At 54.2% G+C, this 135,099-nt stretch overlaps 9 protein-coding genes and 1 long non-coding RNA gene across 12 annotated transcripts; 4 read left to right on the plus strand and 6 right to left on the minus strand.

Annotated features, from left to right (window-relative positions):
- Positions 1-968: 968 nt before the first annotated feature.
- Positions 969-4,328, minus strand: GUCA1B (guanylate cyclase activator 1B). Its single transcript, XM_068173163.1, has 4 exons — positions 4,018-4,328; positions 2,717-2,866; positions 1,692-1,806; positions 969-1,096 (listed from the first exon to the last, which is right to left on the minus strand). The coding sequence occupies exons 1-4, from the start codon at positions 4,219-4,221 to the stop codon at positions 969-971; spliced, it is 597 nt and encodes a 198-aa protein (XP_068029264.1). The 5' UTR covers positions 4,222-4,328.
- A 7,886-nt stretch (positions 4,329-12,214) lies between these two features.
- On the plus strand, positions 12,215-15,934 carry IRF6 (interferon regulatory factor 6). Its single transcript, XM_068173120.1, has 7 exons — positions 12,215-12,443; positions 13,284-13,488; positions 13,913-14,035; positions 14,139-14,285; positions 14,515-14,907; positions 15,286-15,404; positions 15,688-15,934. Exons 1-7 carry the CDS (start codon positions 12,270-12,272, stop codon positions 15,907-15,909), a joined length of 1,383 nt encoding a protein of 460 aa, XP_068029221.1. The 5' UTR covers positions 12,215-12,269; the 3' UTR covers positions 15,910-15,934.
- Positions 15,935-17,077: 1,143 nt separating this feature from the next.
- Positions 17,078-18,082, plus strand: C26H1orf74 (chromosome 26 C1orf74 homolog). Its single transcript, XM_068173597.1, has one exon. It carries the CDS (start codon positions 17,105-17,107, stop codon positions 17,915-17,917), a length of 813 nt encoding a protein of 270 aa, XP_068029698.1. The 5' UTR covers positions 17,078-17,104; the 3' UTR covers positions 17,918-18,082.
- Positions 18,083-18,224: 142 nt separating this feature from the next.
- TRAF3IP3 (TRAF3 interacting protein 3) lies at positions 18,225-29,397 on the minus strand. Of its 3 annotated transcripts, none has more exons than XM_068173592.1 (16): positions 28,886-29,397; positions 27,737-28,038; positions 26,732-26,885; positions 26,195-26,252; positions 26,016-26,040; positions 25,747-25,776; positions 25,413-25,508; positions 23,258-23,329; positions 22,861-23,001; positions 22,065-22,202; positions 21,708-21,843; positions 20,960-21,022; positions 20,822-20,881; positions 20,146-20,303; positions 19,216-19,464; positions 18,225-19,091 (listed from the first exon to the last, which is right to left on the minus strand). In XM_068173592.1, exons 2-16 carry the CDS (start codon positions 28,007-28,009, stop codon positions 19,008-19,010), a joined length of 1,737 nt encoding a protein of 578 aa, XP_068029693.1. In that variant the 5' UTR covers positions 28,010-28,038; positions 28,886-29,397; the 3' UTR covers positions 18,225-19,007. The 3 variants fall into 3 exon arrangements, with proteins under 3 accessions (XP_068029693.1, XP_068029694.1, XP_068029695.1); XM_068173593.1 differs by having other exon boundaries at positions 26,732-26,822; positions 28,886-29,396; XM_068173594.1 differs by having other exon boundaries at positions 19,216-19,329; positions 28,886-29,394.
- A 116-nt stretch (positions 29,398-29,513) lies between these two features.
- Positions 29,514-32,614, minus strand: LOC137462827 (11-beta-hydroxysteroid dehydrogenase 1-like). Its single transcript, XM_068173596.1, has 6 exons — positions 32,417-32,614; positions 31,823-31,953; positions 31,521-31,632; positions 31,230-31,415; positions 30,602-30,745; positions 29,514-30,197 (listed from the first exon to the last, which is right to left on the minus strand). Exons 1-6 carry the CDS (start codon positions 32,502-32,504, stop codon positions 29,977-29,979), a joined length of 882 nt encoding a protein of 293 aa, XP_068029697.1. The 5' UTR covers positions 32,505-32,614; the 3' UTR covers positions 29,514-29,976.
- A 1,070-nt stretch (positions 32,615-33,684) lies between these two features.
- LOC137462826 (11-beta-hydroxysteroid dehydrogenase 1-like) lies at positions 33,685-38,283 on the minus strand. The gene is made up of 6 exons (XM_068173595.1): positions 37,763-38,283; positions 37,029-37,159; positions 36,018-36,129; positions 35,235-35,420; positions 34,543-34,686; positions 33,685-33,936 (listed from the first exon to the last, which is right to left on the minus strand). The coding sequence occupies exons 1-6, from the start codon at positions 37,848-37,850 to the stop codon at positions 33,701-33,703; spliced, it is 897 nt and encodes a 298-aa protein (XP_068029696.1). The 5' UTR covers positions 37,851-38,283; the 3' UTR covers positions 33,685-33,700.
- A 5,763-nt stretch (positions 38,284-44,046) lies between these two features.
- Positions 44,047-45,057, minus strand: G0S2 (G0/G1 switch 2). Its single transcript, XM_068173577.1, has 2 exons — positions 44,922-45,057; positions 44,047-44,637 (listed from the first exon to the last, which is right to left on the minus strand). The coding sequence occupies exon 2, from the start codon at positions 44,601-44,603 to the stop codon at positions 44,295-44,297; it is 309 nt and encodes a 102-aa protein (XP_068029678.1). The 5' UTR covers positions 44,604-44,637; positions 44,922-45,057; the 3' UTR covers positions 44,047-44,294.
- Positions 45,058-52,687: 7,630 nt separating this feature from the next.
- On the plus strand, positions 52,688-76,266 carry LAMB3 (laminin subunit beta 3). The gene is made up of 23 exons (XM_068173651.1): positions 52,688-52,717; positions 52,787-52,898; positions 53,971-54,125; positions 62,045-62,159; positions 62,314-62,387; positions 62,490-62,669; positions 63,801-63,864; positions 64,138-64,313; positions 64,891-65,014; positions 65,288-65,476; positions 65,556-65,711; positions 66,171-66,370; positions 67,187-67,298; positions 67,576-67,948; positions 68,459-68,619; positions 69,589-69,797; positions 70,746-70,949; positions 71,526-71,670; positions 72,470-72,677; positions 73,615-73,756; positions 73,892-74,068; positions 75,142-75,295; positions 75,745-76,266. Exons 1-23 carry the CDS (start codon positions 52,688-52,690, stop codon positions 75,879-75,881), a joined length of 3,597 nt encoding a protein of 1,198 aa, XP_068029752.1. The 3' UTR covers positions 75,882-76,266.
- A 331-nt stretch (positions 76,267-76,597) lies between these two features.
- Positions 76,598-89,068, minus strand: CAMK1G (calcium/calmodulin dependent protein kinase IG). Its single transcript, XM_068173005.1, has 13 exons — positions 88,880-89,068; positions 85,199-85,315; positions 83,509-83,637; positions 83,178-83,252; positions 82,460-82,598; positions 82,241-82,364; positions 81,661-81,736; positions 81,101-81,213; positions 80,189-80,267; positions 79,669-79,756; positions 78,677-79,224; positions 78,152-78,268; positions 76,598-77,190 (listed from the first exon to the last, which is right to left on the minus strand). Exons 2-12 carry the CDS (start codon positions 85,288-85,290, stop codon positions 78,175-78,177), a joined length of 1,557 nt encoding a protein of 518 aa, XP_068029106.1. The 5' UTR covers positions 85,291-85,315; positions 88,880-89,068; the 3' UTR covers positions 76,598-77,190; positions 78,152-78,174.
- Positions 89,069-133,093: 44,025 nt separating this feature from the next.
- Positions 133,094-134,080, plus strand: LOC137462743 (uncharacterized). Its single transcript, XR_010993767.1, has 2 exons — positions 133,094-133,277; positions 133,859-134,080. It is a non-coding gene; the product is annotated as an uncharacterized lncRNA (long non-coding RNA).
- The last annotated feature ends 1,019 nt before the right edge of the window (positions 134,081-135,099 follow it).

The raw sequence follows: 135,099 nt of genomic DNA on the forward strand, positions 1-135,099 counted from the left end.
AATCTGATGTGGCATCCCTGCCCAGGGCAGGGGGCTTGGAAATCGAGGAGTTTTAAGGTTCCTCCCAACCCAAACCATCCATGATTTCTGATTCTGTGGCCCTGCCAATGGAGCAGCACAAATCCTCTCATTGCAGAGGCACTGCCAAGCAAAACTCTGCTCTTCCCTCACCTCTGCAGCCTAAACTCTTCCCAGTGCAGAGAAAATCCCGGAGCTCCCTGGGCTCATCCACTCTTCCCAGGGCAGGAAAAGCCGTTCCAGAGTGAAGACTCCTAAGAACCAGGAGCTGGAAGGAGCTGAGTGACACCTGGGCCGTTCTGTGCTCTAAGAGGGGCTGTGAAATGTCAGCACCTCTCAGCCCCTCCGGCCTCTGGGCAGGCAGAAGGAGCAGTCTCTGGTCCCCAGGAGGGGGAGGAAGGAGCTGCTGCCCTCGGCTCTGTGTGCTGTCCTGGCCACTGCTGCGATCCAGTTCTCCTTTCTGGTGGTTTTATGCTGGTCCGCAGGGATCTGACACGGGCAGCAGTAAATGCCACAAAACACACACAGAGCCCCCCCAACAGCTGCCCCTGCTGGTGTGAGGTGCTGCCAGTGCAGGAGGGAGCCGTGCCAGCCCCAGCCTGCACTGGAGACAGCACCGCTGGCTCCATCCCTCACTGCCCGGCCCCCAACCTGCTCAGGATCTGCTGCGGGAAAGCCACCAGAAGTCTGTTCCTTGGGGTGTAACCAAAAAGCAGAGCTGGCAAACACAGAACTGTGTACACAGCAAGACTTATTCATGGGCCAGAAATAGTGCCTGGGTACCAGCAGAGCTCAGCACGTGGGTTTTACACCAGAGATGACTCCTTAAACCACTCCGGTTTTCATCTGGATGCTGAGATCGAATTAAAAAGGAAAGTCGCTACCAGGCTAGCTGAAGGGTCACACGGGACTCAGCATCACCATTTCAGCTGTGTCAGACCCGAATTCTCTCAGAACAAAGCACTCTTTCTCCTCTGCTCAGTGATCCATCCCCCGGGGTTCACATCCATTTGCAACATCTTCATCACCCACTTGTCCTTCCTGGCTCCATCAATGAACTCGTCAAGAGACAGCTGCCCTGTGGGTGAGAGCAGGGCACAGATGGGCACTCAGAACACGGGAGATAAGAGAGGAGGCAGGATTCCACCTCGGTGTCAGATAAAATGCTAATCTGACCATCTTAGGGGATCCCCCACGTCTGCGGGCCAGGCAGCTGAAAGACGAGCCAGGGGCTGTGACCCAGCGCGTCCCCACCCAACGGGACAACGGGACACTCCGGATGCTGCAGCGGCTCACCCAGGCCCCTCCAGGACCCGTGCCAGTCAGGTCCTGCAAGTCCCAGTCTGACTGGAACCCGTGTCCTCACCCAGCTCTCTGTGCTGGCACTGGGACCTGCCCTCTGGCTGCTGGGGCTGTCCGAGTGACACCACAGCTGACTGCCCCAGCAGCGACTCCCCGGTGTTTTACATCAGAATAACAACGAAAAAGATTCCTCCCTGCTCCACCAAGACTCTTTTGGCTCTGTGGAGCAGAGCAGAACCAAGCCCAGCTGTCCGTTGTGAGAAACACAACAGAGCCAAGTGATCTCTGGCCAGCCAGGATCAAAGGCAGCCAGCCCAGCTCAGGTGAGCTCTCACCGGGCAGGAATGCAGCCTGTGCCACCCATCACTCACCATCCCCGTTCTCATCCACCAGCTGAAATATCCTGTCCACCACCTCCTCCGGTGTCAGCAGCGGGGTCCTGTCCTCCACGTCCGACCAGCACACCTTCTTCAGCCTGTAGATAGACTGAAAGGAGCTCACAAGTTAGGAAAAGGACTGGAAGATGAAAAGCAGTGAACTCTGCTGTCATCCCATCGCTGTGAAGGTCTTTTTCAAAGGCTGGGGATTTAACCTTTCTGGAAAGATCTGCCCCTGAGCAGCCTCAGAGCTGGACTGGAACCTCTGGCCTCATGCCTGCGCTGGCTGCACATTAATTACCTCATTTGCTCTGTGAAGCTGCTGCCCTCCTGCTCTCCTTACACTCACAGGTCAGACCCCAGGGCTCCTTTGCAAGGAACAAAGGGAGAGTTTCAGATGGGACAAATCACAGGCCCCGAGTGTGATTTTTTGCTGCCATCCAAAGGCAGGCACATCTGGAGTGACCCAGCCCTCTCTCTGGGGCAGCTGTGTCCAGGCTGCAGATCAAGCCTGTCTCAGCTCATATTTTGACCCATAATTTCTGCTCCCATCTGCCACAGGAAAGGGCCAGACTTTATCTACTCCTCCCGTGGCACCATCTGTCCCTGGTTACCTTTACTGCTTAGGTTGAAGGGGTTTGTCTAAAGTCTTCCCAAAGAGGGGATTAGCAGTGGCCTCACAGTTCTGGGCAGTTCTTGGCTGACCTCAAAACTGTAATGGGAGGAGGCCCAGACAGGCTGCCCTGCTTTCACACCTGCTGCTGCAGGTGACTGGCTGCTCACCTTCCTGGCCAGAAGGCCCTGCTGCCCACAGGGCAGCTCCTGGCCCTGCACTCTGCTGAGATGCTCACATGGGGGATGAGCAGTGCTTCCCAGGTAAGAGCACAGGTACTTGTGCCTGGCTGCCTGCTCAGCCCCACAGCATCCTTGAAACCTGATTATCACAAGCCCCATGCACCTCAGAACATTGCCAAAGAGCAGGGATTGCTCAAAGAAGGGATTGGGCAATGCCCACTTACCTCAACGATTTCCAGCAGCTCAGGTTTATCTATGCAGCCGTTCCCATCCTTGTCATACACTTTGAACGTCCACCTCAGCTTGTGCTCCAGTTTTCCCCGTAAAACGAGATTCAAGGCAGCTACATATTCCAGAAAATCAATGGTGTTATCCTGTGCCAACAGAGAAGCAGCAGCTGGGTAGAAAGTGGATGGAAAAGTGCTTTACAACTTCCAGAAAAGCTGCCAGAAGGACAGGGCACGGGACAGGCGTTTGTCTGGCACTTGAAGGAAGGTTTGTAGCAGTTCAGGACCAGCAGCAGGCACAGCCACACCCTGTGCAGCCAGGCTGGGCTCCTCCCACCTTAGAGACAGAGTCTCTGTCCTGTTAGAAAACTCCTGTCAATTAGGAATGGGACTGCATCTTTTATGCACAGTTTGCTCTGCTACCTTTTCCCCACAGCTTTCATAAGGAAATTTGGGACCTGAACCTTTCATTTTTTGCAGGAATTTGGTTTTTCACAACTTGGAGTTCTGAGACAAGCCTGACCTGCCCACATCTTCCAGGGCCTTTTTAAATCCTTTCCCACAAACTGACTTTTGCTGCCACTTCAATGAGATTTTGACCCTATTTTCAAAGGGAGCTTGAGGGAGATGAGTTGACCAGAGATGAACAACCTGAGTCCCCTTTTCCTGTATTGACACAAGGAACAAACATCCCCACAGCTGGAATATGATCAGGAGCTTCAGGAAAAGAATAATTGAGCCACTTGGCAAGTGCTGCTCAGCCAAGGCAGCTGAGAACGCAAAGCATCCCAGGCTGCCCGTGCAGCAGTGCAGGGATGCAGGAACTGTGGATAAACCACAAAACCCACTTTCCCCAGGTGTCTCATGACAAATACGGCAAAGGGAATCAAAGCCAGAATGGCTGAATTGTTCAGCATTCCTCTGCTTCTGGAAAGCAAAGCTAAAATTGATATTTTATTACAAACCACCTGCTCCTACCTGATACTGACGCTTCCTCCAACACAGAACAAGCCTGAGTAGGATTTTCCTGCACTGTAATTTCCCCTCTACCTCAACAGAGAAATATGTTTGCCATGTGGGAGCCTTGGCTATTTGGGGGTCTCAAAGTGTGACTGCCTCAGTTTGAACTTTTTAATCCACCCTTAGTCCCTTAAGGGGACATTCTGACCTTAATTTAGGTGGAGATTTGAGGAGATAAATCCAGGCCAGCCTGTGCTCCTTCTCCTGCCCTCGCTGGTCCCTCGTTATATATATAATAATATATAAATAAATAACTGTAAAACCTTCTCAGCACTTACCCCGTTCTTGTCAAAAGCCCTGAACATGTTCTCCACATACTCTGCTGCTTCCTGGTTGTCCTGGACCCCGAAGAACCGCTTAAACTCGTGCATGAAGAGGGTCCCACTGGGACATTCCACCACAAACTTCTTATACCATTCCTGCAACTCTGCAACATCAATCTCTCCTTGCTCCCCTTCGGCATTGGTGAACTGCTGTCCCATTTTCCTCCGGAAAGCAGGATTAAAAACAGAAGGAAAAGAAGAAAAACCCTGCCAAAATCCTTTGCTCTCTTTCTTCTCGCTCTCTCGTGCCTTTCTCTGATGTCAATGCTGTGTCTTGCTATGTCACCTTCCCTTTTTGGTGCTTTATTTTCTATTCCTCCTCCCCTGCCCAGCCCCTGGCAGCTCCGTGTGCTCCCCAGGAGATCTCAGAGTGGCTCCTCTGCCCCGGAGCACTGAGCACTGGGCACGGATAAAAATAACTAAAGATCATTAGGAGATTCCCACCCATGAGCCCCAGAGACCTTCAGATGTTCTGAGCTGTGCCCTATTTAGAAGGAAACTCTAGGGGCTCAGGCTCTTTCTATACATTAAAACCTCCCTGTCAAAGAATTTGGGAGCAGAGGTTCCCTGTACACACAACACACAGCCCCATTCTCTGTCCTGTAGAGTTTTCTAGGGGGGAAAAAAGGGATTATGGGGGAAGGAACATTAATCTTTGCAATGCTGGCTTGTATCACCTGCCTGTGGGGGTTGCTCAGTGCTTCAGTGAGATGGGGCATAGGAAAAACAACAGCTACAGAGAGGGAATCCTGAGAAAACAAACACTTCCATAGAAAAACCTGCTGATGGATTAAATAATCGAATGCCTTCTGTGGGCTGTGAGACAATTAGTGAAGGCACCTAGATACACACTTATTCCTCTTATTGCCACATCTCCTCCTTAAAGCTTTAAGCTAAGAAGAGCAGGAATTGCTTATTTCCATATTTTTAGAGCATATTCTCCTTATTCCCTTCCCCTCTTTGTGTCCATGGAAATTCTCCTGCTTACCCCTTCCCCCTGAAGCTCATTTCTGGCTTTGGTGACAGACACAAAGTGCAGCTCTTCCCTGGGCTCGCTCCTTCTGTTCAGCACACTCAGAGCCACGGCTCAGCCCCTCCTCTAGCACACACAGAGCCCTTTCCTCTTCCCCAGCAGCCACCAGCTTTTCTGCACACCAGACCAATAGTTCTGAACCCAGCCATTATCTGTGTCAGAGGAAAGAATGACCTGAGCTATAAATGTGCCCAAGCCAGCCCAATGTCTTCATTAAGAGGATTGGAGCAGCATTAATAGGAAACCATAGATTCTCTTATCCTAAATGCCAAGGCCCAGATGGATTTAAGCTGCTCACTTTTTGGAACTTTTTTGGTGTTGGTTAGGTAAGAAGAGCCTCTCTCATGGAAGAATACTGGTTAAGAACCTGGCTGAAAATTGAATTTGATATTGCAGAAGAGTAGAGCAATTCATGCTGCACTGCCAGAGTGGGATTTGGTCTGAATCCACTCACACCTGCAAGTGACCCAGCAGACCCAGTGTGTGTGTATATATATATATATATTTAATATATATATTTATACACACAGAGATTTTTTTGGGAAGGGCCAGAGAAGTTGCCATAAAATTTAAGACTGTTCTATTTCAGTTAAAGCATTTTTCTCTAATGATATTCTTATCTATCCTCGTGCCTAGAAGAATGCAACACAATAATGAAGTCAACGCTTCCTTTTGGGAGTGCTTCAGCCGAGCTTCAGCCCCTGACTCGGAGATGCCTCGTCCACAGCAGAGCAGCTGTGGGGCTGCCCACCAGAAAAACAAAAGTAGATCCATCCCCCCATTTTTCTCTTCACTAGAGCTACTGGAAGGAAGTATTTGGTAGCCACAGTCATGTTTATAAATGATTTCATATAATTTTGGAATTATCTCGGCTGGTGAGCCCAGGAGTGCTCCCTGGGTCACAAAGAGCCCCAGGCCACAGAGGGGCTGCCAGGACAGGGTGGGAAGGATTCATTCCTTTTTCCTGCAGCACAGCTGGGGAGTTTGGGATGTGCTGGGGTGAAGCCTCTCCACCATTTTGTGCTGCTCTCCTGCACGGAGCTGCCTGCTGGAATGCGAGTGCTGAGAGCACACAGCAAGACTCCACATGCCCAGGACATTGTCTTGACTCATTGCATAATTTTGTTTTGCCTTATGGGAACTTGGTGATCTGTTCCCAGGAGAGAAAATGGTTCCTTTTTGTTTTGATGACTGCAATCTTCTCCAGCTGGGAACAAAGGGCTGCAAGAGGCCTGGAGTACAAAGCCCAGCTGCTGCTGTTGCAGGCATCATGACACACAATCGTGTTGATAAAATAGTGATATTAATTTGGCACTGAAATAAAGTAAATCCCATAGCTCCTGGTATGAAAATTCCTCTGCACATCCTCTGTGTGCTCTGCAGGCTCCACTGAAAGAGCTGCTGTCTCTCAGCCAGCAGGATGTCACTTCATAAGGTACAGTTTATCAGCCAAAAGATCTCTTCATTTGATTAAAAAAAAATGATGCAGATAGAGGTAAATATAGGCAGAGAGAAGTAAAAACAAAAAGAATAATTTCTAGAAAACACCACAGTGCAGAGGTTGGTGCTGTTTGTCTGCCTGAAGGAGCAGGAGCAATGCTCTGTGTGTTGTGCCAGAGCGAACACTTTGGATGCTCAGTTCCAGACAGTAACATCTGACTGCACGTCCTGCCTCATGAGTTATCCCTGCATTATCACCTCTGCAGCTCCAGAGCTGCCAAGTTTCCCAGCCAAGAGCATGGAAAAAGACAGCTTATTTCCCGTCAGCTCCCTACCCCAACGTGCTGCCACACGCTTCAGCAAGGGCTGGTAGAAACTCAAGAGGAAAAAAAAAAAAACACCAAACCCTGCAGAGGGCTGGGTAGACTCATTTGTTTGGCATCTGTGCCGGTGCTGGGAAGGCAGCAGAGGCTGTGGCAGAGGCAGCAGGGTGCTGGCAGGCACAGCTGCCTGCCAGAGGGGACCAGCTGCAGGGACACTGCAGGCAGGACTGGACCCATCTCCCAGGCTGCAGCTCCCAAGCTGGAGCAGCCCTCACCCAGCTGCTTCGCCACATTGCTTCATTTCTTAAAATCCCCCAGCCCCGACCTGCCCCCGGCCCCCACCTGCGGCTTGGGCATCTGAGTGTGCTTCCAGTGGGCCCGGGAAGGGCAAAACCCTGCCCAGGCACTGCCAGCCCTGCCCAGCCAGCCAAGGCAGCAGGAGCGTGAGCAGCAGCACCGCTGGTGTCCCCTGCCACAGCTCCCAGCCGCCCACCACAAACAGCCAGCCCAGGGCATCCTGACCTTGCCCGAGTCCCAGGTGGACAGAGGCGTGGACAGCAGGAATGCAGGGAGCTTTTGTGCTGGCCCGTCTGAGGAGAGATCAAAGATCCTTCAGAGCTTGGCCTGGAGTTCAGCCCAATACCTCCCTGTGTCTCTTCCTGGTTGTTCCCAAAATTGTCCTACCCCTGCCTGCTTTATACAGCAGGAATAACAAGGGTGTTTTACTCCAGGAGCAGCTGTCCCTTGATTTACACGTCAGGAATGGTCAGGTACCACGAACGAAACCCATCTCACCCAGCACAGAGAGCGCTGACCTGGGAGTGTCACATCTTGTCTTCTGCTTACCGCCACAAAGATTTTCTTACGAGCAGACCAACTCCTGCATGTTTCCTCTGAGTGGGATTCCATGCTGGATGAAGCCTGAAATATTTAATTTGCACTTGGTATCCAGCAAGGCAAACTTCCCCAGAAAAACAGTGAATTGTTTTGTCTCTGTGTGAATATCTCCAAGATTTTGTCTAGTTCCAACCTCTTGGCTCGGGACTGAGCTGTGGGTGTAAGTCAGCCTTCCCAAAGTCAGGGTTCAGCATTTTCCACAGTGTTCATGGGAGAAGGAAAAGGGAAATTCCCATATTTTTTCTGGTTCATTGAAACTGAAAGGTGAAGTATTGTATGATCCTTGAAACCAAGATTCACCACTGAGTCACGGTTCTCCACCTACGAGGAAAATAAATAAGACGCGAGGCTGGAGGGCAGGAGCCTGTGGAGGGACCAGGGAGAAGCTGCTGAGCCCCTACCCAGGGGTAGGTGTGACCCCGGAGCGGGGATGGAGCCAGGAAAGAGGGATATTTTTATGCTTTTCAGAGAAAAATCCGTGCGCCTGTGGCTTTAATCAGAGCTGACTTTAGGGTTTGGCTTCATCCTGTGTTATCATTGACTGGTTATGGATTTATACGGATGGATGGATGGATGTAGGACAAGAGCAAATGTACTTAGGTTGCGCTAGGGGAGGTTTAGATTGGATATTTGGGAGTATTTCTTCACTGAAAGGGTGGACAAGCACTGGAACGGGCTGCCCGGGGAAGCGGCAGAGGCAGCGTCCCTGGAAGTGTTCAAAATCCCGCGGATGTGGTGCCAGGGGACACGGTTTGGTGGTGGACCCGGCAGGGCTGGGTTAATGTTTGGACTCGATGATCTTCGAGGTCTTTTCCAGCCTTAATCATGCCGTGATTCTATGGCTCAGCTGAATAAGCTTTGAACTGCGAAAAAGCCCAGGAACTTAAGGCTTTCTTTCCAAAATATTCCATTTAAAAGGCAAAGATATCGTGCTTAAAAGCAAACTTCCTTTCTTAAATACTCCATGTACCAGGGGGAAAGAAATATCCCGTTTGGAAGTTTCCAAATATTGCGTTTGACAGGAAAAGGGTCGCGGCAGAAGGGCGGGGTGCGGGGCGCTCCGCCGGTCCCGGAGCCCCGCGCGGGTTCGGGGGCGATCTGCGGGGGCGGGGCGGGCGGCGCGGCTGCGCCGAGCGCACCTGGGCAGGTGAGGGGCGGGCCGGGCCAGGTGAGGCGGGGCAGGTGAGGCGGGGCAGGTGAGGCGGGGCAGGTGAGGCGGGCCGGGCCGGGCCGGGCGCTGGGCGAGCGCGGCCGCCGCTGCCCGAGCGCCGCTGCCCCACGCGCGGGCCCCGCGGGGCGGCCCCGAGCCCCCGCGGGACGGACCCGCCCCAGCCCCACGGACGGACAGACAGACAGACAGACGGGGTGAGCCGTGCGGCGAGCGGGGATCCGACAGCAGCGGCCCCGGAGCCGCCCGGGCCGGGAGCCGCCGGGCGCGGCCCCGTCCCGCGTGGGGCTCCCGGGCGGAGCGGGGCCGGTGCGGGCGCGGTGCGGAGCGGGGCTCGGGGCACCGGCGGGGCTCCGAGCGGGGGTCCGGAGGCTGCAGTGCTCGGCCCCGGGGGAAGGGCGGCGGTGCGGGGGCGCCGTGCGGGTCCGGGCGCGGGCGGGAGGGCAGAGCCCGCTGAAAACGCCAATTTACCGCTCCTTGCCACCGGCTCCGCGGGCAGCGCCGGGCTAGCCCCGGGCTACGCCTTCCAGGTCGGTGTAAAGCGAGGCCTAAAGTTAGGGCAAGGCTGGTGTGTTCCCCCCACCCCCTCACCCGCTACAGTCTTCGGATCGCAGCTGTTGCACCCCAAATCCCCACACTTTGTGCAACAACTCGTGCCCCTTCCAATTTCAGGGGCTGCCTGGCCGTGACGGCGGCTGAGGTGACCAGACTGGGGTGTGCAAACTGGGAATTCAAAGAGTCGATCGTGTTCAGGTGTGTTGGGGACAGCAGGGGTGGTGGGAGGCAGGAGATGTACGGAGCTCTGAAATGTGGGAGCCCCAGGTTCCGGGTGTAGGGAGGTGATTCAGCGTTGGATGGAAATTCAGCCTGTTTCTCTGTGAGAACGTTTGCCTTTGAAAAAATGAATACAGGTCCATGAAATCCAGGATAATATAGTCAAACAAAGGTAATGAGCAAGGAGAGGGGTCTGTGGGTTCACAGCAGTGAACCCCGGGAAGATTCTTCCATCTTCAGAGGCTTTAATGGATGAGGTGGAGCAGGAACTCTGAGTATATTTGGATCTGCAGGCGAGGAGCAAAAGCATCTGTGCAGCAAGGCTGAGTTGGGCTTCAGGATGGCTTTCCTGGTGCTCCGTGTGCTGTTGGACTGTCTGGCACCTCACCAGGGCCCGAGTGTCAGCACAGCTGGCCGAGGCTGTCCCTGACCTTGGTCACTCCTCTGCAGCCCTCCTGGGAGAGGCTGCAGGCTGTCTGCTCCTTCCTGACTTTGAGTGGTTCTTGTCGGGCTGAATGTCTCCAAGGAGAAATACTAATAATTAGGGTACAGGCAGTAATTACATCACTGACCAGAGATGCATTAGCAGCACAGGGATGTGCTAATTATCCCTATAAATTGAGTGGGAATAAAGGGAGCTGGATAGTCCCTGGGTTTGTGCGCTGAGGAGCCTCGAGAGAGGGCCAAGCCTGCCTCGGCAGAGCCTGAGTGTGCACAGACATTCCCCAGGTGTCTGGCATTAGTGGAACCCACCGGATCGAAGTTGAAGGTTGTGAGTGGCTGACTCACCGTCTGAGCCCAGCAATGGGATTCAAGTTGATTTGCTCTCAGTTATTGTGTCAACAAGTCATTGGTGATAAAAGGTCATAAAGCATTGTAGTGTGGAGCGCTGACAGACGCTGTCTGCGGGCCCAGGACAATCCCAGCCAGCACCCACCTCGTCACCCGACTCTGCTCTGAGAGGGGCACAAATCCCTCCTGTGCTGGGGATTTGAATTTACTCCGTGTCTTGCAAAAGTGTGTGCACAGCAGGGACTGCTTGTAAGGTTAAGTGTAAAAGAGATGGTGGAAAGCAGCCCCACTAAGGATTCTTCAAAATGACACTTTTTTTTTCCTTTTCAAGAGGTATCAGTACCTGATTTTGGTCTCAATTCCAAGTCCAGGATTGACCTGGACTTTGTGTCTTTGCAAGCACTCTTCTGAAGATTTAATGCCGACAGCATTTTCAGCATGGAGATCCACCACAGCAGAGTTTCAAGAACACTAAAATAATTTTGATGATTGCTTCCTGATCCTTTGCAGCTCCTGGGAAACAGTCTGGTAATGTGCCCACACATTTTCAAACTAATATTTAAAAATGGTTTGCAGTTGAAGCTGAACATTTTCTTTGCAGAAAAGATAAACAGATAAACTGAGTTGTGTTCGGATTAATTTTGTGTGAGCGCTTGCCTCTGAATGGGATCTGCAGGTATTTGAACAAATAAAACCTGTTCCTAGACTAGTTCTTGGATAGGATTTTTTTTAATCTTCTCCATCTCTGCTACCAGACACATTTTGCAACTCCTCCAGCAATATTCAGGGCTTATGGCAAAGGTTTACTTGTCATGTAAGTGCTTTATTAATGGAAATATTTGTAATTTCTCACCTCTGTTTCAGGATTTACAAAGGAATATGGAAGATGCACCTTCTGAGCACACGCCTAGTGCAGAAAAATCCCAAAATCTAAAGATACTGAATGTTGCCTATTCTTAGAGAGGGACACATGTTAATTTTGTTTGTTTGGCTTTGTTCTACACAAGGAAAATATTGTTGGCTGGCTTCGATTGTGTGAGCAGCACAGGGCTACTTAACAAAAACATTAAGTAAACAGCAGTCGATTTTTAGCAGCAGTGCAGGCAGACCTGCAGTTCATGTCCTTCTGGATAAACATCCTGGTTATTACAGGTCACTGCTGTTTGCCAATGATTATGCTGCATTCAGGGCTTTCACGGAAAAGTCATAAAATGGCTTTCAGAGTCTGAGTGTGGTAAAACAGCCCCTGTGCCTCAGCCTGGCCCCTGCACCTTGGCTGGGCTAAAGCCTCCCAGTCAGGTGAGCCTTTCTCCTCCTGGGTGCGAGTCTGACAGGACTGAAGGAGCAGAGATCAGATCGGCCCCTTCTCCAAGGTGTTTGTGGAGGCTTTGGAAACTCTGCTACCTGTTCTCGCTGTGGCTACCTGTTCTTGCTGTGGCTTGTTCGTGGCTTTATCTCCTGCTCGGGGTTTGCAGCCCAGGTCTGCTCAGGGCTCGCGTTCCGTGTGCTGGTCGAGCACAAATAACGCGCTCTGGAACACTGAGTGTGAGCTGTTGTCCTTGTAACAGTCCTGGGCCCCGCTTAGGAAGGTGTGTGTGACTCTTCCTGGCAGAGGAGTCACCCAGCTGGATCTGAATTGGTGCTTTCAGGGTGCAGTGCCATAGGAGTAACAGCAGTTATACAGCACAGGGCCCTTTCTCTTTAAATGAATTCTGTTTCTTTGGAGCAAATGAGGCTCAAGTAACCTCTAGCGGTGGCTCTGCTGTCACCCCTGCAGACCATGGCCCTCCACCCGCGGAGGGTGCGCCTGAAGCCGTGGCTGGTGGCCCAGGTGGACAGTGGGATGTACCCCGGGCTGATCTGGCTGAACCGCGAGGCGAAGCGCTTCCAGATCCCCTGGAAACACGCGACTCGGCACAGCCCCCAGCACGAGGAGGAGAACACCATCTTCAAGGTGAGAGAGGGGGGAGCTCGGGCATCCCACGGCTCTGGAGCAGAGACAAAGGGCTGGATTGTTGGCCCAGGAGCTGGGCAGGCGTCTTGGGAGCTGTTTTCAGGCACATTTTGTTTATCTGACCTCAGAAAAGCCACTTTGTGCACCTGGATGCCAAGCTTGGCACTGCCTGGGATGGTGTTGAGTTCTTTAACCCTTTCCCACCACCAAAGGCCGGATGCTGTGTGATCCATGGTCCCTGGAGGATGACTGCTGTTGGCTTCATCTGCTCAGGCTGGGATGTGGTCACTGGCTTGTTCTTGGCAGCAAACTGTGAAATGCTGTTACATAAGTCTTAAGAGATCCACCACAAGCACTCATCACTGCTGTCCCTAATATTCTTATCCCAAGGGATTCACTGTAACTCCCTGCACTCCTTTGAGGAATTTCTGACCTTTGTCTTGGAGGCATCTTGGACCAATAATCAGATTTTGGGGTGAGAGAGGGAGAGGCCAGCCAGATGTGTGTGGCTGTCCTTCCACTCCATTTTAACCGAGTCCATTCCTCCTGCACAGGCTCCCTGTCAAAAATGACTCCTGGTGTTGAATCTGAGACCCACAAAATCTCTGACCCACAGCTGCGAACATTCTTTTGGAATTTGGATTTACATCTTTTTTCCTCCACTTTCTTTTAATAGAAAAACTATTAAAGTGGGAATTTCCTTTTTTTGTTATCACAAGAGCTCTAATTAAGGCTTCTGCAAGAGAAGGATTTTACGGTGGATTTGTTTGGAAGTTTGGTTTCTGATAAAAGCTGCTCTGTGGGGAGGGCTGGACTGAGCTGGCTGTACTTTGTCCCCAGGCATGGGCCGTGGAAACGGGAAAGTACCAGGAAGGAGTGGATGAGCCAGACCCTGCAAAGTGGAAAGCCCAGCTCCGATGTGCACTTAACAAGAGCCGGGAGTTTAATTTGATGTACGATGGCACCAAGGAGGTGCCCATGAACCCTATTAAAATTTATGAAGTGTGCGACATCCCGCAGTCGCAGGGATCAATCATTAATCCAGGTGAGGGCCTTGCTGACACGGGCTGGCTCCTGGGCAGGCGTTGGTCCAAGGGAGCTCCTTCCCTCTCTGCATTAACTCTCCAGCTGCCCTTGTGCAGCACGAGCAGCTGCCAGGTGAAGCCTGTACTTAAAACTAAAAGGACTTTGAACCATCCTTTAGTCCTAAAATTAAAAAAAGCCGCACACAGTTGTATGTTTTCTTGCTAAACAATCCAGTATTGGCAATACTGTGTCTTACTTCATCAATACTTTAACCTTCTCTTTCTAAAATTATGTATTAAACTGAAATTAGCATGTTGTATGGCTCAGCTTTATCCTTTTTTACTGAAATTTGAAAAATACAAATATTAATATCCAACATGAAGGTGATCTTTTTCCAGTGTTTCATGCTGATCATCCACCCACAAGAATGTGCTTGTTTGCAGGTTCCACTGGCTCAGCTCCGTGGGATGAAAAGGATAATGATCTTGATGATGAAGAGGAGGAAGAATTGAATCAATCTCAGCATGTCCCAATTCAAGAGACATTTCCGTTTCTTAATATCAATGGTTGGTGGCACAGACTAATGTATTAGGGAAGGTATTTGTTAGTAAATTGCTGCATGCTTGAAATAAAATCTTGATTTATTGAGGAGTTTTTGCTTTTTTGTAGATTCTCCAATGGCTCCAGCCAGCGCAGAAAACTGCAGCCCTGAAACTGTGTGGCCAAAGAATGAACCTGTGGATATGGAAATGCCCCCAACGGCGCTGCAGCACGACTTCTTCAGCAGCCCTGAGCTCTGGATCAGCTCCCTGCCAAGTACGTGCATGGGCTTGTTAACAGTGCTTCTGCTTTTGTACTTTTGTACCCCACAGAAAATGGTATTTTGCCTTTTTTCCTGTGGCTGTTTGTGAGTGAGTGAGGAGAACTTGTGTTGTTTAAATAGAATTGTGTGTGCTGTAAACATCCCTGTGAGGGCAGCAGGGCTTGCGTGGTGCCCCTGCTGCTGGTGCTCCAGGAAAAGCCACACTGATGATTTCTTTCTCAGTGACAGACCTAGAAATCAAGTTTGAATATCGAGGAAAGGAGACCGGACCCACAACAACCGTGAGCAACCCGCAGGGCTGCAGACTTTTCTACGGAGAGCTGGGTCCTATGCCAGACCAGGAGGAGCTCTTCGGGCCCATCAGCTTGGAGCAAGTCAAGTTTCCAGGGACAGAGCAGATCACCAACGAAAGGCAGAAGATCTTCACGAGCCGGCTGCTGGATGTTATGGACAGGGGACTGATCCTGGAGGTCAGCGGCCACGCCATCTACGCCGTGCGGCTCTGCCAGTGCAAGGTGTACTGGTCTGGGCCCTGTGCCCCCTCCTCCACCACGCCAAACCTGATCGAGAGGCAAAAGAAGGTCAAGCTCTTCTGTCTGGAAACGTTCCTAAGCGGTAGGTAACTTCTGCTTCTGGAAAACAGCTTTGGACACTGGCCATGGCACTGTTGGAGAGGGTGGTCTGCACCGGACTCTGCCTGGATGCACCAGGTGTGGACAGCGGGTTGGGGCCACTGCTCCCCTGACTTCAGGGGAGCTTGGAGCGGGTGTGTGGCAGGAGAAGGGCACTGTAGACTCCTTTAATGCTCTGAGAGACGTCAGAGGGCCTTGCTTTTAAAGAAAGCACTTCACGTGCAAGGAGTGAGCTGTAACTGTGCGAGAATGGCAGAGGACAGTGTGTAGGTAAGACCGGGGGTGATGCAATGAGGTGGGATGTCGTGGGTGTTTCCGGCCTAAAGAGCACAATCCTGCAGCACTCTGCTTTTCTCCCTAGAGCTGATTGCCCATCAGAAGGGACAAATTGAGAAACAGCCACCATACGAGATCTACTTCTGCTTTGGAGAAGAGTGGCCCGATGGAAAACCCAGGGAGAGGAAGCTGATCGTGGTGCAGGTAGGGCACTGGGCCTCTGGGGTGACATGTGGCAGCCTTGTTTGGTTTGGGATCAATTCCCATGGATACTGAGACCTGTTCTTTTCTGCTGTGGCTTCTGACACCAGGAAAACTCCAGTAAGACTGGTGGAGATACAAATGTGACACATTCTGAATAGAACTGGTTCGTGAGTGTGTTTTAGGGTATTGTGGAAAGCATCTCTGCATCCAGGACAGGGGCTCCTGCAGAGTAGCTGGGATATTCCACATGCCTTTAGGCTAAAAACGGGGACTTCTTCAACAGGTCATCCCCGTTGTGGCGCGGATGATCTACGAGATGTTCTCCGGGGACTTCACGCGCTCCTTCGACAGCGGCAGCGTGCGGCTGCAGATCTCCACGCCCGACATCAAGGACAACATCGTGGCACACCTGAAGCAGCTGTACCGGCTGCTGCAGAACCACCAGGAGGGCTGGCCCATGCAGGCCCCGGCCATGCACATGGCACAGCCGCTCCCAGCACAGTGACCGGCCCTCGGCTTCCACCGGGGCTTCTTGCCTTGTACATATACAGAAGTGTTTCTTAACCAGTGCCTTGCCTGAATCTGAATAAACAAAATCTGTAAATCTCGTCATCTTCTACAATTTCAGCAGTTTGTGGTGCTTCACCCTTTTCAGCTGTTTGCTTAAACAACCCCTCTGTATAAATCAGATTTCAATTCTGTAATATTTTTTAATCTGCTATAATACAATGTATATAAGCACTTGATTATGAGAGGGGGAGAAAGAAAAGAATCTGTGCTTTATTAAACTTACCTTGACAATATCACCTTGTCTCCTTTTTTTCTCTTTAAGGGGGCTGTAGCAGCAACCTCAAAGGCTGATACTCCTTACAGTGTGGGTTTTTTATAGGGATGCATATATGCAGGCATTGTAAATGGATATAGAACAGAATGGGGTTGGAAGGGACCTCTGGAGCTCCTCTAGTCTCCTGGGGGCTGATCGTTCAGATCTGTACAACCCTGAGCACTCAGTGATGGTACAGAGCTGTCAGCAGCTCCCAGCACAGCTCGGTGCCATCCCTGCATTGCCTGCTTTGTGCCCAGGCTGCGGGCTCTGCTCGTGTGCCCTGCTTTGTGCCCAGGCTGCGGGCGCTGTCCCTGTGCCCTGCTTTGTGCCCAGGCTGTGAGTGCTGTCCCTGTGCCCTGCTTTGTGCCCAGGCTGCGGGCTCTGCTCCTGTGCCCTGCTTTGTGCCCAGGCTGCGGGCACTGTCCCTGTGCCCTGCTGTGTGCCCAGGCTGTGAGCGCTGTCCCTGTGCCCTACTTTGTGCTCAGGCTGCGGGCTCTGCTCCTGTGCCCTGCTTTGTGCCCAGGCTGCGGGCACTGTCCCTGTGCCCTGCTTTGTGCCCAGGCTGTGCGTGCTGTCCCTGTGCCCTGCTTTGTGCTCAGGCTGCGGGCACTGTCCCTGTGCCCTGCTGTGTGCCCAGGCTGCGGGCACTGTCCCTGTGCCCTGCTGTGTGCCCAGACCTGCCCCAGCCCGTCTCCCGGCCCTTGTCCTGGCCCTTCCCCCGGCCATGGCGCTGCCCCTTCCCGTTTCCCGGCCCTGCTCCCCGGCTCCCGGCCCTTCCCCCGGCCGTGACGAGGCGGCCCCGCCCAGCAGCAGGCGGCTCCGCTGGGGCCGGGCCGCGCTCGGGCCCGCCCCGGAACCGCGGAGGGCTCCGCTCATGGCCCCGGGGCCCGGGGCGCTGCCGGTGCCGCTGCTGGTGGCGGCGGCCCGGGAGGCGCAGGGGGCCGGGCCCGGGCGGAGGCGGCGGCTGCCCGCGGCCCGAGCGCTGCATGCGGCCGGGGAGGTGCTGGCGGTGGCGGCCGGGCTGAAGCCGGCGCTGCTGTGGGACTGCGGGGCCGCGGGCCCGGCCGAGCTGCGGCGGTACCTGGGCCGGCTGCGGGAGGCCGGGCTGGCCGCGGGCCGCCTGCACGTGCTGGGCATGGGCGGCTCGGCGCTGGTGCTGCGGCCGGGGCCGGCCCGCGGCCGGCTGCGGGCCCTGCTCCGCGCCCGCCCCGCGCCGCTCGTGGATGTGTCGGCGGCGCGGCGGGGCCCGGCGCTCCTCGCCCCGGCCGAGGCCCGGGCCGTGCGCGGCCACCTGGCCGCCCTCCTGGGCCACCTGCGGGACGCCGAGGCCGCCAGCGCCGAGCCGGTGACCGCCAGCGAGGTCGCCCCCGGCGACTGGAACCTGTGCACCGTGGCCGGGGTGCTGCTGGGCTACCCTGCCGTGTACACCTTCGCCGAGGGCGCCGAGAACTGCCTGGCGCTGACCCCGCTGAGGGTGTTCACGGCCCAGGCCTCCTGCCCCCGCATTAAGGATGGGCTCAGGGTCCAGATCTACTCCTTCAGCGTCCCGGAGAGCCTCTGCGCCGAGCTCAGGGACGTGCTGGATGCCTGGTGCCAGGAGCTCAAGGAGGCTTTCGGTGCTCAGAGTGATTTTGTAGATCTCTGCATTTCCAGCGAGGTCGTGTCTCTTCCAGCGGTTGCCTTGTAAAGCACGAGCATACTCAGACTTTATAGCCTTCCTCACTGCATCAGGGACCAAGGCAGAAGATCCTGTTCCCTGGGTGTGTTGTCGCCTGCATCTCTCGTGGTCCTTGGGCACTGAAGGCTGAATTGTGACAGTCACCGCAGGCCGGTGGCAAAACCAAATATATTTTCTTTTAAAGAAAAACGAGTGTGCTCCCAGATGCTCTGCTGCCTCTGTCCTGCCTGCCTGCACATCGCACCCTGCAAAGTCAGTGTGTATTTATTTGCAGTGGGCAGCTGAAGATTAATAAATTATTTGAACACCCCAGTGCTTTGAATTAGTGAAGTTTATTGTAGGCTCCATATGTATTTACTACGTGTACATGATGTGTATGCTATGTTTATATTTCAGGTATATTTACTTCCCATGCGAGGTGATGTCACCGCCTGCATTGTGTCTGAGCCTGCACATGAATGATGGGCAAGGGCTGCTGTAAAATCTCTATGGTGCAGCTGTAAAAGGGACTTTAAATCCCTGTCTCCGATGAATTCTTGTGGTGCTGGCAGTGAAGGGGAAGCAGGTGTGGCTGTGGGGACACTCGGCCACGAGGCAGGCTGGAGGAGTGGGATAGAGCAGGGCCTGCTGCGTGTGAGGTGGGAGAACTGCTCAGGACACGTGAGGGGACTGTGCTGAGGAGCCCCCCCTGAGCTGGGTTCCTTTGTCAGGTAAGAGTAGAGATGGCTCAGGATCGCGTACCTCCCATTCAGGGAGGCTGTAAATACAGGAGGAGAACTTGGGGGTGTAAACCCCAGGCAGGCTGGATGCCAAGGGCACAGGATGCCCTGTCCCTCTCGCCCTGTGTGAGCCACAGCAGCGGTGGGCAGAGGGGACTCTGTCCCTCGCTGCCTCGGGGACTGGGCAGGAGCAGAGTGACCAGAGCAGCCGAGGGAAGGGGTGATGTCCCCGTGTTCAGGGGAGCTGTCTGGAGTGAGACCAGCTCGGGATACGAACCCAGTGTGCACATGCAAAACAGCAGAAGGTGAGGTGAGGTCTGGTTGCTTTTGGTGAAGCAGAGGTCAGTTCCTGCAGTGAAGTCAGTCATCAAGGAGCTCCTTCACAGCCTGTAACTGGCCAGGAAGGCGGCGATGGCCACTGCTGCCACTGCCACCAGGAGAGGGGTCCAGGGACCGCGCCGTCTCTGCCAGGAGAAGCTTGTGTTACTAGGAGTGTGCTGGGGGACGCCCCTTCCCATCCCAGCCCTAGCAAAGGAGGCACAAAGGAGGGGGTCTGTGCCAGGCTGGGGCCGGGGTTGGAGCTCCCACCTGTGCCTGGCTGCCGTGGGAGCGGTTGAGCTCGTCGCGGCACTGGCGCAGCCGCGTCAGGCAGGACTGGTACTCCTGGCTCAGCGCCTCCAGCTCCGAGCGCAGCTCCGAGCACTGCAAGCACAGCGAGGGGCTCTCAGCAGGAGGGGTCCCTCTGCACACACCCAGAGGGGCCGGGCTGCTGCAGGAGCTGCAGCGCTTCGCCCGCAGCCGGGCACGGCCCAGCTCTGCCCGAGCATCCTCGGGTACCTGCAGGGACAGAGCAGAGCTCAGCGTTACTGCAGCGTGCTGCTGGGGCACTGCCCGGCCTGCCACCATCCCACAGTGCCCGCTCTGCTGCCACCAGTCACAGCGCAAGCTCTCTTCCTGGGTGGCTCTCAGCTCTGCCACAGTAAGTTACAAGTTATTTTTTGATAAGTCCTTTTTAATAAATCCTTGCTGGCTGAGCACTGCTGTGAGAATTGAGGGGCTGTTGGTTGGCAGAAGGCTGGTTTGATGGCAAAGTGTGTGTACAAGGCTTGTAAAGCTTTGGTTGGTTGGGTTTTTTTGCAGCCCACTTGTACGGACATTGCTTCTGTTAGCAGACCCTTCCTGTTATTTTTATTGCTGTTATTATTGCAAGCATTTTCTTTTCCTCCTTTCTTTTTGCTCAGGGGCTTGGTTCTTAAAATGTGGCTTTGGCTTTTCCCTGTGGGGCTGCTGAGGCTCTCCTGTCTGTGAGAGCAGGAGGGGGTTTGGACGGGGAGAGCTCTGCTCCTGCAGCCAAGGCTGCTGCAGCCCTGCCCTCGGGTGTAGGTGCTCCAGCGGGGGTTTAGGCAGGAGTGGTGTCAGGATAAAAATTTTCGGCAGGTAATCCTTTCAGGAGACACCAAGCCTGGGTTACCTGCAGGAGCTTTGGTGTGTGGTGTTTCTGCTGAGTGACTTCCTCACCTCGTTCTCCTTTGCTGTGAGCTGGAATGTCCTTTCCTGCATCTCATCCTTCAGACTTTCTGTTCCCTCCTCCTCCTCCTCCTCGGGGTGCTCTGACAGAGCACTTTGTTTTTCCTTGGCAGGAATGAGAGATGGGGTCTGTGTGGTGAAAACCTGGTCTAGAAAACAGTCAGGCTTCTGATGAGAAACAGCTCCAGGCTCTGGGCTGCCTTTAGCTCTTGTTTACTCAGCACAGTTTAAAGATAATATTTGTGTGCTATGCACAAAGCAGAAGACACAAGAGCTGAGTTTGTTATCACAGGCCTGTCTCTGCTGTAGCTACAAGTTCTTAAGAGCAATATTTCTAAGCAGTTGCCAGAAAAGGAGGGGAGGGAGAGTTAAAATGCCTTTTTTATTGCTTTCTTTTTGTCAAGTACAGCTGTAATTGCAATTATAAACTGGAATGTGTTTTGTTGGGAAAAAATATGGCGTAGCCACTGAAGTAGAATTTGCAGTGAAATCCATTTATTTTGCCATCATAAATATGTTTATGATTTAATGTTAGCTAGCAAAACAACTCATTCTGTGTAGCTTTGAAATAACCTTTTATTCTAGACCACTGTAGACATTTCCTAGAGTCAGGGCTAGTGTTCCTGTGTCCAGGGAGTGCTACGTGGGGGTTACAAAGTTTGCTGACCTTTCCTTTGCACCGTCACCTCCTGGCTTTTCTGTGGGTTGTTCTGGTTGTGGATCAAGTCTGGGAACACAAAAAACAACATTATTGTTTATAGCACTAAAGGAGGTCTCTAACTTTGTGTGTTTCTTTGTTACTTACTCTGCAAATGGCTGATTGTTGCCTCCAGTGTTACTTTCTGCTCTTGTTCTTTTTGCAATTTATCTGAAATGAGGATAGAAGATCAAGGTTGGTGTAAATCTCTGTGTATCTTTATGCAAGAGTGGTACTTTTCTGCTCTCCACATGTGTGGAGTGGAGCAGACGTTGTTGGCTGCCCTGGACTTTCTTCTCTTTCAGGGATGTGATTTTTAGCTGTTTATTGCCTTGTGTTCAAGTCATTCATGGTTTATTTTAAAGCTGTTCATGCAAGACCAGTTATGAGATTAGAGCTGCAACGTGCTTTCTCTTCCTTAATTATGTTTTAAAATAGCCACGTGTGAGTTTAAAATGAGGTGTGTGAGTTTCCTTGCCTCTGTCTGAACTGTTAGCAGCTCCTCTGTACTGCCCTCGCCCCTGCACCCAGGGCTGCAGTGCTGTGTTTGGGTCTGCCAAGGGTGAAAAGTCCTGCTTCGAGCTGAGGACACATCGTAGGTTTTTTTTTTCCTTTTCAGGTCTCCCATTACATCCTTTCCTCTGGGAAAGCCACGTCTCTGAACTCTTTAATCGAGTCAGGAGCAACTTTTGGAGGACTCTGGCAATCAGAAGCTTTTGCGGCACGTTGAGGTGCGCAGCACGCTGGAAGCGAGCCCGGTGTGCCCGCTGCTCTGAGCACCGTGGCTTCAGGAGCACTTTCCTCGTCCCTCCCGCGTTCCCGGAGGACACAGCCCGCGCCGTGCCGGCCCCGGTACCTTGGATGTGGCGGATGTGGCCGGCCTGGCGGTCGTTGTCGCTGCGCAGGGCGCTGGCTCGCTGCAGCAGCTCCGTGCGCTCGTCCCGCAGCGCCCGCAGCTCCCGGCTCAGCCGCTCGCTCTGCGCGTCCGCTCGCTGGGCCAGGACAGACAGACACACAGCGGTCCGGCTTGGGAGCACATCACAGCTCGCCTCCTGCTGCCCCCACACCACCTTCCGCTGGCCCAGGCTGCTCCAAGCCCTGTCCAGCCTGGCCTTGGGCACTGCCGGGGATCCAGGGGCAGCCCCAGCTGCTCTGGGCAAGCCGGCATCAGCAAAATCCCAGAGAAAGCTGCTCCTGCAGGGAGCTGACGTACCTGGAGCTCACTCTGTAAAGCCTGGAAGCTGTTTTTGAGCTCGCTGTGTGCTGTGGTCACACTGGTCAGTTCGGCTTTGAGTGTGGCGTTGTGCTCCTTCCAGAGGGCGAGGTCCTCTCGCATCTCTGCCAGGCTTCTCTGGAGAGCAGAGCAGGGACCCAGGGGTGGGTGTGACCCAGGCCCGGGGGATGCTGCCAGCCTGCCCTGGTGACACCGGCTGGGCTGTGCTGGGCAGCGCCGGCTCCCCGAGCAGCAGCGCACAAAAACCCGTGTGGGGCTGATGCCATCTGATGGACAGAGCCAACAAGGGCAGCGCTCCCTCTGGAACACGTTCCTGTGCTTACCTGGGATAAAGCTCACTTGTTTTTCTGCAAATACCAGTTATCCTGTGGGTCAAAGCCATTTGCTGCCTCTTGGGGAAAACCTATTTTCATATAAATGAGCAACTCCAGAAAAAACACAGCTCTGGAGTCCTCGTGCCCTGGTGTCTGTTGGTGTGAGTGGGGCAGGGAATGGCCCAGAGGGATGGTGGTGGGGAAGGGATTGCAATTCAAGCTGACAAACCCGAGTACATTTCCCCAGCTGTGAGCTGTCTGTAACTTGATGTGCAGCTCTTGCAGTGAGCACAGGTTGCATTAAAGCTGCTTTCAGCTTTCCTGAGTAGCTAAAACTTCATAATTTTTTTAATCTTTGCTGCTAATGGCAAGCCTGTCATCACCTTTTCCTGATATGTAGGTTTTCTCTGTCCAAGTTGGACTAAATTGAAGCCAAGCCAGGTGTAAGACATATTGCTCACCTGAGAGTTCTGCAGCTGCTGCTCTGTTAGGAGTTTTTCCTCCAGCATCTTCTGAAGAGCCTCTTTTGCCTTCTGCTCGTAGGTCTGCTTCTGGTCCTCCATCTCTATCAGGATCTTCTTCACACACTCCTTTGAGTAACTCTTTAAAGAAAGAAAGAGCTTGAAGTGCTTATCTGTCAGATTCCCACCTTGCTAAACCTGAGTGTTAGCAAACCCAGAGTGTGTAAATGCAACTGCTAATGTGCTGTGAAGCATTGCTTCAGCAAAGAGTTAAAGTCCTTTTCGGATAGGTATCTAATCAGATTGATGTAGAAACTGAGACCCGGCCCAGTTACCAGGCTTGGTTTTTGTTTTCCTGCCTTTCCTCACCTGTGTTTGTCAGTGAATCAGACATTACCTGGGTGCAGGCCTGCAGCTGATTTTCCAGCACCCGTAGTTTACACCTCAGTTTGTCCTCGTTCAGCTGACCCTGGGGAAAAGCAACTGAAGTGAGATGTGAAATCATGAACTGCACAACGTGCCCCCAATGTTTGGTTGGGTTGTGTTTCGATCCATTTTCTCCCTTCATCTGTAATCAGATCAAAGTCTCTTCAGTGCTGAGAGCTCAAGTAAACCTTCCCAGCCTCAGAATAAATGGGATATGGGGGAAGTGAAACTTTTATGGATTGAAAACTTGTCCTGAGGCAGTTTCTCTGGTTTCTGAGTGCAGGTGCTGGCAGTGACATGTCAGGTTAGGAGCGAGGGGATTTTGGGTTGTTCTGGCTGGCTTTGGCAGAAATGCAGCTGCTGCCTGTCCCCACGGATACCCCTGTTGTCTGCTTGTGTTCCCTCCCTGCCTCGAGCTCCAGCTGCTGGAGCGGTCTTGTCTCACTGTTTTCCTTAGAAAATAGGTTGGGTCTGTGTTGCAACATCTGCAGTTGGGCAGGGGGATCAAGGGCACTGGTGATGATTCATTTTCCTCACTGTCATCATCTCCTCTCGGTGTTAGTCAGGCTGCACAGGCTTTGTGGAAGCAGCCTGCATGCAAATTCAGATAACATTTCTAGCAAAGAGCTCACGTAGGCTGTTTCCCACCACCAACACTGAGAACACCAATATCCTCTCTGCCCACTGCTGCTTGAAGTCACGACTCTGAAAAGAAACTCCTTGATGTTACAGGAACAGCTGACAGACCCAGGCAAAAGCAGACTCCCTGGTGTCTCAGCACTGGTTCAATTTGCACAGAAGCACACTTACAGTCCCAAAGACTAAATCTTCCCCGTTCAGTTGTTGGTGCAAAGAACTAAAGCAGGTGGAATTTTGAAAAGCAGTTTTAGATGTGCAATATTCTGCCTGGTTTTCCTCAGTTCTCCTCCTCTGTTGTCTGCACAGGTTCCAGCTGTGCACAGATGTGGCTGTGCCACATACGAGGCAATCAGGCCCTTCCTGTGCTCCGGAGCAGAAATCATGGAAGGGTTTGGGTTGGAGAGACTCACTGAGCATCATCCTTCCTCTGGCAGCATTTCTCAATCAGCCGAGCAAGTTTTACAACTGGTGGGGATTTGAGGCACAGGCCTGGGGTAGGAAGGTCTCTCTGACCTCGCACTGAAATTGTGGGAGGGGGAAGGCACCAAATGCTTTGTCCCTGCAGTCTGACACCCCATCCTCCTGCAGACCATTCACTTCCCCATCAAGCCACAACCACACAAGAGCAGCACCTCAGAAATGACTCTGTGGCCATCCCAAGGGTTACTGCCACATCATTCACAGGTATTCAACATCTCATCTTTGAAACCCAAACCGTTTGAAAGGGTTAAAAAGCTGCTACAACGAACATTTGGCATCTCACCTGAGGCTGGAAAGGGGCAGCCAGCCCCCACTTTCCATGGCCCAGCCTCATGGGGAAGGCTCCATCCATCCCTCCCTTTGCCAGCACCCCCTGGAGAAGCCCCCCAGCCCCACCTGCCTGGCAGAATCCCCTCCCAGCAGCAGCATCTGCCCGTTGGCTCCAGCACCGAGGGGATGGTTAGGCTGAGGAAAACCTGGTTTTTAGGCTGAGGAAAAGCTGGTTTTTAGGCTGAGGAGCAGCGGCGTGCAAGAGGCAGCAGCAAAGTCTCTCCTGCAGCAGGGGCAGGAGCAGCAAGGAGCACCCACCTGTTTGTAATCTGAGGTTTCGTGGCCACTTCCTGTGCATGTGGCTAAGTGTTTTTTCCTGCTCACGTTATATTGAAGGAGCGAGCGCAGGCGGAAGTTTCTGACCACAGGATTTCTAACACAAGTTTTTGTACCCCCTCACCCAATCACTCGCTTCTGTGCCCCAACAGAACTTCCAAACCACTTTTTTTTTTTTAGTGCCACAACAGCATGGATTGTTAGATTGAAGGATCCTATAAGAAAGCCTAATCTGTTACATAAAATGTATTACATGAAATGTATCATCTCAATTTTGCATCCTCATTGAAGACAAAAAGGGACTTTTCTGCTGAGTTTGTCCCAGCCTCCCTGAGCAGAGAGGAGACAGCGGGGCAGGGGAGCTGGGGGAGGTGAGGAGGGGCTCTGCAACTCTCTGGTACCTGCCAGGATTTCTCTGAGGCCTGGAGCAGCGTGGACAGAAGCTCCTGTAAAATCACCATCTTCTGCTTGAGCAGCAGCTCGCGGTGCAGGGCCTCCTGTGGGACGGGGACACGGTCAGTGGGGCCAGAGCTGGGGGCACAGCCCAGAGCCCCCCGGCCAGGGCTGGCCCTGCCTGGGGGCTCCAGGCCTTGGAGGTCTGTTGGTTTTTTTGGCCATGTTAAAACTGGGCTTTTAACGCCCCTTCATTTAACAATATTAATAATAATTTAAAAAGTATTATTCTTGATGAAAACCAGCTGTCCCCGTGCGTGCTGAGCACTGTTTGGTACCTACCTTCAGGTAGTTGGAGAGCTGCACCATTTCCTGAAAGGGAAGGGGCAGATGTTTAAAAATAGGATTGTTTCAGTTTATAAACATGTCGTGAACTTGCTACAAAAAACGTAAATATTTTTAAATAAAAGTGAATTAACAGCCTATATTTGGGTGGAGAAGGAGAGCCTGCTGGGGTCCATTGGGTTCGTTTTTCCAGGGAAGTGGAAATATTTCCACAGCAGTTTAACTTTCAGGAGTTCCAGGCTGGGCATTACCTGTGCTTTGCTTACCTTATTTAAAACTGCTATTCCCCAGCTGAAATGAAAAACAGAGTGTGTTACTGAGGTGTCAGGGAGGCTCTTCAGCCTGGACACCCCCTCCCCAGCTGAGCTGTGAGTATCTTTGTCGAAAACTTTTTTGGGGGAGCTACTGCCCCGTGGGCACTGCCGGGGGGGCAGGAGCTGCTTACTCTGTCTGCTGGCTCGAGTCTGTCACTCCTGAGCTTGGGCTTGGGAGGGTCTGCGTTCCTGGGGAAGCAAAGTGAGAGGGTGTGTAAGATCCCCCTGAGGGACCGCGGATGTTTTTCCATGAGGGTGTCCATCTCTGCTCCCATTGCTCCCAGTTTAAATAAAAAATAAATAGTTATTAAATAGTGTCCAGTGACAGCTCAGTGGGCACAAGAGGCAAAGAAATGCCCTGCTCTGATGGCCAGAGAAGCAGAGGAAGTTATTCTGCAGTGAAGTCACTCCCCTGGCTGATCCTGGGACAGCAGCAGGGCAGCCCTGGGGCAGAGCAGCTGGTGGTCACTCTGCACTGGTTTATCCTTCCCCAGCAAAAATATTCCTAATTCCTGCAGTCTGCAGGGAAAACCCAGGCTGGGCTGGTCAAAGAGCACAGGAGGGGGGATGCTGGCTGGGGAGCTGCCAGCTGATCCCAGACAGCTCCCCGGGGATGTGAAGGTGGGAAGGGAATATTGTGCTGGGAAATCTGAGCAGCCCTCACGTACCTTGGGTGTGGACAGAGTCCCCTGGTGCCCGGGGGATGCTGCGGCTCAGCAGGGACTGAGCAGGGGGGAACGTGGGGCAGCTCCTCGGGTGCTGGAACGAGAGGGCAGCTGGAGTCAGCGTCTCCCCACAACAGGCTGAGGGCAGGGGCTGAACCTGCAGGGAGGGACTGGGTGAGGAGCAGCAAGGAGACGCCAAGGAGCTGTGGCAATTCCACAGGGATCTGCTGCTCTGGCTGCAGCAGCTCCAGAGCTCTGTGGCAGAGTGGGCAGCAGCCTGCTGGCTGTCGGGGTGGGGGAATGACAACCCGGAACGGGACGAGGTGGCCGGGAGCTGGGCCCTGCTGTGGGTCTGCGCTGCCCTTTGGCTGCCCGGGCAGAGGTGCCAGCTCTGCTTCCCGGGCTGCCAGCTCTGCACAGCTCACAGGGGAGGGCTCTGCACGTCACAGCTTGCTCCAGAAGCTGCTGGAGCAAGTGGCAGCAGGGGTGGGTGACTGCTCTGCTCACTCCGGTCCAGGGTGGGTCTGTGTAAATCACCTGGTGCTCTGCTGTCTCTGCTCACACAGCTTTGCGCCCCCGCGGTGCCCCGGGGAATTTTACATTGACAAGGAGATGTGTTTGGCTCTGCCTGGGGTGTTGTGCACAAAGGTGTTGTTGAAGGCAGGGGTTCCTGTGTGTCCTTTGGGTTCCTGTGTGCCACAGGGTGGGTAACGAGTGCCAGGGAAGCCAGAGGGATGGAGCTCGCTTATCAAGGGTACAAATAATTTGTGTAGGTGCAGAACTGCAGCCTGGCAGCAAAAAGGTGGAGTTGTACTTGGAGAAATGGCAGAAAAATCTCCGTGTGGTTCAGGGCTTGGCAAGCAGGAGAGGAGCAGGGAGGTGACTGTGAAAAATGCACGTTTTTATCTGTTCAATCTGCATTTTGGCTGTGTTTTAACCTGGATGCTGATGCTCTGCTGGCGGCCGGAGCAGGCTGAGCTCCGAGCTGTGCCGCAGCGCAGGAGTTACCTGGAGCGGGATGCTTGGTCTGGGCTCCAGCCGTGAGGAGGGGTCCGGAGGGCTTGGTGCCTCGGGCTCGTGTCCCGGCAGGGTCCCCCCGGCCTCGGCCACCAGGTTCCTCCTCCTGAGGAACTCGCTCTGGCGGGGGCTGGTGGCCGGCCGGCGCGGGGGGCGGCAGGGGGTGACACTGTCCCTGCAGCGCAGCCGCTCCCGTGCCTCCTGCCGCCGCTCGCTCCTCTCCTCGTAGCTCTCGCCCGGGCGCGGCCGTGCCCTCCTGGGCATCGTGGCCTTGTCCTCTCGGGGCCTCTGCCCTGTGAAACCAGGGCAAAACGCAGGGTGAAAATCAACCGTTTCTAGGGTTTATGGATGTGGGGTGTCGGGCAGTGCTTCTGGAGTGCCAGCTGCATCTGGAACACTTCCATGCTGTTTAGTTTGTATTAAAATCTGCTCTGTCATTCTTTCTGCTGTCCTGGTGGTAGCTGTGGGGTGCTCAAAGCTCATTCCTGGTGCTATCTTTTACTGTAGGGGCCTCCTTTGAAGGCGAGCAGCATTTTTGGGGTGGCCCCTGGGTGGGGAAGGTGCCCACAAGCCCCAGCCTGGACACTGCTCCAAAAGCTGAGAGTTTTTCAACTCATTTTGCTTCAGTTTTGAAAAGGCCCAGTTGTGTGTTCTGCTCAGTCTCCACTCATCCATCTCTTCACTCATCCATCAGGCAAAGCTCAGCCCTCTCCCACCTGTGCTGCCTCTGGCTTGCCCTGCCTGTCCCAGGGCTGTAAAAGCCTCAGTTCACCAAAAAAATGCACTGAAAAGCAGGATAAAGCTTAAAGAAACACAGTCCATTACTCACCCCAGGCTGAGCAAAACCTGGAGGCTTTCTGACAAGCTGATGTTCTATTTCCTCCTTCTGTTACCCCAAATTGCCCCCTCTAATTAAACATGTCCTCTATCTTTGCTTTCCAAGCTCTTACACTTTTTGCTTCAAGGGAAACCAGGAAAAAACCCCTCTGCTTCTTGCTGGTTCACGCTACAGTTCCCCAGTGCAAGCTGTGTAGGCTGCAAGTGGGGTGGAAAAAGAGGGAAAAGGTGCCTGGTGCTGCCCTTGGCCTCTGCTCGCCTGCAGCCCCACCAGCCCGGTGCTGCGGGTGCTCCAGCACTTACCTGGAGCCAGGGTCCTGTCCTGCCCCTCGGGTGCCGTGCCGAGCCGGGTGTTATCGGGCAGGAGCACGCCCCAGCTGCCCTCTTCATGCCAACCAGCTCATCTTGTGCTCTCGCTCTCCTGTTCTCTCTGTGGAACAGGAAACGTTGCAGCTGCGGCCGAGCCCCGGTTCCTGTCTGTGCTCGCAGCCCGGCTCACAGCGGGGTCGGGCTTATCTCGGGAGCCCCGAGTGTCCAGCCCGGCTCGAAGCAGAGCCAGCAGTTACCTTCTGGGGCTTCTCCCCTTGCTGCTCTGGGACACAGAGGTTGAGTTGGAACTGCTTGTGGCACTCGGGGATGGAGTTTCCCTGAGCGGCTTTGGGGCAGAGGAATCCAGACTTAGGGAAGTACAGTAATGCTATTATTTTAAGGCTTCTTGCAGATTGGAAGGAGGAAAAAAAGTGTGTTTTGGCAGCTGAGGAGAGGTCAGGAATGGCAGAAATTCATTAAGGTCTTTAGAGAAGTGAAAGCTTCGTTAATGCAAATCGGGAGGAGGTCGGTTTAGCCAGCTGGGCACTGATAAGGACATGCCATGCCCTGATAAGGGCTCCTGGCTTGTGCACGTGGAGAAGGAACACCCGGAAAAGCAGAGATCTGAAAGTAACATTGGATTTATTTCTACAAAGACCTGCATGGAAGGGATGTATGACAGAAAATCTCCAAACTCAGAGACTCTCTTGTGGCTTTGGGTGGTTTGTGCTTCTTGGCCCAAACTCTGGTTTGGGGCCAGGGCTCACTCAGCTGCCTCGGTGGCTTTCCAGAGGGAACAGTTTCTGCAGGTTGAGCAGGAACCCTGCTGGTGGGCAGGGCACTGGCAGCAGATCCTGCTGCAGGACTTCTCTGAAGAGCTTCCTGGTTGGAAAAAGCCCTTTACAAGGGCCCATTACTAAAAAGGACATTTTTGTGCCGCGTTACAGACTCCTGGAGTGTCCTGCCCCAGACTGCCAGGGCGTCAGCACAGGGATGCTCCAGGGTGTGGAGAGGGGCACCAAGCATCTGGGTTCACACCCAGACCCGTCCTGCTCGGCCCCAGGTGTCCCAGCACGGCTCCAGGACTACGTTCTCCTGACGTTTTCCAGGCGGTAGCTGCTGCGGACGAGGGAGTCGAGGAGCTCCGGGGCGAGGCTGCGCACGAGGAGCATGCTGCTCACGGCCGGGGCCGGGTAGTGCAGCTCCCTGCGGCGCAGGGCTCCGGCCCGGATGATCTCCAGGGCACACTCCTCCTTGGGGGCCGGCGTGTCGGGGATGACGTGCGAGACGGCGCGCACGGCGCTCTCTGGAACAGGCACAGGGACGTGTCAGGGGGACACGGCCACAGGCACCGCCAGCTCACCAGGGTGACTGGGGCATCCTCAAACCCACAAACTGCGGGGATCAGGCCTGCTTAACAAGGCTTAGAACAGTGAAAATAACAATTATGAGATGTCCTTCCCTTTGCTTTCCACCTCTTGAGAGGCCACAGGACCTCCCCTGGGTTCACTGTGGGGGTGGCAGAGTCAAAGGCCTCAGGGCACACTTTTTGAAGGGTTGGGGTCCTGTTTCCAGAGCTGCACAGACTCTGCAGGAGGAGGCTCCAGCAGCAGTGGCAGAGCAGGCTGGCGCCAGGGACTGGGGAGTGGGCCCAGCTGGGCTGTGCCTGGCATGGGCTGAACCACGGGGTCCCGGCGGGGCTGAGCTCACCTGTGTTGATGTAGCCCAGGATGCAGAGTGTGACGGAAACGTTGACCTTGTCTATGATGAGTTCCTGCCTCAAGGAGCTGAAAAATCCATCTAAGGCGAACTTGGTTGCAGAATAGGGAGCAGTAAAAGGGCCAGCAATTTTACCTGAGCAGAGATACAGTGCTGGGGTTCAGGTGCTGGGCAGGCACCAGGCTGCACAACCCCCCCTCCTCTTGCCCTGCCAGTGTTGGGATTTAGGGTGTTGGAATAAGCTGTCATGAATGCCTGAGAGAAATAAACACACGCAGGAATGTTCAAAATGTAATGTATGGCACAAAGGGCCTGCCAGAGCAGCTGATACTGCTCTTGTATCCCTGCAGGGATGCCCATGTATCGCAAATGTGTGTTCAGGATGTGGCCATGCCTGTGAAATCACCTGCACTGCAGCGTGTGAAGGTGATCAGAAGGTGCCAAGAGACTGGCAGGACAAAAGATAAATTTCCCAGAGGATTTGAACCGTGCACCAAAGAGTTAAATCATGTGCTGACTCTGAGCCCCAGTTCTGTTTGTGGTCCTTCCTCTGCCTTTCGAAGCGGAGTCTCAGCAGGGATCCGTGGCAGGCAGAGGAAGGGCTGTGCTGGGAACTCACCTGCTATGGATGAAACCACCACGATGCTGCCCTCGCTCTCCCTCAGCATGGGCAGGGCAGCCGTGGCCAAGGCCACGTAGCTCACGAAGTTGGTCTCCATGAGCTTTCGGACGTGCCCCACGTCCCTGCTGAAGTAGGTGAAGCCGCTCTGGCCGATGTGGTTCAGGATGAGCATGTCCAGGCCACCTGGGGGCAGAGCAGGTTTGCCACCAGCCACCGTGGCCTCCAAACCAGCGCCTCCCGAGGCTGGGCTGTGTTGTGCGTGAGGAGGGGCAGCTCCGCAGCACCTACCCCAGGTGTTCTCAGCCTCCCTGAGCACCTCCTCGGGCAGGGTGGGGCTGTCCATGGAGCCGCTGATGTAGCGGGCGGAGGCAGCGCCGAGCTCCAGGCATCGCTCCACAACCTGGGGGACAGAACGGGCTTGGATGGACCCCCCTGCATGGAACCCCCATCCCAGCTGCTCCCGTCCTGGGCCAGGAAGGGCCGGTGCTGGGGAAGCCCTGGGGTGGATCTGCAGGGTACCGGGTGTGCCCGTGTGCCCGGGCTGGGGTGAATATCCCCATCCGGCCCAGCACGCCCTGCTCGCCATTTACTTTCTGCAGCTTGGCCTCTGTCCGTGCCGTGAGCAGCAGGTGGGCCTCCATCCTGGCCAGGTGATAAGCCATCTGCTCCCCGATGCCGCTGCTGGCTCCCGTCACGATCACCCGCTTCCCCCGGAGCATCTCTGCAGAGGAGGGTGCAGAGCTCAGGGCTGGCACAGCCCTCGCTGTCCCTCCGCACGTGGGCACCGCGGCTCTTCCCTGTCCCTGCGGCTCCTCTCTGTGCCTGCCAGCCTCGTCAGACCCCGCTGGAGTCTGATCCCCAATCCCAGTGTGGTGGGGAGCGCGTGTGAGGCTTCAGCTCTGCGCCCCGCCTGGCCAGGGAGCGGTGAGAGCTGGCCAATAAAAAGATTAAATGTTTGAAGTGGGAAAACTGCTTGTTTCCCGAATAAGTCATTTACAGAGGTCAGACACTGTGTCCCAGCAGAGCCAGTGTAGTTCCATGAGTTTTCTCTGACGCCTTGCCTGGGGCGGTCTGACCTCCCCTCCCCTCCCGCTCTGACTCTGCCAGGCCCTTCCAGGTCCCTGTGCACGGCACACGCCGCCCCTCTGGCGGTGCTTCTGAAGCCTGTTTCTCCCGGGACTTACCTTCACTGAAGTTCTCAGGTGCTGAATAAAAATAAAAGGCCAGTGCTGCTCCCAACAAAGGGAGGAGAATCTTCAGGAGCAATCCCATCCCTTCGCAGAGGTACAGGCAGGAATGAGACGAGCCCCACGGGGAGGTGAAGGTGGCTGGAGCTTGCAAATGGAGCTGGGAAGTTTTGAGCTGGTTCTTACCTCACACAAGTTTGCTGCTATCTGTTGGACGTTTTCTTTGCCCTGCTGGTGATTTAGCAAACATTAACCTAATGAAGCGTGTGGCTTTGGACTTTAGGCTGTCCCTTTGCACCCTTGGCCTGCCAGGATGTCAGGTGTGCTTTTTGAGAGAGCTGAAGGGACGGCACTGAGCAGAGCGGTGGGTGCATGGTTCGGCCCGGGGGGCAGGGACAGCAGTGTCCCCTGCGAGCAGACATCCGTGGGACGAGTGGACATCCCTCTCTCCCCACTCCACATCTAAACCAGGAGCATCCCTTGCTGGCTGCCACAAGGATTTACTGAGCAGCGCTCTGTTGTACAGGTTCATAGCCAGACCTGGAGAGATCGGGGCTGGCAAAGGTTCTGTTTCCCAGCCACTGCTGATGGTTCTGGTTTATCCTCTGGGGTATCACCATGGATATAGCACTGGCAGTTTGCTGGGTGGCTCTTACCCCTAAAAAATATCACTGTTGAGGAATCCATGGGTGGCCAAACGTAGTAAAAGAGCCAAATGGATGAACAGGAAAAATCTTCAGCTTTCCCAGGGTTGTGATTCTGCTCAGTGTCTGCTGGGCAGGTGGCAAATGGGTTTGAGGGTGATTTTCTGGAAGTTTAAAGGGCAGAACCCACTCTGTGTGTGCTGGTTTGTGTGGGTGATCTTGAGGTAAGGAGAAATTAGGAAGGAATTGTTCCCTGTGAGGGTGGGCAGGCCCTGGCACAGGGTGCCTAGAGCAGCTGCGGCTGCCCCTGGATCCCTGGCTGTGCCCAGTGTATCTGTGCCCATGAACAGCTGAGAAAGGCGATAAAACCCCTCCAGCAACGCAGAGCTGTCCGGTTAATACACTTTATTTAATAATTAGCTCAATAATTAGTGTTCCGCGGCCGGGCGGGGCGAGCAGGGCACGGAGGCGCCGCTGCGGGCCCCGCTCTGTCCCTGCGGGTGCCGCCAGCGCATCACGAACCGGGCGGTGGCGATGGCGGCCAGGAACGGGGCTGGCCGGGGACCTTCCCGGTGGCCGAGGACCCTCCCGGGGGCCGGGACCCTCCGGGAGCCGGGGACCGTCCGGGGGCCGCGGCTCAGTGCGGCGGGCGGGGGGCGCCGGGGGCCGCGGGCAGGCGGTAGCGGCTCCGCACCAGGTAATCGAGGAGCTCGGCGGCGCAGTCCCGCAGCAGCAGCGGCAGCCGCGTGGAGCTGTAGCGGTAGTAGAGCTCCCTCCGGCGCAGCGCTGCGCCCTTGAGGATCTCCAGCGCGCACTCGTCCCGCGGCGCCGGCCGCTCCTGCAGCACCTCCGCGGCGGCGCGCACTGCGCGCTCTGCGGGCCGGGTCAGCGCCGGGCAGCCCGGGGATGGGGGGCCAGCGGGGACCCCCGGGGGATGGGGGGAGAGTGGGGACCCCCGGGGGATGCGAGGAGCGCAGGCACCTCCAAGGGATGGGGGGAGAGTGGGGACCCCGGGGAATGGGGGCCAGCGGGGACCCCGGGGAATGGGGGGAGAGTGGGGACCCCGGGGTGTGGGGGGAGAGTGGGGACCCCCGGGGAATGGGGGCCAGCGGGGACCCCCGGGGGATGCGGGGAGCGCAGGCACCTCCAAGGGATGGGGGAAGAGTGGGGACCCCCGGGGGATGCGGGGAGAGTGGGGACCCCCGGGGGATTGGGGGAGAGTGGGGACCCCCGGGGGATGCAGGGAGAGTGGGCACCCAAAAGGGTGTTGGGCTGTGCCAGCCTGTAAGCGGTGCCCGGGTTTATGTGGCACGGGGAAGTAAATGGCTTTTGGGGCTGTTTTAGGGTGGCAGAAGGTGGGATCCCCCCAAAAGGCTGCAGCAGAGGTGAAAGGCTGAGGTGGTGGCAGAGGGGGGCAGGAGAAGGAGCCGGGATGGGGATGCTCAGCCCTGAGCAGGGTTGGAACAGCTCTGCTCTTACCCGTGTCGATGAAACCGAGGATGCAGAGCGTGATGGAAACATTAATGCTCTGAATGGTGAACTCCTGCCTCAGGGAGCTGAAAAATCCATCCAGGGCAAACTTAGTCGCAGAGTAGGGGACGGTAAAGGGGAACCCGACTTTACCTGGACACAGAGCAAAGTTCTGTGTTAGCACACGAGGCTGCTCTGCCTGAGCTGCTCTTTTGCCCTTCCTCAGAGACAGGATTTTACCAGTGAAGCGTCATCCTGGCACCTGAACAGCAGCCTTACAAATATTCTTGCTGGCTTCCAGCTCTTATGGCCAAAGCCGTAGCTCACATCTCTGCTCAGGGCATGGGCAACCCACAGGAGCCCCAAAACCCTCTGAGAGGAGAGATGGAGTGAAGTTGAAACTCTTGTCTCTGGCCTGAGCTGCTCATCAGGACACTGACCACCACAGCAGCTGTGGGGCTTAACTGCAGCACTGGTCAAAAACCAAAATGGGGCGACTGGATTGAGCAGAAAACAAATTCCATCAGGAAATCCCAAGCCCATCTGGATTTGGGTGTTGGGGCTGGTTTTGGTGGGGTTTTAGTGCTAAGCAGTTATGGTCCTGGAGGATGCCTGGTGTGCTGTGTGCTGCTTCTGACAATCAGCCCGGGTGCCTTTTGAGTGAGTCCCATGTCACCAGCCTGGTGACACTGCCCACTCACCTGCCATGGAGGAAACCACCACGATGCTGCCCTCGCTCTCCTTCAGCATGGGCAGGGCTGACGTGGTCATGGCCACGTAGCTGAGGAAGTTGATTTCCAGGAGCTTTCGGACGTGCTCAACATCCCCATCAAAAAAGCCAAAGTAGGAGGCACCAACGTGGTTAAGAATCAGCATGTCAAGGCCTCCTGCAAGCAGAAAAATGGGTATTAGTGCTGGGGGAGAGGGCTGCAACCAGCAAAACAACTTTTTCTGGGAGCAGAATAAGTGTAATCCAAGGAAATTGGGTTTTTGGGTCAGGGCTATGGCCTGTTATCTCCAGAGCAGGGATACAGCCTAGATGGTGGCTGCCAGTAAATATTTTGTTGTGATGCATTTTTTAGTTCAAAACACAAGTTCCATGGCCCAAGGGAGATCACCCCTGAGCTGTCTGTGGGCCAGGGAGGGAGAGGGAGTGCTCCACACGGAGCTGGGCTGGTGCACTTCTGAGCCGTGACCCATGGCCGCAGTGGCCAGGGCTGCCGGATCCCGTGGACCCCAGCACTGGGCTGATGAAATCCAGGGCTGTGACACTGCAACAGGATGCCAGGAGGCCACAGAGCTGAAATCGAGAGCGCAGCTCAGTTTGAGAGGCAGCAATGCAGGCAGAGCAGCAGGGCTGCAAAGGGCAGAATTAGGGGAGAATTTTTCCCATCTCGCTCCATCTCTCCCGCTTTTTTCTGCACGTGGCAAAAGGCACGGCCGGGCTGGGATGCTGGCACTGTGCAGAGCAGGTTCAGACGTACCCAGCGAGGTCTGGGCCTCCCTCACCACGTGCTGGGCGAAGGCCATGTCCTCCATGGTGCCGCTGACGAAGCGCGCCGAGGCTGCTCCCAGCTCCAGGCAGCGCCGCACCACCTGCACGACAGCGGGGCTCAGCAGCCCCCCTCTCTGCCCCAGAGCCCCCATCCCTGCCCCGGAGCCCCCTCCCTTCCCCAGAGCCCCCCTCCCTGCCCCAGAAACCCCATCCCTGCCCTGGAGCCCCCATCCCTGCCCCGGAGCCCCCTCCCTGCCCCAGAGCTCCCTCCCTGCCCCAGAGCTCCCTCCCTGCCCCAGAGCTCCCTCCCTGCCCCGGAGCCTGCTGGCTCCCAGGTGTGGGTGTCAGAGCTCCCTGTGATGTGTCCCCACCTTAAACCAGCAGTTTGGGCTTTGGGAATGTGTTTGGAGCCTTGTGAGCTTCAAAGGGAGCCTGGAAAATGATTCCTTGGGTTACCCAAGGCAGTCTGGCTGCTCCTGCGGGCAGGCTGAGCTGGAATTGCAGTGTGCAGGAATGAGGGTGTGTGGGGATGTGTGTGCAGCTCACACACTGCAGCGTGGGCTGCAGGGAGCTGTGTCTGCAGCAGGGACTGCCGGGTGTGCAGGAGCTCCCAGGGCACAGGGGTCTGTCACCATACCCGGCTGGGATCTGTCCCTGTCACCATGCCTGGGTGTGACCTGTCACTGTCACCTTGCCCAGCTGTGACCTGTGGCTGTCACCGTGCCCAGGTGTGGCCTGTGGCTGTCACCGTGCCCAGCTGTGACCTGTGGCTGTCAGCGTGCCCAGCTGTGACCTGTGGCTGTCACCATGCCCAGGTGTGACCTGTGGCTGTCAGCGTGCCCAGGTGTGACCTGTGGCTGTCAGCATGCCCAGGTGTGACCTGTGGCTGTCACCATGCCCAGGTGTGGCCTGTGCCGCGGGTGTTCCTGTGGCTGTGATGGCAGTCCCGTCCCCGTGCCCGGGTGAGCCCTGCCATGGACACGTGCGAGGTGCCATTTACGTTCTGCAGCCTGGCCTCTGTGCGTGCCGTGACGAGGATGTGGGCTCCCATCCGGGCCAGGTGATAAGCCATCTGCTCCCCGATGCCCGTGCTGGCTCCCGTCACGATCACCCGCTTCCCGCGCAGCATCTCTGTGACAGAGGCACAGCCATTTCAGTGATCCTAACGCTATGACAGAAAACCTTTCAGCTAAAACAGAATAAAGCGCTGCGTGCCCTTCAGATCAGCAGTTAATTGGAAGGTGAACGAGCGCAAAGCATCCGGCACCAGCAGGGCTCTCCCTTCTCATGGAAAAAGCCTGGAGTTGCTGCAGCTCCCCGGGGATTGCAGTGACACAGGGACAGCTCTGGGCTCCTCCAGCAGCTTTTTCCACAAGTCAGGGCACAATTTATCAATGCCCCAACCATTCTGTAATAAAAGCAATCCACTGAGTGCATGCTCCAAACTTTAACACTTACAAGCCCCGTTTATAAACTCTTTTCCAGCACACAGGAAAATGGAGCACTCAGTGCCAATCCCTCTCGCCCCCTGCCTCACCTGCTCCCTCAGGTTTTTCTGCTTAGTCCTGGTTCAGTTTGGTTTTAAATCTTTGTTAAAGCAACTTTCCAGTATCTGCTACCACACAAAGGCTCGGCCGTGGCGTGGTCCGAGCTCTGTCCGGCTTCTATGCAAAACACCCAAATGTGGCTTTTTGTCGTTTTTTCCTTAAAGTCAGATTCACTTTGGATACTTACCCGGTTTGAAAGTGTCCCTCGCAGAATAGAACCAGAAGGCCAAAACCAATCCCAGAAAGGGAATGAGAATCTTTTGCAACCGACCCATCCCACTGTGGAGTCAGGAAATACAGCACGGGAGAGAAGGAAGGAACAAAAAACCCTCCGCAGAGCTGCTCCTGAGGGAAGCAGCAGTGTGACCCTTTAAAAACCTGTTAGTGGAGGAGCTGCAGCTTCCAAAGCCCTGGAAAATCACGGGTGGGTGGATGGATAAGCCAAGCAAAGCCTTTGGTTTGCTCCCTGCTGCTTGGCCTGGCCAGCGGGGCGGTTTGGGTTCTGCCCGGCTCTTTTCATATTTCCTGTCCTACATTAAAATGCAGAATTTTGCACAACACCCTGGAAGAGGTGTGTCTTTGCTGAGCAGCATCAAGTTTCACTTGGAGAGCATCAGAGGGAGCCCAGTGCAGGTGGTTAAACACTGTCCTTTATTCCTGCAGGTCCTGGGCAGGGATGTGCCCGGGCTCTGGCACACGGACAGCCACAGCTGGTCCTGTGCTCCCAGGGCAGGGCTGCTCCGTGCCCCAAAACACCTCCTGGCCCTGGGGTGCTGGCAGCAGGGACTCAGCAGCACATTGCACCCCAAACAGCCCCAGGAATGCTCTGCTGAGGCGGGGCTGAGTTTTTTATCTCTTTTTTTTTTTTGTCTGTGAGCAGATGAGGGAGCAGGGGCTGAGCTGGACCCATCTGTGGGGTGCAGCCACCTCAGCCCCAGGGGGCACAGGGAGGTTTGCAGAGAAACACTGGATGTGTTTTCTGCAGAGAAATCAGTGGGCTTGCTGCCGTGGTTCCTCCTTTGGGTTTTGCAAGAGCTTTGTTCTGACTTTTAAATGAATATAATCTTGAGGAAAGCCCGCAGAACACCCTGAAGCTCCCCAAGCCTCAGCACATTCAACGCCGTGGGCCTTGTGCCATGGGGATAAACCATGTCCCAGCTTTGCTCTGGGGTCTCCATCCCGCAGTTCCAGCCATGGGGAAGGGCTGAGGGAGCTCCTGGAACTGCCCTCACAGAGCCTCACCTTCTCTGCTGGGACAAAAGCTGTGTTTGCAGGACGGAGCCTCACCTGCAGCGCAGCAGCTGCTCCCTGGGGGCACAGCACTCTGCTTGTCTCTCTGACAGACCCAGACAGAATTGTTTAATGGCTTTTCCCCTGTATGGCATCTTTACAACACAAGTGCTGTACTTCAGTGCTGTGCCTGGTAGGGCAGTGGCTCTCTGGCCTTGCTGCTGCTTTATGGATGATATTTTTCCTTTTCTGCCTCTCTACTCCAGTCTCAACTCTGCCTGTGATAAGAAGCACTCAGCCCACACTGGGTCAGATAACACCAGTGCAGCCACTGCTTTTCCTGCCTTCCTTTGGGGGAACTGGAGTTGTGATCATGGGGCAACCATTTCATTCCTTGGCTATGGAAAGGGAAGGAAAATGAAGTAATTAACCATATCTCAGCTGGGATCTTGTCTGCGGCCGCAGGGAGAGAGAGGCTCTTCTCAAGATATTTTCGTTTATTACTGGCATTAGCAAAGCAATAACCACCAACCTTTGTGCACCATCTGCAAGTGTGCCAGGAAGGAATTGTGTTCTTTGATCCGTGGGAACACCAGGGGGTGTGGGGTGGAGGCACTGGGGGATTCCAGAGCCAACACTGGCCCACCTTGCTGGTGGTGATGAGAATTGAGGGGTTTTGCAGAGTAGCTGAAAATAAAGGACTGAAATATGGAATATTTTGGACAAAACGGAGCCCATTTTTCCTGTAAGAGCAGTTTCAGTGCTGTTTGGTGCGTGGAAAGGAGCGGGGCCGGGACTGTGGTGGGATCTGGCCCCGTTTTGCTGCCCACAGGGTTTGTTCCCAGCTCCCATCCCCGCCAGGGTGCTGCTGCTCCTCACTCCCACTCGCGGTTTTTTCTGGCCTTGTTTTCCTGTGTGCAACTGAAGAACTTGTTTTGAACTTTTCCTGGGGGCGGGGAGCAGGAAAGGCTGACGGGGAAAGCTTTTCTGACGCCGGCTGCTCCAAGCCTTGGTGGGGCAGAGCCCAGAGCTGTGACAGAGCTGTGACAGAGCTGTGACAGAGCCCTGCTGCTCCTGGAACACCTCTCTGGGGTGGCCCCGGCTGGATTCCCCGGCCGCAGGTCCCTCCTGTGCCCGGGACTCGGAGCTGTGCTCCCCGGGGATGCTCCTGTCCTGCCCGCTGCCCGCTCTGCTCGCGGCTCTGGGGAGGAAACTTGTCCTGGCAGAAACCGGGAGAGGGGAAATTGGAGAGCCCTGCAGGGAGCGCGTTCCAGGGCACGGCTGGGGCTCGGGCAGGTTTCTGCAGGCAGCTCCAAGGCTCAAAACACTTGGCAGGAATTCGGATACCGCTGCTTCTTCTTTTTTTTTTTTTTTTTTTTTTTTTTTTTTTTCCGTTTTTTGAGTGATATTTGGATTTTTTCAAATCATTGTCAATTCTTGGTCAGATGCAGAGGATTTTCCTTTTTATTTATTTTTTTCTTTCCCCTCTTGCTTTCCTTTTTCTCATAGACATTAAAATATGATTTTTCCTACCCAGCTGTCCCGGTGCCCTTTGCCATGAACACAGCTCTAATTCCTTTGTTTACAGACAGGGCCATCACGATATCAAGGGCTGCCCTCGGTTGCAGTTTTCTGCTTGCACATCCTGCAGAACCCCATCACTGACAGGTTACACCACTGGAAATGCACTCCCAGTCCCAAGGGAGATGAGAGGATTGTAGGAGGGCTTTGGCTTGGTTTGACATCACATATCTGCACACTGCTGGTTTAGAGAAAATACTGTGAAGTTTACGTCATTTCCAAGCCCTAAATTTGTGTTTTTTCTCTGTGCGACCAAATTGGGAATTGCTGCCTTGAAATTTTGTGGTTGGAACAGTGGCTGCTCAGAGCCTTGGCTGCCGTCCATGTTCCCAGTGCCCTTGGAGCTGGGTGGCTGAGGCTGATATTCTTATCTGCACCCCTAAATTTAGCCTGGCAGCCCCTGGAGTATGCAGTGTCCACACTGCAAATAGCAGAGAGGACTCTGAAGACATCCAGCTCCTGCCTTTGCAGTGGCTGAGCTGTGAGGGGAGGGCTGCTGCTCGGGGTGCCTCTCAGCTCCATGGCAGAGGGGCTGCATGACAGCTCCTGTCCGAAACCAGATCTTCGAAAGATGGCTACGAAGACTCACCAGATCTTGTGCCAGCTGCATTTTTCCTGAGAATTTAATGTACCAGGAAAGGGTCACGTTTCAGGCTGGAATAAACCAGATTCAGACAAGTCTCAGAACAACAGAAATCAACCTCATGCAACATCACTCAGCCCTGGGGCAATGTGTGGCTCTCCCCAGGAGTCTGTCCCGTAGGGTCTGGGTTTAACTCAGCCTTAAATGCTCTCCCCAGCCGCTCCCTGGTCCTGTCTGTGCCTTATCCCGTCTGGTTTCTCTCTGCTCTGTCCCAGTGTTTATAATTAAACAATTTTGCAGTTGGCACAGAGGCTGTGGCCATGGTGTGCTCCGGGCCGTGGGGTGCTGTGGGGTGCCGTGGGATGCTCTGGGGTGCTGTGGGATTCTGTGGGCTTCTGTGGGATGCTGTGGGGTCACTGTCACTGTTGGAGTGGTGTCAAAGGGTTAGCAAGCTCCGTGCACACTGAATTTATTGTGTGCTTCAAGCAAGGCTTTAGGCGGTCCTTGTGGCAGAATCAGTGATTAACACCGGTCTAATTGCCCCTCTGCGAGGAGCCAGCGCCGGCTCAGGGCCCTGCAATGCCCCGGGGAAGTGGCAGCAACCCGGGCCCGGCGGGCTGAGCTGTGTGCGGTGCCCACCCGAGCGTGCGGGGCAGGAGCGGGACAGGAGCCGGGCAGGAACGGGGCAGGAACGGGGCAGGAGCGGGGCAGGAGCCGGGCAGGAACGGGGCAGGAGCGGGGCAGGAGCGGGGCAGGAGCCGGGCAGGAGCGGGGCAGGAGCGGGGCAGGAGCGGGGCAGGAGCGGGGCAGGAACGGGGCAGGAGCGGGGCAGGAGCCGGGAAGGAGGGGAGCAGGAGCGGGGCAGGAGCGGGGCAGGAGCGGGGCAGGAACGGGACAGGAGCCGGGCAGGAGGGGAGCAGGAGCGGGGCAGGAGCCGGGCAGGAGGGGAGCAGGAGCGGGGCAGGAGCGGGGCAGGAACGGGGCAGGAACGGGGCAGGAGGGGAGCAGGAGCAGGGAAGGAGCAGGGCAGGAACGGGGCAGGAGCGGGACAGGAGCCGGGCAGGAACGGGGCAGGAGCGGGGCAGGAGCGGGGCAGGAGCGGGGCAGGAACGGGACAGGAGCCGGGCAGGAGGGGAGCAGGAGCGGGGCAGGAGCGAGCAGGGCAGGAGCGGGGAAGGAGCGGGGCAGGAGCGGGACAGGAGCCCGTCCTCTGCAGGGCTGGGCTTTAGCTGGCTAATCCCCTTAGCTGTCTTAGCAGCGGCTATTTTGACTGCTCACAACCCTCTTTGCTTTAAGCTCATAACCCCGGGGCTGGAACCCTGGGAAGAGGAGGTGTGGGCAGCAGGGCAGGCGAACCCGGGAGTTTTGGGGGGCAGCCTCACCCGGAGCCCCCCGGTCACCTCAGGGGCTCCTCTCCTCCCTTTCCCAGTGCCCCTTTCCCGCGGGGCAGGGTGACAGCCCTGGAGGAGCGCTGGTCCCGGGGGCTGAGGGCGATCGAGAGCTCCCGGCTGCCCGGGACGGGCTGGGACTCTCACCCCGGTTTGACTCGCGTGAGCTGGGCTCTGCCAGCCCTGGGAGCGCCTCCATCCCTGCCACAGCCACAGGCACCCGCTCCCTGCCGTGTCCGTGCCCCAGGTGAATTCCAGCCCAGCCTTCCCTGCCCTGAGGCCCTGCTGGAAATGTAAAACCTCTTGAAAAGCTGGGATGGGCAGGACAATGGACTCTCCCCAGCTGATGGCTCCCTTCAGGCCTGAATTCTCTGTTTTCCCACAAAACTTCCATTGGTACCAGTGAGGGGTGGGACTGTTCAGCCTTGCCAGAGACCAAAGGGTTTGTTACAGACTAAATGAAGTAATTCTCAAACTCTATTTTAAATTAAACTATAATTTTGATTGAGGAAAAAGTACTTTAAATTTGAAAGCTTGAGCAGAGTTTTTGTGCAGATACTGGGTAGGATTCTTTCTCCACTATGTGCTGCTGGGTTTGTTTTGGTAACAGAAATAACTGTCAACAAAATGAATTGTGGGTTGTGTATTATGAAAATGAAATAGTGAACTCCAGCCGTATTCGGATATTTTCAGGTTCGGATATTACGTTGTGCAGCTCTGGGAGGAGCTGTGCATTGGGCACTGAGGTCTGGCAGGGCTTTTTCATTTTCCATGATCCAGTGTTTGGCTCAGTTGTTTTACTTTTAGAGAGTGGCACATTGCTGGTGCTTCTCCGTTTCTGTGAGATGTGTATCCTGCTCCTCCTCCTGCCCCGCGGGTGCCTTTGAGCAGATAAAGAGGATTTTCTGCCCTGGTCAGGACTGGCAGGGCCAGTTCTCCTGCCCTCCCCTCTGAAGTGTGGTCGGGATCACTCAGCTGTGGCTGGCTGGAGACTTTATTTTACTGACATGACACAGTCCTAAATGCAACAGATTCTTGCTAAGCCCCAGAACATTTTTTAAATAGGTGAAAGTCCTCTAATGATCCTGGCAGCGCTCTGAGCAGAGCCTGAAGCCTGCAACAGTTTCCTCACCCTCCAGCCTGACTGTGCCATCTCTGGGTTTTTCCATGTGACACCCGGTGACTCTGGAATCCAATATTACTCCACACACTCAGGTGTCTGTGGTGGCTTTGTGAAAGATCCCAGGAAAGGTGGAAGGGTTTTGGTTTTAGGATTTTTCGCTGTGCAGCAGCTGGAGCCTGTTGGAGGACTGCCAGGGCAAGAATGGGGTTTAGATTTATTTTTAACCAGGTCTGTGCACACGTGGCCATGGCAGAGACAAATCTGTGCCATTGAACCCGGATAACCCCTGAAGTACAGCCCCACCTCCAGGTCGGGCATGTGGCACCCGGTTGACACAAATGCCACCTCCTCCCCAGCTGGCCCCTTTGGGAAGGAGCAGAGGGACAGGCAGAGCAGAGCAGCCCCGGAGCAGCCTCTGTGGGGTTTTATGGGGAGGGGGCAGCCCCCTGCTCCTCCGTCCTCTGCGTCCCCCCCTGCCCCGCAAAAGGAGCCAGAGGTGTGAGCAAAACTTCTGCAAATCAGCAGGAGAAGGCGTGGAAAATAAAAGCAGCAAGAGAGAGCACTGGTACCATATAAAATATTTATTGATCTTGCAAAATGGTGTAAAATGCGTCCGTAAGAAAAATAAGAAACCGTGCTGTGCGTCGTGCACAGGTTTATACCAACAAAAGGTATTTTTCCCCACTGCTGCACAGCAGCAAATATAACCCTTCACTTCTGGCGAGTCTCACACGTGCGGTCTCCTTCAGCCGAGCCTTCTCTTCGTGCTGGAACCCCCTGGGCGGGCGGAGTCTCTGTGCGGTGCGGGGCCGGCCTAGGACGCGTGCTGCCGGGTCACCAGGGCCCTCTGCAGCGCCGGCGGTGCCTTGCCCTTGTCCAGCACCAAATCCTCCTGTTTCTGCGGCAGCCGCTGCTCCCGGGGCGCCGCGGGCTTGTTCTTGTCCTCCTCCTCCTCTAGCCTGGCCTCGGAGCTGAAGGGGCTGCACACGGTCTCCACCAGCCCGATGACCACCCCAAAGAACGCCAGCACGCTGCCCAGCATGTACAGCTTGACCATCTTCCTGTTGGGCTTCTGGCTGAGCATTTCTTTGGCGAAGGGGATCAGCTCGTGCATGGTTTCCATCTCAGTTCTGCAGCAGCGGGTTTAGATGTCACTTCTGGAAGAGAAGAGAGAGAGGGACACGAGTTAAATCCAGCTGCTGTGGTGGCAGAGCTCTCCGGGCTCCCCGAGCTCCCCGCAGACCCACAGCTGTGCTTTAAATGGGGATCGGCGATTTTTGCTGAAGGTTTGCCTCAGGAAAACGCAACCACCGTGTCCCCGCGGTGCCCCAGGAGCGAGCCACCCTCCCCAGGCTGCGGTGGGGGCACACACTGCTGGTCCCAGGCGCTTTGAGCGGCGTCCCGTCCGTCCCACCGCATCCCCTCCCCTCGCAGCCCTTACCGGCGGGGTTGCTGTGCTGAGCTGAGCTGCGCAGTGAGCGCTGCGGTGCTGCTGCGGGGCTGTGCTGAGCTGTGCAGTGAGCGCTGCGGTGGTGGTGCTGCGGGGCTGTGCTGCTGTCGCTGTCGCAGCCGCTCCGCTGCAGCTGCTGCCCGGGGCCGCTGCCGCCGCCTTTTATCGCTGGCGGGGCGGGCGGGGCGGGGGCCGGGCCGGGAGCGGGGCCCGGAGCTCGGGCCAGCCTGGCCCCCCCGCGCTTGGCAGCTCCTGCCCCTAATCCGGCCAGACGAAAAAAAAAAAAAAACAAAAAAAAGCTTTTTTTTTTTTTTTTAAACCCTTTCCTCCCACATTTTGTAATTTTTTAAAATTATTTTTTTAATCTCCTCTTTCCAGTCCTCATTGCATTTCTTTCTCCTTCCATTTCTCATTGTGTTTTCCCATCCCTCCTTCCATTTCTCCTTTTTCTCTTAAAAAACGTATGCTTTTCCTTCCTCCACAAACACCCCAAGGTTGTCTCAGTCTAATTCCCGAACCAGAGATCTGATGCCCGACTTGTCGTGCAGCTCTGTACCTGCTTCTGCAATAAATATTTCCTATGTTCATAGAAGCTTTGCCGATTGCCTGGGAGGCAGGGAGAGGGTCTGTACCCATGGCTCCCAAAACAGGGCAGCGTTTGGATCAGGGCCTGCGGCCGTGCGCGGCCAATTCAGCAAGATGTCCTTGCCTTGCTGCCCACTCTCGGGGAAGGGGGTGAGAAAACGCCCCAGGGACGCAGCGGTGTCACCCGGCCGAGGTGTGAGGTGTTTGTGGAGGGTTTCTCCAGGTGCCTCAGCAAAGGGAACCATCAGCAGGTGATTCTGCAGCTGTGACAGCCCCTGACTTCCTGGGAGTGAGAGAACTTTGGGAAGCTCCAAAGCTGGGGGAAGTTACATCAACTTCAGATCCACTCTTCACTTTTCCTGCCCTTGGTGCTGAATCTGTGTCACCCCCTTTGTGTCACCCCCTTTGTGTCACCCCCTTTGTGTCACTCTCCGTGCCACCTGCAGGACGGTGCTGTTTCCATCCTGGGCTGCAGCCAGGCAGTGTTGCACCAATAACCCCCGGCATTACTGATGATGCAAGAACGATTGCATCATCATCATCATCACCATCATCTGCTCCGGCTGCAGGTCCGTCCGAGCAGACACTGCTCTGGCTGCAGGAATGCTCTGGGTTCCATGCAAATCTCAGCAGCTGCTAAAGCCACGAGAAAGTTGTTGGGATTTCCAGCAGATGATGGGCTCTGGGACAGACTTCTTGGCTGCTCCGTGTGGTTGAGAGGATGGGAAATGCTCTGCTAGGCAGTGTATAGGAATTAAAATATCAGCTGATGTTGTGGCAGCAGTTTCAGGGAGAGATTGGTGCATGTGGAAGGAGGAAAACTCATGCCCTCCCTTCCTTCCTTCCCTCCTCCCCAGGCTTTGATGCCCCCCACACTGCTCGGTTCCCTGCCCACGAGACTGTGGACACTGCTGACCCGCCCCAACCAGGGCCACGGCCCTTGAATTTCTGGGGTTTTCCTTCTCTCCAGAGCTGAGCTGTGCCCGGGGTGTGTGGGGCAGTGAGTCACCCCTGGCTCCTCACATCCCGCACGTCCCGGGCTGGCCGGAGGCTGCCCTGCCCCGCGGCAGCACCACGCTCCAAGGAAACGCTCCTGGTGAAAACTTGGGTGGTGTTTTTTTTTTTTTTTGGTTTTTTTTTTTTTTTTTTTTTTTGCAAGTTTTGAGTCTGCTTAGGAAATTGTATTGCAAGACTGGTTGTAAAAGTTGCTAAAGACTTGTCTATCCCTCCTCAGCGTCTGGGGCTTTTTACTTTAAATAAAGGGTCCTTATCTTCTCTGCCAACTTGGCAGCCGAGGTTGCAGCTGATTCCTGCGTTCGGGCTGCGTTTTTCCTCTTCTGCAACACTCAACAAAATGGCCATTGGAGAAAAGATAGCTGGAGGAGACAGCGACCAGACAGGGGAAGTTCAAGGTCACGGCTCCTCCCGCCGGCTCTTTGGGGGTCATTGTGCTGCCCCTTCCAGCTCCAGGGAGAGGCGAGGGCTGCCCTGGCCCTGCTCAACCCCAGCAGCAGCGGCTGAGCTGCTGCCGGGCCCCAACACAAAGGGCACTCTGAAGCGTTGGAATTGTGACATTTCACCTACAAAAGTGATTTTTGGTTGGTTTTGGTTTTTTCCGACAGGGTTTTTGTTACCTGCTGAACCTTGTGTTTGCAAGTCTTTTCCTGAGGGCTGGGAAGGGTATTTTTGTTGGTAAAATACTGATGGAGATGTCCGTGCATTCCAAAAGTAGTGAGAGCTGGAGCTTTTGGGCTGACACAGAGCTGAGGATAATTTAATAAATATTTCATTTAATAATAAACTAATCAGCTGATAATTATCTCTGGCAAACACTTCTCATAGCAGCACTCAGATTGTGTTGATCTAATTTAACAACATTTAATTCAATTTTGGTTTACATTTCAGTAACAAAGTCCATGCAACTCATTGTGTGGACGTTTAAATTGAATTAAGTGGATAAAACGATTAATGGTTAACACTAAATTAGACTAATTTTAGCTGTTCTAAATCTTATTTAGAAGAGTCTGCATGAGGATGTTGTCAGGTTTAATCGCAACTTTGATTAAACCAGGCTTTGTGGCTGGGGGATCTGCACGAGTTTAACGTCACCGGGGGGGAAGAGCTGTGCTTGAACTTTCGAAGCAACGTCAGCAGCTGCGGCTTAACCCAAATCTGGCAGGGAGGGGAGGCTGGGGTGCGGCAGCTCGGGGCATGATGCTCCTCAGCCGCCCGGAGCCGCCAGCCGAGGAGAGCTGCCTGGAGCTGCTCTGGAGGAGGGCGCAGGGGATGCTGAGCTGCAGCACTGGGGTGCCTCTCCCAGAGCTGAGCGTCCTCCTGGCACGGCTGGCTGGCACGGGTCACCTCGGTGCCCAGGGGTGACCTTGGCGATGCTCTCGGGCGCGGAGCCAGCCCCAGCCCTGCGGAGGGTTCCAGGTGCTCGGCTCCGGTTTCACCGGCCCGGGGCTGGCACACTCCCTGCTGGCACGGCCAGGGGCACGGCAGGCGCTGGCCACGCCGCGGGTGCGTGCTGGAGGCTCCGGGAGGAGGAGAACTGCCCTGGAAGGGGCTGGGAGGGAAAGGGAGCTGCCCCTCCTGCCACAACACCCCCAGAGCAGGCCCAGGACATCTCCAGGATGTGCGATCTGCTCGGGCACAAGCTGCTGCAGGTGGTGTCACCCTGAAACACTCAAGGGAATAAGGACAGAAAAAGGAAAGGAAACCCTAAAGCCCAGCAAGCCGTTAAAGATCTCTCCATTGAAAATGAATAAATAATGCAGGTTTGGCTCCACTGGCCCAGCTGTGCCTGCCGGGCTGGGCCCAGAGCAGCCTCCCCAGGCTGTGGTGGACACAGGGTGCAGACAGCTCTGGCCACGTGGCCGGGCCGTGGTGACCTGGTCACTGTGGCGACCTGCTCTGCGCGGGCTGAGGAGCGATGGCAGCCCTGGGCAGGTCACAGAGGCACAGCCACAGGGACTCTGCTCTTGGTGCCCAGCTCTGCCCTGTCCCCCTGCCTCTGGGGGCAGCTCCTTGAGTGTGGCACAGCCACAGTGGGCTTGGCAGCAGCACGGGAACTGCACAGAGCTGTTGCCTCATCTCCCGCGTGCCCGTGAGTGGACAAGGGTCGGGCACTGCTGGGCACTGCCTGTGAGCAGTGTGAGCTCCAGGGGCTGTGCCCAGCCTTCAGCCCAGCCAGGCAGGGCAGCAAAGGTGGGACCAGCCTCTGTTCTGCTTGTGCAGCTCAAAGCTGGCAGGCAGGAGCAGCAAACAGCATGTCCTTCGTGTCACATGGGGGAATCTGTGCCTTAAAGGGCGCTCCTAAATGTCCCTAAGTGTTAGTTTAAACTTCTGCCCTGGGTGTTGCAGGGAGAGGCTTTTGGGGGGTTTGCTGGCTAGCACCAGGGGTGCAGAGACCTCTGCATTCCGCTGCCTGGAAAAGCCAAAACCCTCCAGAGGTGAGCTGGATGCTTTCCTAATGGAATATTTTCCTGTTTAGAAAATGAGGACGTGACAAAAATAACGCTGTTCCCCTGCAAGGATAATTATATCAAGGTCCCGGTGGAAAGCGAGCACAGCGCCAGCCTGTGCCCTGCCAGCTCTGCACCGCGTCCCTCGTGCCTGGGGGGCTGAGCAGCCCAGCCCTCCTGCTCCACGGGGGATACTGGGGATACTGGGGCATTCTGTGCCAACCCATCGTGGCCACAGGGAACTCCACGGGGTGGGGAAAGGAGCTTGGGGGGGAAAAGGAAAACCCAACTTAAGGGCAAACCCTGAGCCTTTGCTTTGCTGTGCAAGCGGTGTGGAAGGGATCTGGGACAGCTGCTGTGCTCCTGTGCCGGGCTGGGTGTGGAGCAGGTCCTGAGCTCTGTGCTGGCCACAGCTGCCCCTCCATGGCAGCACGGGCCCTGTCCCAGCTGTGCCCGCAGCTGGCACTGCCGCAGGGCTGCGCAGGAGCCTGGGGCCACAGCGCTGCTGCCCTTTGGAGCCTGCTCCCAGAGTTATTGGAATTTAAACCTCAAGTAGGTCAGTGCCGTTTTAGTTCAAAGTTTTATTTGCTTTCAGAGCAGGTTTTCAGAACATGAATTGGAATTTCGTCAGGAATTCCTGAAATGCTTGTAAAGGAGATCATGGTAATTAGCAAAGCCAGTGATTTCAATCATCTCTGCTGGAACAAGGAGGTGGTTTGCTGGTCAGATTTGGATTAAAATGGGAAATGAAAAGATTAGGTGAGGGAAAACCTCTTTTATTACTGATATCATTAATCCTCCAACGGAGAGGGTTATCAGAAAGTTACAACATGAGACATAATTTCTTACCCCTGACAAAACTCTCCCAAGTTTTCCTCTTCCCAAGCAGCTTCAGTGCCTCCATCTCCATGTCCCATGACTCTTCCAGGCTTTTCCCACAAAGGTTGCAGGCACCTGACAGGACTCAGGCTGTGCCTGCCCAGTGATGGAAGGTTTCATCCCAGCTCTGGGAAGTCAGGGGCTGGAGGGGGCTGGGAGTCCGGACTCTGCCCTCCCCTGTGCCAAGATCCTGCTCGGCATAAGCAAATTATCCCCGTGGCTGTTTTTTTCCATTGTAAAGCAGCTGCTCGTGCAGCAAATGTGATTTCAGGAATTGTGCTTCAGACATTTGTTAATCCTTCAATGAAAATTGTAACAGCAGCATTAAGTATTGTTCAATTTCTGTATGCTTGAACTATAAAACTATCCTCAAGCAGCATCCTTTTCCTTAGTGGAGGTTTTGCATTTCAAGGGATTATATGTTCTTTATGCAGTGCTCTGTCCTTGATTTCCAGTTCCTTTTGTGTTTCTGTCAGCTCCAAAGAGAGAAGTTAGAAACTAAACAGAGCAGGAACATTCCCGCCTGGCCAGGGCTGGCTGAGGGTGTCACAGCAGCTGAATCCAAAGCTGCTGAACTCACACAGTGCCCTTGGAAAAGCTCCCAAGGGAATGGAGTACTCGTGTGCCTCTCATCTGAACAGAAAGTAATGTCAGCCTGGAGGAAGTAAAACAGAGCCACTCATGCAGGAGTCACATCCTTTCCCACTTGGGCTGCAAGGCCTGAGTGTGCTCAGTCCTGAGTTCAGCCAGTTCTGACTTCACCCTGTGAGTGCAGAGGGGGACCTGCAGCGCCTTCTTTCCCTGTGCTCATCCCACCCCAGATCCCTTCCTTCCCTGTGCTCATCCATCCCCCTCTAGAGCCCTCTCCCCCGTTCCATCACCGATGCCAGAGCCCAGAAGGAGCCTGGGGAATCTGCCTGGGCAGGGGGACTGGGGCTGCCTCTCCCCATAGAGACCCAAATTCTCCAGGCAGAGGCTGGCAGGAATTAGCCAGTGTGACCCTGCGACAGGGTGGCACACGTGGCCCTGGCTGGCAGGGCTGTCCTGCTCCCTGCCGTGGTTTTTCTTTCCAACAGCCTCCTGTGATGACTTTCTGCTCCCAGCGCTGTGGCTTCACCTGAAACTCAAATCCATCAGTCTGGGCTGCTGGCAGTGGGGCAGGGTCAGTGTCCTCTAAGTGTCCCCTTCACCCGCTGCTGGCTCTCAGGCCTGGTGATGCCACCCTCTGCACAGGTACAGCATCACCTGGGGCAGAGCCTTCCTGCCCTGGGGCCCTGCTGGGCTGGCTCAGGGCTCCTGCCTGGCACAGGGCTCGGCCTGTCCTGCTCCTGTGGCATTCCTGGGCATGGGGAGCAGCAGCCGGTGCTGATCTGCCCTGGACAAGAGGCTCCCCGCAGTAATGTCCCCTGCTGCCTCAGGGCAGGGGATGTCCCATGACTCAGAGCATGATTTCCTGCAGGAGTTAATGGTATTTGTTTTCCAGGGAATGTCTGCCCAGCCCTCTGAGGGCTGTGGGCACAGCCTGGCACAGGTTGGCACAGGCTGGAGAGGAACTCGAGCCCTGTGAGCATCCCCCTGTCTGTCCCACCGAGCCCAGATTGCTCCAGTGCTTGCATTTTATTTGCCGTGGTGCATTTCTACCAAGTCACAAACTCCATCTGTAACGTGTTCCCTCCCTGCTACCCCCGACAGCACCGGCCAAGGCAGCCTGGAGCTGTTCCAGCTTCTGACTCCCATCAGGGCTTTCAGGGAACCCCTGCCCCAGGCACCCCTCACAGCCGATTTTCCCTTTCCCATTTTCATTGGCTTGCAGTTGATGTTCTGTAAACGAGCCTTTTCCTCGGTTTTGTTCCTGTTTGAACTTGTGGAGCTGGGATTGCAGGTGATGTTTTCCCTTGCTGTGGCTGTCCGGGGTCGGTGGGACCCTTCACACACGCGAGGTGGCTCTGGGGGGTTCGGCTGTGCAGAGGCCGTGTGGGCAGCTCGGGGCACGTCTCATCCCTCCCTTTCTCTTAAAGACATTCCAGGCTTTCTCCTCGCTTCCCCGTGGCCGCCGGCCGGGCCGGGCGGGGCTGGGGAGGAGGAATGCGGCGTTACCGCATTGCTGAGCAGGAGCTGAGCGCGCCAGGTGTGCCGCACCTCAGCCCGAGCAAGCTCAGCCCAGCTTTCTCTCTGTAGCCCGAGGGACGATATTTTTTTTTTTCCAGCTCTGTGTGTAGCCCTGCTGGGAGCTGCTGGCCCTCAGCTTGACGTGTCTGTGTCACTCAGGGTGGGGATGGGACGTGGGTGACACCAACAGCGACGCAGCAGGAGCCACCTGGAGCCACCTGATGGGTCCTGCTGAGCCCCTCACCAGTATGGGAGAGGAGGTGACTTCGGGCTTATTTCACTGAAGTACATGGAAAGGGCTCGATGAAGTTTTGCTCAGGATGAAAACCAGTTTTAGCTGAAATTCAGCGCGTGGGCAGCGCTGGGGGGTGGTGGCTGCACTCTCAGCCGCCTTCGCTCAACAGTCCTCGCTTCAAAGAGCTGTTGAGAAGTTTCTGACTCTGCTGCCGCAGTGCAATAACAATACAGGTGTGCTGCTGTTGCCATTGGTATTTGATCGCTGGGGCTGAGGTGCTGAGAGCGGCGCTGCCCTGCCAGCCGGTGTGAGCTCAGCGTGCAGCCCCTGCCCGGGAGGGAGGGTGGGCGAGCTCTGCGCTGCTGAGCCCGGCCGCGGCTCCAGGAGCCGGCTCCAGGCTCCAGCGCAGCCCTGGGCGGGTTAGATGGAGCCCGGCCGGGCTCGTCCCCGCCGCTGCCCGCGGAGCAGCTGCCGCTGCCCGGCCGATGGCGGTGCCCGCCCGGGAGCCGCCGGAGGTATGCGCTCACAGGGTGTGGATGTCTGGGGATCCCTGAATCACTCCTTTGTCATCACTGCACCCACAGGCACCTTCTCTGCAGGTGAGGCAGGGCGCGTTAAAAGCCCGCGAGGATCGGCCGGCGCTCGGAGCTCTCGCGGCTGCCGGGGGACGCGGGGACAGCGCGGGGGACAGGCCAGGTGAGGTTCCTGTTTGCTGCGGGTGTGTGCTGGCAGCATTTCCTCCCCTGGGCTGGCCCACGGGGCTCCTTTCCCTGCAGGAGACACTCACAGGAGGTTTTTATGGATTTCTCCTTTTCCTGGAATGTGACTTCGGGCCACCGCGCGAGTCTGGATCTGGGATTGACTCTGGACGTGAAGGGTGGGGCTGGGGCACAGAGAGGGCCTGGGAGGGGTGCCTGGGGGCTGCACGGGTGTGTGTGCATGCTCCATCCCCTCCAGGCCCCATCCTGCCCGGCACCAGCGGGGCTGGGGCAGGGGCTCATTGCATTGAGGCAAATTCAGTTTCAGCATCTGATTTTCCTCTTCATCATTCTTGATTTTTTCCCCACGCTATTCTGTGTAGATTAATTAAAACTATCTCCCTGTGAAGTGAGAAGGAAGGAGGACCTGGACTGAGCTTTTGAACTGATATTTTCTGCTCTTTTCAGTCTTGCTGCAAACTCTTCCCCAGGTGTGTCCGGGGCGGAATGGAGCCTCGCTGCCAGCTGTGGCCGTGGGCAGTGCTTGTGCTGCTGGGTAAGGCTCACACCGTGCTCCCCAAGGAGCAGGGGCCCAGCTGACTGAAGAGCAGCGCTGCGGGTGGGAGCTGTGTGTCAGCAGCAGCAGAGCCTGATTGTAGCGCTGGGGGTGGCAGGAGGCTGCTCTCTGTCCTGAGCTGCAGGGCTGGCTCTGGGACCAGGGGACACCTCCAGGGATGGCTCTGGGACCAGGGGACACCAACCAGGGCTGACTCTGGGGCCAAGGGACACCTCCAGGGCTGCTCAGTTCGATGGGGAAAGGCACAGAGCGTCCCTGCAGCCCGAAAGCTGGGGCCAGGGCAAGGAAGTGTTTTGGAAGTAACTCTTAGTACAAAGCACTCTTATTTAAAAATAAAGGTACCTCAGGGCGAAACACCCTTCTCTTTGTGGGAAGGTTGTGCCAAGCATGGCCTCGCGGCTGCTTTGGTGCAGCAAGCAGCTGCCCGTGCTGTGGGGCTGGTTGGTGTCTGTGCCCCCTGACACCAGCCCTGACCCCTCTTCCCACATTGCAGCTGCCCCGCGGCTCCTGGCAGCGCAGAGAGCCTGTTCCCAGGGAGCCTGCTACCCTCCCCCCGGGGACCTGCTGCTGGGCCGGGCCCCTCACCTGACAGCCTCCTCCACCTGCGGCCTCAGCAAGCCCGAGACGTACTGCACACCCCACGGGCAGGTACAGCTCACCCCGCACCCCAACCTCCCTGAGCCTTCCTCCACCCCATCCTCCCCCCGCGGCAGGGATGTGTCCAGCCTGGGGGGGGCTCTGAGCTGGGAGTGGGAGCTGTCCCGAATGGGATGAGCTTTAAGGTCCTTTCCAACCCTAACCATTCCATGATGCTGGGATTGTCCCCTCCCAGCCATGCAGTGTCCCCTGGAGCCCCTCTCTGCCATCCCCATGGATGAGCTGGGCACAAAGGCAGTGCCAGGGCACGGGCAGCAAAGTTCTGGCATGGAGCAGTGTGGGCAAAGCATCCCAAACCCTCCTGTCCCCGGACATTTTAGTTATAAACTGAACTTGTATTTTGCTTGTCATAAATGGGAACATTCCAGGTCCTTCACAAGGGCTTGGAAAAACTGCTGAAGTTGTTTCCAATCCCTGCTTTGTGCGGGCAGGAGATCTGCTGGGGGGATAACGCTTCATCCAGCTGCAGATTCCCACTCCGCCACCGAGTCAGAGACACAGTCTAGGGATAAATCTGCCGAGCACAGAGCTGGGAGCTGCAGGGGTGATGTGTCCCTGCTGTGAGCACTTCCTACAGCCCTTCTGTGGCTGCTGTTAACCCCGTAAGTGCCTTGGGAGGAGCCCCGAGGGTTCAGTGCAGGACAGGCAGAAAGGGTTTTGGAAGAGATGCTCCAGAGGAAAGGAGTGGCAGCTCTCCAGTGGGGCAGTGTTTTCTGCACCGAAGCCCAGCTCCAGTGAGTCAGCCTTCTGGTTTAATTCCTCTGTAAACTGGAGGCCAAGATGTGGCTGTGAGCAGATTTGTTGTGGAGCCAGTGGTGTCCTGGCTGGGCTGGAGAGATTTCCACTCATCCCTGAGCTCAGGGAGGGGGCAGCTCCCAGCCCAGAGGGGTGTGAGCACCGGATCCTCCTCATGCTGGGCTGGCTGCAGCATCTCTCCTCCCTCAGGTTCTTTTCCAGGCTCACAGTCACAGTCAGGCATTTCCTCCACTCCCTTTTTCTGGAGCTTTTCTGCTGCTCTCAGGGATCAGGATTTGTGCTCACCACACAAATAAACCCCTACTGCTTCCTGTGGCTTAATTAGTTTTTCCTTCCAAATTTCTGCTTAGAGATGAGGAAAATTGCTCAAAAATGTGCCTCTGAAATCTTCATTTAACAATGACTTTTGGCAGTGACTGTTTGAAAAGGAGGCATGGGGGCCTTGTGCTTGGGAAGTGAGTGACGACAAAACCTTGATTAACCTGCACATCCCAACAGCACCTGGAATGGGCTGGGTGCCCCCTTTGCCTGACCCTGGGAGCTCTTTCAAAGGGCATCACTGTGATCCTCTGCATCATTTGTAATCTTTGAAGTGGGGCCTGGACATCTCTGCTGGCTGTGCTGCACCTGGACAGGAGTGACCTGCTGGCTGCAGGGTTAGGGAGGGAGGCCTCCTGGAGGAAGGCAGGGAGCAGGGCTGCAGTTGTCTCTTCCAGGCCACAAATCTCAAAACTATTTGGTTTTCATGTCCCTTGCCTTACAAGCACCAGGGTCAGAGGGGATAGGGAACAGTTAACATGATGTTGAGTTGGATTCTCCAGTTCTGGCTCTGGGAATGGGCTCTTCTCTTCCTGACATTTTGCTCCTTTCCTTTATTGAAATGAGAGATTCAGTTACGGATAGCAAATTCCCCGATTTCCGTTCTGCAGCTGCAATTGCTGATGGAGCTTTGATTAGACCAACTCTTAACTTGGGAGAAATCCCCATGGGTTCAGCATTTCCTAATTTTCCCCTCCTTTTCTCTACTTCCCTAATTTAAACAAAACTGAACTCGATTTCCCTATTCCCATCCTATAAAAAGCAAGCATGTTTAATTTATAGACTCCTAGGACTCTTTTTTGGTTTTTGCTCTTGTTCAGTTGCCAAATAGGTACAAATCTGGCGGTGGTTTTGCAAGCTCAGCAGAGGGCATGGGACGAGGGGTTGCTGCAGTGCCCGGGGCTGCCAGCGCTGCCTGGCTGCTCCCTGCCAGCCCCAGGGCCCTCTTTTGCAACTCTGGTGGTCACTGATCAAGTGCAGCCTCTGCTCCATTGTCTGCCCCAGCTCCAGATCCCTCTAACCTTTATTCTTTGCACTCCTGATTGCTCCATGCCTGGCCGGGGCTCAGCCCGGTGAAATCCAAGCAGGACACTCGGTATTGCCATTTATAGCCCGGGCAGGGAGCAGGGCAGGGCCGGGAGGTGGGGCAGCCGGGCCAATGGCCCCGCTGGAAAGCGCTCCGTGCAGGGAGACTGGAAATAAACCGGGAAAATAAAGAAGTCAGGCTGGGTTTGGAGTCTGGCAGGTGCTGAGGAAAGGCTCGGTGTGGTGGGCTGTGTGGTTCAAGCCTCAGCTGGCACTGCCTTTACCTATAGAATAGAAGAAATGAACTCTATCTGATACAGATGTAAATAGAAACGTATGCACAGCACTGAGGAGCAGCCCTCACTGGTACCTGCAGGGGCACAGAGCGGCTTTCACAGACACCCTGAGCATCCTTGTGAGATCTCGTGCCAGAGAACAGGAGAGGAGGCAGGAGCAGAGCTGTGTCCCTGTGCTGCTGCTCCTGGAGCAGGCTGGGGCAGTGACTGTGACTCCTCACCCTCCAGCCCTGGGAGACTTTTGATATTTAAATGTTGTTGGCAGGGGATTTCCTGCCTGTCTCACCTGATCTTTGTGGGCACGTGGTGGATGTGGAGGGAGGGCAGTCCCCTTTAGCAGCTCTGTTGTCACGGTGACACGGATCTCACGGTGACAATCTCCAGGATTGAGAGGATTGAGATGTTCCAGAGGAACCGGGTCCCTGTGGGAGCCTGGGAGGGAGATGTGAGCCCGCTGGAGCTGCTGGCACAGCACAGGGGTCCCTCCTGCTGATGGATGGTGGCAGCTGCCTGGCAGGGCTGCTCCGCAGCAGCTCTGGAGCCTCAGCACCGACTCCTCTTTGGCTGCTTCCAAAAATACCGGCCAGTGTCTGCCAGGAGGGAAGTGCCAGACAGGACTGGAGCTGCCTGGTGCTTGCACCTGCCCGAGTCCCTCAGGGAGCTGGCAGCCCACCCCAGCACGCTGGAACAGGGCGAGCTGTGCCTCCCAGCTCACCTTCCTTCACAGGCACAGCAAGCTTTGCACAGGAACAGTGCATCCACAGAGCCACCAAATAACTGTGGGTGGAGCAAAGCATGGCTCTGGTTTGGGTTTTTCTTTGTCCAGTCGGGGGTTTGCCCGGCACAGTCTGTGTTCATGAGGGGTTCAAGGTAATGCAGCAAGCACAGGCTGCTGCTCAGCGCTCATCTCACTCCGGCATTCAGGCACGCCCTGCTCTCTGCTGCAGGGATGTGCCCCTGCCTGCCGAAGGAAAAGCCTGTTTCCCATGATTGTTCCCTCCTCCCTTCTCTGCATCCCATCTTTTTGGCCTCGCGGCTGCAGACTGACACATGCTGGGAGACATCTCAGAGGCAGCAGGACCCATGTGGGGTGTGGGATAAGCTGGTGCACTTTGGGCTTTGCAGCCTGTCAAATCATCCTGGCAGATTTTAGATGAAGTTTTGCTGATGTGAGAACAGATGGGGTGAGGAAAACAGCACCCACATGCTTGCTTTTCAGTGAGGGAAAGGAACTTCATTTCCTTAAACCTCATCCCTGGGATGTTTGTCCAACTCGTGCCTTTACCCCATCCCTGCTGCCCCCTCTGAATCTGGGGTAAAACCAAGCTGGGGGCAGAGCCCTCTCTCTGGGATTTGAGCATAACCTCGGAGCTCATTTTCAGTGTCATTTCCAACCAGCCGAAGTGACACCGATGTCATGGCAAAGAGAATCTCAGGTTCAGGCTGGGATTTTGGGGCGTCCTGTGTGGGGCTGGGAACTGCACTCAGTGATCAACTCCATGGTTCTGTGATAGACCTGTGTTCCCAAACTGAATCCCAGTCCAGTTTAGGGAATACCAGTTGCTCACTGGGAAGTTTAACCATGATGTCAGAGCCATGGGAACTTCTGCTGCCTTTTCCCATGGCAAAGGAATGGATTTCTTCCCAGGCACAACGAGCCCTGCTCCAGGAGCCTGGCACAGCCACGTCCTGCAGATAACAGTGCTGGAATAGAGGACTGTCCTGCAGAAAAGGGGCTGGAATAGGGAATTACATAACCTGGCTTTGCAGGTGCCTTTGTCCCCCAGGTAACCTTGCTGGCCGCCCCACTGTTTAATAACCCTAAATCCCTGTGTATGTATAAATTCCCACTGCTTTCCAGAGCATTCCCAGATAGAATTGGAATGGAAATTGCTGTCCCTAAGGAATACGGGTTGTGCAAGAGCTGCCTGGTGGGGGGCTGGTGCCAGGAGCCTGACTGGCACAGTGCTCTCTCCCTGCCACCAGGCGGGTCAGAGGTGGGAGCCCCGAGGCCCCACAGCTAGGAGAGGTCTGTGCTCCACGGCTGCACAGCCCAGCTTCCCTTTCTGCTGATGAATAAGTGCAGTCTATTTTGGGCTGTGCTCCTGTGCCAGGAGGTTTTTATTTCAAGGGCTCTCTGCTCATGTTAAAATGGCAGCAGGAGCTCCTGAAATTACTTTGGTCAGGGGCCATCAGGTTAAATTGTGTGAGGTTTGCTGCCCCTGCTTGAGCAGGGAGGCTGCTCAGGAGCTGGGTCACAAGGCCAGGGCAGGAGAAGAGCAGCACAGACCTGCAGACCTGTCACGCTCGGGCATTTCAAGTTGTTCTTTGTGGACTTTTCCCCCCTTCCATTTATTTCTGAGATATGACTCTATTTATTCTGAGCATAGTAGCTTTCCCTCTCACACAACCATGCTGTGAATTATCTTTCAAAACTCTGGAACGAATTTCCCTTAATCCCAGAGCCTCCATAACCCATATTTTGGGTGACTGGAGCAGCTTGGAGGCACAGAGGGCGAGAGGTGATTTCCTTGCAGACCCAGAGCCTCTTTTACCTCCCTGAAATGGCCCTGCCAGCCCCCACCCCTGCCCAGCACAGCTCTGGCAGGGAGGGGAGGCCGTGCTGGGAGCCCCCGGGGTGGCTGAGCCCCCAAACCTCCCCTGCCATGGAGCACGCAGTGCTGCAGCCCCGTGTGCTCCTGGCCAGCTCCCAGGGACCCGCTGATCCTGGCTAAAAAAGGAGAAATGGGAAGGAGCTGGGAAAAGGTACGTGCTGGTAAATCTCTCCTCGTTTTGGGCCGTCATTTTTGGTAATTGCCTCTGTCCCAAGGAACTTTGAGACACATAGTCACAGTTGGTCAGAGCAAATCCTGCTCTTGTGCAATACCGGGGTTTCACAACTTACTCCGAGGATGTGAAATGAATTTGGTTTCCAGTGTTAATTTTAGTCTTGATTTAAAAACTGAGGGGCAAAAAAAAAAAAAAAAAAAAAAAAAAGGAGATGTTTGCAGCCAGCACAGCCCTGGGCTGCCTGGGAAGGGTTTTCTCACACTGTTGAAGCTTCATTTTGACTTAGCACCACGTTTGAGTGGGGCTGCAGCTGCACTGTGGCTGCTGGAGAGCACCGGTGTCCCTGGCTGTATGAATGATCTCATAAGTATGCACGAGTCACTCCTAATGAATAATTTAGCCGAGATTAACCTTTCCCCTTGCAGAAAACCTCCCTTTCTCCTTTGCTAAGCACAGTCAGGACTGGTGGGAAGTTTAATCACCGCTGGCAATTGTTCACTAGATTATTTCTGTGGATAATTCCTGCAGCTCCCTGACAATTTGCTGCTCGTGGCCATTATCTGAAATGAGTTCTGCCTAGTCCTGATTAAATGATTTGCGATTCTCACTGGGAGAGCCAGGGAAATGGCATGATTATATCTTTTCAGTGCTATGTTTGCTTACTTTGTGATATTGTTACAAATATTGTAGTTTGCCAACTCCTGTGGTGGGGTATTTATAGGCAGAGGACATAAAGATTGTGGAAAATAAGGAAATAGATGGGTCACAAGTGAGGATCTCACTGTGCACCCAGCTGGGGAAGGGTTCCCAGGCCTGGGACAGAGCAGACTCAGGTCTGGGCTGTGTTAGGAATGAAACCACAGATTAATTTTTGTAAACCACAAATTAGTTTTTAAAGGAGAAACCATTAATTGTGGTGTCACCGTGGCCCAGTGGCTGCCACCCTGCTGCCCTCCCGAGCCCAGACCTGTCCCTTCCCCAGCCCTGTGAAGGGCCCTGTTAGGGTTTGGGTTGGATTTGGCTCCTCTGTCGGGAGCATCCTGTGGAAGGTTTTAGCACAGGGGTGGCTGTGCAGCGCTGCTTGTCACTTGTCACCCCACGGCCCTGCTCAGACCCTGAAAGCTGATTCCCCTCTGGGGTCCCAGCATGCCCGTGCTTCTGGAGTCACCTGAAGCTGCTGCAGCCCCTGCCAGCCTTGCAGAGGGTATCTCATTGCCTTCCCCGTGCCAGCTGTGCCCCTGCCAGACCCAGACCCCCTCTGCACCCAGGGTGACATTTCTGAGCCATCAGGGCCGGCTCCTGCCATCTCTGGCACGCTCTGCTCCATCCTCCCTAATCCCTCTGGGACGTGTCAGTGTGGCAGACGTGACAGTGTGACAGGCGTGTCAGTGTGACAGGCGTGTCAGTGTGACAGACGTGTCAGTGTGACAGGCATGTCCCACTGCTCCATTTGGAAGGCTCCTCTGCTGCTCAGGCCACTGACAGCTCAGACTCTCAGAAGGTTTGTGTTGGAGGAGATGATGTAGTTCCAGTGCCCTGTCATGGGACACCTTCCACTGTCCCAGCGTGCTCCATGCCCCATCCAGCCTGGCCTTGGGCATTTCCAGGGCTGGGGCAGCCTCAGTTTCCCTGGATAACCTGTTTTCCACCAGGCTGGAGGTGCTGAGCCCTTCATTTCATGCCCTGAGCAGCATCTTTCCCCTCCCAGTGTCTGAAGTCCTTGGCTCCACTCCAAGTGCTTCAGTTGGGGTCTCCTCATGTCCCCCTAAGATGCTGCTCTGGGCTCTGGCACCATCTCCTAATTCCCCATCTCCTAATTAATTCCCCATCTCCTAATTAATTCCCCATCTCCTAACTTCTCATCCCCCTGGGCCCTGCCCTTCCCAGCTTGGCCTCACCTGGGTGTCTCCATCCCAGTTTCCTGCTGGTCCTCGCCCAACCCACTCGCCCACCCCGTGCCTTGGCTGCTGTCCAGCCCTTCCCCGCTCCTGGCTCTTGCTCAGTCTCTTCCCTGCTGCTTTCTGCCCATGTCTGAGCCGGCTCAGGAGCCCCGCGGTGGTGGCTGGTGGTGGCTGCAGGGAGCGTTGTTTAGTGACAATTTGGGTATTATTTGCTCCCGCGGTACGCTTTTCTCCCGTCCCCACGTTCCCCATGCTCAGCCCCTGTTTACTCCTTGCATGACTTGCTCAAGTGAAGGGCTGAACTTTGAGCCACTCGACTTCCACCCCCTGGCTTCTCACCCACTGCTCGCTCCTGCTCTGCTCCCGGGGGAGAGCCCTTGGGGCCGGGCAGTGCCCGAGCCCTTGGATAGGAGAGCAAGGCCCTTCTGTTCACCAGCCAGCCCCTCGGCTGTGTGGAAAGGGCAAACCAGTCTTGAAAGGCTGCAAAGGGCTTTCTATCAAGTGTTGGCATCGTGGAAAACAGGGAGGTTGCTTTAAAAACCACAATTTTGGTGGTTCACCAAAAATCTGTGTTAGTCGAAAGCATTTTGGGTTTAGTTTTTGGTCCATAAAACCTTGAGCTATGGTTTTCAACAAGGTGTGGAGGGGAGCACTTGAGGCCTGAGTGTTGTCAGTCTCCCTGATTGTGGTCCTTCAGCTCGCCCTAGCTGAACTGATGCTCCTTGGTCCCTAATGAACCCACCCTGCCTCTCCTCCCCACCCCTGATGCCTTTCCAGGGGCTGCTGGGCTGGTCACTTCACTGCCGCTGTCCTTTCCTTGCAGTGGAGCATGAAATGCTGCAGGTGTGACTCGAGGCTGCCGCACAGCCACAGCGGGCACCGCGTGGAGAACGTGCTGTCCTCGGCCGGCCGCGCGCGCTGGTGGCAGTCCCAGAACGGTGAGGGCCACCGGGGTCACCCCGGCCACAAACTGCTGCCGACAACCCCCCCGAGGGGAAGAGGGAATGGTGCTGAGCCCCGTGGATGGGGAGGAAAAGAGGAAAGGTCATTGTCCCCAGAGTGTCCCTGTGACGCTGCTCTCTGTGCCCGCAGGCGTGCAGCGCGTGTCCCTGCAGCTGGACCTGGAGCAGCCGTTCCAGCTGGACAGCGTCGTGCTGCACTTCAGGGTGGGTGTCTGTGGGAGCTCCCCTGCTCGCCAGGTGCTACCCCGTGGTGCCAGCCCCGGTGCCAGCCCTGGTGCCAGCCCGTGTTTCTGTCCCTGCCCGCAGTCGCCGCCCGCAGCGATGCTGATCGAGCGCTCGCTGGACGCTGGCAGGACGTGGCAGGTGCTGCAGTACCTGGCCTCCGACTGCGCCGCCGCCTTCCCCCGCGTGCCCCGCGGGCCCCCCGAGGGCTGGCAGGACCCCCGGTGCCAGGAGCTGCAGGGGCACCCCGTGCACGGGGGCACGGTAGGGACTGGGGGTTCATGGCAGGGACCCCACTGTGGCCCCGGGGTTGGGGTGGGTGATGCTGCAGGGACACAGGGTGGGGATGGGAGCCTGGTACAGCTGGTGAGGGTGGGGATGGGAGCCTGGTACAGCTGGTGAGGGGTGGAAGGGATGGGAGCCTGGTACAGCTGGTGAGGGTGGGGATGGGAGCCTGGTACACCTGGTGAGGGTGGGGATGGGAGCCTGGTACAGCTGGTGAGGGTGGGGATGGGAGCCTGGTACAGCTGGTGAGGGGTGGGAGGGATGGGAGCCTGGTACACCTGGTGAGGGGTGGAAGGGATGGGAGCCTGGTACAGCTGGTGAGGGTGGGGATGGGAGCCTGGTACACCTGGTGAGGGTGGGGATGGGAGCCTGGTACAGCTGGTGAGGGGTGGGAGGGATGGGAGCCTGGTACAGCTGGTGAGGGTGGGGATGGGAGCCTGGTACAGCTGGTGAGGGTGGGGATGGGAGCCTGGTACAGCTGGTGAGGGGTGGGAGGGATGGGAGCCTGGTACAGCTGGTGAGGGGTGGAAGGGATGGGAGCCTGGTACAGCTGGTGAGGGTGGGGATGGGAGCCTGGTACTCCTGGTGAGGGTGGGGATGGGAGCCTGGTACAGCTGGTGAGGGGTGGAAGGGATGGGAGCCTGGTACAGCTGGTGAGGGTGGGGATGGGAGCCTGGTACACCTGGTGAGGGGTGGGATGGGAGCCTGGTACAGCTGGTGAGGGGTGGGAGGGATGGGAGCCTGGTACAGCTGGTGAGGGTGGGGATGGGAGCCTGGTACAGCTGGTGAGGGTGGGGATGGGAGCCTGGTACACCTGGTGAGGGTGGGGATGGGAGCCTGGTACAGCTGGTGAGGGGTGGGGCCTGTGGCACCCAGCAGCGCTGAGGGCAGCCCTTGGGAAGATTCCTGCTGTCCTGCAGGAACACCTTTGCTGCTCTGTGACAGGCAGGTGCTGTGCTGGACTTCCTGCAAAGTCCTCTGCAGCTCTAAACGCTGTCCCTGTGTTTAGTGACGTTGTGCAGAGGCAAGTCCAGAGCACACAGTGCCCAGAGCAGGAGCAGAGAGCAGCTCGAGTTTCCTGATTTTTAACCTGTTTTCTTTCCCTCTAAGGTGAAATTCAGTGTCCAAGACCTTGGGTCTACAATCAGCTCCTCTTACAGCCAGGCCATCGGGAGTAAGTGATGGGCCTCCCCCAGAGCTGAGAGGGGAATGAGGCTCCTCGTGCTTCTCCCTGCAGTGCTGGGAAATTCTGAGCTGGGGTAACCCCTGGGGGACCCTGAGCTGCACCTCTGGGCTGCCAAGGAGCAGCATTTGTTCTTTGCTGATGGCTCAGCTGCTTCTCTTTGTGCCACTTCCTCCTTCCCTTGCTCCAAGCCCTCCCCACCAACTGCAAGAAGCTTCTGCTGGGCACCTGCTGCCCCTCACAGCCGTCCCCTCTCCCCAGCAGAGCTGGGGCCCTTCACCAACCTGCGCATCAACTTCACGGAGCTGCCCCACATCCCACGCCAGGGCTACCACTCGCCCAGCACCTTCTACGCCGTGACGGAGATGCAGGTGCTGGGGAGCTGCTTCTGCCACGGCCACGCCGAGCGCTGCGGCCCCACGGGGGACCAGCACAGCATGGTGAGCTCGGGCTGCCAGGCACCTGGACACTGCCGGGATGGCTCTGCCATGGGCTGCCAGGCACCTGGACACTGCCGGGATGGCTCTGCCATGGGCTGCCAGGCACCTGGACACTGCCGGGATGGCTCTGCCATGGGCTGCCAGGGGCCTGGACACCACTGGGATGGCTCTGCCATGGGCTGCCAGGCACCTGGACACCACCAGGATGGCTCTGCCATGGGCTGCCAGGCACCTGGACACTGCCGGGATGGCTCTGCCATGGGCTGCCAGGCACCTGGACACCACTGGGATGGCTCTGCCATGGGCTGCCAGGGGCCTGGACACCACTGGGATGGCTCTGCCATGGGCTGCCAGGGGCCTGGACACCACTGGGATGGCTCTGCCATGGGCTGCCAGGCACCTGGACACCGCCAGGATGGCTCCACTGCCTGCCTGGGGTACTCCTCAGGACACCTTGGCCACAGTGACCAGAAATGGGCTGTGGGAGGCTCTTCGATGGGCATGAGCTGAGAGGCAGCAGGAGGGTGAGGCTCCGTGCTGAGCTGCTGCCACCAAGGGTCACGCCGTGTCCGTGCAGCAGGTCCCCGGTCACTGCGTGTGCCAGCACAACACGGCCGGGCTGCACTGCGAGCGCTGCGCTGCCCTGTTCAACGCCCGGCCCTGGGCCCCCGCCGAGGACAGCGACCCCCACGCGTGCCAGCGTACGGCCAGTGCTTCCCCCGCCCCCAGTCCTGCCCAGCAGCAGCTCCCTGCCCCGTCCTGGGGCTCTGTGGGGCTGGTGGTGACACGGGGTCTCGGCACCTTTGCCTCTCATGGGCTGCAGCAGTGCCCAGCCCCTGGTGCCACTGTGGGGATGTCACAGGTGTCACTGTGTCACACCGGAGCCCTGGGCACCCTCTAGTGCCTCCGCCGCTGCTGCCGGAGAGGTTTGCACAGTGCCAGTTCCAACTGAGCCGTTTTCTGGGATTTTTTAGGATGCGACTGCAATGGTCACGCGTCCTCGTGCCACTTTGACCCCGAGGTGTACCAGGCCAGCGGCGGGGCCAGCGGGGGGGTGTGTGACAGCTGCCAGCACAACACCGAGGGCAACAACTGCGAGCGCTGCAAAACCAACTATTTCCGCAACCCGCGGCGGGAGCTGAGCCACCCCGAGGCCTGTCTGCGTGAGTGCCCCCCCAGAGCCCCGCAGCACCTTCCCCAGGAGCTGCCCCCTCAGCTGGGATGTTTCTGGCCCGTTTGCAGCCTGTGAGTGTGACCCGGAGGGCACCGTGCCCGGCTCTGTCTGTGACCCGGGCACAGGGCGCTGTGTCTGCAAGGACAACGTGCAGGGGGACCGCTGCCACCTCTGCAAGCCAGGCTTTGCCCAGCTGGCCGGTGCCAACCCCGCTGGGTGCCGCAGTGAGTACCCCTGGACACCCCCCTGCCCCTGGGGTGCCCCCTCTGAAAGGGAGCCGGGTCCTGCCCAGCTTTGCTTTGGGGTTTTCAGCCAAGGGCCCCTTCTGTAAAGGTCTATAAAAGCCCCTGGTTCAGGCTGGGGGTGGTTTCAGGTGTACTTTTGGCAAAAAGCACAGGGCAGGCGGGGTCTGGGGAGTGCAGCTGTGTCCTCAGTGCCCCCAGGGCTCAGGGGGTGATGCCACGCAGAGCGGGCAGAGCTGTGGGTCGGGGCACTGCTGTGTCCCCCCGGGCTGGGGGACACTGAGGCCCTCGGGCTCCAGCCCCTGCTGCAGCGTTTGGGGGATGCTGTCGGAGCGAGGGGCAGATCTCCTGAGCTCGGGTGGGAAGGGAGAGAGGAGAGCCCCCCTCGGCTGGCTGCGGGCTCCTCCCGAGGCTGCTCCACCCGGCTCCTCCCTGTTGCAGGGTGCACCTGCAATGCCTTGGGGACACGGCAGGACACCGTGCCCTGTGACGGTGACACCGGGAGCTGCTTCTGCCTGCCCGGCGTGGTGGGCAGCGACTGCGGGCAGTGCGCGGCCGGGCACTGGGGCCTGGGCAGCGGGCAGGGCTGCCGGCCCTGTGCCTGCCACCCCCGCGGCTCCCGCAGCCCCCACTGCAACCAGGTACCCCCAGCCTGCTGGCAGCCTCCTCTTCCTGCAGCAGCCTGTCCTTTCCCTTTCCCGGTGCTTGCTCTTCTCTCCTTTCCAGTTGCTGCGGTGGCTCGAGCTGCACGGACCAGGGTGTCACTGCCATGGCTCTGTGTCCCCTCACTGGGGACCTGTCAGAGCATCAAACCCACCTGCTGGGTGGCTCCTTTGTCCTGTCCCATCCATAGGAACCTTCACAAAAAGAGCTCTGTGTTCCCCACTGCATCCCACTCCTATTTTCCTTCTCCTAATTCTTAGAAAACACCACGACAGACTATTCAGGAAAATGAAAGAAAGTGGTAATTATTGAGGCAAGATTAAGTCACTTTAACAAGCCTGATATTTATCAAGGAAGTCCTAATAAGACATCTTCATCCAGGCGAGGGAAGTTAATTATGCTCATTTGTCATTGAAAAGCATGCATGCCACTTCAGGCTTAAGAGGCAACTGGGAAAATTAAAGTTAAATGTAAAAAACCCCAAACCATGACAAATTCTAAGAGCCTAAGATAGGTTCCAAATGAGCTCAGCGTGGGGAGGAGACCTGAGATGGCAAAGCAGCTGCTCGTGGGCGATTGCTTTGTTTTTGAAACAAGGCTGAGCACCCTCCTGGTGGTGCAGGGGCTCTTTGGAGCCTGTTTGCATCCTGTGCCCGAGCTGCAGCCTGGCACGGGCACCTTGGGCACAGCCTGGGCGCAGACTGAGAGGAGGAAATGGTCCATGGGCGGTTTTGGTGGCCAAGAGCAGCTGGGGGAGAGCTCTGCCAGGTGTCCCTGACGTGCTGCCCTCTCAGTTCACAGGACAGTGCCCGTGCAGGGATGGCTTCACAGGACAGACGTGCTCGGCCGTGGGGCAGCAGCAGTGCCCACCTCGGCACTACAGGGATGCACAGGGAGGGTGCACAGGTACTGCTTTGCCTTGGTGCTGCCTGGCTGAGAGCACAGATTTATCCACCAGTGCCCTCCCAGCAGCCTTGGGCGAGTCCTGGGCCACCCTGGGCCGGCCCTGTGGTCTCTGGGGCTGTGCCAGCTCCTGGGCCTGGGGGCTCTTCCCGTTCCCCCAGCAGGAGGGGATGGATGTCAGCCCGGGCTGGGAGTCATTAGCTCTAATTAAGGGTATATTTTATACAGACATAAAGTCATTCACCACCACCTCTCTCTCCCTCCACCTTTCCTGTCCCAGAGTGTGACTGCGACTTCCAGGGCACGGAGGAGGCGGGCTGTGACCAGGCCACGGGCCGGTGCCTGTGCCGCGCCGGTGTCACCGGGCCCCGCTGTGACCGGTGCCAGCGGGGCCACTGCAGCTCCCAGCCCGGCTGCCAGCCGTGCCACCCCTGCTTCCACACCTACGACGGGGACATCGAGCGCCTGCGCCAGCGCCAGGCCGGGCTGGCCAACGCCACAGCGCGGCTGCCCGCGGGCACGGGGGGCTCCCAGCTCGGCCCCCGCATCTCACAAGCACAGGGCAACCTGCCGCAGGCACTGGGCATCCTCGGCCACCCCGCTGGCACACAGCAGGGCCTGGCCCAGGCGGGCAGCGCGCTCGCTGCCATCAGGTGAGGGACAGGTGCTGCCCGTGGGGCACATCCCTGATCCACGAGGAGCTGCTGGGGTGTCTCCATGAGGTGCTTGCATGGGTTCTGCTTTGTTTCTGTCCCTGCCATGCCTGGCTCTGCTCACGAGGGGAGCAGGGAAGCAGCAGAGCAGCGCTTCCACACGTGCCTGTCCCCCTTCCACGCGTGCCTGTCCCGTGCACAACATCCCCAAGGCAGGAGGAGCATGGGCAGCCTGTGTGGTGGCACTCTCAGGGCTCCGTGGTGGCACTCTCAGAGCACATCCAGCATTCCTGGTTCCTGCGTGGGCACGGCCCTGCTGTGGAGGGGCTGCAGCCCAGCTCCCCTCTCTGCAATCCTGCGAGACCCTGCCGTGTCCTCGGCTGTCTCTGGGCTCAGAAGTGCCCCTTTGCCAGGTGCTGCAGTGCCCCAGCACAGGTGGCCCTCTCAGCCCTGCTCTCTGTCTGCTTTGGTCTCTACCTAATTCACGTTTTGTTCTTTTTTCTCTCCCAGGGAGCAGGTCCGAGGCATAAATCCCAACCTTCATTTCCTGGATGACACTGCCTCTCTGTTGAGGGAGCTCGAAGCCCTCAACAGCAGCTTGTTTGTCACCAAGTCCCAGTACCAGAGCAAGAAGACCCAGTTTGAGAGCAGCCGCAGCACGGACCTGTCAGGTACAGCTCTGCAGCTGCAACATCTCTTAATTTGCAGTCATTAATTTACCTCGGCCTGACTGCCTGGGGTTTCCCCTGGCTGGGTGGATGAGAAGAGGATTTTAACCTGCTGTCAGCCTCAGAACAGCAAACACATCTCTCCAGTGAGGGCGTGCTTCCCACACAGCCTGGCCCATGACCGGGGCTTTCACCCTGCTGGGGGATTTGCTCTGGTGTTTTGGGGCTGGCAGCTCGTTCTGTGCTCCTGTTCCCCACCAGCACAATCTCTGCTGCCAGGGAGGGGTGGCAAGGGGACAGCCGTGCTGGGAGAGTGTCACTGAATCCATGAGGCACCAGGGAATGGAGGCTGAGCACAGATGGAAGGGATGGAGGGTGGGGAAGAGAGCCAGGCGGCTGTCAGGCACTGGGGAGGAGAAGAGCTAATTAAGCCCTGTGACGATGCTGGTGGTTGCTGCCATGAGTCCTGCTCCAGCTCCTTCTCTCCCAGTGCCTCACTGCTGTCCCCTCCCTGCCACAGCACACAGCTCGGGGACATGCCAACCGTGCCCAGTGGCACCAGGACAGTTCACTCTGCACCTCTCTGTCTGCTCAGAGCTCCGTGTCCTGGCCACCCTCCTTCCAGCCCGTGCTGGAGGGGAATGATGGTGCTGCTCGGGAGCTGGGAGGAGGCTCTGAAATCTGTCCTGCCCTGCCAAAGCTCAGGATCAGCGTGTGGGCCTTGGCTGGCTTCAGTTTAGTTTCAGCCTTTTAAGCCCAGCCCTGAGTTCAGTCCTTCAGGAGACCTCGAGCTCGCTGAGGGAATGGCTGGAAGGTGTTTGGAGCTAGCAGGAGTTTTTGGTGATGCCTTGGTGACTAATCCCTGCACCCTCTCCGGTGCAGGAATCCAGCGCAGGGCAGAGGCAGTGCCTCCCCGAGGGCCGTGCTGCATTTGTGAGTCATTTGTGCCTTTTATCGCCTTGATTCCCACAGGAGCCTTCCAGACCATCCGCTCTGCCTACCAGAGCTCCAGCAGTGCCAGCAGCCTGGCCGCGGGGGCCCCGGGGCTGCTGGCCCAGGCCAGGGAGAGCCGCCGGAGCGCCGCGGGGCTGCAGGGGGACCTGGCTGGGGACACGGCCAAGCTGCTGGCCCTGAAGGGCGAGCTGGCCTCGGCCCCCGACCTGACCCCTGTCATCAACCAGGTGAAGATGCAAAGTGGGTTTCTAACTTGCCCACGGGCTGTGGTTGGTTTTCAAGGGGGCCCTGCAGAGCTCAGGAGTCTCACCCTGCAGCCCTGCACCTCTCCCCAGGCATGGCAGGACAAAGCCTCTGTCCAGACAGACTCAGCTGGAGACTCAGCTGAGCATCCCCTGCCAGGGATCACAGATCCCACAGCACTGCCCTCCACCCCCTCCCAGCCTGTCCTTTTCCCTCCAGGGACTCTCTGGTGCACTTCTTGTATCTCCAAGGCCCCCTTAATTTCTGGATGAGGTTTCTCTTATTTCTCTTATTTCTCCTTCACTGCTTTGTTATTGCCATGGAGACCCATTTCGGTGTCGGTTGCTGTGGAGACCACCAGCCTCCCCTCTCTGCTGCTGGGGGCACCAGCACGTTCTGAGCCACTAGCCTGGCCTGGCTGGGCACGTGCCCTGCTGCAGTGTGAGCCTGGGGGCAACTCTGCCAGATGCCAGAGTTAGAACTGCTGCTGCTCTCAGGGGCTCCTCGTGCAGCTCTCCCCCAAAGCGAACAGGGCAGAGGGGTTGTTCTACACAGAGGTTTGCTCCACACAGATGTGCTGTTACTCATCGTGAGCCACTGGGGCTTGGCTCCTGCTTTGCTGCTGTTTCTGCTGCAGCTCGGGCTGGTGATGCCATGCTGACCAGGTGTCACTGGCTCAGGTGGGGGCATCCAGCTCTGGCTGCCCTTCTCTGACTGGCACATCTCCAGCGCTTTGGGTTGTGCCACCTGTGTCACTGCCAACCTGCTGGGCTCCCTCCCGTGCCCAAACAGCTCCTGCAGCAGGGGCTCAGCAGGTCCCAGCTCCCTCGGCAGGGTGTGCCATCCCTGTGGGGCTGTGTTTGCCTCCCCGCGGGCACCGAGGTGTGTCCAGCCGGGCGCTGCCCAACCCCAGCTCTTCTCTCCCTGCCCAGGTGTGCGGAGGGGCCCGAGTGGAGCCGTGCACCCCTGCCCGCTGCCAGGGGCTGCTGTGCCCTCGGGACAACAGCTCTGTCTGTGGGGCTGGCCGGCCCTGCCACGGCCTCTTCCCGCTGGCCAGCGGGGCCCTGGCTGCAGCTGGGCGAGCAGCCAAGGAGTTTGGCAGTCTGAGCGCCCGGCTCCGCGACACGGCACAGATGGTGAGTGTGGGCACTGCCCGTCCCCCAACTCGGACCTCTGCTTACCACAGCAGAGAGTGAGGAATACCCACCTCAAACTCTGCTTGAGGCTTAACCCTTGGGCAGCTTCAGAAATCCAGGAATTTTGGAGTGGGAGGCTCCCTGCTGTGTGTGTGGGTCCTGCCTCCCCAGCTGAAGGCACGTGAGTGGCACTGGGCACAGCACAAGGAAGCCTCTCTCCCTCCTGGGTTGGGGTCAGTACGGCAGAAGGGCTGGGAATATGGAAAACTCTCGGATTCTGCAGGTTTGATGCATTTGATACAACCAGAGAGAGTTCATGGGTTAGGGCTCTTGCAGCTTCTTTCTGTGCCTTGCAAAGAGGAAGAGAGGTTTCAAAGTGATTCAAAATGCATTTCAAAGGTGTTTTTAAAAGCTGAATGGTGCTGTCCCTCTTTGAGAGCTACCTTTGCCTCAGTCTTAAACCTTGACAGCCCTTTAAAGCTGTGGCACAGAGAGAACAGGGAATAGCCCCGTGCTGGGGCAGGGCTGTGGACTCGGGATGGAGCAGAGGCCCCAGCAGGCTGTTGCTGTGTGCAGATTCAGGTGACAGAGCTGTCGGCGACTCAGATCCAGAGCAGCACGCGGCGGCTGGCGGAGCAGCTGGGGGCGAGCAGGACGCAGCTCCAGGGCGACGTGCGGCGCGCGCGGCAGCTCCTGCAGCGGCTGCGGGGCTTCCTGGCAGGTACCTCTGGCACGGCTGGGCGGGCATGGCACAGCCGCTGTTTGGAGTGGTCAGAGAATCACTGGGCTTGGAACAGACCTCTGTGGTCGCAGTCCCAGCTGTGCCCGATCCCCGCCTTGTCACCAGCCCAGAGCACTGCGTGCCACGTCCAGGTGTTCCCTGGATGCTCCGGGGATGGGGATTTGCAGCCAGCAGTGACCTGATGCACAGAGGTTCTCTGGCCACGCTCACTGATGCACACGGACAGACAGATGACCCTTCTCTGGAGCAGGCTGTTAATCAGATGAGGATTCCTTGTCCTACAAACTGATAGGATGACTTATTGTTCACAGACAGATTGTAATAACATAATGAGCCTCCTGAGCATTAGCTGAATAAGAAAATCAGGTCATTTGGTGCTGCCTGGTGTTAATGATGGGTGAAGATATTTCTGAGCTAATCACTGGGCTAATGTCCCTTGGGCTCTGCCTGCTTCTGATTTATTAATTTTATTTGTGAAATGAAAAAAGGCTTGTCTTGAAACACACCCTAATCTGCTCAGTGAGGGCTGCCTGACTGCTCTGGGCTCAGCCATGGTGTTAGTGTTCCCAAATTCAAGGTATCATTTCAGCTCTTTCCTGAAAGTTTTGCTGGTGTGAATGAGAAGTGCATGGAATTCAAGGAGAAGAGTTCAGAAGGGATCCTGGCAGCTGTCAGGAATGAGTAGATGCGTGTGAAACATGCATGGGTGTCTGCCCTCCTCCTCCCTTGAGTCTGCACTCCCACCTTCCCTGATGCTGTCTGTGTGCTGGCTCTGCAGACAAGGACACGGATCCTGCCTCCATCCAGGAAATCAGTGAGTCAGTTCTCTCCCTGCGTCTCCCCACGGATGCTGCTGCAGTCCGGAGGAGAATGACCGAGATCCAAAAGCTGGCGACGGAGCTGCAGTGCCCCGAGGACATCCTTGCCCAGACGGCCGAGGACATCGCCAGGGCCAAGAGGCTGCAGCAGGAGGCAGAGCAGGCCAGGTCGGTGGGGGTTCAAGGCCGTTGCCAGCTGAGGGTCCCTTGGCTGGGGTGGAACTGGTGGTTCTCAGCTGGGTTCAAATCTTGCTCTGCCCGAGCTGTCCTGACTTGCACAATCTGAAGTTTTAGGCTGGGATCTTCTGTGTCCATCCAGCGCCTAAAAGAATGAGTCTGCAATCTCCAGACACCTCCCTGGGGCCCCAGTGTGAATAAATCTCCCCAGAATAGATCCTGTTATAGATACCAGGACAGGAAGGGCTTTATGGAAAGCAGTGGAGGCTTTTCTCTTATCTCGAGAGCCTGTGCTGGGAGATGACAGCGTTGCCCTGGTATTAGTTGATATTGGTGACCTACATCCTAATTGCACAAGAGAGCATGGGGAGAGTTAATGGGCTATTTGTTTTCTGGGTGAAAGTTGGGACGATTATTCCACAGTCCCTTAAAATGTAATTACAGGGTGTCCTTGCCAATTTGGAGCATCTGCTTTGTCACAAGTTGACTTGCAGCAATACCCCAGCGAGAAGGTCAGCAGGATAAATCTGTAAACTCCTTGGCAGTGCCTGACACCTGCTTAACCTGCTGCAAGTGATGAGACAGGGGAGCCTGGCTTTCTCCAGAGCTCTGTCACCGGGCCTGAGCAGTCCCACTGTGAGCAGAAAACTGTTCAACGTTGCTGTCTAGTTTGAAGGAAGGCATTTCTCTCCCCTTCTTAGTTTGTCTCCTCTGCTTGAGGCTGTGAAGCAGAACTGATGTTCCTCTCACAAGGAAACCTGCTGGAGCGCAGATGTGTGGGTTTTGGGGGTGGGACATTGTGACATTCCCAGTAGCAATCCTCTCCTGCTTCCCAAGCTCCCTGATTTTACCTCTGTGACCTCGACTCCCAGTCTGAGCCCTTATCCACACTCACTCCTGCCCCTGCCTGCTTCCCACCTTTCCCCAGGAACCGGGCAAATGCCGTGGAGGGCAGCGTGGAGGAGGTGCTGGGGAACCTGCAGCGAGCCAACACGGTGCTACTGGAGGCCCAGGGAGCCCTCAGGGGCTCGGGCTCCTCGCTGCGCTTCATCCGGGAGCGCGTGGAGGAGGTGAGGGATGCCCGGCAGCCTCCCAGGAACCATCCTGAGTCCCTGAGCCCGTCTGTGTCCTTCAGCCAGCAGAGCTGGCACACGGAGGGGCTTTGGATGTGGCTCCCCTCCTGACGGGGCTCCCTCTGCCCGCAGATCGAGGCTGTCCTCGGGCCGGCCGAGAAGAACCTGGTGGCCATGGGGGCCGGGCTGGCCGGGCTGGCCGGGCGGCTCTCGCAGCTGCAGCACAGCGCTGAGCAGAACCGCCTGCGGGCCGGGGACACGCGGGACACGGCGGGGACAGCGGCACAGCAGGCCAGCAGGGCCCAGCAGGTATGGGCTCACAGCAGGTACCAGCAGTGCCCAGCAGGTACGGGCTCACAGCAGGTACCAGCAGTGCCCAGCAGGTACGGGCTCACAGCAGGTACCAGCAGTGCCCAGCAGGTACGGGCTCACAGCAGGTACCAGCAGTGCCCAGCAGGTACGGGCTCACAGCAGGTACCAGCAGTGCCCAGCAGGTACGGGCTCACAGCAGGTACCAGCAGTGCCCAGCAGGTACGGGCTCACAGCAGGTACCAGCAGTGCCCAGCAGGTACGGGCTCACAGCAGGTACCAGCAGTGCCCAGCAGGTACGGGCTCACAGCAGGTACCAGCAGTGCCCAGCAGGTACGGGCTCACAGCAGGTACCAGCAGTGCCCAGCAGGTACGGGCTCACAGCAGGTACCAGCTCACAGCAGTGCCCAGCAGGTACTGGCTCACAGCAGGTACCAGCTCACAGCAGTGCCCAGCAGGTACGGGCTCACAGCAGGTACCAGCTCACAGCAGTGCCCAGCAGGTACGGGCTCACAGCAGGTACCAGCTCACAGCAGTGCCCAGCAGGTACGGGCTCACAGTAGGTACCAGCTCACAGCAGTGCCCAGCAGGTACGGGCTCACAGCAGGTACCAGCTCACAGCAGTGCCCAGCAGGTACTGGCTCTCAGCAGGGCACTGCAGGTACCAGCAGGTACGGGCTCACAGCAGGGCCCAGCAGGTACCAGCTCAGGGTGTGCCCGCTGCCAGCACAGCACAGCACAGCCAGCTGTGCCCTGGGACACCTTCCTGTGCGGGTTGTGGCTGCTGAGCTGTCACACCACAGCATCACCCAGCTGCTGAACCTCTCCAGAGCCATCCCCAGTCCTAAAGCCCTTTGCTGGGAACTCATTTCTGGTCTGTCCTGCCTGAGGCAGAGCAGCTTGTGGAGCTGTCTGTCGGTGTTTGGGTGCATCACAAACTGGCACACATTTGGTGACAGAGACAAAGCTCTGGTGCAGTATCCATTTCATTTCCAAACAAGATCCAACACTGGAAATGCCCCTGGTGCCCAGCCTGCTGGATGTTGCCTGCAGTGTTTGTTTGCTCTCCCCAGGCTTTTGCCCAGGTGAAGGAGCTGTACTCGGAGCTGCAGAGCAGGGTGGGGCAGGGCCCGGCGCTGGGGGAGCAGGGCAGGAGGGTGCAGAGCATCGGCCGGGAGGCACAGGCGCTCTTCCAGGAGACCATGGGCATCGTGCTCAGGATGGAAAGTAAGGCTCTCACAAACTCAGTGCCTTCGTGCCCTGGGAAAAAGCTGGGACTGCTGTGCTCTGGGGGAAAGGAGTCATGAGGGAGACAGAGCACTTTGGGCAGTGAGAGGGTGGGATTTGGGCTGGATTGGTTTGGAGCTGGTGGATTTGGATTTGGATTTGGAGCTGGTGGTGCTGTGCCAGGAAATCGAGAGTTTCCAAGGGTGACACCATGAAGGGAAGCCCTGCCTGCAGTGGCACTGTGCTGCTGTTTTCCTCCACACACTCACTTCCATTTTTTGGCACTCGGAACTAACGGGAGTGGTGCTCTGGGGGTTGTTTGGAGGGTGGGGAGCAGAGGGAGTGCAGGATGTTGGTTTTCTTGCCCTGTCAGAGCCCTGCAGGAGTGAGGTGGAGGCTCAGCCCAACCCCACCACGTAACCCTTCCCTTCCCTGCCCTCCCTCCTCAGCTTTAGAGTCGGAAATTCAGGAAGGCAACAAGGCTCTGGTGTCCAGGATGTCGCGGCTGTCGGGGCTGGAGGAGCAGGTGGGAAGGATCCGGGACAGCATCAAGAGGAAAGTTGCCTACTACGAGAGCTGCTCCTGAGCAGCCCCCGAGCCCAGGGCACCGCTGCCTCCTCTGCACTCACCGACTGCTGCACTCATTCCCACTTTCCAGCTGGAGCTCTCCTGTGCCCAATATCCCTATTTTTAGCAAGTTAATTTTCCATACCTCTGGAAAATAGCTGCACTGAACCAAAGGAGCAACCCCACGGAGGGGGTTGGACTGGCCAAAGCTGTCCAGTGGTTGGAGGAAAAAGGGGGAGAGACATCAGGCTCCCATGGCAAATAAACACATCCCCAGGTTGTTATTTCCAGAAGGCTTTATAAACCGGGAAATTAGCTTTTTCTTCTTTTAGCCCATTCAAGCTCTTTAAGCTGAATTTCACTGTTCAAATTAAAGCCCTCCTGTGGGGTCTTCTAAAGCTTTTTATCTGTGCTGCAGTTAATTCTTCAAACATGCTATGGCTTCAGTACTTCCCTCTGAGATGTTCCTTCAAATAAGCAGATCAGAGAAATGGAGAATTTGATCTCCCTCTGTACAACATACCTATATTTATGCAAATTAGAGAAACACAGGCTCATAGTTGAAGGTGAAGTCAGATGTCTTGTTTGATTTTCTGCCACAATCTGCTTATTTTCCACAGAACATTTTGCCAGAAAAACACCAGTGGGAGCAGATCTGAGATGCACAGGGAAAGCTTTAGGAGGGACTTAACAGACCATTTCCATGTCAGATTTCTATGAATTAACCAAGAGACCTTTACAAAACAAATCTCAGCTTTATTAAGCCAGTGTTCATTGTGCAATTACAGCCTTGGAAGGGGAGCTCAGCCCTTGCTGCGGTATTGTCACACTCAGGGAGGTTTCTAGCAGGTTCTCTCTCCCCTTGCAGCTGCACTGAGGGCTGAGCAGCCCGGGCAGCTGAACTCCAGAGAGCCAAAGCCTGGGACTAACCAAACCCGAGGAGAGGAGAGGGTGAGGGTTGTAAAAACAGCGGAGCTGCCACGGGAGTAAAGCTCTGCATGGCTTTGGTTTGTGGGGCTGATGTTGTGCAGGGCGTTTGTGCATTGACAGCTAAAGAGGAGCAGGAAACAAGCTGGTAGCACTGATGATGCCCTATGGTAATGTACACTGGGTGTGGAAGCAGGGGCCTCAGGCCTTCCCTCGCCTCCTCCCAGCTGGAATGATCCAGAAACACCCCGAGCAGACTGCAGGGATGGGTCCTGGCACTGCTGTGCCCCTGGCCCCAGCTGGTCACTGCTCCCCAGAGCTGCTGGCAGGGCAGAGCCTCCTTTCCTGCTCACTCTGCTGGTCTCTGGCTCTGAAGTGCAGAAAAAAGAGCCCTTCTGGTTCTGCAAGAGAGAGAATTCCAGGTGAGGACTGGCTTTGTTTCACTGCCCTGCTCCCTGCAGAACGTGCTGCTAATGAGCCGCGGTGGGGCAGGCACAGCTCGGACCCCTTTGTGGCTCCTCCAAAGGGCAGTGACAGCTCTGACTGCTGGAACCGGCCTCGTTGGAGTCTGCATGGCTCTAACTCGCATTTGTCTCTGCTGTTAATCCGCTGTGCTTCGCAGTCCTGATCAAAGAACCCCATCAGCAGAGACTGGCACAGCAATGAGAGGAGGGAGCTCACTTGATGTCGCTTTGAGGAGAGCTCTGCCAGCAGGAGCTCACCTTTGGGACATTCCTCAGAGCAGCATCCAACAGCAAAGCTTCTCGCTGCTCACACACAAAGTGGTGCAAATGATAACAGGATTGAGCCAAGCTGCGGTCAAACAGGATCCAACTTGCATTATTTTACTTTGCTTTACAAAATGAGCATCTCTGGGCTCTGCTCTGCTCACAGAGACATTCGAGCCTGCCCGGGCCAAATCTGGGAAAGAGACGAGCTGCCTGTGCTGAGCCCTGGAGCTGCAGCTCTTGCCAGCCCTTTGCTTGTGGCCACAGCTGAGACCCGGCTGAAAAGCCCTAATCCCAGCTGAGGGACAGGTTTGCATCACTGTTTTTCCCATGAATAGCTTGGAATCCTTGCAGAGCTTGGTATGACAAACCCACGCTAGGCTCCCTCTCTCACGTTCCTGGGCAGCCTCGGTGAGATGTAAAAGTTGGATTGTGAGTCAGGGGCCCGGCCCTGGTGGAAGCTGAGAGCTGAGTCATGGCTGGAGAGGTGCTTTGGTGAAAGGCTTTTTCTCCTGCAAAAATCCTGGCTTCGTTTACTTCATGTACAGTCACTGTGCTATTTGTGCCTTTCCCTTTTGCCTGCCCTAATTGGATTAATTAAGAGCGGCTGAAGATTGGACTGCAGGACACTCACCTCTGACCACGTGGCTGTCTCCATCACATGATCAAACAAACTCCAGTTTGCCCAGTGCCACAGTGAGACGAGTGTTTACTGGTTTTCATTGGGACAAGAACCTCCGACTTGAAATGACTGGTTGGGAATGGGTGAAAGGGAACAGAAAGAAGAGAAACAGCAATTATTTAGGCTCATTCTGCAGGGGAATTGTGGTGTCAATGTAGAGAATATCAGCTGTCAGAGCAGGGCTGGGTGCAGTCCCTGCAGCCAAGGCAGGGTCTGGTCTCTCAGCACCAGCAGCTTGAGCCACTGGTAACTCTTGTGGAACACCAGCGTGCTCCAGTCCATGGGAGCTGTGCCACCCAGCCTGGGCACCCTGCTCAGCCCGTGCTGGGACACCCAGCAGAGCCTGGGCTGGGCACAGCTTCCAGCCAAACCAAGCACTGGCTCATCCCTCCCCTTCTCCCTCCACCTGGCCACAACTCCTGTGCCAGGCGTCTCCTTCCATTTGCTGGAAGTTAATGGGAATGACTGGATACCTACTGGGATTTTGAAGACTTTTTGAGCAGCACTGTCTCGGAGCAGGAGGACGCCTTTGTCTTCTCATGGCCCACACAGGAGGGGCTGCAGCCACAGGAGCTCCTACCCGGGGGGCTGTGGGTGTCCGGCAGGGCCAGGCTGCTGTCCCTGGGCAGGGGTCCCTCCTCCGGGGGGCTGGGGGTGTCCGGCAGGGCCAGGCTGCTGTCCCTGGGCAGGGGTCCCTCCTCCGGGGGGCTGGGGGTGTCTGGCAGGGCCAGGCTGCTGTCCCTGGGCAGGGGTCCCTCCTCCAGGGGGCTTGGCAGCTTTTCCTCCCCCATTCCCGTGTCCCGTTGGGGCTGAGGGGGTTTGGGAGGGTTTGGGTTCCCCTGAGAGGGCCCCTGAGCTGTGTCCTTGTCATCACTTGGCACTGCTGGCGGGGGGGTCCCCGTGGCGCTGCTGGGCCTGGGGGGCTCTGAGGTCTCTGTGGCAGGGACAGAGCCCTCGGCCGCCCCGTGGCCGCTCATGTGCAGCTTCTTCATGTGGTGCACGACGGCCGCAGCGTTGAAGGCTTGCTGGGGAGGGAGACAAAAGCCCCGGTGAGCAGCTGGTGATGCCAGGACACGCTGTCCCCCCCCAGGTGACACCCGGCACAGCGCTGTCTGCACTGGCTGTTTGGGATGGGCACATTCCTGCCATCAACACCACCTTTTCCATCGGGTGTGTTTGGAGTTCACAGCTGCTTCCAGCCAAGGAAAATGGGCAACAGCTGGAAATGACCCCCTGCCCTCTGCTCTCCTGGGGAGCCCCTGTAGCTCCATGTTTGGGGTGAATCTCACTTTGCAGCAGGGAACATTGCTGCAAACACCCTGTAAACATTGACTGCAGGCAATTCCAGCTTTGGAGGATCCCAGGTTCTGGGTGCTCACCCACCCAGCTGAAGCCCTGCTCAGTGCTGGCTGACAGCAACTGGTATTTGTTGGTGAAATGGCTGTGGGCTCCTGGCAGCAGCCACTTACCCTCCATTTGCTCTTTGCAAAGTTTTTCTGGATCTGAGCACTGACAGATGGGTAGATGTCACGGTGAAGGGCTGTATTTCCATTAATCCTGCAGATGGAAGAGAAGAAAATGGGCTTGTAGGCAGATGGCATTTGTAAGGCATTCCACATTCTGGAAGCACTGAACTGCTTTGTACGTTCAATCAGCAATAATTAAACCCAAAGGAAAAACAGCAACAAAATGTAACACAAACACACACTTCAAAGCCTGGGAAAGCTCAGGGTGGGATTTCTCCTCTGCCTCTGTTTGTGGAGGCAAATATGCACAAATTGCATCTTTAATTATTCATGGTTTGCTTTCTTTGCACACAAGAAGGAGCCAGCCCGGAGCGCGGGGGAGGCGCTGACGTTCATGACGCTCATGACGGGGTGGGGGACACTCCTGTTCCGGGGACACTCCTGCTCCTGCTCCCACGGAGCACAGCGAGCACACGGAGTGACACCTGGGGCTGCACGACCCCCGTGGCCACCCCGAGCTCACCACGGGTGCCGCAGGGCCTCCTCGCAGGTGAACCTCGCGCTCGGGTTCTTCTCCAGTAAATGCCGGATGAAGTCCTTGGCTGTTTGGGAAAGGGGGAAAAAGCAGAGAGGGGTTATTGTCTCCTTCTTCCAGAGCTGATCCTAGCAGAACAGGGGGAATGCTGCTGGATGAGCAGCACAGAGGTCAGCCCTGAGGAGAAGGGGTTTGTGTCGCTGCACCACGGGAGGTTCAGGTTGGATTTTGGGAAAAATTCCTTCACTGAAAGAGTGCTCAGGCACTGGAAGGGGCTGGCCAGGGCAGTGCTGGCGTCACCGTCCCTGGAAGTGCTCAAAAAATGAGTAGATGGTACTTGGTGGGATTCAGTCAAAGGCTGGACTTGACCTTGGAGATCTTTTCCAACCTTAATAATTCTGTGATTACTCCAATAAAAGAAAATCCTTATAGTGACAGGCTTCAGATGAAAAAATATCAACTCTGGATGTACCAAAGTTCACTCTTAGATTGTGTGAGGTGGAGTTGAATTATTCACCTAAAAAATAGCTCTAGAAACCACAAAGTGAAAACTGAGCAGATTTAGAAGTTGCCCTGAAGAGCTTTTAGATCTCTCCTCTTTTTTTTCCCCTTTGTTTTTCTTGCAGGGAGGATTGTGATGTTTGTTATTAAACCCCAGCACACCCCCTGCTAGGTTTGTTTGTTTGTATAAAAGATTGATGTTGAAATAAGCCGTGGGGATGCTGCTTGCAGTGAGCTGTGCACAGGGCAGCTCCACGAGCAGCTTGGGCTGGTGAAGTGACAGGACAGAGGAAAAGAGTGGGAAAAAACCGCAGAGTTTCCCTTCTTCCAGAATCACAGAATGGTTTGGGTTGGAGGGAGCCTCAAAGCTGATCCAGTGCCATCTATCCCTGTCATTACCTGACTCGGAGATATCGTCCCAAAACGGCGACTCAAACTCGTAGTAGCCTTCCTTAATCTTCTCAAAGAGTTTGGATTCGGTTTCCTCATAGAAAGGAGGGTACCCACAGAGCCTGGAACAGAGCAGAGAGCCAGGGGCCCCTCAGTGCCAGCACAGAGTGGACAGAGTGGGCACAGGCTCCTCCACAGCCCACGCGAGTGAGGAGTGGCAGCGGTGACAAGCCCTGCCCCCTCCGCTGTCCCTCTCTGCTCAGGGGATCAGCAAGGCTGCACAAAAGAGTTAAAAACTCCACTGCAGCAGCGAGAGGACAAAGCCACAGCTGGCACCAAGCTGAGCAGTGTGGGAGGAAATGAAACAAAAAGTACTCGGGAAGATGGAATGGTATTTGTAGGGAACTGGAGAAAAACAAAGCATAGGATGAGGCACAGAACAGAGCAGGTGGGATTCCTTTCATCTCTGCTCCTGCACTCCCTTTAATCCCTGTGCTTGGGAGGAATTCGGTGCTGTGCTCCACAGAAAAAGGGAAAGGAGCGGGATGCTGCTGCCTGCTGGTACTCACAGGATGTAGGTGATGACCCCGATGGACCAGCAGTCCACGGCCTTGCTGTAGGGCTTCTGGGCCAGCACTTCGGGGGCTGCAGGACAGCAAAACCAAAGGGCAGTTCTGAGCAGTGATGAATTATCCAGCGCTGGGGGAAGCAGGAGTCTCAGCCAGTCACAGCCCCATTTCCCAGCTGAATTGGTCTGCGGTTTTTGTATCTTTTTTATGCCATTATATAGAAAGAACCACAGACAATCTCTGCCTGCATGCTGAGGTTTAACCACAGAGCTGCTTCCAGCCAATGCAGTCTGGTGGGAATTAAACACAATCCCATTGCATTAAAATAATTTTTACAAATTTTTTTCAATAAATATATTGCCCTTGAAATTACCCTTTTCTTTCCATTTTTAAAATATTGAGATTTTTCAGTCCCTACAGGACTATAGTTTATACGGTCTGTGCATTGCATCTGTGAATCCCATGTTGTTATCAACAGATCGATGTATTTCTTTCCCTCTTCCAGGCAATGTCCTGGATGTGCACCACCTCTTCTTCAGGAAATCCACCAGCACAAGCCCACTGCTGCCCTTTGGCTCACCCACGTATCCTGGAGTCCCACAGGCCGTGGACATGATCCCGTTCTGCTCCATTTTCGACAGCCCGAAATCCGTGATCATGATTTTGGAGTTCTCCTCGGGGGTGAGGTACAGCAGGTTCTCAGGCTGTGAACACAGTGACATTTGTGGCAGGAAAATGGCAAAGAGGAGCAGGGGGACATGGGGCAGAGCAGGGAGGTGGGGACAGGGGCAGGGCTCACCTTGAGGTCCCGGTGCACGATGCCGTTCTCGTGGAGGTATTTGACAGCTGTCAGCACCTGGTGGATCACCAGGCTCGCGTCCTTCTCCGTGTAAACGCCCCGCTCCAAGATCCTGTCAAACAGCTCTCCCCCAGACACCCTGTGGAGAGGGCAGCTTAGAAAGAAAAGGACTGGGAAAAACGCAAACATAGCTTTTGTGCTGAGTTCCAGGTCCTTTCTCAGCAGTTTTTGGGAGGCTGAGGCTGATGGGTGCTCCTGGGTGCAATGCCAGGCTGCCAGGTGGCATTGCTGGTAAACCTGGGCAATTTGGGTGAGGCTGTGAGCCAAGTCCTGCTAGGGCTGAGCTGCAGGTACCCAGCCCTGCCTCAGGCTCCACTCCACAAGGGGCTAGAGGGTTTTGCTCTTTACTAAACCTGCAGTTAAGCAGCAGCAGCCGGGTGCTCAGAGCTGTTCCCTGCTGCTGACACGGTGCCCATTCCGTTTCTAGAAACCCTGCATGGCACAGCTTTAATTAGAAATACTTCTGTCTCTGCCCCGCTAAACTGTGAGGAATTTGCATAAATAGATCCAAACCGTGGTTCAGAAAGCTGCTGTTAGAATGGGGATGGGCCAAGGGGCCACAAGGAGTGTCCAGGCCGGTGCTGAAATCCCACACATGCCCTGCTCCTGCCCTGTCCCTCCTCTGTGGCCCCAAAGAAATGGCTCTGCTGGTACTCACAGCTGCATGACCAGGTAGAAGTGGGTTGTGCTCTCATAAATATCTTCCAAAGTCACGATGTTTTCATGCTTTATCCTGCAAAGGCAAATGTGGGTCAGAAACAAATCCTGGCAAGGACAGAAGGGGGAAAACCCGGCAGTAATCTTGCTTTAATCACCAGGGACAGTTCACTAGGGCGTTCTGGGGCTGCTGTCCCTCCCCCTGTGTGGCAGAGGATCACTGATGCCCATCCAATTCCTTTTGGAGCACCAGGCACCATCAGTGGGGGCACCAGACCCTTTCTTTGAAGTGCCCAGCACATCAGGAATGCTCCTTGGACTGTCCCACTCACTTTTTCAGCACTGCTATTTCATTCTCCAGGCTGCTGTCCCTGTTGAGAGGAGACTTCTTGATGCATTTCAGAGCGAAGAGCTTGCCAGTGCTTTTCTGCTTCACCAGGAAAACTTCTGAGAAGGCACCTCTGCAGAGAGGGGGAGAAGCTGCATTTCAGTGGGTGCTGGGAACGGGAGGGACTCACTGAGGGGAAACAGCACAGAAAACAATGCGGTGGGAACTTTATGTGGATGCTGACTCTAAAGCTGGAACTGCACTGGAGCAGCCCCAAACGCAGGGTGTTCAAGGCAATGTAACTAAAACCCCACATTTTTTTTCTGTAGAGACAAAGTTAATTCTGCACAGCCCACCATGGAGCCGCAGTGTGGGTTGTGCCACCCAACATTCTGCACATCTAAAATGCAAAACAGCAGGAGAAGCCCAGTTAATCTTTCATCTCAGCCTCTGCTCGTTCTCCTGCCTGCAGAGGCTGCTGTCCCTGTGTCCCCTCGGGGACAAAGTGACAGTGAGTGTCTTCTCACCCCGAGCAGCAGCAGGTATTTATAACCTGCCTAAAACCCCCAATCCTGTTACAGCTTTGTCCTGGCGAGCTGAGCACGAGGCTGGGGCAGTGACAGTGACACCGGGCCAGGCCAGTCCTCACTAATCCTCATCAAACCTTAATGAAGCAGCTCCTTAATTGGGGGCCGTTAAATGGGACTTGCTGTGAGTCTGCAAAGCCCTGCAGGGAGCTGAGGGCAGGGCAAGGAAGGGCAGTGCTGTGGAGCCTGGGGGAAAGTGATAACAACTTTGAGGTGGCTTTAAGTCCCAGATCTTCATTTCAATTCTTCAGAGAGCTGAAGCAATGCATGTGGGAAAAATCCCAATTTCTAGTGCTAAATTTTCCTATTAAGGCAATAGTAGGAAATGAACAACCTACAAATCAGCTGCTGGGGCATCTGTTCGACATCTCTGTCCCAAACAGTTTATAATAATTATGCCCCTTATTAAAAATGATGAATCAACAAGTGGGCTAGGAGAGAACAAAGCTTTTTCTAACCTCATTCCTTTAGCGAAAGCTGCTGGATAATTCAATTAATCTCTGAGGCTGACAAGGCACAGAATTTGGAGTAGCTGCTTCTTTGGGAGCTTTCTCATGGGCTCAGAAGTCACAGAAAATTTGTCCATGACAGAACTTGCTGGTGGAGGTAATTCAATTCCTCCCCCACAACCTTGGAAATGTTTTGTTGTCTCATCCCCATGAATAGGCAAATGAAGCTGTTAACGCACAGTGAAGGATTGTACGACTCCAACATCCTTGTTTTTGTTTCATTCCCCAACTGAGTCAGGGTTCCTGAGCTAAATATACAACTTGTTATTGTCATTCTCTGCCTGCCAGCCCCGACCTTGCAGCAGCAGGAGCAGCAGGAGAGGGGCAAAAACCTCCCCGTGCAAGAGAGGTTCCCTCGGGCTCAGAGGGGCTGGAGGGGGGGCAGAGGGCACCTGGAGCTGTGCCCGGGGCTGGGGGGCTGCTGCTGTTTGGGAAGGCTGAGCCAGGAGTGGGAGCAGCAGCAGCAGCATCCTGGGCACCCCTCGGCTGTTCCTCGCCTGCCCCAGAGCAGCCGGTCCCTGGGACATTGGCCAGGGCCAGGAGGGCCTGGGGAGCCGGTCTGGGGCTGCTCCTGCCCTGGGCACAGCGCTGTACTCACGATCCCAGGGCCTCCATGAAGATGAAGGTTTTGCGGATGTTGCTGGTCTGCTTCTTCCAGGAGCCGCTGCCATCCTCCTCCTTGCGCCCCATCTCCTCCAGAGTGGAAGCAGGAACGCTGGGAGGAGGAGGAGGAGAGGTCACTGGCATGGTCTGTGTTTGTAGGAGCCCAGGACCCCTCAGTCACAGCTGGAATCAGAGCTGACCAGGGCCTGGGGGCTGTGAAATGCTCCCCAAACCCCTTAGAGCTCATCATGGCATCGGTGTGGGGACTGGAGGGACACTGGAACCTGAGTCAGGAACCTGGAGACAAGGGGAAAATAGATATAAAAGTGACCCTGGGCAGCAGGGAGCATCCCTGGGAGGGGGGAGCATCCCTGGGAGTGGGGAGCATCCCTGGGAGTGGGGAGCATCCCCTGCCCAGGGCAGGAAGGGAGCCAAGGGCTGTGGGACACAGCTGAGCCTTCAGAAGACAAAGCAAAAGCTTTCATGGATGTTTTTTATCCCTTTGGAAAAGGCAGAAGTATTAAAGCAGAGAAAGAGCTGAAAGGTCTTTTTTCATGAGAGACTGCTTAGATATTGGATTCCTCCTGAACCTACTTTATCTCCTTAATTAGCACGTTTGCAGGGTTTTCAGCTCCTTGACACAATTTTTAAAGGTTAATTTAACATTATTGAAACCAAAATTGACTCAATTGTAAACAGTTGAAGCCTTCAGTCCATAAAATCACCAAAGGCCTCATGAACTTGATCTTTATTTACCTCTTTCTGATGCCTGTGTAACTCACAGAAATACAGCTCCTTCTAAAGCCCAGCCTTATCTTGCCCTTTGAAATCAGGGAAGGTCAAAAGTCCTTCACAAAAATACTGATCAATCAGTAAAAAACTTTCTGCCAATTATTTTAAGTTCCTAAATAACGTTTTCTTTGCAGTCATCTGCCCATCCCAAATCTACAGACCTGGACTGTCACAGAAAGAGAGTTTGCTGGCAGAGACATTGAGCTGGTGATGGCAGGTGAGTTTTATCCACTCTAAATAAATATCAGGCCTGGCAGGGTGGTGCTGAGTGACAGGGAAAACTGAGAGGAACTCCCCATTCCTCTCCCTGGCTGCTGTCAGCCAGAGAACATGAGGTGAAAAGAGATGATAATAGAAAACCCAAGTAGGTCAGCCTGGCCCTGGGGACAAGTGGCATTTTGGGCTCCTGTGCTGAAGCACGTCCTGGTTGGGCCCAGCTCTGTGGGACAGAGGGCACAGGGTGGAGATACCCTCCTGCGCTGGGCAGAGGTGACCGTCCCCAGCTCTGGGGGACAGTGGGTGATGGACACTCCCTTCTGAGAATTTGGCCCATCCAAGCCCAAGGGTTCAGTTGGCCCAATCCTGGCTCATTTCAGCTCCATTCCCGGAGCATTTTGATGTTTAATTCCTTGTGAATTCAACAGGTTGCCTTTTTTAAAGGGGATTTTGCTCCCAAGGGAAGGTAGTGTCATGTTTTCCTCATTCTCTGTGAATCATGTGCCCGTCTCAGAGCTGCTCCTGCTGTCACCTGGTGCTGGGGACAGGCTGCAGGAGCAGCTCTCACTCCCTGCACGTGGAGCTGATTTCCTGCTTTCTCACTTTTCCTGTGCCATCAGCAGCAAGTCATTTCCTGCCTGCCCTCGCCTCTCTGTGAGGAAAGGGAGTAAATGCTGCTATTCTGGGAGCAAAATATTGGAATGTTTGAGCTCCTGAGATGGAAAGCTGCCCATGGCAGGGGGTGGAAGGGAATGATCCCTTCCAACCCCAGCTGTCCTGGGATCCCAGAAGTGCTCAGGTGATGGACACTTGCCCACTCTGCTCCTTCCCCGTGGCTTTTCCTCTTTTGGTGCAAGGGAAGAGCTTGCCCCGGGGTGGGTGCAGGACACAGCGGCCTCTTGGTGCAGCCAGGATTCTGGGGTCAGGAGAATGGGAATTCCCTGGGTCTCTGGGAGCTCACCTTTGTCTCTCACTCTGCTTGCATCACCTGTTGCACTTGGCAGCAGTGCAATGCTTGATGAGTTTGTTGTTTATCTTTTGTTATTTATTCAAGCTCTGGTGCAACAATCCCAAACCCCCAGATAGGTTTGGGTGGGAAGGGACCTCGAAGTCCATCCAGTGCCACCCCAGCCATGGGCAGGGACACTTCCCACTATCCCAGGCTGCTCCAAAGCCTGTCCAGCCTGCCCTGGGACACTGCCAGGGATCCAGGGGCAGCCACAGCTGCTCTGGGCACCCCGTGCGCTTCCCAGTGCCCTCACCTTTCCCACTGTTGCTGCCCAGCCCTGGGTTTGTGGATGGACTCTCTCAGCTGGAGAAACTTCCCACAGGAGTGGGACCATGGCAGAAGTTGGGCAAACCCCTGGTGCTGGGACTGGCAGATTTCCTGCCCTGCTCTGTGCCCACCTGCACACTCCTGCCCCTGTGGTGCCCTCCTTCCCCTGTCAGCTCCACCCTGACCCCGTCCAGCTGGGCCTGTGGACAGAACCCAGCCCCAGCCTTGGGATGCACACAGAGGGCACCCATGGGCACTTGGAATTCCCATTAGTTTAAATAATTATTTAAATAATTCACATTCTTTTAACCCTTGATCCCAACAAGGGGCTGTGGTGCCCTTGTGCCCGTTCACCTCCTCACACCGGTGTGCCAGGGTGCCATGGCATAATTGAAAAGCTCATTAAGTGATGCAGGTGAGACCCTCTGGAGCTGAGAGTGAAGTGCACAACCCAGCTTTGATTTGTGGAGCTTCCCCCTGCCCCAGCATAACAAACACAGCAGCACGCAGGGCTTCAGCTGAGTTTGTGTCATAGACAGAGGGTAATAAACAAGTGTGATATCAATGTCTGACCTATGGGCTCTCCTCCAGCCTGAGCCAACAAACTGCTCTGCTCTGTCTGATCCAGCTCGACACTGCTCAGAGTGCAGGGATGTTATTATGACCTTGCCTAAATCTTTCCAGAGGAAATCTGTTCTGCTTCTACATCCCACAGCAACAAATCCATCTGCAGCCAGACCCTGCTTCTGAATGGATGCTCTGCATTAGCAGAATGATTGTAAGTCATGATTAATGGTCTCATGACAAACTTCCATGTGCAGAGGGAACAGACATGCAGCTTTCAGGGGTTTGCCTTTGGAATTAGAAGTTTATAGGGAAAAAATGAGAATACAAATTCAAAGGGCTTTGATTAAAAAAAAAAAAAATACAGCAAAGCAAGCAAATCTGCATGTGAATGAATGAATGAATGAAAGAATGAATGAATGAATGAATGAAGTGCCAGGGCAGCCTCTGTGTTCAGGGACAAAAGAACAAGAAATTGAAACCACGAGCTCGCCATTAAAAACAAACCCACATCAAAGCTCCCGTATCCCCCCACCACGCCATCCATTCCAAGGCAACTTGGGCAACACATGCAAAATCTCCATTTTCATTCCAAATATCCCAGATTCCCTACAATACTTTGGATGCAAAATGTCAGAGGCAGCTTTCTACGAAACCGCTGAATACAACACGAGTGCTGGAGGATACTACGGAGGAGAAGTCCTCTGGTGTTCCCCTGCTACAGGGTAAAACCAATTTAAAGCAAAGCAGGTGAGCAGGGGTCCCACCTGCTTCACGGCAAGAGCAGGAACAGCAAATGGCTCGCGAGGAAAGAATATTTTTGCTTACCCAAGACAGCACGGACAAAGCAACTCCTGTTGGCTGCTCGCGCTCAGCGCCGAGTCTGCGGGGATTAGAGCTCAGGAGGAGGAGGAGGAGGAGATGGAGCCGAGATGGTAACCAGGGAGCCACCAGGGGCACGGGGATAATGCAGCAGGGCTGGGAGCCCCAGGTGCCAGCAGGCTCAGGGCTGGAGCTCGGCGTGCAGCAGCCGCTCCTCCCGCTGCTCGGGCTGGGGCTGAGACATCCCCGGCTGCAGTGCAAACAGAGCCTGCCTTCCTCACACCGACGGCTCCTGGGGCTGGGAAACCGCCCCCATTTCCTGGGCATGGGCTGGGAGCGCTGTGGGACTGCCCGGGCTGGGACAGGGTGTCCCAGCAGGAGCTCCAGCGCTGGCAGGGGATGCTCCTCACCGTCTCTGAATGGCACAAACCCGTGGAGAACAATCATTGGGCACAGGTTAATCTCTATGCCCGGAATCTGGGGCTATTTTACCCCACACAATGACTCTATTTTGACTTTCAAAACCTCCCTGTAAGTGCCTGCTCAAGCACAGCACATATGAATAGAGGAAATATTAATAATTCTTTGAATCTTTTCTATGGTGTGGGATTTTTAGAGCTGGCATTAACAACTTTACTGACTGCATTCTCAGCTGATTTACACTGCCATCTAGAATAATGCATGGAAAAAGTCCATATCATTGTGGAGTTTAGTTTTATGTCAGGAATAAATCAGGTCTGAGGCAATACTCGAAAATCACACTTTTTTTCTCAATATATTTTCCCTCAGTAGCTTGGTTCCAAGGCAAAGGCTCTTGGGTGTTGTTCCTGTCTTTGCTGGTCCATCTCTCGGAATTCCCCCAAAATCTGGGGGATTTTGGTCAGGATTCCTGGATGTGGGTCTCCAGCTTTCCTTTAGTGCAAGGTTTGGGTGGAATTTGCATGGATTTTACCTTGAAAGCCACTGTAAGGCCGCACCTGTGGAGTGAGGGGGAGCCAGTCCGCACCTGTGGAGCTGGGGGAGACACCAGGGTCAGAGTGATGTCAGAGGCTTTATTAGGGGGGCTAATTGGGGTTATTGGGTTTTTAGAGAGGTATATTAGGGGAGTTTATTGGGGTTTATTTGGTTTATTAGGGGGCTTTATTAGGGGAGTTTATTTGGGTTTATTTAGGGGGTTTATTAGGGGAGTTTAGGGGGGTTTATTAGAGGGGTTTATTAGGGTTTTTTTGCAGGGGTTTATAGGGGTTTTTTGGGGGGGTTCCCAGCCATCCTGGGATGGTTTGGAGGAGCTCGAGGCAGAGGTGAGGAGCACAGAGGGAAGCTCTGACGTGCCAGCCCCCGGCGCTGTCTGGGGAGAGGCGGCTGTGCCAGCCAGCGCTGGGTGCCCAGCCTTGCCTTGCCCCCGCAGAACCCGCTGTAAACGGTGTCACAACGCCACAGCCAGAGCCCCACGGCAGCAGGGCCCTGCTGGGGATGGCCAGGAGTCAGAGGAGGAGGAAACATTCCCGAGAAGAAGGAAGGAGAGCAGAGCTCTTCAGCTGCAGCGTTCCCGCACCACCGGAGCTCAGAGCTCGGCCTTCAGAAACACTCAGAGAAAAACACCGACAACCTGCAGGAGTGAGGGAAGAGCTCCCCCGAGGGCTCTGCTGAGCAGGAATCGATGGAGATGGTGGCTCCTGACCTCGCCTGATGGAAATCTGGGACAGCAGCAGCGCAGTTCAGGGACTTGTGCTGAGCTCCCAGCTACAAGAGCAGTTCTTAGCCAAAGGCAGCAGGGAAAGCAGCACTGAAACTCTGCTGGCCTGAATCAGAGTGAGGGGGTGCGAGGGAAACAGCAGAACCTTCAGCACAGCAGCCCCTCTGCATGGGGGCAAGGTGCTGTTGTCCCCATCCCTGGGGAGAAGCACCTGGCACACGCCTGGGAGGAAAGAAAAGATATCTGAGTGTCGTGAAGAGGATGGAGAGGGACTTCTTACAGAGGCAGCTGGTGAGAGGACAAGGAGGAGTGGTTTTAAACGAAAAGAGGGAAGATTTAGAGTGGGTGTTGGGAGGGAATTCCTCCCTGTGAGGGTGGGCAGCCCCTGGCACAGGTGCCCAGAGCAGCTGGGGCTGCCCCTGGACCCCTGGCAGTGCCCAAGGCCAGGCTGGACAGGGCTTGGAGCACCTGGGACAGGGGAAGTTGGAAATAGATGATCTTCAATATCCCTTCCCACCCAAACCCTCTGTGAGAGGGGAACAGGGCCCTTTGGGCAGGACCTGTGTGCCCGGCGGGTTCGGGGGGAGGATTTTGAGTCAGGACACCCTGAATGCAAACGCAGGGCCGGGGCTGGCAGTCCCCGGGCTGCGCTGGAGCCTGACTCAGGGGTTGTCATCCTGGGCTGTGGCTGCACCCCAGGGCAGCCCAGGTGGCCCCTGGGGCCGTGGGTGGCTGCTGGCTGGGGCAGGGCTGGCTGGTGGCTGCACTCGATGTCCCTGAAGGTCTTTCCCAGCCCAGCGCGTTCTGTGGTTGTGTGCCAGGGTCTGGGACAGCCCCGCTCAGCCGGAGCATCCCGGGAGCTCCGGGCTGGTGCCAGCAGAGAGCACTGCAGCACAGCCAGTGGAGCACTGGCCTTGGAGCAAGAGCAAACAAGGCAGGAAAAGCCCTTGTTAAAGAAAAGTTGTAAAAACACGAGTGATGCCGTTGGGATTGGAAGTTATTGCAGGAGAACTCCTTGAAATAAAGTGCATTTCAATAACACATTATTCTAAGTCTGGGAGCATTGTTTGCTTTTCTTTGTTGCCCTAAAACAGGGGTTCTGTAAAGCAGGGAGGCTCCTTCATCCATGGCATGATTGGGAATGAGTCGAGGTGGGTCTGGATTCTTTGAGTCTGCATTGCCTCAATTGGAAAGAGCTGCTCTTTTCTCCAGGCTTTATTTTTCAAACTTCAGTGCATAAATTGGTGAATGAGTTACCCAAGGAGCTCAGTTTCAGGTTTTGCACGTTCTCCTTAACCTGGGAATTGTGGTCCTGGAGACTACCAATGGAATGGTAACCATTCATTTAAAAATGGCAAAGAATCATGTAATTAGCTGCTGATGAGCATTACTGTTAATTACCCTGTTCAGTGGCACATTTACTGCACAGCTTCATTATCTGTCCCTAAGTAATTCCATCCATCTCTTGTCTCTCCACCATTTCCATACAAACCTGCCTTTCTGGGATACACAAACCACCATCCCAAAACCGACCCAGCAGCCAGACTCTGGGGCCTTGGGGCTGCGTTTCTCCAACCTGAGCCACGTTGGCTCTGAGAGCCCACACCAGGAGAGGCTGATTGGGCACCCTTGGCCATCCTGTGTGGAATTCCAGCCTCGCATTCCCAACCCACACAGTCCCTGCCACACAGAGCCCTTCCTGTGCTGACAGTTCATACCCAGAGTTGACTCAGAGGAAGCCAATTAGGAACCTAAAAGGGCCTTTCATTAGCCTTTTAAAAAATCCAGTGCTAATTATGCAGGTTTGAATAGATGTTTACTCAAGGGGTTAATTATGTATCCGTGAAGAGCAAAACTTCATTTAGTGCATCTGGGGAGGCTCAGGGAGCCGGGGCTGCTGCAGGCTCTGGTGCCTGGGAAGCCTTGGGACGTTCATCCCCTCCAGTCCCTGCCCATTTCCTGGGAGAAGCAGCCAGGGAGTGCCCATCCCTGGCTGGGAGGGTGGGGAGAGCTGCTGTGGGGGCAGCTGGGGCTGTGCTGGGCTTTACTTCGTGTCCTTCCCTCTGGGCTGCTGTGACTGCACCGAGGGCAGCTCCCAGCACCGTGCCCAGGCTTTGGGATTCCCTGGGAGCGTCACCCGGGACAGGAGCGCCAGGGAATGGAACTTCAGCCTCCTCCAGGAGCTCCCAGGGAGGCGCCTGCCCTGCCCAGGGCCCTGGCACCTCCCTGCTCCGTGGTCCCACTGGGGAGAAGTTCAATACTTCAACTTTTACAGACAAACAAGGCAGCAGGGGCAATGGAATTCAGAATTTCCAGAGCCATTCCTTTCACACCTTGTGGTTGCTGTTAAAACCCAGGCTTATTAAGGCATTCCCAGCAAAAGAAATCTTTCAGGATGCTGAAATCTGCCTGAAAGACTTCTCCAGGAGCAATTTTTCTTTGTCAGCTTATTACTGTGAGCAGTAAATAATCAAGGAGATAACTGTACTCTAGAATTTGGTTCGGGGAAGAATGCAATTAGATTTCTCTGGGCCTGTCTCATACAGGATTATGCCTGTTTCAGCTCAGGTTTTTTCCTCCCGGGCCACATAGCAGCTTTAAATCACTTTTTCTATTTTATCTGTGATTACAGGCTTAAGAACATGAGGGGAAAAAACCCTCCTGTAAGTGATACACCAACGCTATCTTGATCTCTGGTGTTTCTCAGCACTAAAGGATCTAGGACAAGGCCTGAGAGGAACCCTCATCCCTGGGGAGGAGAAGCAGGCCCAGGGCAGCAGGACACAGAGGACAGAGAGCACAGGACACAGAGCACAGGACACAGGGTACAGGACACAGAGGACAGAGAGCACAGGACACAGAGGACAGAGCAAATGACACAGGGTACAGGACACAGAGGACAGAGAGCACAGGACACAGAGCAAAGGACACAGGGCACAGGACACAGAGGACAGAGAGCACAGGACACAGGACACAGGACACAGGACACAGGACACAGAGCAAATGACACAGGGCACAGGACACAGAGGACAGAGCACAGGACACAGGACACAGGACACAGAGCAAAGGACACAGGGCACAGAGCAAAGGACAGACAGCAAAGGACAGAGAGCACAGGAGACAGAGGACAGGACACAGAGGACAGGACACAGGACACAGAGGACAGGACACAGGACACAGAGCAAAGGACACAGGGCACTGAGCACAGGACAGAGAGCAAAGGACAGAGAGCACAGGACACAGAGCAAAGGACACAGGACACAGAGGACAGAGAGCACAGGACACAGAGCACAGGACAGAGAGCAAAGGAGACAGAGGACAGGACACAGAGGACAGGACACAGAGGACAGGGCACAGAGGACAGGACACAGGACACAGAGGACAGGACACAGGACACAGAGCAAAGGACACAGCACACAGGACACAGCACACAGGGCTGGTTCCTGCAGGAGCAGAAGTGTTTGTTTTGCTTCCCGAGTGATGACAAGCGAGGAAACGAGAGCTGAATTTCACATCTGCTCCGAAGACTCCTCTTACTCCCTGCAAGTAGCCAGAACATATCGGGACTTGGGAAGACAGCACATGGGAGGGATTTGTGCTTTTTTTCATCAGCTTGTGGAGCAGTGGAAGCGAGATGACAAAACATTTCCCGAGCAGTCAGAGCCCATCTCCCGGTGTGTGGGAGTGCTGGGGGGCACAGGGGGTGCCTGGACTGGGAGCTGCACCCCAGCAGCCCTGCTGCAGCTCTGGGTGCCACCCCACATCCCCCCCCCGAGACCTGCTGAGCCCAGCGCTGCAGTGCTCACTGCACCCACCTGCAGTGGGGTGGACGGGGGCTGTGGGGAAGAGCAGGAGAGCCCAGAGCACCTTCCAGCCCCTTCCAGCCCCTTCCAGCCCCTTCCAGCCCCTTCCAGCACCTTCCAGCTCCTGAAGGGAACCCAGAGAGGGACCCTTCCCCAGAACTGCAGGGACAGCACAAGGGGGAACAGGCTCACACTGAACAAAGGGAAACTTCTGTTGGATGTGGGGAAGAAATCCTTCCCTGGCAGGGTGGGCAGGCCCTGGCACAGGTGCCCAGAGCAGCTCCTGGATCCCTGGCAGTGCCCAAGGCCATGCTGGACACTGGGGCTGGGGCAGCCTGGGACAGGGGAAGGTGTCCCTGCCGTGGCTTCCCCACCCCTCAGCAGCTCAGGGTGTGGACAGGACTCTGTGCTGCTCTCTCTGCTCAAACAGGTTTTGGTGCTGCTCTGCATCTCCCCGGGGGAATTGGATTTCCCAGGGCTGAGTCCTGCTGCAGCCAGAGTGGCCATCACAGCCCATAAACCTCAGCGTGGCTGCAAAATATTTCCTCCCTGAGCAGAGGATTTGCCACAGGGTGGCTTTTGCAGTGGGGAGGACAAGGGAGGGTTTCCTGGGATCTGTGGGGCCACTGCAGGGCCTGGGCTGGCCCCGTGCTCACCCCCAGCCCCCCGTGCAGCACGTCCTGACCATGAAATCCTGTTTATCAGCACAGGTTCATTGGAACATGAATAATCTTGGAGGCTCGCTGTTTGTTTGCTTCTCTCCTCCTGCTGCACAAACCCACCCTCACTCCTCCCCTCAGGAAAATCAAATTAAAAGACAAGGAAGAGAAACCCAGACCATTTTCCCGAGGCCATAGAATTTCTCAGATATCCATTTCAAGGTGTTTATTGCAGCCTTTCATCCCCCTCCCCGACTGTTGAGGCTGAATTCCCTGCCTGGCAACAGATGGGATACCAATTCATTTTTAGCAGTTTGTTTGCTTTGATTGCACCCTTAAACACCACCCCGCTTTTAAGTCCATGAACCACCTCGGGGGCTGGCAAGGTGTGCGGAACTCTGCACCAGGGAACTGAGGAGAGCAGCTCCTGGTGGTGGGCTGACGCTGTCGAGCCAGGGCCGGGCGAAATGACTCGCACGATTTCAGAAGGCAAAATGAGCCTTTATTCAAAAGCACCTCTCTCTTTTATAGAGAACATCGTGAACGTTGATTCCATTGGTCTTAAAGTAAAAACATTTCACCTGCTTGGCACACCGGACTCAGGTCAGTGTGGCAGAACAGATCCATAAACAATATGAACGGAAAGCAAGGTAATAGATTGTTTACTTCCTCTCGGACTTCTTCCCAGGCTTAGCCTGGCAGAAATCGTTCTCTTTTTCCCTCTGAGTGAACTGGGAATATCCCCAGTGGGGAGCCCTGCCAGCTCTGGGGTGTTTGCCTTCCCCTGCAGAGCCCTGGGCTGGGCAGAGCCCTGGGCTGGGCAGAGCCCTGCAGCGCTCCTTTGCTCTCACAGGAGGGGCCCTGGGTGAGGCTGCAGGAGCATCCCCAGCCTGGCTTCTCCATGAGTGCCGCAGAGTCACGGAAACGCCTCACAGAGCCCCAAAACAGGCACCTCAGCCCTGTGTGCACAGGCCCTGCACACGATTCCTTTCTTTGCTAAAATTACCCTGTGAGGACACAGAGCTGCTTTAGGCCCCTCCTTTTGTGCCTCCCCGCAAATGGCTTTTAATAATTAAGTGCAATGGAGCTCTGATTGGATTCCTCACTCAGATGGTTAATTGAGTATTTCTAAATAAGTTACAAAATGTGTTCCTTTGGACTCAATTCCTTTTGCTTTATCCAAACTAAAACACACTGTTCTCCAGAGAGTTCTTTTTTGAGAATTGACTGAAGATAATTATTGCAGATAATTAAGATCACTGGGCAAAGTAATTTAATTTTCTTCCCTGCCTCTCCCTCCCTCCAAGAAATGTAAATGTCTGTGGGACATTGGATGGATAAAAGAGCCTTTCCAAAGGTTAACTTGGCCAAGGGTGTTGTGAGGCTGGGAGAGACCAGCACGGGGTGAAATCCAGCAGAGATGTTTGGAAAAGTCCTGAGATTTCCAATTAAATTATTCCCCCCGCCAAGATTTTTTCCTGAGTTTGTTTTTGGGTTTGTGTGTTTTGGGTTTGGTTTTTTAAATTTTATTTTATTTATTTCTTCATGTTGGCCAAGGGCAGAGCAGGGACAAGGAGCTGAAGCTCTAGGGGCACATGATGCTATTGAAATCTGCTCTGGGCAGAGGCAGCAGGTGAGGGAGATGCAGATGATGAGGGAAAGGTGGATTGTGCTCAGATATGGAGCTCACTGCAGCAAACCTTTGGCAAAGCTGTGCTGGGACAGCAGCAGAGAAATGGAAGCTGGGGCTTGTGGAGGGCTGGATAAGCTGTGTGAGAAAATGTATGTGAGGCTTTTACTTTCTTTTTCTCTCTGGCTTTCTGGCTTTTTTACTTTCTCTGAACACCTGGGTGCTGCACGGATAGCAGGGGTGGTTAGGGGGGTCTGGCCTCCCGGTGCCCCAAGTTTGTGCAGGGAGTTGTTGATATTTGTGCAAAACCTTTTCTGTTCCCTTGCCCTGTAACCGCGGGTCTCAGGCTGCAAGGGGAGAAAGTGCTCAGCTCTCATCACAGACAAGCAAAAAATAGCAGTGCTGAGCCTTAAGCAGCTTTCAGGATTTCAGCTTGACCCAGTGCTGTGTCCTGGGCTGTGCCCTAAGCTCAGAGCTGCTCCCCAGCTGGGTCAGACCTGCCTGGGCTGGGGCTGCAGGCTGGGCTGGGGAGGAGCAGCCCTGCCCAGGGGCTGAGCTGTGGGTAGGGGAGAAACCTCTCAGTGCTGCAGGAACCCTGCAGAGACCTGGTCCTGAATCCTGGATACTAAATAATAGATACCTAATACTAGATACTAAATGCTAAATACCAGATACTGAATACTAGATACAAATACTATCCATTAAACACTAGATACTAAATGCTAAATACCAGATACTGAATACTAGATACTAGATACTAAATGCTAAATACTAAATACTAAATACTATCTATTAAACACTAGATACTGAATACTAGATACTAGATACTAAATACTAGATATTAAATGCTAAATACTGAATACTAGATAGTAATTACTGAATTCTAGATACTAAATACAGAATATTAGATACTAAATTCTAGATACTAAATGCCAGATACTAAATGCTAAATACCAGATGCTAAATACTGAATACTAGATACTAAATAATAGATACTAAATGCCAGATACTAAATGCTATATACCAGATACTAAATACTGAATACTAGATACTAAATACTAGATACTAGATTCTAGCTATTAAATACTAGATACTAAATGCTAAATACTAGGTATTAAATACTAAATTCTGAGTACTAAACCATGGGTTCTGTGTCCGTGGGAAATCCTCCCAAACCCCCTTCAGCTCCAGGAGGGAGAATCCCTGCTCCTGTGCTTGCCTGACACCGTTTGGTGTCCCAGGTTCTCCTGGCAGTCCCTGTGCTCTCAGGGCAGCACCCCGAGGTTTTGGGGGAGCAGAAGTGGGGGGGTGTCAGTGGCTCTGTGGGGAGGGCAGAGCTGACAGAGCAGCCCAGGCTCTCTGAGAGCCGGCAGTGCTTGGGAACAGTGCCTGCTCCCCACAGCACCACCCTGGGAGTTTCCCAGAGCTGAACCTGGGGGTTTTTAGCCCAATGCACTTGCTAATGGCTGCACACTTCTATGAAAGCTTCCCGTGGTGTGTGCATTATCATTTCTGTTTTACAAGGGCCACTCACCAGAAGCACAAACACTTCAGAGCCCTGTCAGTGCTCGCTTTGAAGCTGCTGGGGAGGTGAACACCAAAGTTCTGCTGTCTTAATTAATACAGGAGGCTACAGAGATGCTAATACCTGATCTTGCAGGGCTGACAGAAAGGATTAAAGGTTGTGGAATCAGATGCCTGTAAAGCAGAGGGTCTGGATGCTGTGGGTTTTTTGCCTGAGCTCACATTCATAGATTGTGGCTTCCCTTTCTTGGCTGAAGGAGTTCCTTGGTCCTGGGCTGTGCTTGAGACAGGGATGGGAGCAGCCAGGAGGGTCTGAATCCCCCCAGGGATTCAGGTGCTGGGTCCTTCAGGGTATCTGTGTGTGACAAGGTACGCTCAACCTGTCTCAAGGTGGTAAAAATCTTGCAGCAATTAATTAACTTATTGTATTTGTGATGTTTGCTGTGCCTCCTTGGCACCCAGAGGATCTCAGCTCGTTGGTCCGGGGGTGTGATTTATTGGGCAATTACACATCCCCACACCATCACTCATGCTGGGAAGAGGTGCTGTGATCTCATCAGTCTGGGCAAACGTGACATGGGAGGACTTTTATCAAATGGAGGGGGGCTGATGGATGGCAGAGTCAGGGAAGTATTGATTGGAGCCAATATATTATTTTCTACATTAATACTGTGCAGACAGTGGCAGATAGAGACCCTGCATGGTCCTGGTGCTCCCTCCACGATGAAGAATTACCCCTCTGTGCAGTTTCACTGCAGTGAGGGATGGTGTTCTGGGACCTTCAGTGACTTCTGAGGGAAACGTTTGTTCTTTAATTATGAAAAGAAAGAAGCAAAATGCACAATTGTTTTTCTTGTGCTATCAGGCAGAAACAGCGTGGGGGAATCTTCTGGGAATGTGGAGCTCCCTGTGGGTGCTGCTGTGCTTCGGGATGGCTCGGGACCCGTGCTCAGGCGTGTCCTGGGATGGCTGTGGGACTGTTGGGGTCCCTCGGGGTGAGCACAGCCAGGGCAGCCGGGGGCTGTGCTGTCTCCCCAGGAACACCAAGTTTCAGGAGCTCCCGTGGGCTCCTCCAGGTGCTGTAAAAGGAGCAGTGGCTGAGGCCAGCCACTTGTGGATAAACACCACTGCAGGTCTGGTGGCGTGAAAGGTGAGATCAGCAGAGAATTTTAGTCTTGGTTTAGTCCTGGTGTCTCTCCTGACTCAGATCCAGAACACCACTGCAGGACGTGGGTTTTCCTTCTGTCTCCTCCAATTTCAAGGTCACCCCTGTGAGTTTAGCAGAGCTTTGCTGTGTGTGACTGATGTGCTGCCCCTGCTATCTGTTCTGCTGTGTAATCCTGCATTTATTAGCCAGAGTTCTGCCCATATTCATCAGGACCAGATGGTGATAAGAAGGACTTGTGGTTTAAAAATTACCATCCTCCTTTTCTTCCCTGGCCCCCACAGGAAGGGGGGGATTAATCTTGGACTAAAAATCTTTGGATAACAAGGAATGAGACTGAGCTCAGAGCCCTTGGCTTGTGTTGACTGATGAAAAGGTGAAGAACCTGCAGGATTTTGGAGTTGGTTGGGCTCAGGCAGCTTTGCCCAAGGTCCTGTTGTCCAAACAGGGAAGATTTTCACCTGAGTTTCTGTACCAGAGGGATGGGGGTGAGTTTGAGCTGTTTACATAAAAAAACGCAGGCGGTTTTCTCGCACGCCTTGTTCCGTCTGTCTGTCCGGGGGCAGGACGGGGCAGCCCGTGCAGGAGGATCCCCTGTCCTGCCCAGGTTGTGCCCCGCCGCCCCAGCCCAGGGGGCGGCAGGGTCGCTGTATTCTCCCCGGTCCCCACTGGAGGTCACTGGAACATTGGTTACCATTGTCCCCTGGAACAAAGGAGCTGCCAAACTGACGTGTGGCGAAATTAATGTTTGAAATTTTCGGAGATTTTTATCAGTTTCACGTATGAAAATAAATCTCCAAATTGCTCATAATCCCTGTGTGTAATGGGTATTTTATAAACACTTCTTATGCCCCGAGGAGACATCAACAGAGGCTTTATTTTACACAAGTATGACTCAACTGGCAGGAATTTTGAGCAAAGCTCCTCTAATGGGCTGTCTGTGCCCCAGCTCTCTTTGTCAACCCCTGATGGATGTGTCAGAGTTCTAAACACACCTGAAGCCATTCCGTGGTTACCAGCAGAAAACCTGAGTTGCCATCTCCAGTCACTGCATTGCGTTTGTGCTGCTAAAAATGCTGGAGAGAGGATGAGCAGCTCGAGGGTTGCAAAGGTCATTTTAGAAAAATTAGTTCAGATCACGGATGCAAAATATTTTTTTCCTTTTCCGCTCTGTCCTGGTGCAGGCAGCTGTCCCTGCCCACTCAGATTTTTGGGAAGCCTGCTCAGATCCCTCCTGTCTCAGAACCAGCATGAGCAGCCCTGAGCACTTGGTGCTGGAGCAGGAGCAGCCGATGAACGAACAGGAGCTAATTATCAGCGATAAGAAAAGTTTGGCAACTCGTCACAGACTCATCAGTGCAAACCAAAGCTGCCTCTCAACCCGTCTATCAAAGTGCAGTTGCCGTTAATGATAGACTGAATAATAATTAGTATTAACTAAAAGGATCCCTTTCTATTTCCCAGTGATATTTAAAGCCAAGCAACAGACTCCTGGCTTTGGGTGAGATCCAGCTTCAATATAGCTCTGGGATTTATATTTCAGTCTTGAGATGCAAAGTGAATTTGTGGAATGTATCAGCTTGTGGCAAACTCCGTGCCATGTGCTGCAAGTGTTTCCTGGGAGCGCACCCGGGCTCCGTGGGAGGAGCTGGGGATTTCCGTGGCAGATGTGGGTGCTTCCTGGGAATGTGCTCCCACACACAGCCTGGATCCTGCTGGAGCAGGGCTCAGACACACGCACGGAGCAGGAGGGAGCGCGGGATGCAGCGCTCTGCGCCGACGTTTCTGTTGGAGAAGCGCGGTTTCCTGGAACCATCCATCAGAGGGGTTTGGGTGGGTTCGAGGTCATTTCCTCCATCCTCCTTCCACTGCCCCAGGTGTCCCAAGCCCAGTGCGGGCTGTGCAAGGGCTGCAGGAGGCTGGTGGGATTTGGAGGGGCCTCTAGCAGACCAAAACTGCTGAAATTGCTCTGCTGGCCTGCCTGGAGGCTCTGTCTGAGGTGGAAGTGTCACTGGTGGCTCCTGAGATGTCCCCCTGCCCCAGGCCCAGCGCCGGGGCTGCTCTGAGCCCTGCAGGAGCTGCCGGGGCTCTGCCAGGGCTCCTACAGACACAGCCTGGCAGGGTTCACCCCTCCTGCCAGGGACACTTCAGCTCACAGCTGTGTTCAGCGAGGCACCCTGAGCCTCATCCCTCCCTGAGTGAGCACAGGGCTCAGCCCTGAACTCATGAAGGCATCAAAGGGACGAGGGCAATGAGAACCTCCTTGGCTGGGAGCTCTCCGTGCTGGGGACATGCAGGATCTGAGGTTTGACCGTTCCCACGGGGCAGGAGATGCTGCTTCTTGGTGTTCAGTCCTGGAGGTGATGGTACTGCCCTCCCTGGAAGCTTTTGGCAGATGTGAGGGACAAGGAAAATGGCTTGGTGTGAGCTGCCAATAGCAGGTTATCCAAAAACGTGCCTCAAACCATCCCTTTGTTTGTGCAAGAGGTTTGAAACGGCCTCGTGGGACGTGCAGGTGTCTGAGCCAGCCTGGAGAGGAGCCTGGCCTGGGTCTGGAGCAGAGCTACTGCTTCATTTCAAAGCTTATCCTTAAATGTTTGCTCTAAAGCCCTGGAGCCCCAAGAAAAGAAGATGCAAATAACTTGACTCTTTTCCCATGGAAGCAATTAAGGAACTGTGTTAATAAGAAATGAAGTTGTTTGTAAATTTTAATGGTTTAAAAGATGCCCCAGGGAAATCACAGACAAATAGGAGCTGTTTGGTGCAGACCCTTTCTAGCCAAGCTCCACCTCCGTGGTGGATGTGATCAATTAAAAAATATCAGGAGAAAATGTCACATTCTTTTTAATTTAATGCCTTTGGCCAGAAGGATTTTCTAACATAATGATTTGGGCTAGGAGCGGAGTGTTGCTTTATTTCCTCCCCATTTCATCCAAAAAAACAACCAAAAAAAAAAAACCAAACAACCAAAGCAACCACTACCAAACCCCAAAGACAACCCCATGAAAATGTCTAAATATATGTGGGTTTTTTTTTTTTTGTTTTTTTTTTTTTTTTTTTTTTTTTTTTTCAATTCTGGGACTGCAAAGTCCATCCCATCACTCTGAGGCCCAAGCCCCGATCTGGGCTGGTGTTTGGGGCAGGGACAGCTGGCTAGGGGTGGTTTGGGGCTGGGATTGCTGGCCTGGGCTGGTTTGGGGCAGGGATTGCTGACAAGGGCTAGTTTGGGGCTGGTCTGGGGCAGTGATTGCTGGCCTGGGCTGGTTTGGGGCTGGTTTGGGGCAGTGACCCCTGGCCAGGGCTGGTTTGGGGCTGTTTTGGGGCAGGGATTGCTGGCCTGGGCTGGTTTGGGGATGGTTTGTGGCAGGGATTGCTGGCCTGGGCTGGTTTGGGGCTGTTTTGGGGCTGGTTTGGGGCACTGACCCCTGGCCAGGGCTGGTTTGGGGCTGGTTTGGGGCTGGTTTGGGGCTGGTTTGGGGCAGTGACCCCTGGCCTGGGCTGGTTTGGGGCTGGTTTGGGGCTGGTTTGGGGCAGTGACCCCTGGCCTGGGCTGGTTTGGGGCTGGTTTGGGGCTGGTTTGGGGCACTGACCCCTGGCCTGGGCTGGTTTGGGGCTGGTTTGGGGCTGGTTTGGGGCAGTGACCCCTGGCCAGGGCTGGTTTGGGGATGGTTTGGGGCTGGTTTGGGGCACTGACCCCTGGCCTGGGCTGGTTTGGGGCTGGTTTGGGGCTGGTTTGGGGCACTGACCCCTGGCCTGGGCTGGTTTGGGGCTGGTTTGGGGCTGGTTTGGGGCACTGACCCCTGGCCTGGGCTGGTTTGGGGCTGGTTTGGGGCTGGTTTGGGGCACTGACCCCTGGCCTGGGCTGGTTTGGGGCTGGTTTGGGGCTGGTCTGGGGCAGTGACCCCTGGCCAGGGCTGGTTTGGGGCTGGTTTGGGGCACTGACCCCTGGCCAGGGCTGGTTTGGGGATGGTTTGGGGCTGGTTTGGGGCACTGACCCCTGGCCTGGGCTGGTTTGGGGCTGGTTTGGGGCTGGTTTGGGGCAGTGACCCCGTGGCCCCTGGCACAGCCGGGGGTGGCACGGAGGGGTGCCCAGGTAGAGCGGGTTCCCGGGGATTCCCTGGCTGCTCCAGGAGCCCGGGCTGAGGGGAACATCCCCGAGCTGCTGTGGCAGCCCCTCCCAACGTGCTCCTCCTGTGATTAGGGCAATTTGTTTCCCCCGGAATTCCTGTAAGGCTTGACAAGACACCAAAGTTCTGGGGAGTTACACAAAGGCCTCCTTTGCATATTAAAGACTCTGTGTTGTCACTTGACTAAATTTGGGAGAAACATCCACCACTGTGAGTGTCATTAGAGCCGAGATGAATTCCAGGGCTCATTAGGGGTGCTGTGACAAAGAGGTGGAGGAAGGACTGTAAAGTGGCGCTGTGCTTTTTTCCCAAAGCCCTGTCGAGGCTCATTTTCCCTCTTTCCATCTCCAGCACTCTCAATCCCCAGATAATAAATGCAGCTCACATAGGAACTACCCCCCGGACTGATTTCTTTCCACTGCAAGAAGTGATTTAAAAGAAGACGAAAAAAGACATTGAATGTGTTCATTATTGATAATCTTAAAGATTTACTGCGGGCTTTCAGAAAAGCTGCTGCCTTAGAGCAAACTGCTTTTATCTCCTTTTTGTTTGCTTAGTTGGCTTTTGTGGGTTTTGTGTCTTTTCCTTCAGTAGCTCATGTAGGTAGAAGCTTGAGTTATTTTTTCTTTTCCTGAGGGGGAGTTTGCCAGCCCCTGCCAGCAGTGGGGAAGCTCCGTGGGAGCTGCAGGAGGAGGTTCCTGGCCGGTGCAGGGCTGTGTGGGCTGCAGCACACCTGCCTTGGGGGCCGTGGCCACTGAGAGCAGCAGGGTTGCCCGTTTTGGGGGAGATTTGGGAGCAGCGCCGTGCCCAGAGCTCTGCAGAGAGCTGGGATCCCACCCGTCGGCACTGGGGTTCTTTAGAGCGGTTTGAAATAGAAATTAATGGTAAATATTGAGAAAACAAGCAAAAAAACCCCGCTTTGAGCAGATTTCTGCGTGATTTGCCAGCAATTGCAGCTGTTTTCAGTCTCTTCCACCTGAGCCTGGGCTCTGCTCTTGTTGGGGTCCCCAGGGGTCAAACTGTTCTTCCTCTGGAGCATCACTGCTCTGGGGGGAGCAAAGGAACTGGAAGAGCGAGGGGGGTTGGATTGGGATAAATCCCTCGGGCTGGCCCTGGGGAAGGTGCTGGAAAAGGCAAAGGTGGGGATGGGATGGGATGGGATGGGATGGGATGGGATGGGATGGGATGGGATGGGATGGGATGGGATGGGATGGGATGGGATGGGATGGGATGGGATGGGATGGGATGGGATGGGAGCCAGGTGCACACAGCCACAGCCAAATTCACGGGGAGCAGGAGGATGGGGGTCCCCAGTGAAAAGCCCAGGAGCAGCAGATTTCCCCCAGGCTCTGACCTTTCCTAGCCTTCAAAGGGCAGGGCAGGACCTGTGCTCGAAGCCTGGGACACCAGGGGTGTTCAAGGACAAGGGACCAAGGGACAGCCGTGCTCACTGGCACTGTCCCAGGCTGCTCCAGCCCCAGTGTCCAGCCTGGCCTTGGGCACTGCCAGGGACCCAGGGGCAGACACAGCTGCTCTGGGCACCTGTGCCAGGGCCTGCCCACCCTGCCAGGGAACAATTTCCTCCTAATATCCAACCTAAATATTGCCTGGTTCACTTTGAACCCATGGCTCCTTGTCCTGTTGCTGCAGCTCCTGGTGAAGGATCCCTCTCCTCATTTCCCTGGGGATGAATTTTGGGAAGTGAGGACACAAACCTGAAGTTCCCTGAAGCCGAGGGATGTTGGAGCAGAGCTGAGTGAACTCTGATTTTTGTTTTTTTTTCCCTAAGGCCCCATCCTGGGGCAGCACTGGGGCAGGGTGTGCTGGCACCCACCTTTCCTGCAGCTCCTTTGCCTTCCCGTGCTGCCCTTTGCTCCTGCACCAGGAGAGTCCCCAGGGGCCTGGAGCCATTTCACCCCAGGGTTCACTGGACAGAAAACACCAGGACACAGGCTATCACTAAACGCTTTCCCCGTGCTCACAAAGCAAAGCCACGTGCTGCAATCCTGTCATCAGCTCAGAGGCGTTTAACAACATCATCCTTCACCAATCAGAATAATTAAACAGCCTCATTATTTTAAATATTCACCGAGTCCAGATTCCACGTTTGGCTTTCTTGGTCAATTTGGTTCTTGCTAATCTAGGGGAAGGAAAGAATGTTCTCTAGTGCTTAATTTGCATTAAAAACACTATAATTTGTAAGTAAATTGGAAAGCTTTTAAGTGAAGAGGGAACATCAGTGACTTGACAGCCAAAGCTCTCCTTTGTTTTTCAAGCACAATGTTCCAGAAAGATGCTCTTCCTTTCTTGGAATTACATGGCAGTGAGAATGAAGCCTTGTAATTGTTCATTAATCCATGGTCATTAGGAGACTCGGGAAAGAAGGCACCAGCAATGAAAACCAAATCCAAAGCAGGCAGTGTTCCACCAGAAAAGTGATTTTAAATGTCTCAAGTTGCTGAAGGGGGGTAAATCGTCAGGAGAGCTGAGGCTGGGGAGGGGCAGGGATGCTGCTGCCTCTGTCCAAAGGGTTTTCCAAGGAAAACCAAAGGGTTTCCAAAATCCAGAGGGTTTTCCAAGGAAAACCAAAGGGTTTCCAAAATCCAAAGGGTTTTCCAAGGAAAGCCTCTCCCTGCCTGCCCGTGCTGAGCCAGCCCGGACCTGCAGCCGTTCCCGGCTCTGGGTGCTCTCCTATGCACGCCCCCAGTGCTGAGCGTTTCCCCTTCCTGGCGAGCTGAGAAGGGCCCAGGAGAGGGCACTGAGACCCCAGGATGGTGTAAAGGGTGGAAAGATCCATCCGTGGGGCTGAACTGGGGCCTTTCCTACTGATCTGACCAACTGGCACAAAGAACCCAACCAAACCGGCCTTTAAGAGATGCCCAAGGAGCCAGGCTCTACTTTCCTTCATTTTTTTGGAGTATCTGATTGTGTGGATATTCCTTTAAAACCCCTTTTCTCTCTTGTATTTAAGATGTTGCTTTCTTTGTTGCTTCCACCTCTTTATTTAGGAGGAGGAGGAGGGGAGAGGAGGGATAAAGGCAGCAGAGGAGCTGATTTCAATGCAAATCTATTGTTCATAATTGCAGTTTTAAAATCTTCTCAACCTTCAGCTGAACAATGATAAAAGAATAATGGTTGTGAATTATTAGCTGTTCCACTTACCTTCAAAATAGTTCTTACACTGTTGCAATACTTGGCTATATTTATTATTATACTTCTTTTTCCTTTTGTAATGAGTTTTGCTTCCTGTGGCCTTAATTTACTTTTCAGACCTCTTCTCATTCTGTATCTGTATTTTTGATGGGGATATACAGGGCTAAAATCAATTAAAAATCTCTTCCATGGCTTCCAGAATAATTAGACCATTTCCCCATTATTCTGTTTCCAGGCCTGTCTGGTTAAGGTAACAAATATTAAGATAAAAATGGACCAAGGCAGTGAAATAGGAGAGTTTTGTATGGCTCTGCTGGAGGTGTTTGCACACAGCTGGGCTCGATCCGGAGCTGAGAAGTTCCTCGTGGCACTGAAATCCAAATTTCTGCCAGCTGTGGCTGCCACACAGTGAGCACAGAGAGCAGCTGGACTGGGGGACTATGTTTTACCCCCTTTGTGCAGCATTTCACCCCCTTCATGTGTTTTCTGCACAGAAATGGCCTCAGGTATGGGATGAAGGGAATCCACCCCCAGGAATTCTCACCTTATGTATGCAAATGTCGGAGTCTGGATAAACTCTCAATGCAGAGGGAATTCTTCATTTTTATTTGATTTTTTTTTTCTGGAAGTGTTTTGAGATTTAAAGGCTGCTATGAAAACCTCTCAGAAGGAAAATGAGAGATTTGAATTGCAGTAAATAATAAGAAAGAGCTGAGGCTTCTAAATCTGCTTAAACCCCCCAAGCCCCAGGCTTTGCTTCCCCACAGGCTCTGTGTTAAACACCTTTCCTGCCGAAGTGATGGTTGGGTTTATCTGCTGTGGCAGAGAAAGGCAGATCTGGATGGATCTGCCTGCACCTGTCCAGAGTTGTGGGAACCCAGGACATCCCTCTGGCTGCCCCGGCTGGCTCGAGACCCTGGCAGGGGGCTATGGGACCTTGGCACGAAGTCAAAACCACCTGTGGCTTCGATTTTAGCCTGTGGAAAAAGCTGCCAACTTTGTATGGGGAATTACAGGCCACAAGGGTTTGAGTTAATGTAACACAGGGTGAAAAAGTAGAATTTTGGGTTTTTTTAGAATGGGGTTCAGCAGGCAAGATGGAGGAATTTGGGTGTGTCTTGTGGTTCTTCCCCTTCTTCTTGTCCTCCATCTTTCACTGTGATGGTGACACTTTTTATTGGTTTAGAGTAGAGACACGCTGTCCAACATAGGTGATAGGTATTGGGAATTAATCGTAAATAAAATACACGTGGTTTTGGGTATGAAATGTGAACACCACCCTGAGGGCAGACAGAATGCCATGGCCGACCTGCTGGACAGAACTCAGCAGGTCAGAGAGAGAATGTGATGATAGATAAGGGAAAATAAACAACCTTGAGAAGCAAAACCGACGCATCTAGACTTCTCCTTTGGCTGCAGGGCTAGGAGGAAAAGACTTTTTACCATCTCGGGGTCATCTTGACCACAGAACCCCGAGACAGAGTGACAATTTATCACCAATCCCTGCTGCACCAGGCACTCTCTCCGAGCGGGAGAGCGCCCGCATGGAAAGGTGGCTTTGTGCTGGGGGGATGGATGAGGTGTCAGCGGGGGACACAAAGTCCAGCATCTCATGATGCTAATTCCCTGTGCCGTGTGACAGCGTGGGACCCTGGAGGGGCTGCTGAGTCTGAGATCAGGGGGTGGCACCCCGGAGTCCCTGCTACAGAGACACCTGAGAGCAGAACAACCACGCTGAGAGAATTCAGGAGCACGGGGTGATTCTCTCTCGGTGTGGGAAAGAAACTTGGAGCTGCTCCACGTAAAGCCATGGAATTATGGCACAGGATTTTCAGCGCTGTCTGGTTTAGGGGTGGAAATTATCCCTTTCCTCCCCTAAAAAAAGCCATGGTGGGTTTTCTTCTGGAAGTACAACAGCAGAAGAGAGCAGAGGTTTCCCTCGCAATGAGAGGAGCAGCGACTGCGACTACGTTCTTGAGAATGCCATTGAGGACAGAGCCGTGTCATTAATGAGTCATTAGCGGCACTAATAACTTGAGAGTGGCATTAAGGACAGAGTTAATGACACGCAGGTGGAGGGAGGTCTCTTAAAACGCTCTCACCACTTCCCAAAGGAGCAAAGTCTCATCCCCATCCCGAGGGCGGCACCAGGCTGCTCAGGGATGAACAGGGAGGTAATTTATCCCTGAACCCCCGTGGTTCGGCTTGTTCTCCTCACTAAACCCTTCAACCAGCCCGGAACAGGGTCAGGCTTGGGGGAGAGGAGGAAAAGCCTGACTCATCCCGGAGGGAGGGAGGATCCCACCCCAGGAAATCCCTGCACCTCTGCCAGGAAACTGCTGCTGGCACCTGTTATCCGTGGCTGTTGAACACGCGTTGGATTCTGAGGACAAACATGCAGTTGTCAAGGATTTGATTGCTTTTCCTCAGCTGCCTGAGGAGTGTTAGAACCTATTGGTTTTGACAACGCACCTCAATTAGGTCTTAAAATCAGTACTACACGCTCTGTGAAACTGGAGGAGCGTGGTGGATTCCTCGGAGGACTGAGCTGCTCGGTTTCAGCTTAAGGATGATGTTTCTCCACAAGGGAGTCACCAGTCACAATAATTACATCGCTGTCTTCTCATAATATGATTTATTTAGATGTTGCCGTATGAATTAATTCTCTCTAATTGCTGCTCTTCTCACTGTAAATCAAGGTTTCTTGCTTTCTGGAGAGTAGTGAACATGATCCTACACTGAAGTAATTAGTCCAATTAGAAAGGAAAGCAGATGTGGAAAACCAATTACTTTCAGGAATATGTCTGCTCCTCTGTAGTCCAAACGCTGTTCAATCAAAATGTAACAGTAGTTTAATAAAACATTGTTTTATTCATAAACTCCATCCAGCGCTGAGACTCCACCTGCTCTTTTGGAGGAGCCACTTCGGGCAGCTTTGAGGCTGGGGAGCTTTCTTCAGACCTGCTCCTGCTTCATAAGCTCCGGGGAGAGAGCAAAGTGGTCAGCAAACGATTCTATCCTGATCCAAGTAATTGAAGAGCTGCTCTTACAAAGAGAAAGCAGAAGGGGATTGTTGTGCTAGTGAATTCTGCGTGTGCATCAGCAGGGATTGCTCAGATTACAAGCACCAGCAGCAAGGTTCCCCCAGTCCCTTCTGCCCAGAGGAGCTGTTAAATCAGAGCTGGTGCCCAGCCTGGAGTGCTGTGAGGAGCTCCCTGCGTGTCTCACAGAGAACGGCCAGACTGCAGTGATTGAACCCAGCCCTCTGCAGAGCTTCGTTCTGACAGAGATTTCCAGCAGGCAGGCAGGGCCTTGTGAGGCCGGGAGAGGTTCTGTGCTCACCCCGTGCCCGTCCCAGTCTGGAGGCAGGGGTTGGTATCCAGAGGATGCTCTTTGTTAGCAGAGAGAAGGAATTGCTCAAAGCCCGAGTGCGGGCAGTGCTCAGCGCTGCTCTCTGTAATGAACTGTGCAGTGATGATGGCGAGGTGGCCGTGCCAGCCCTGAGGGCCAGAGCTGGGCACACACAGCTCCTGTGCCACCAAACCACGTCCCAGCGGCCTCTTCGGGGTTTGTTTCCTGAGCTCTTCATTAAAATACCTGCAGAGGAGTTTTGCATTGGAGATTCACCCATCTATTTTCCTCTATCTGCTGCATGGAAGACAAGTGTTCTCATAATTGGGCCATTAAAGGAGGTGTTGAAATGTTACTAATTGTCAAAGGCAATTAAGTATGGCAACATGTCACAGGTAAATTAACGAGGCTCCAGGTGTTTTGAGCAAATTGCAGTTCTGTGGGTGTAAAACACTTCCAGTCTTCTCTGCTGCTTGTCTGTACTGCTTTGGTGTGCTCTGATTTTGGGGTTTTGCATTCACTAAAACGCTCCTTTTGCTGTTGAAAAGTTCAAGAAGAACACTCAGAGCTCCTGCAGACACTTCTCATGGCAAGCAGAGATCCCTGGTGTCCCCTGTCCCTCGCAGGGACACCTGCAGCGACCCCGAAGCGCCACTGAGGATCTGCAGGGTTTGAACCCCGAAATGAACCCCGTGGGGTTTTGTTTCTTGCTCTTGGAACAAGGATGTTTTGATCCCCATCCCCACACAGATTTCCCACATCTGGGGTGCCCGGCAGCTGCGGCAGCGCTGCCACCCCGCTGGCACCGTGCCCTCCCTCTGTCCCTGCCGAGGATGCTCGCAGGGACCGCGGAGGGGTGGCACTGTCACCCAGCCCGTCATTACCAGCCTTTGTTGCTGTTCTCCTCCCCAGGCACGGCCTGTGCTTGCGTGCATGTGCACAGGCGGGTTGGAGGGTGGGCGGAACCCTAATTGTATATTATTAAAATATTATGATTTTTTTCCCCCCCGCCTTCCAAGCTGTGGCACCTCCCCGATGTCTGGTGCAGCTGGCTCCGACTGGCACTTGCAAGGTTGTCCTCCAGGTGCTGCATCAGAAATCTTTTGACACAGTGTCAGTAATTAAGTGTACAATTAAGAGAATGTCTGCAATTAGGTTCAATCAGTCAGTCAATCAAATCTACATTTGTAAAGGGTTTCTAAAGGGCCTCTCATCCAAACCTCCCCTCTGCTTCTGAGCTGGGCTAAGTTAACACCAGACAAGGCAGCGTTTATTCCAAGCAGCTCGAAGGGCTGGGAGGTTTATATTGAAATGCTGTTTGAGGCCTGGCTGTCTCCTCAATCAAAACTGGCTTTAAGTGAGGCATTGAGGCACAGCACTGAAACGTAACCATTATAAAAGCTGAAAACTCGTGGCTTTTCCAGCAGTGTGTCTCCCTGGGCTCAGCAGTGTAATTCCTCACCTTGTTTCCTTTGGGGAATACTCAGAAAGGACAGATATTCTGCTGGAATAAGCCAGCCTGGTTTTGTGCTGTTTCAGGCATCCCTCAGCTCCTGACAGTTGGGTTTTTGCCAGGAGGTTGCAGTGGGTGAGCACTTGCTGCTGTTGTGCTGCCCAGTCAGTGAACCCGCAGTGGGAACTGCCCTGCTCGGGGTTATTTGTGATTATTTTCCCCCAACAGACCAGGGGTACCTGTGCCTGAAGGCTTTCATGCACTTCAGCACAGCCAAGGACTTCCACACGCACCCTCCCAGAGAAACGTGCCCCAAACCCTCTGCTCCCTGGGACTCTCCAGCTCTCCCTCACCAAGCTGCAGTGGCAGAAACCGTTCAGGGCTTGGTGTCCCCAGGGAGCAGCAGGAGAGGGCACTGGGGCTGCGGTGCCCCAGGAGCTCCCCGGAGCTGGAGCAGACACTGCTGCTGGCACTTGCTGGCTGCTGGGCCCTGATGTCATTGCTGTCCCCTGAGAGGAGCCTTCCCTTGTCTGAACTGCCAGATCTGTATCACCAGCTGCTCTCCAAGGCCTGGGAATATTCCGTCTCTAGACTGCAGACATTGCTCCAAGGAGTAACTGGAGGGTTTTTCTTGTCTCTGGTGCTACAGCAGTGTGAGCAGCAAACCGTGGTTGCTTTGATAACAAGCTTGCATTTACACAGCACCTGTCAGCTTGAAGGGAGCTCTGCTAACTCAGCCCGAGCTGACAGAGCCTTGTCCACGGCTCTGCACAGCTCTGCCAGCCTGGCTGCTGGCTCATTATGTGCCTTGCTTTAATGTATGGAAAGCTGTTACCCAAAGTGTCCTTCATACAGGGAAAAAAAGAACAAATGGAGCAGGAATATGTGAGTTGTGGTGCTGCAAAGATTCCCCAGCATGTCTTTAATACCCAGCTTTATTCGTGTCTTCGTCCCCCAGCCTCTCCTGCCCTGCAGAGGGAAGCTGAGGCCAGGCAGGGGGGAGGAAGGAAGGGTGGGAAGGCAAAAAGTGCTCCAATGGATCTTCAGCAGAAGCACTGAATTCTGCCCTCCAGACCTGGGGCAAGGCAGGACCCCTTGTTTTATTGATTTTAGTTGGTAAATACACAAAGCTGTGTGGTTTTCATCCACTTGTACTTGACATGTGAGACTTACCCTGGTGCACTTGGACTCCTGGTTTTGCTAGAAGGATAACAAAGGAATAAAACCTCCACGTTCTTCCCAGTGATCTTGGCACCCACCACCAGAACTGCAAAGAGTGGCTTGTGAGCTCTTAGAGGTTCTGAGGGAAAACCCTTCAGGAAAAGGAGGCGTTAAGGGCCGGGTTGGATGGGGCTCTGAGCAGCCTGGGATGGTGGAAGGGGACAACTTTGGAGAACCATTCCAAACCAAACCATTCTATGAAAAGCTCCCAGGACTGGTTTTGGTGGTGATTAACTTCAAGAGATGAAGTATGAGATGGACAAGAAAGTACAGAAAACCCAAGCAGAGCAGGGCTGGCCAGAGTCCCCTTTGCAAATCTCTCGTGCTCTGGTCTGTAGCTGGAATGGTTTGGTTTGAACTCGAGTGTGACCTCAACACTGAGCAGGGAAAGCTGGCTTTGTGAGACATTCAACCAGGAATGGCTCTGGGAATAAACACCAGCAGCTTTGACGCTTGCTGAGAGGGAGAACTCTGCACCAGGGTGGGTAGGAGTGGTGGCTCCTGTACTCTTTGCCTGTAGGAAAAACCATCAGCAAGTGGTTCCTGAATGCTTCTCCAATCAGCCAGAGAGAAGGGGCAGGCAGCTGAGAAATAATACAGGACAATAAATTCCTGAAATCTGCTACTAAATCTATCAAGGCAAATAATACATCCTGATGGGAGGGAGACATTATTTTTTTTTTTGTTTTAAATTTGCCAGATCTCATTTTTTTTTGCATTTGTCTCAGGGAGGTGAGGACTTTGAAAAGGCAATTACAACTGGTGAATGATTAGCGCTAGATGTGACACATTTATGCATCAAATATGTTTAACTGCATTAACCTTCAAGGAATTTACACTGACACCTTGAAAGATCTATCCTGTGCTCAGCCTGAAAAATCCGAGTTCTCCCTCAACTTCCATCTTATTTACGTTAATTTTATTACAAAATAAATGGGTCTAAAATATTAATGGGGTTTCTACAGGTTCTGAAGCTGGTGTGACAGGGGAATTGGAGGGAAGGAGGCACAACTGGGGATTCTGTATGGAGAGGTTTTTGAGGGAGTGCCGTGGTGCAAGTGCACTGAAACAAGGTTAGTTTCTGGTTTCTTCCCTGGCTGTCCCATCCTGGAGGGAAGATGACTAAAAGGGATGAGGTTACACAGCTCATTTATCCACTTTAGGGTTTAATTTCCTGCTAATAAGGTATTTAAACCTTCCGGAAAGCAGCTTGTGGTCTTTGTAGACTTTTAATCTTTACACATTATGCAGAAAGGAAGTACAAGCTCGCAGAGGGTTCTTACTGGGGATTTTCAGGAGATACTCAGGCCATTGAAGAGCTCCTCGTGCTGCTCCTCTCCGTTTGCCAGCAGTGTGGTCTCTGCCTGCTGCACCCCGATTCCCACGTGGTGTCCCAGCCCTGCAGGGCAGCAGCTCCTGGGTGCTGGCTCAGCTCCATGCCTCTTGTGCTTCACTCCACTGAAATCTGGTTAGCTACGAGACAGACTCCGGTGGAATGAAGGACAACAGAACCCATGGATCGTCCTCGCTTCCCTCGGGAACGCGGGTGGGGTTTTGGGGCTCAGGTGTCGTTAGGGAAGCCCAGCTGTGGGTGGAGGGGTGAACTCGGTGCTTGGAGGGCTTCTCTGGGCTGAAATCCTCATTTTCCTTCCCCCTCCCCACATCCCTGCTGTTTACCTCTATAATTTTAGCCTGGAAGGAAGCAGCCACTTTGGACACTTTGTCCTGTTAGTTGTGGGAACAACTGACCCCCAGCACCTGGACGCTCTCCATCTGTTGAAGGCCCTTCAGCCACCAGGAGCCTCTGCAAATTAAATGCTCAAGGCTTTTTTGTTGTCGTTTATGGCTTTTACAAGGAAGGTGTGACCAGATAACGGCCAGGGTCCCTTCTGGCCTTAAGCCCTGAATTTACAAAACCCAAGGAATGCCTGGAGGCGATTTTCCTCCAAGTGCTGGAGCTTTTTAAAGACCTCTGGCCATACCGGGAGTGTGTTAAGGTACTGCTTCCCTTTAGCCGAGACAGGGGAGAGATAATCCCATTAATGCCGGCCCCACAGGATGTGGGAATTGGGGTTTTATCCCCTCGGGTGCTTCCTGAAGCCCGGGCAGGGCAGGGAACTCATCCCATCCCAATGTGACACTGCCAGGCTGTCCCTGTCTCTTCTGGGAGATGGATCATGGATCTCATGGGATTGCCCTGGGGCACCATGAAGTTTTAAATAGTTAAAAACCCTCTAAAAAGTGTGCAGCCTCTTCCTGAGAACTTCCCATCTGTGAAAGAGAAAAAAATAATGAAAATTAAGACTATTAGGAATATTCCGCCATCAAAGTCCAACCCATCCCTACATCTGTGCAGTAAAGATGTTTCTGGGATTCCTTCAAAGGAATCTGATTATAGGTTTAAATATTTTACCTTATAGGTATGTCCTGATTTTATCTATAAAATTAATAAATCAGAATATAATGCATATCCTTAGCATTGCATGCTGCTTCTCCTCTAAGGAACCACGATGATCAAAACAAATCTACATCAAAATACACAAATCCCATGAATGAAATGGAAATTCTTCACATCCCAGCAAGGAATTGCAAATGGTGTTTCCAGTTTGGGTGGCTTTGCCAAATTAACTCAATGCCTGGGAAACCCGGGGCTGTCAGAAGGGTCCAGGTCTGACTTTTGGCAAGTCTCCCACGCACTTGGATAACTTCAGATTTCAAATTTTAATTTACTTCGCAGCTTGGGAAAAGATGGGTTAAGGTGCAAAACTTGCCTTGAAGGTGAACTGAAACGTTTGCCTGCGCTTGAATGAAAAAAAAAAAAAACAAACCAAAAACCCTACCCAGAAACCTCCAGTGAGAGGTGCTGGTGGACGATTTAGCAGAACAAATGGTTTGGGGTGTTCCTCTCTGTCTCTCCCGCTGTTAAACCCAAGCCTGCCGCTGCTCGGAGCCTCTCCCCGGCTCTGTCAGGACTTGTTGGCAGCTTTGGGTAAGCCCTGAGAAAGGGTGGCCTAGGCAGGAACCCATCAACTGAAATTCCTCTGTGCAATCCTGCCTTGTTTGAAACGCCTTTTATCAGGCAAGTTAGGACGGGCTCACCCCGCAAATGCCTCATGCTCGGCTGCGGGGCATTAACCCCTCGGAGCCCGGAATGCACCGAGCCCAGCTGCGGGCTGGGTCCGGCTGCAGCTTCCTTCGGGAGCAGCTCAGATCATTAAATCAAGGTGCTTATCAGCGAAATCGCACATTAAATCAATGCTAATAAAAACCTGAAATACGAGCTTCACCTTCAACAGCTCCCCTCACTCCTGAACAACCAATTTAAAGTGTGAGGAGGTGGGTTTTTAAAATTTTAATGTGATAGCCCTTGATTTTTTGCTGGGGAGAAGTGTTGGGGGTCAGGCTGCAGCTTCACCTGAACAGCAGCAAAGGTCTGCTGCATCCTCAGAAGGGGCAAACCTTCAACTAAAGGTCAGGTAAAATTGTGCTGGACTTCCCTGAACTTTAGAGCGAACAAACGTTTCTCTATTCCTTTGTCTGGGGGGGAGCCAGCAGTCGAGGCAGATGCTCTGAGCATTGGCTGCACTGAGAGGGCTCTGCCTTCACCCCAGGGATGGCAGACTCTGGAAATTCAGTGCCATGCCCTGTGAGCTCCCCAGCCTGGAGAGAAAATACAAAATCATTTCTGTGCCTGTGTAGGGGCTCAGGTCTGACCCTCTGAATTCCAGAGGCAGCATTTCCAGAGCCCCAGCCCAGTGCTGCGCCCAGCGAGAACCCTTGGGCCGGTCCTGCTCATTCAGGGGGTTCCATTCTTTCCTTGCCTTTCTCAGGCATTGCCTTCACACTTTCCCAAATGTTTTGCTTGCAGTTGGCTGCTATTTCTTTCAAAAGGGAAATTTTTCTTGGTTTTTGAGGAAGTTTTACCCCATAAGAACCAGTTACATTTGAAATTGGCTCTACCCCCCATGCATTGCACATGCAGAGGAAACTGATTGCTCAGCAGCACCGGAGGTCAAAGCTCCTGGTTCTCTCTTGGAAAGGAAGAGAAGGCCTTTGGACACTTTTGCTGGAACTCAACAGCCAACACAAACAAGAGATCCACAGAAAGGGGGAAGTGCAGCCTGAGCCCCCTGGTCCTTCTGATCCCAGAGATCAGGAGGGAGCTCACCCAAAGTAAGCTTCAGCATCCCATAGCACCACATCACAATGACTTTGGGACCTCAAAGACCTTGGCAAACTCGAACTAAAGCAAGTTAAAATTGTCTCCATAAGACAAATTACCAAGTGTGACTGTTTTCCAAATATTTCACTTCTTAGGATACCACTGGATAGAGAACAATTTTAAGCGATTCACATAGAAAATCAAGAGAAGAATCAACTGATTGAAAAGAAGTTAAATCCTTACAAATGGTGGCCTGGACAGCAGCTCAGATCCGGTTTTTGTTGCACCAGTGCAAGTCCAGAGCAACTGCACAGGTTGTGATTGAACCCGAGTGTTCTTAAATAGCACCAGCCTCCACATTCTCGGTGCTTTGGGAAACATCTCCCCAAGTACCATCAACTGCTGCTTTCAATATCTGTACTGTGACTTCAAATATCCCCAGGAACTGTTTAAGAAGTTCCCTTTTTTCCTTTTAGAAACCACATCCTGGCCTCTGCTGCCCCACGGCCAAGGGCAGCTCGTTGGTGTTTGTAGGGAACGAGCTGCGCTCCTGCCACAGGAGCAGGATTAACTAGGACAGCTCGTTAGAGCATCCTGTGCCTCTCTCCCCCAGCCCCCATCTCTGCACAGGTGGCTCCCAGGCACGTCCCTGCCCCAGCTGTCCCCAAGCCCTCCGGACAAGTGGCTGGAGGGTCACTCACTCACCTGGCTCTGCTGAGCAGGTCCCAATCCCATCCCGCAGCCGCTCCACTGAACTTCAGCCAAAACAACAAAAACAGGCTAGGGACACGAGGGACTCAACCGGAGCAGGGGGCGAGTAAGGAACTGGGGGCTCGTTCAGTGTTTGGAGCAGAATCCCGGGGGCGGGGGCCCGGGACAGCGCGGCCCCAGCCCCTCCCGGTGGCCGCAGGTGCGGCTTTATCCCCGCGCTCACCTGCGGCCGCAGCCAATGGAGCTCCCGGCTCCTCCCTGCCCGGCCCGCCCCGCGCTCCCAAAACCACCCAAAGGGCCCCAAAACACTGCAGCCTGCTCTGCTGCTCCTCATCCTCCACTGCCAGCTCTTGCTTGGAAACCCAGCATTCATCCAAAGTGTAGGAGAACACTTTCAAAGCATCCACTTTAACATTTTCCCCATCAATTGCCTTTTTTAAAACTTGCCTCTCCATACAAGAAATAATTCATTTTACTTTTCCAAAGCTGTTAAAGGAACAGGAGATGTGTTGGCTCTTGAGTGCCCCGTGAGTGGAGAGATAGGGACTGTCATGTAATCCCTGTAAGCTTGCATCATTCAGGTGGCAGGAACCTGCCTTTGGGGTATAAACTTGTAAAGAATTTGGAGAGGAGAACTCTGGGAACTGCAGGGATGCTCTGTCCAAGGGCATCCACGCACTGGTTTTAGTTCCAGTTCTAAAGGAATCCCATTCATGGTGGGGCTCACTCGGTGCATTCTGTGAATCTCTGGAGCCTCTTCCTTTCCTTGCCCCTTTATCTCTGCCCTCCTTTGGAGGGGGGTGCCCACCCCTGGCTGGTACTGGGGCTGCCCTGCAGGGTGGGCAGAGCCCTGCAAGATGGGCACAGCTCTGCAGGGTGGGCACAGCAGGGTTTCCTTCCAGAGCTCGCCAGGCCAGGCTCGAGGTGCCCGTGCTTTGTATTTAACAAAAATATCCTGGGAGGCAGAGTTCTGGATCCTCTAGGTCTGCTCATCTGCACAAAGGGAAATATTCCAGCTGGTTTGCCTTTCCAGTGGAGGAGGGTGTAAATAACGAAATAACAAAAAAGTTAAACCTCAGTGCTCTTTTTGCTTTCTTTCTGTAGTGCTGACAGCGTACTCCCGTTCTTCCACGCTGTTTTCCACATAAGGACTGCACACGAGTCCTGCCTTTCCTTTGTTTATTGGGTAAATTAGAGTTTCCAAACCCAGGCTGCATTAGCAGTGACACGGATCACAAGGTTTGCTGCTTTAATTTGGGCTGTACTGACTTGCCCTGAGCAGCAGTTTCCAGCACAACTGCCCACAGTCAGGAATTAAAATCTCTGATTTTTGCCCACATGTTTCAAGCACGGAGGTGAACACATCAGTCTATAAATGTGGCTCCTGCAGTACCTTTAGAGAAAAGGAAGCCAGTGCTTTTCATGTGAGAAATAAGAACTGAAGGTTATCACTGTTCATTGCCTGCTTTTATTTTCTCAGGGCTCTGTGAAACCGGGAGCCAAACCCACCACAATTTTCACTCTGCACAGTTTGAAACCGGGGCTGTTGTTCTTTCAGATACAAATCTGTCCTTTTATTTGTTTTATCTCCCACTGGAAAATAACAAATACCTTTAAAGTTTACAGCTGCTACTGTCAAGGACAGACAGGGAGGGACTGGCTGGGGCATGGGGAGCTGCAGGAATGTCCTGTTGTTCCATAATACCCAATTATGTCAACTACCCCTTCCTTTAAACTTTCAACACGTCCCCGTTAGGTGGGAAAAGCTGCCAGCACATCATAAAAGTGCTGCTGCAAAGCCCAGCCCTGCTGATGGAAACGTGTCAGGGGATGGAGGCTCTGCCCTGCAGGCTCTGCGAGGCACATTCCACCCCTTGGCTCCCGAGGAGCAAACCTGTGTGGTCTTGAAGCTTTGTCAGCTCTGACCTCTAAATTTGTCCCATAAATGGGATCAATTTACTGGGTCTGGAGGTCTGAGACATCAAACACAGCCCAGGGAAGCTCAGGGCCACGTCTCCTGCAACTGCCCACTGTAAATTCAGTCCACAGGCAGCTGGAGAAGAATTACTTGGGGTTTTTTAACTGTTTGTCTCAAAAGATTATGATTGTGAAAAATGTATTTATAAAGCAGCTGCTTGCACAGGAGTGAGGATGGGACAGAGCCTCAGACTGTGCATTCCTGCTGTCCCATCCCAGAGAGGAGCACCACGGAGCCCTGCTGGGTCCCAGTTTGATTTCCCCGGTTTCCCTGCCTGTGCTCAGCACAGCCAGCCCTTCCTGCCCCCTCCCTGGGCACTGCTCCCTCTCCCACACGCATGAAAGGCAAACCAGCCCTTTGGGAGCTTTCTGAAGTGGAGCCAGAGCTGCCTGTTTGATCCTGGGGAGGCAGCCTGCCTCCTGCCCTGCTCTCAGCAGGCTGTGCAGGGTGTCTGTGGGAGCAGAGCTGTTTCCCAGCCAGTCCCTCCCCTCAGCTGCTCCTCTCTCTGCTCTGACCCGGCTTTTCCTGGCAATAGCAAGAAACACGTGCTGCAAAATTCAGACTTCAAGCTTGGAGGCTTTGGAATCTTTTTGTCCAAGTAGTGGAGTGCCCATCTCAGGAACTGTTCAAACGCTGTGGATGTGGCTCTTGAGGACATGGTTTGGTGGTGGTGCTGGGCTGATGTTGGACTTGTTGCTCTTAATGGTCTTTTTCAACCTTGATGATCCCAGGATTCACTGTGTGATTCACCAGCCAAATCCCAAGGTGATAAACCAGGGAAAAGAAGGCAGCACAGCCTTCAAGTGTAGCTAAAATGGGTTCTTCTGTTCTTTCAGTCACTGGGAAAACAACAGCCCCCAAGCAGTGCTGGTATGATGCAGGTTTGTGGTGGAGATAAAACGATTTTTTTTTTTAACAACTGAAAAGTGAATAAATTGGAGCGTTCAGGCAGTGCCAAGCCCGGGGCTGGTGCAGGTGGCAGGATGCAGTTGTGCTGCTCAAGTGAGCAAATCTGGAGATGAAGCTCCTTGAGAAGACAATGAGGAGCCTCCGTGCCAACTCCTCCTCCCTGAGAGGATGGTGAATTCCTGCCACAGCACCAGGGCTGGGCAGGGCCCCTGCCCCGTGGGTCGGGCTCTGCAGGGCTCCTCTGGGGAGGAGGAGACTCAGCAGCTGCTGCCCCATCTCTGCTCAAGCTTTCCAAAGGGGCTGGCACAGGGGAAGGCCTTAAACAGCCTTCAAAGGAAATAATTAGAGATTGATTTATACCTTAATTGTACAGCAGTATCCCAAGGCTCTGGAGGGAGCCAGGCCTGCTCTGCCTTTGAAGATCAGACAGAGTGGCTGTGTTTTAATTACTGGAGGGTTACCTGTGCTTTCTGTGTCTGCAAGAGGTCAAGAACTGAGATTTATAGTAATTCCTGGATTGCTGCAGTGGAATAGAACTTGAGAAGATGATTTCCCCCAGCCACAGGCTCACTGATCAGACCAACAATCCTAACAGAGTGTTTGGCTGGGGCAGCTCGTGGCTGTCAGTGAGTTTTACCTGTAAAGTCTGTCTAAACCTTATTAGCAAAGATATTTGTGCAGAGATGCATCTTCCAGACCCACCTGCTGCAGACATCAGGCAAAATCAGCTCTGCAGTCCCCAGTCAGTGCAGGATTAACCCCTGGCTGTGCCCACCCTCAGCTCTGGGAGCTGGCTGTGATGGCGAGGAGGCAGAATGAATCACCCTGCTGACAAAACTAATGCAACGGTAATTTAAAAATAAACCTTTTAAGCTGATGTATGTGGTCCAAAGCTGCCAGAGCATTGCTAAGGAGTGTATTTTTCAGTTTTATGTTTTCAAAAGAAAAAAAAAAAGGCAAGAAAGAAGTCTCAGCATCTGCCCTCAGAGGGAAGGAACTTGTAAGCAGAAGAGATTAAATTTCTGATTCCTTTGTGAATTTTAATGCCCTGAAAGAAACATTTAGCATTGCTTTAGCGTGCAGGTTGCTGGAGGTCTCTGCCTCTGTGCACAGCTGGGTTTTAGGAGCCCTGTTTGCCTCGTCCTGGGCTGGAATTTTGCTTCCCATGCTCCCAAGCAAAAGAAAAAACTGATGGCAGAAGTTCAGGGCTGAGGAGGGAATGCATAAGGCAGCTGATATAACTGAGTCACAGGCACAGATAAATGTCTGCAGAGATCTCTGTTATTTATGCTGCAGAAATGTACAGGGAAATTAAATTACACAGAAACCTCTTTCCTGAAAAATGTGGGGGTAATGTTTCTCCCTCTGCTCTGGAGTTTAAAACAATGCTAAAAAATTGCATCCTGCAATTGCAGGCATTTTAAAGAGCCTGATAACTCTGCAGCTGAGGAGACAGGATAACTTGTTTTCCAAGGAATCTGTGGACCCCAGCCTTGGATTTGCTTCCCTGGTGGAGCACAGACGTGGGAGAGTGCAAGCTTTGCTCTGCCCTCCGCACTGAGGGGTTTGCCAGCCTTTAGTGACAGATTCCCTGCACTGGAGGAAACTGTTCCTCCCTCAGCTTTCAGGAAACCAGCACTGGACAAAGCAGGGTCATTCTGTGCGTGTGCCAGCCTGAGCGTTTCGGGGGAACTTTGAGTTTCTTGTGAAATGTTGAGTGTGGCTGCCCTGGGGTTGCGCAATCGCTGCTCCTGAGTGTGTGTGAGATCCCAAAAACACCAGAGAGCTCCTGGCTCCCTCCTCCTAACACTGCAAGTGCTGACAAAGCTAAGTTTCAAAATGTAGTAGTGCAAAATTCGGGCTTAATTTGGATAAGTATCCTTGGCTTCTGGAGTCTGTTTCATACTGTTCTGGCCTCTCTTGAATCCACTTCCTGATAATGCTAAGAAGTGGGGATTTGTTTTTTCGTGATGTGATTTATTTTGTGATGAGTGAAGCTGCAAATACTGAGAGGTTTGTTTCCGGTTTTGGGGCTCTTTTTGTGTTTTTGCTGCCCAGAGACCTGGGATAGTGAAAGGTGTCCCTGCCCAGGGCAGGGGGCTGCGATGAGACCGCTCTGTGATTCTGTAACGCAGATTCTGGTCCAGCCCAGCCCGTCCCTGACCCGTGCCCGCGGTGCCCATCCCGGGATCCGCTCGCTGCCCGGCCTCCGGGGATGCTCGGTGCGGTCCGGTCCCGGGGGTCAGAGCCGTTCGGGTGAGCTGCGGAGCTGTTCCAGCACGCCCCGGGCTCCCGCGGGCTCTGTCACCTCATTCCTGGCCTTTGTGCGCGGCTCAGGCGGGCTGGGAGCAGCCCGAGCCCTTCCCTGCCCGACAAGAAGGAACACGCTGGCTTATCTGAGCCGCAATTCCAGCCGGGGCCGGGGACACGCCTTTGGGAACGCTCCCTGCCCCAGCCTCCTGCTGCTCGGGGCTGCCTCGACTTGTTGGGGATGCTCTCGAGGCTGACAGTGCCTCCGTGAGCTCTCCTGCCCGGCAGTGCCCGCTCAAATCCAAAGAAAACAGCTTCAGCTGGGAGTGGAGCCTCGCTGGGGTCGGCTGGTGCCACGTTCAGGCTCCTGCAAAGCTGGGGCCATCCAGACTCTGCCCTGCGCATCAAATATTTGTGTGCATGGACCTTGGTTTTGGTGGGCTGTGTTAAAGTAACACCCACGGCTTTTTATATGGGGTTTAGAGAAATAATTTTTAATGTGAGGCTTCATTCCTCTGTCCAAGTGAGCACTGGCTGACTTCAGGGATGTGCACAGAGCAGCTGCTTTACAGAGTCTGGAATCTGAAGCTTTGAAGGGAACAACCTATAATTTCTGTTTCTGTGTCTGTAAGTGACACCTCCAAAGGCAAAATCCCCTTCTCTGGGGGGCCTTTGAAGCTGCAGTCAAAGAGAGGCTCCATGTGCTGCATCCCACCTGGACCATCCCACCTGGAGAGCACGGAGGACGTGAAGCCCAGCCGGGGGCTGCTCTGTAGGGTCAGGGATGTGCAGCTCCGAAGGGGCTTGGGGTGTCCCAGGGTTACCCTGCAGTTCCTTTTCCCCTTCCTGCTGTGGGAACAGGAGCAGCTCTCGGTGCAGAGCCGTGTACTAAAAGCAGAGATGGATCATTGCAGTCCCTCTGCACAGTCGCTGCAGGTCGGGGCTCTGGGCACACTGGGGACAGAGCGGGCTCGGGGATGTGAGGCTTTAGTCAAGCAGGACATGCAAGGGTTCAGAGCAGTGCTCACACTCCGTGTCTCGGTGTGGCAGTCCCAGGGGCTGAGCCAGCACTGATGGAGGCGTTTTGGTTACCAGGCTGGCATTTCCCAGGGCAGTGAGTGCCACACATCCCCACGGGCATCGAGTTCCGAGCCCACCCCGCTCCCGGGTAGACAAAACCGGGTGAGAAACAGCACCAGGGTAACACCAGAGCCAGCCTGGGGTAAATGGGACAATAAAAAACTCCTGGCAAGGTCCAGTGCACACGTGGTGGAAGCCGTGGTTGTCTCGGGTGCCTGGGGACTGCTGGCTCCTCTCTCCTCTCCTCTCCTCTCCTCTCCTCTCCTCTCCTCTCCTCTCCTCTCCTCTCCTCTCCTCTCCTCTCCTCTCCTCTCCTCTCCTCTCCTCTCCTCTCCTCTCCTCTCCTCTCCTCTCCTCTCCTCTCCTCTCCTCTCCTCTCCTCTCCTCTCCTCTCCTCTCCTCTCCTCTCCTCTCCTCTCCTCTCCTCTCCTCTCCTCTCCTCTCCTCTCCTCTCCTCTCCTCTCCTCTCCTCTCCTCTCCTCTCCTCTCCTCTCCTCTCCTCTCCTCTCCTCTCCTCTCCTCTCCTCTCCTCTCCTCTCCTCTCCTCTCCCCCGTGTGGGACAGTGCCACCTCAGGAGCTCTGACCACACCTTGGGGCAAAGAAGATGCAGGGCTGCGAGGTGCTGTGCAGCTGCTGGGCTGTTCCCACCTGCCAGCAGCAGCCACGCCAAAGCCATGGAGCAGCTGCTGCGCTGCGACATTCTCCTGCATTATTTACTGGTGCAATGTGCATTCCCAGGCTCTCCTGGCTAAGGTGCCATCTCGGCTTGGAGTTTTGATGATGACAATTATAACGAGATGGAGGAGGAGGAGAGGCAGCTCAATTTTGATTTGGATCCCTCTGCCTTTTTAAAAATTGAAGATTTCTAACTCTCAGCAAAATCCCTGCCACAGGAGACCTTGTTTTACATTCTGGCTTTTTGCAGAGCTGATGTAGAGGGGCTTTCTGCAGAATCCCAGTCTGGCATTGTTCTGTTAATGATTGAGTGAGGAGGTGTTTGGTTGCCTTCCCTGATGCTATCTTGTATTTTCATGTTCTGAGAGGGCATTTTTGGATGTGTAAGAAATCAGTGTTAAATATAAACATAGAAGCTACTTTAGGGAATCTGTCTCATTCAGCCAAGACTGAAAGCTGTTTCACAGTTAGAAAGTAATATTTTTTTTGTTGACTTCAGTTCATGAACAGTGGGAAAGTGTGTACTAACTGCTCTAGAGACGAGTGATTTATCTTGATTTGGATGGGCAGAAAGTGATTTTGCAGACATCGTCAGTGTTCCCAGAAATAACCCGACCAAGACTCACTCCCCTGTGAGCTGAGCAAAACACAGACCCAGGGCTGAGTGAGCCTGGCCCTGTCCTGCCTTTAAGGGTGTCTGTCCTCAAGGCACTTCTTGGAAAGCACGGTTCAGACACAACCTCTGTGAGTGCCTGGGAGGGGGCTGGGACCAGGTGGTGCTTTGGGCTCCTTCCACCCAAACCATCCTGTGCCTCCATCCTCTGACTGTGGCTGGAACAGGCTCTGGGGACAGGACGGGCACAGGTCCCCTCCTGGTGTGTGTGTGTGTGCCAGGGCAGCCTCAGAGCTTCATCTGACACCTCCCTGCCCTGTCTGAGCTCCTTTATCTGAGTCCATTCTGAGGGAATTATCCCCGATCTCTTGCAGAAGGAGGAAGTAGAAAATCAGCCTGGAGCTCTGCAGGGATTTTCATACCGGGCCTCTGCCTGGGGCTTCTCAACCTTTGGATACTGTCATTGATTACCTCAAAGGCAGCACAGGCTGTGGGATGATTGGAGGCAGTCTGGGAAGTCTGCTTTTCCTCCCGAGTTCCAGGAGTGGGGAATATTTTAAGGGGTTCACGCTCATTTGTATTTTAAAGCTTCTTACTGTGAAGTGCAAGACCAGGGGCTATGTCTTCAGCTGGCATAAATCTGCCTGGCTGCATGCAGATAAACTGATTTACGCTGGCTGAAGATCTGGCCCTGGATGGAAGAGATGGAAGCAGGTGGATGTAATTTCTCTAAATTTCCACTCAAGCTGCACCCGCCTGGAGCAGCAGGAATTGAACAGCACTTTCCCTAAGAGTAAAAAAGTTATTAACTCCATATTTGTGTTGGTGCTTCGCTGCCCTCCCCCGTCTTGATCATCACATGTAGCCATGGGCTGTCTCTGGCAATGACTCTGTCTCCCCAATAAAATTAAAAATCACTTTTGTTTCATATCTTTTTAATCAGACGCGTTCTTTTTAATAAAGGGCTCTGCTCTTTAAGGGGTGATGCGCTGATGAGCAGCAGGCTCGGAGGTTATTGCATTTCCCTGATTTGAATTTCTCTTTCTGCATTTCAGCTGTAAAAATAAAGCTAAATCCAGCTCCCCAAAGCCTCTGCACATGCAGCACAAGCAGAGTTTTGCTGCCTCCCACTCTGGGGTGAGACTGATACCCAGTGTCAGTGGATGTGTGGCCATTGTACACTTTGGTGTAAGAACAGATTTTAGTCCTGGATGTCCAGTACAGGAAAGAAGAGAGGCAGAGTAAAAAAGACAAAGTAGAAACTCCAGGAATTTGCTGAATGGTAATTTTATTAAAATAATTTATGCAGATTTCCTGAATTGTTCCAGGCTTGAAGAATCAAACAAGCCCAAAATGCCTCTCTATATTTGGGTTCTTATATTGATTCATTTCTTTCTGGGATTGTTTCAAATACAGACCTGAAGTAACTTTATGAGCCAGATGTTTTGGTTTTTTTTTTCCCAGAAGTGAACAAGTAAGATAATTAAACCCGAGGAATTCAGGAGGCTTTGGAAGCAGCAGGTTTCTCTCCTGCCCCATGATGGGTGTAATTTGGATTTCCGGGGAATGACAATTCCAGGTGGTCAGCATCGCCCACCGTGAGGGACATTCCCAGAGCCCCGTGGTCTGGATTGGGCTGGGATGGTGTGGAGTGCTCAGCAAACGTTGTGAGGTGCTTCAACCCTTCCCAAATCGAGCTCTGTGCCCCCCTGAGCCCCCAGCACCGAGAGGTCTGCGAGGGATAAAACCTCCTTTAATTCATTCCAGCGGCTCCGCTGCTCCTCGTGCGCTGCGGTTTTGGGGTTTTCCAGCACGGAAAGCATAACTGGGGGCTGTGTTTTCAGGGCTGGCTGAGCAAAGGCAATACAGTTGCAGGATTTTTGCATATTTCTGATCCTGAGGCTTTCCTGGGCCGGGTGGTTGCTGCACAAGTCAGAACAGCACCAGGCTCTGCTCTCCCAAATCCACCCTGGAGCTGCCGGGCTGGGCTGGGGCTCTGGGGACTCTGGGGCTCTGCAGCTTCTGCCTTCCTGCTGCTGTGGAACATCCTCACAGAAATCTCAGACCCCAGGTGTGCAGCAAGGCAAGTTCAAAGCAGAAAATATCCAAAAATTACCATCAGTGACTTCAACAGATTTTCTTTTGCTGATCAGCCTCCTATGGTGAGTCTGCAAGTTCTATGAGACTGATCCTGGCAACAATATTTGCAGTTAACTCAAAAAGATCTGGTGCAGTCAGTGCTGATCTGTGGCACTTGGGAGAGTTTTGCCTCTAAATGTCTGTCCCGCACCCAAATCTTAGATCTGAAAAGTTCTTCCAAGTCAGAGTAGCCCTGGCTTTGCAGCACTCACTCCTCCTTTGCTGCAGTCACACAAATTGGTGCTTTAATAAATGCAGAAGCTGAGCACCAGGCTCTGATGGGACAAAAATGCAGTGCAGAAAGATGGAAAAAACTCCTACATGGCTTAAACTCACCTTTTGCAGGGTGTGGGAATGATTGTAAAGCCACCCTTGCAGTTACAAAGCTCTGAACAAAGACATGTTGGTGTTTTCAGAGGATGAGAGTGTCATCTTTGCACCGTGAGCAGGGGCAGGGGCATTCCGTGGCTCCTCTTGTCCAGGTAAAGGCTCTGTTGTCCTGTCTAAGCCTCACCTGTCTAAGCCTCAGGGACTGGCTGACTGGGCTGGAGCATTTTCAGCAGCTGTCCCTGGACTGATGGCAGAGCTGGCACTAAATGCTCATTTTAGCACTTTTGGAAATAGAATTTTGCCAGATCATTCTGCCAGCCGAGTGCCACCACGTCTGGAGAGTCCCTGCTGGGGAAACAAGGTGTCTTTATCATGGACCAGGGCAAGTAAAGGGGAAGAGAAGTTAATGTTACATTTCTGTGCAAGTTTAAGACATTACATGTGTTTGTCTTCTGGATCAGCCCATGGCCTCTCTGTTGTGGCTTTTCATGCTCTTCCTCCCACTACTTTCCTGCGCTGGAGCCGTGAGTGGAGTCCAGGTGTGTGAGGTTCCCTGGTTGGGGTTCAGAAATTCCTACCCTGGGGTGGAGGGGGAGGGAAGAAGGAGGAGAAGAAACAGAAGAGAAATGAGAAAATCAAGTAGGCTCCAGCACCTGCCATGTAATGATGGGTTCTGGAGATAAGGCTGTTTTAAGGTGCATTCCAGACGTGTGGGTCCTGCCCAGACACAGCACAGAAGAAAAAGGAGACTTAAAACAACAGGCAGCTCCTCCTCCCCCCGTCAGGTGTGCACACAGCTACGAGGAGCAGCCGGCCCCAAGGAAAGCTCTCTCCCTGCCCATGTTTTCTTACAGTTCCGACCCAAGGCCCCCTTTGAGCACACAGCTACCTCCAGCCCCTCGGATCAAGTCGATGCCTGTCACTGGGGATAAATCCAGCGCCAACCCAAACAGAGCAGCACCCGGAGAAGCTGCTGGAAAATGCCCCATCCCCTTCAGTGATCCTTGTCTTCCTTAGAAAGGGAAACTGCAAACAATCGAGCGTCTCTGCCTGGAGCAGGAGAGATTCCCCGCAGGAGGAATCAGGGCAGGGCTAGGCTTCAGTACTCCCCCATGGAGCAGTTCTGGAACGGCGATCCTGGCCAGTGCCGCTCTGTGCTGGGAGATTCCCGGGGTCCAGCTGGGACTGAGGAGTTTGGAGCACGGGGAGAACAGCAGGAAGGGTCTCCATGTGCTCACCTCACTGGAATTATTCTTCCCCCTCACTGCCTTTATGCTCAAGGGTTTGAAGCCCCAAGGGAGACAAGAATGAGGCCGTTGTGTCTTTTTTGAGGTTTTTTTTGGCACTGGAAGTGTCCCTCTTGAGGCTGTGCAGAGTGGGGATGGAAAGTTGTGAGGTCACCGGGATTTGCCCCCGTGAAAACCGAAGAGAGAACAATGGGGGATTGTAACGGCATCTCAGGAAAATGCCAGCGTGATAAAAGTGGAATCACCCAGTAAAAATGGGCTGTAAAGCTCTCAATTCCAGCCTCTCTTGTCAGGCTATTTCTAAGCAAATTTTCTCTCTGTTGCACTGTAAAAATAAAGTGTCAGACGCCGAGTTTGGATGCAAATGGGAACATAACTCTGCAAGATGGAAGCTTTATCTGGATCTGAGATTTTTTAGGGGAGTGGTTTCCTTTGGAAAGGCACCTATTTTTAGAAAGTAAGAGACGGATGCTCCTGTCTGAAGGGCCCAGCTCCTGCATGTCTTCAAATGAGGAGAAAAACCCCTTTCTTTTTCCATTAAAAAAGACAGCCAAGCAGTACTTACTCCTGAAGTACTTTGCCTCTGCTCATCCCTCCACATGAAGCCAAAATTCCCTCTCAAATTGTCTTGTGTCTCTTGTTCCCTCTCTCCCATCCCATATTTCAGCAGATGTGGCCAACAATGGGGATGATGGAATTTTATTAGAAATGAATGTGAAATTTAAATTAATGCCAAAATGAAAGATATGTCTATAAATATTTGAAGATACCTGGGCTGAGAGAGGTTCCTTCCCCTTTGGGTCAAAGGCAGTGTTGGTGTACAAAGGTATTTTGGCACTTTGGAGCAGACAGTTTTAAACTGCCTTTAAAATGTATATTCAAATCAATTTCAAATGGGCTAAAGCCAACAGAAAGGTTAAAGCACCTTTTTTAGTCACTTTCCAAATTTTAGTTTCCTTATCTTAATGCACTGTGGAGCTTTCTGCCCATTCATTCCATTTGTATTCAACTTGGGGAAGTTTCCTGATAATTACTCAGCCCTATCTAATTCTCCAAGGTCCCAAAATGCAAAACAATTCTTCACAAGACAGAGATTGCTTATTAGAATCTTTAACAGGAGGGAGAAAAAAAAAAAGGCATTAAAATGATGTGATCTGTGGTAGAGTTTCAGCACTGAACTATTTCCTACAAGAATCCATTTAACAGAGCAGTTCAGGTATCACAGGATTGCCCTGGGAGAGGCTTGGAGCCTGTCCTTGCCCCTGCCAAAGCCAAGCCACCTTTGGCATCAACAGGGCAAGGCCATGGAGGATGAAAATGGACCTTTTCCCCCTGAATTCAACATAGCCCAGGCAAACCAACTGCACTAAATGAACCTCTTCCTGCGGATGGGAAGCAGCTCAGGCCCAGTGGGGTTCTGAATCCGTAGGTGCTCAGTGAGAGGCATTGGTGTTTTATCCACGTGCTCACCTGGCTTCCTTTTCCCCCCAGGTGTTTGTCCCTGGGGCCAGGAACTGCAGCCACCTTCACCCAGCAGAAAGCTGCTGTTCAGCTCAGTGGGGCTGATCCTCTGCAATTCCCCTTGTTCCTGCTGCTCTCCACCAGATGGGTAAAAGGGCAAATCTTCCCGGGGAAGTGCCAGGGAAGGGAGCAAGAGCTGATGTCCCAGGTTGTGCTGATTTCATGGCACAGCTCATGGACTCCAGGGGCTCCTCTCACACCCTGAGGAGCACAGCAAGGTGGGAGGTAAACCCCCACTGTCCACATTCCCCACAGCACTGGGTTCATGTGGAAAAGCTGCTGAGCTGAGCCAGGCTGGAGCATCTGCAGGAGTGGGAAAGGGAAGGGCTGGAGGGGATTTGCCTGCAGGGTTATTTACATTTTCTCTGTGCTGACAAGCTCCAGCAGCCCAGGGCTGTGCTGGGCACTGGGGAGCTCTTCTACTGGGAGTAAAGGGCAGAGTAAAGTAGGTGCGGGTGTGCCCAGAGCGCCGCAGGTGTCTGCAGGGCTGAGCTCTCCCGAGCTCCTGCTCCCTCCAAGGTTTCCTTTTCACCTGGAAATGGGGCCAGAGGGAATGAAACAGGCCTGGTTTCAGGAGGGCCTGGGGGCAGTTGTGTGGATATCCAAATGAGTGTTGTGAGCAGTTCCCAGCAGCAGCAGGAGCTGGGAAGGGACAAGACATTCCCTGGGAAGTTTGAGCCCTGCATTGCTGCCCGTCCCCTGAGCCTGGCCTGAGGGGCAAAGCTCCCAGAAGAGCTCTGGGGAAGGTGAGCCAGTGCTCTGAAGGTGCAGCACCTCACACCTTGGGAAACAGGGCTCATCTCCAGCTCCCGCTGTCCTCCAGGACTGTGGGCACCTTCATTTGTCACTGCAGAAAGGAGTCTCAATATTTTATGAAAAAAGCATTTTACCACAGGACTTTGGTGAATATCAGCATAATTTAGCCGTGATTTAACAGAACCTTTCATTGACTTTTTAAATTATGCCTCTCCATCACCTGCCCTGTGGGTTTCCTTGCTTTTCATCTTGCCAATCCCATTACTTATTAATTTCCCCATAATACATAATAGAGGCAGAAAAGCATATAGCATCCCATTCAGCAGTGATTTACAAGTCTCTTAGTTCTGAAGCAACACAAGAAAGAGCAGACATTTTATGAGTTTCCTCTGTGTTTTCCCCGGAAGAAACCATATAAAGCCATGGATACAAACCTGGAGCTTCCTTGGCCATGATCTCATAGCTCCAGCTCTTGAATCTCTGAAGAAGATGCAATCTGGAGGAGATTACAGCAGCATAGTCAGGGCAGAATTAGCAAGGAGATGGTGAGCAAGATTTACCTCCTCCTCATTATGATAATGGATGTAATATCCATGGAAATGCTGATGGGCTTTGCTCAGAGAGGAAGAACTGCAGGCAAAGAGCAAACACACAAACCAGCATTATTTGCCCACATTCCCAATCAGGGTTTTGCTGGCATGTTCATCTTTCTACAGGGGGCCCGGGAGGAACTTTGATTCCCTTGGTGTTTGCAGAAAATGACTTGCACATACCATGAATCAGAGGGGCTCATTTCGGAATGTAGAAACTATTACTCATCCTGCTCTGGCATGAATGAGCATCTGGCCGCATATTCTAAAATTCTGTGAAGACAACAGGAGGCAAAAGGAAAAAAAAAGTCGAGCTGGAGTGCACCTCTTGTCAGCTCAGCAGGCAGCAGATGAGAACTGGAAGGAGACAGCACAAAGACAGATCTGCTAGCTGAGCCTCTATGTGCTTTCTGTTTCTATCCATCCACTCCTTCCAGCTTTTTTTTTTAGAGCAGGCTGGGGATCCTACAGAACGCAGGGAGACAAATTCACCCAGTTAACTCTGCTCCAGGTCAGCCTGGGACATGTCACTCCAGAGCCTTCCAGGCTGCAGCAGCCCGAGGAGACAGCGCTCCTGCTCGGTGCTCTGGGCCCAGGGAGATGGAGCTGGGGAAGCCTGAGATTTATCAGATTGGCTGATGTGGGCTTAGACCCCTTTGGTATCAACAGCAGTGTCCCCACTTGTCCTGCCACAACCTGCCCTGCTGCCCCTTGCCGGAGCATCCGCAGGCGCCACAGAGCTGCTCGGGGTGCTGAGGAGCTCCGGGGTGCTGAGGAGCTCTGGGGTGCTGAGGAGCTCTGGGGTGTGAGGAGCTCTGGGGTGTTCGAGCAGCCCCATCTCCCCGGGCTGTGCAGGCTGGGGCCATGGCAGCCCCCCATGTGTGTTCCCCCCTTCATGGGGAGCAGCGGGCTGGCAGGGCCATGGCGGGCTGGCAGGGCCATGGCAGCCCCGTGTGTCCCTCACGGGGAGCAGCAGGCTGGCAGGGCCATGGCAGCCCTGTGTGTCCCCTCACGGGGAGCAGCGGGCTGGCAGGGCCATGGCGGGCTGGCAGGGCCATGGCGGGCTGGCAGGGCCATGGCAGCCCCGTGTGTCCCTCACGGGGAGCAGCGGGCTGGCAGGGCCATGGTGGGCTGGCAGGGCCATGGTGGGCTGGCAGGGCCATGGCAGCCCTGTGTGTCCCCTCACGGGGAGCAGCAGGCTGGCAGGGCCGCTGCCCTGGAATGTTCCGGGCTGCCGGGGCCTGCCCGCCGCAGGATCCGGCGCAGGCCGCAGGAATCCGCGCAGGCCGCGGCACGCACTCAGCCCCTCCAGGGGCAGGCAGCTGCTGCTGCTGCGCTCACGGTTTAGTGTGACATTTTTCTCATTATTGTTATTTCTTGCTGGCCTTCTTTTTTCCCCGCTGTTTTTTGGGGTTTTTTTGGTGGGTTTTTTTTGTTGTTCTGGTTTTTTTTTTTTTTTTTTTTTTTGCTTTTTTTTAAATTTTTTTTTTCCCTGCTGCTTTCCTACAGCCGTGGTCTCTGCCAGGCTCCCCGGGACAGGCACTCCTACGGGCAAGAGCACATTGGCAAAACAACCCCAGAGTTGTATTTTCCTTGCTCCCTCATCATGGCAAAACCTCCTTTTCCGAGGGAGTTGTTTCCTCCTTTTCTCTTCCCTCAGGTATTCTGTGGAATTGATTTCTCCTCTTCTTTTACAGATGAGATATTCCAGGAACAATCGAACTCATACTGCTTCTGTCAAACTTAATCTAGGATACATTCATCTGGAATATAGCAGGGAAGCAGATCCAGAAAACCTCAACTGCCTTTCTTATCGGGGAGCTCATAAAGCAGAAGGATGATGACAGGCTACTGAAATTTAAGCAACCAAGAACAGGGAAGATATTTTATTCAATAGATGGGATAAAATTTCATGTCCCAGAGATTTCAATGAGCACAAACAGGGAAGATGAAGGAAGACTGATTTTCTTTTTCCTAAGTAAATGGACAGGTCTGGGGGTGGTTTTTAGGTTGTGTCTGTACTATCAGAGGCACATACACATTTCCTCTCCTAAAGCCAGAAGTGTGACTCCTCAAGCAGCTGGGGTTACAACCCTTCACCAGGCAGGGCTGGGGCAGCTCTGCTCCTCCTCACTGAGACTCGGCTGCTCCAAAGGGCTTTGTGGGACCAGCTTGGGTGTCTGCCCCAGGAGGAGATGAATCACACCTTGCAAGTGCTGATTTCTCTCTCTTATCTCTCAGAGGAGCCTAAGGTGCCTAGTTCAGATCCAGACATTTACACAGATGAATCACACCCTCAAGGCCATGGAGAAAATAATGAAAATCTGCAAGCCTGGGCTCAAATCTCTCCAGTCATCTTGAATAATTCTATTATTTTACTGAATAGAACGATCCAATGTCTTTAAATTGCTTCATGCTTTGCTGGTAGAAAACGAAGATAAATAAATTCTCTCCTTGAACAAACCCTCACTTTACTTTTTCCTGATGCAGCACAGGGAACGGTATGTCCCTTCCTTAGATGTCCTCTTTTTCCTAAATAAACACAGCATTCTCCTCTATGTGCAGCCTCCAGAGCTCCTCCTGCCTTCCTCTGAGCAGGAATCTCAGAGATTACCAGATCACAGGCACTTTTAAACCATCTGTGCTTCATTCAGCGTCTCCAAGAGTGTTGATGTTTCCCAAGCCCTCAACGGCTTCTTCAGATTCTCCTGTCCTTTTGCTCAAGAGGGAGAGTCTTACCCCAAGAACTGTCCTCCCTCTGTGATAAAACGGTGGAGGTACACCATGACAGGGAAAGCCTCTTTCTCCCAGCAGGTCAGCCTCAGTGTGTTATCCCCTGGGAATTAAAATCCACAGTGCTGGATGGCCCCTTCCACATCCCTTCTTAAATTAATGCGTGGTGGAGTCATTTGAAAACAGGGAAAGGAAAGTATGGAAAATGTGAGTTTGGGACCAGGTCAGGATTGATGCAGCCTTTCCCATTTCCTCCTTGGTTATTTCTTTGCTTGCTCCCTGTAACTGAATCACCCTGGAAATGCCTCCTGATCTCTCCAAGCAGGGACCATCCATTTTTTTTAGTGGAGTATTTTGCACAGAAAGTCCAGCTCTGATTGAGTGCTGCACTGGCTGCCATAACAATAAATTCCCATTACTAGAAGCAAGACACATTTTCTTATGCATCCCCTTTGCAGAAAGGCATAAACTGAATTTTGACTTCAAAGGAGATATCTTTGTTCAAAATGCAATGCTCAGAAATATTCTGCAGTCAATTATTTGCAATTAGAATGAAAAGAGAACCCCCCCTTCCCCAACTGCCTGTAATTACAAACGATCCTTTCATGAAGTATAAATCCAGTCATTAAGGAGTTTCAAAAGTTTTAATTCTGTGGGCAATTAAAAAGAAGAATGTCGGGTGTTGAGACAGAGAACAATGCCCTGGTGAGCTCGGGGTGCCGAGGTATCAATTGGACTTTTAGCAGGAA

Source organism: Anomalospiza imberbis, chromosome 26 (genome assembly GCF_031753505.1).
Source record: "Anomalospiza imberbis isolate Cuckoo-Finch-1a 21T00152 chromosome 26, ASM3175350v1, whole genome shotgun sequence".
Lineage (NCBI taxonomy): Eukaryota > Metazoa > Chordata > Aves > Passeriformes > Viduidae > Anomalospiza > Anomalospiza imberbis.

Bases quoted from the DNA above. Each gene is read 5' to 3' on its own strand.
- GUCA1B (XM_068173163.1), bottom strand. From the start codon at position 4,221: ATGGGACAGCAGTTCACCAATGCCGAAGGGGAGCAAGGAGAGATTGAT. The intron at 2,867-4,017 runs GTAAGTGCTGAG...CTGTTGGCACAG, and splicing joins GGGCTTTTGACAAGAACGGG to GATAACACCATTGATTTTCT. The intron at 1,097-1,691 runs GTGAGTGATGGG...TCTCACCCACAG, and splicing joins GGTGGATGAGAACGGGGATG to GGCAGCTGTCTCTTGACGAG.
- IRF6 (XM_068173120.1), top strand. From the start codon at position 12,270: ATGGCCCTCCACCCGCGGAGGGTGCGCCTGAAGCCGTGGCTGGTGGCC. The intron at 12,444-13,283 runs GTGAGAGAGGGG...CTTTGTCCCCAG, and splicing joins AGGAGAACACCATCTTCAAG to GCATGGGCCGTGGAAACGGG. The intron at 14,908-15,285 runs GTAGGTAACTTC...TTTTCTCCCTAG, and splicing joins TCTGGAAACGTTCCTAAGCG to AGCTGATTGCCCATCAGAAG.
- C26H1orf74 (XM_068173597.1), top strand. From the start codon at position 17,105: ATGGCCCCGGGGCCCGGGGCGCTGCCGGTGCCGCTGCTGGTGGCGGCG.
- TRAF3IP3 (XM_068173592.1), bottom strand. From the start codon at position 28,009: ATGCCCAGGAGGGCACGGCCGCGCCCGGGCGAGAGCTACGAGGAGAGG. The intron at 25,509-25,746 runs GTAGGTACCAAA...CCCGTCCCACAG, and splicing joins AGCTCTCCAACTACCTGAAG to GAGGCCCTGCACCGCGAGCT. The intron at 23,002-23,257 runs GTAATGTCTGAT...CTTTCTTTAAAG, and splicing joins AGCTGCAGGCCTGCACCCAG to AGTTACTCAAAGGAGTGTGT.
- LOC137462827 (XM_068173596.1), bottom strand. From the start codon at position 32,504: ATGGGATTGCTCCTGAAGATTCTCCTCCCTTTGTTGGGAGCAGCACTG. The intron at 31,954-32,416 runs GTAAGTCCCGGG...CCTCCTCTGCAG, and splicing joins ACCTGAGAACTTCAGTGAAG to AGATGCTCCGGGGGAAGCGG. The intron at 31,633-31,822 runs GTAAATGGCGAG...TCTGTCCCCCAG, and splicing joins CAGAGGCCAAGCTGCAGAAA to GTTGTGGAGCGATGCCTGGA.
- LOC137462826 (XM_068173595.1), bottom strand. From the start codon at position 37,850: ATGGGTCGGTTGCAAAAGATTCTCATTCCCTTTCTGGGATTGGTTTTG. The intron at 35,421-36,017 runs GTACGTCTGAAC...TTCTGCTTGCAG, and splicing joins GGAGGCCCAGACCTCGCTGG to GAGGCCTTGACATGCTGATT. The intron at 34,687-35,234 runs GTGAGTGGGCAG...CTCTGTGTCCAG, and splicing joins GGTGGTTTCCTCCATGGCAG to GTAAAGTCGGGTTCCCCTTT.
- G0S2 (XM_068173577.1), bottom strand. From the start codon at position 44,603: ATGGAAACCATGCACGAGCTGATCCCCTTCGCCAAAGAAATGCTCAGC.
- LAMB3 (XM_068173651.1), top strand. From the start codon at position 52,688: ATGGCGGTGCCCGCCCGGGAGCCGCCGGAG. The intron at 54,126-62,044 runs GTACAGCTCACC...CTTTCCTTGCAG, and splicing joins ACTGCACACCCCACGGGCAG to TGGAGCATGAAATGCTGCAG. The intron at 62,388-62,489 runs GTGGGTGTCTGT...CCCTGCCCGCAG, and splicing joins GCGTCGTGCTGCACTTCAGG to TCGCCGCCCGCAGCGATGCT.
- CAMK1G (XM_068173005.1), bottom strand. From the start codon at position 85,290: ATGGGGCGCAAGGAGGAGGATGGCAGCGGCTCCTGGAAGAAGCAGACC. The intron at 81,737-82,240 runs GTGAGCCAAAGG...GCTGTCCTGCAG, and splicing joins TGGGACTCCAGGATACGTGG to CCCCCGAAGTGCTGGCCCAG. The intron at 81,214-81,660 runs GTGAGTACCAGC...GCTCTGTTCCAG, and splicing joins GGGGTCATCACCTACATCCT to GCTCTGTGGGTACCCTCCTT.